Raw genomic sequence first — 144179 nt, forward strand, 5'->3', positions numbered from 1 at the left:
AAGCTAGTTGTACCTAAGACATAACTTATAATTGCAAAAAGCAATATTAGGGGTCCATCACCAATCCTTCCACCAGGGTTTGCGAGAATGGACCCTAATTTTATGCAACATTTCCATTGTAGTCTCTATGACAGTATCAAAAGTCTCTCGATCATGAGATGTGGAATTGGGATTTTAACTTGTCCTAAGATAAGAGGCTCATATAAGTTTTAAAAAATAAATCTCAAGGGCTTATAATGCCTTTTTTTTATGAAAATGAAGGGCCTTAATCCATGATAGGCTAGCCAAAGAGAGCCCTTGATATTGCATAAGAGGATACCACCAAAAGTTGTGCTGGTTGAAGGAAAGCCCATCTCTAAAACCATAACCAACCCATCAAAGCCAAGGCTAGACTACTTCTCAAGCACACCAAATGCTTTTCACAAGAAAAGTGCGCTCGATTTGAACAACTTCTTCACAATAAGAAGTCTTTGAAAACCAATCCCCTTCCAAGTAAGTCAATGGATGCAATGCCATAAGAGAACTTTCCATTCTTCATCACCCAAACGGGCATAGATAACTCATTTGACACACATAACAAAACCTTTTCTTTAGATGAAAAGAAGCCATAACCACAAGACTCACAAAAGAGGCAACAAAATTCCTAGGCAACTTGATGGAACCCCTTATGATTGTTGGAGGAAGCCTAAAGAAAGTCTAAGAGAAACTTTCCAAGCTTCATAGAAGGAGCCTAGCATAAAAGAAAATAAAAATACACATGGTCACCCAAGAATCTTAGAGTAGACTGAAACTTGTCTGCAAAAAAATATCTTAAAATTTTATTAGCCAATAGGCTATTATAATGTGGGCTCTGCCCATCGGAATTGTCTCACGCTCACCTGGAAAGTTTTTGATGCGGTCGCCGGTCGTCCGAAAATATGGGTGACCTTGTTGGATTGGCAAATCGGAGTTTGTTGCTTGGAGTGCAAGCGACAAGTAATTTGCAAATTTTTAAAGTCGCGAGTTCTCTGCAAATCAGCCGAGAGGTAAATGAAACATCAGGGACAACTATTGCAAAGGCGTTACATACTTTTAGCAAATGTGAATGGTAGGAGAAGCCAAACGACGTGACCTACGCCGACATCCATGACCTGTGATAAATGTGAATATAGCGAATTTAAATGAAAATTCCGCAAGTTTTTCCCTGCATTATGTACTCCAGCTCTAGAATTATAACTTTGAATCAGGCGTGGGAGTCCATTAACGTCCACGGAAGATAGATTTTTTTTCAGATTTGATCAGAATGCCTCAAAAGAAATGTATATCCAGGTGCCCAGGTTACAAGGATGCTGGTTTCAGGATTTGTCTTTAGGCCTGTCAATAGTTTTGAATATATTTTATTTAAGCTTTCCAACTTATTAAATAGTAAGCCTTCCTTGATATAGCATTTTATATTCAGAATTAATTTCTAATCTTAAAATATAATAATAATTATATTATATCATTAAAATAAGAATATTAATATTTAATTAATTAATATAAGATCAATTATAAACTTAATTTGAAATTAAAAATATAATACATATATAAACTATCAAATTGTAAGTGTGTATTTTAAATAGAAAAAAACATTAATATTTTTTATATATTATTAATACTATATTTACTAATTAAAATATTTAGTTTAAATCTATAGTATTAAAAAATAATATAATTTTTATTATAAACCTCATTAAAATATATTTTTAATCTTAAAATTTAACTGGGGCATCTTGATTTTATGTGCAACGTTAACCTTATAATTTTATTGTAACATTAAACCTTAACCGTGAACAATGCTACATTTATACTATGTAATTCCCAACTTACTTGAGTACTCTCACGATAACCTAAACTAATCTAATCTCATTTTAATATGCATTAATATTAGAACAACTACTACAATGTTAGTTTAACTATATATCTCCTCAATAATTGAAATCAAACTAAAAAGTTTATACAAAATATTGAATTCAAATTAATATTTATCAAAATTCTAAGATATTTAGAATATTAATATTATTAGCATATAAATAATAATGTGCTTTTATTATAAATTTTACAGTTCCAATTTTGTTATTTTTATTGTAAATTAAATGATTTTTTAATATATATTTTATTGTAAAAAATTTTAATATTATTTTTAATTTCTATTATAAATGTACGTTTTCGATGATAAATTTGTAACTAATTACTTACTATAAGATAAATTTGTAATTAATACTTAGTTTATAAATTTTATAGTCTATTTTTTAGACAAAGGTGATATTTTTGTATGTAAATGATTACAAATTTTAGGATATATTTTTATTAAGAATTTTCTCTTAGTAAATATGTAAATAATTACATGTCTTTATTGTAAATTTAATGGTCCATTTTTTTTATTGTAAATAAAGCATAGTTGACACATATTTTTTAGGAATAACCTTATACTAAATAATGTAAATGAAATAGAACTAACTTATACAACCATTGCAACAAGATGATAGGGCTTCACCATTCACGTTAACAACTAACTATTTAACTACAAGATTCTGCCCCTTGCAACTACTATTTTCAAAAATTCCAAACTTGTGGATTGTTTCTTAAAACCCTAGTTTACTTGACAATTTAGACTAAGAGAACCATTATAAATGATTCTATGAGCACCCTAAGGACATATCTTAACTTGGATTTTCACTTTCAGAGAGCCCTATTCTATTTCTAAAATAATGTCTAGCAAGACACTCCAAGGAAGCATGCAACTGGAATGGATGAGGGTGCTATCCTCTTTTGCTTTTAGGATAGTGATGCTCATATGGAACCTTGTGATCATAGCTACCCGTGTCTTAATATAATTTCTTTTATATCTGAATGGAAAATAAGACTTACAAATAAACTAGCATTCTTATATTTTAAATAAATCTATGTAAAAAACAAAAAGAAATATCAAATTACTCAAATTACTCTATTTACACATTATAATTCAGATTTACACCACCTATACAATTATTTAATTTAATAAATAAAATAGAAAATATATTTAACTATCGACTAACCATTACACCTCCTTTTGGAAATTACATCGAATTATATCTTTATGAGACTGTTATATATATATAAAGTAACTTATATAAATTACTCATTTTACAACCCATGTAAAAAGCTTCAATGTCTTATAAACCACCTTAAAAAGTAGCTTATAAACTTGGAAGCAAGGTGCGCTGAAAGAGAAGAGGATGCCGCCATGGAAGCAAGGTGCGCTGAAAGAGGAGAATAGGATGCCGCTGTGGAAAAACGGTGCTCGTGAGAAAACTGTAAATTTTCGCTGTTATTCCACATTCTACATTATATTTCTACCATCTCCAGAGCTGTTCATTCTATATTGATTTTTTTCACAGGAGAGAGGACAGGACACATGGATAGTAAACAGTATGAAGCCCGAATATTTTATACCAGGGTTAGTCATAGGGTTCCTTCTGGGTTTACTTGTTGAATTCCCCAAGAGTTTTGTAAGGGGTTCAAGTAAAACTCACGATTCTTCCAAAGCCAAGAACCAAAACTCTGAAGGGGAACTTAAAATGGTTAGTAAATGTTGTTTAATTTATATTTTACTTCTCTTTTCAATTTTTGTTTGATTCAGTTTGGATATCACTAGATTCTTGTGGATTTGTACTTGTTGCGTAGACAAATGAAAAGCCCAATTCTTACTTTTGTTAAGGATCTATTAAATTAGTCATGTTTGGAATTTGACTTGTTTGCCGATGGCTTTCAGTTTTTTACAAGCTTAATATGTTTTCTTAAGCTGGTGTCCCATGGAGTAGGCTCTGCCACGAAGTTAAATTAAATTGTGCAAAATGTTCAAATGCAAAAAAGCAGAACAGTTATTTTTCAGGAAGGGTATTTGAACTATGGGTAATTGTGAAGGGCAAGAAATTTCCAGTGCAGCTAGAGATACGCCATGAATAATGTGCCAAATATGGCAACTGTATCGAATTTAAATATTTTTAAAATTTTCTTTCAAGCTATTTACTGGTAATTTTTTTCCTCCGAATACTGAAGAATAATCTTCCATGGGAACATATTTCAGGGAAGAGGTTCCCGAGCTTCCCTTGCATCACCTGCAGAGAAAATGCTAGAATGCCTCTTCTATGGGACCATCAGGCTAGAAATTTAAAATCAAAATAATTTTTTCTTATAATTAAAGAAAAATATAAAGCTTATCTGCTAAGTAAGCAGTGAGTTAGAATGGACAAAGTATGTCTCAGTTTACTCTAAACTATTTAGGCTTTACAGAAAATGTTATCAGATTGAATTGGCATAACCATTTTAATTGTTGTTTATCAACACATGCAATTGCTTCCTACATGGAAATTAAAATGCCGAGGGTCACTTTGCTCTTAAAGTACTAAGAAACTATGCTTATGCAGAATATTCAAAATAGAAGATAAAACAATTTATGGAGAGAAAAAACAAGGTGGTGCTTGGAGGAGTAAGGGGTTTTTGGAAAGTAAGGATTTGAAAGATGAGAAATACACATAGCTTTGAAAATAATAGAAACTTGAGCTTCTTGAGAGAGTAGATTGAACAAGCTCGGTGTAATCCAAGTTGCTGAGAACTGTGTTGCAAATTGTGATCTACGTAAAGAATAATTGCAGAGGTGCTGGTCGCCATACATATCTTATTGAATGAATGATTTTCTGAGGACAGTGAGAGAATCAACCCAGAAAGATCACCAACACCAATATGAATATAGACATTATTATCTCATCAAACATGCCCCATACTTCTCCGAGTAACAATGGAAAGGAAGAGTATCAGACTGGTAACCCTGATCAGCAAGGTGCAGGCCTGTAATAATTATATACAACAGGTACATTCCTCAGGAAATTCACTATGACTCCATTCTATAAATCCCCAAACTGCAATTTCACCAGAATCATTCTAAATTCCCCTCAAAATATGTGCCAAACATGAATTAATGATAGACATATCAGTCTGATATAGATTCGAGATTCACACAGGTCTAAGAACAAAATGTCCTTTGCTGGTACAGCAGGTACACCAATAAGGAATAACAGCAAACATTAACATTTAGATATTTCTCCACCTCAATAACTCTTGAAAGTTTCAACTAAGTTCATGGTGCTACCAATCAGCAAAGGAAACCAACAAGAAGAGTAGCACCTAGGTCTGGAAGTCACATGCCACTCTTATAGGCAGCCCACCACATGGTACATGCCTGCTTATAGCTGCAAACTCTCCGTTTGAAGCTGCATGGTCTGCAATTTTAGGAAGAATGGCATTCTAAATAGCAGGTAATGATAACCAATTCAAAAAATATACCAACATAAGTCACCAGCAATGTAAGGTATGGCTAGGCAAGAGGGTACGAAATGGAAGGTACCACAGAATTGCCTCAAGAAAATACACTTTCAAACTCTAATATTTGATATGCAACACCTGGAAAGCTAGAACTCAAAGTACATCAAAAACCTCCATCTCAAAGCACATCAAAAACCTCCATCTCTGTAACCAAGAAACTGAAACTCCAACTGAAGCACAATAGTGGCCTTTAGATGAAACAACATCAATTCGGCTAGGGATTATCTTTCAAATCTGAAACCAGAAATCTAAAGAGGGTTTTTGTCCTCAAAAGATCATGGAAGAACTCGCAGGTTCAATAAGGCAACATTTCAGTAACAAAATTTCAGCATATCAACAAATGAATCCCAACACCCTCTTTTATAGCTTTTTTGGAGGGAATTAGCAATTTTAAAATTATAATAATTCCTTTTCCATCAAAAATGATTATTATTAAATAATAATAACATTTTATATGCTAAGGCCCTCTTAACTAGGTGTTCAACTTTTAAAACACTTTATCACCTTTCCAATGAGCTATTACACTTAGTTGTCCTTTTAATTTTTTCTCAACATTAGACAACATTAGTGAAATATTAATTAATTATTCAGTAACTCACCCAGTTGCAGAAAACACTAAAATTGAATCAGAATCAAACTTTAATCACATTGGGATGATTCTGAAGATGCAGGATGATGATCAAATCCAATCGGGTGACATTAAAAATAGATGTGTTCTTCAAGAAGTTTGGAGAACACCTCAGGGGTCCAAAAACACTTCTGAAAGTGTCAGTGATTTATACTGCCAATTGGGCTCATTGCCAAAAATAGAAATCTTGAAATACTGAACTTGCATCGTCCAAGAAGTTTGGAGTTCTGCCCAACATACCTAGAAGCTTATAGGAATACTCGGAAATTAGCCAAAACCTTACGAAACAATGTTGCTAAAAAATGGGGACATTACAGTCCTCCCTCCTCAGAATTGCTTGCCTTAAAGCATTTGCCAATCTCAAATATTTGTTCAATTCTAAATCATCAATGTAATTCTAGGATCCTAAACTAATCTAGGAGGTTTGTAATTTCTTCTGCTTGATGTTCTTTGCTGCAACGCACCATTAGTGAAAACTTCCTTCACTCTTCTTACCAAAAGAACATTAATTCTTTGGAAGTCTTCAACAATCTCCTTGGAAATTGGTTTCCCATTACTATAATTCCATCGCAACTTTTGGATAATTTAAAAAAGGTTATCGCTATCGTTCTCTATTTTAACCTCTTGACCTCCAGGAGTGTAATCAAAATTACATGATGGTCTGCCGTCCAAACCACAAATGCATGCTAAAAGTAAGAATAAATAGTTGTTTGGTGCATGATATCCCATCAAACACAAAACTTGGTTAGTTTAAATAGCTATTTGTTTCATCTAAAAGACTAAAGCCATAAACTGCCCCTTGCAGGTGACTGTTTGATTTGGAAATGCATGAACTTGCAGTTGTTCAAGTCTGAAATCAGCAACCTGATTTAAAAAAAATCAGCACCCTGCTTACAGTCTGATTTAAAAAAAATCAGCACCCTGAAAGTGGAACAACTGCTGGAACACTGAAAACTATTAACCAAAATAAGAGATCTGATCATTCTATCAACTGAAAATACTTCTCGAAAAGTCACTAAATGAGCAATGCACCAAAACTTGCTTAAAACTTCTCACCAATCCACTTGTAAGAATACAAATGGTTTCATAAGATGGCTGTTTGAAAAGAGAACAGCAGTATTAGTTCTAAAATTTTGATCCATAACCTCTCATGGTATACTTCTCCCATCATCAGGCAGTCCTTTAGAAAGATTAACCACAAGAATTTGATTGCGCTTGACTACATAATTTTGCACATCATTAAGATTAAATCTTTGATCTTCATTTGAAGTTTCATGTGAATCAAGAAACCGATCTTGGGAAGAATCCCTCTTCATCTGCATGCCATAAATGATCTTGGCCCTTGGGTGGGCCTAGAAGCAAATCAGTTGCCACCACATCATAACTGAACACCACACCCGGATCCCATATTTTATTATTGTCATCACTTGTATTATCAGAATTAGGATGTGTCCTGACATTGAACTCAAAGTGGATTATCAAATGATGACTCTGCATCAAAGAAACGAGACTCGGACTCGGACTCGGGACTCGGCTCCAGACTCGGCTGGACTCGGGAAAGTGAAAAACTCAAGAAATTTAGAGATTTTTAAAGATTTAAAACTTGTTTCAGGCACCCTTTATTGAATACACCTTAAAGACACAATAACATCATCAAACTCGGCTCATTTGATTACATACACACATATGCATCAATCACATAAGCATAAACGCAAATTGTAGCTGAAGGAAATAACAAACATAGATATATAAATATTGTCAAATGTATACAATATTACAAAACTCATGGAATAAAAAATCCATGTCATCATATGATTATCATCAAATGTTTCATACAAATACCAAAGGTAAATACAACTACAAGCCTATGGCTCAGAGGAGCCTGCACCCTCCGGCCCTGGCCCCTTGCGAAGGCGTCTAAGGTAGGTCCTGGATGATTCGACAGCCATAGCCGCTCCCCGTGACACCATGCCATGCTCACCAACATCAGGAACATCTGTGTCACTATCTGCCTCTGAATCTCCTGTTTGTGCTCGTGCTCTCCGCTCCTCCTCTGCCATGGCTACAGTCTCAGCCTCTATATCTACCTGGTCGATCCAATCAGTGTCAGACTCAGAGGTTAAATTTTCCCTACTTCTATCGACACAGTTTGCCCCCATATTTTTCGATGGGGGTTTGGGGGTAGCGCCCCCAAGGTGGGGTCAAGGGGTAGCGCCCCTTGCGCGCTCCCTGTCGCGATACAGGGCGGGGTTGAGGGGCAGCACCCTGCGAGGCCAAAAAACTTATTATTTAATAAAGCCGTCGGGTGTTATTTTTCTATTGGTGTTGTGTTTTTTTTTGTCATTTTACTAACCCAGCTAGTAGCCGAGTTTGGGGCTCAGGACTCGCCGAGTTTGGCGAGTTTGATCCAAACTCGCCAACTCGGCAAGTCTGGCGATTTTACTCGCCAGACTCGGACGAGTCTGAGTCCGAGTCCCTAGGACTCGCCGAGCATGACTTGTACTTGAACTTGCCGAGTCTGTGCGAGTCTAGGCGAGTCCTGTTTCCATCCATGTCAAACAGTGGGTTATCAACAAGTTGAATTTTTTTTCTATCTTTCTACTCCAACTGATCTTCTTGTTAAACCAACCTTGTACAGTGGTACACACCATAGATGAAAAAATCGTGAAAAAATCGTCTGAATCATGATTTTTCGTAAGTCAGTAGGGCAAACGATTTAATCTCCAAAAAAAATTTGCGAACTTCTTATGTGTTAAAATCGTGATAAAATCGCATTTAAATCACGAGACACGCAGAAAAAATCGCGTTTAAAGCGATTTCAATAGGGTTCTGCCTGAGTTTATGATAATCTTTTGCCGTTTTAGGGTTCTGCCTAAATTTAAAATTAGTATGTCTTCAATTTCGCGTCGAATAGCAATTTGATATTATGCAACAGACTTTCCTAGTGATCCTTCGATGATTCGGGATATGGCAGCAAAGGATTCTATAATGGTCCGGATTGATCGAGTGACCTGAAAATTTTACTTTCGACATAGCTTCAAACTATATGTTAAGCGATAGTTTTATTATTTTTAGATTATGAATTTGTTAAAATTGAATTTCAATATTTCAAAATTAATATAATTATATTTATAGTTAAATATTTCTAATTTATTAATATAATATTTTTTATGTCCAAAATATTATATGTAAATTTTAATATTTGTAATTAACTAATATAATATTATATATATTCTTCTTCATGATTGTGCTTCATCACTGGTTGTTCATCATCCGCTGAGCTCCTGCATTTTCTGCTCATTTTCTTGGCTTACTTTTCTTGTGAGCTGCCTTTTCATGATTTGGAGGGCTAATCATGTTTTCGATGTCTCTTCATTGTCTGAGCTTCTTCTATTTATATTTACGGATGCTCGTAGTCCTAGTATTCATTTTTTCTTTAGCATTAGTTTTTACTAACACAAAATGCTTTGTTTTCTTTGGAGAGTAGTTGTTAAAATTGGTGGTTGGTGGATGTTTTTGAGGAACTGGAAAATGCAGATAGATTGGTGTTTCAGATGGTTTCTCATCCTGCTGCTATTTCTTTGGTTGTTGCTTTGGCTTACCTTATGGCTCGGTCTTATTCTGTTTCCTCGAGGTCTTCAACATCCCTCTCTTCTTCTTATCTGGATTGTCATATGTTTGCTCACCATTTTTGTGTTGGTAGGTTCACTTATTATAGGTTCTTTTCTGGTTGTGAGTTTCATTCTAATCAAAGGACTGGAAACATGTGCTGCTTAGACAGGATGGATTTGGGTTAAAGGCACTTGTTCTATTTTGATAAGTTCTCTTCTTCTATATGCTGGTTAAGGCAGCTTCCTTTATATCTAATGCGGATGGCTATGTAACTGGGAAGGTTTTCTTGAGCCTATGGGCTTTTGTAATGGGTAGATAGGCCTATGTTTTCTTGAGCAATACTAAAGGGTTTTCTTACTGGTTCTTTCCCTTCAGTGCTCTTTGAACCAGACACATGTAACAAACAAAATTATTAATATAATTTCAGTAGTTTCATCCACTTTTATCAAAAAATAAATAAAAATATTATATATATTTAAAATTAATATTATTTAATTTATAAATTATGAATTCATTTTTTATGGTGAATTTGTCTATTAAATATATAATATATATATGTAGGCGATATTAAATTACTTTTTAATTTTACACTAATTTTATATGTTTTTGTTTAGAAAAATAATAAATAAATATGTTAGTAGTTAAGTTACTTCTTGTAGGTAGTTATTCATTGGAATATATTGGCTTTATAAGCCACTAAAATGTAATGCAAAGATTATCTTGATTGAATAAATCGATATATCTTTTATTTTGCAGTTATGATTTAGTTTTTTAGAAATGTGTGTGTATGCTCTACCATTATCAAAATGGTATTGGAGCCACTATGATCGCAGGCTTGGTGAAATGGAGTGTTGTGATGGGAGATACTTTATGGGTGTTTGAATATGGGAGTGTGTCCATCAGATGAGTGTGCCCAGTGTGGAAGTGAGCAATAAAAAGTCCATACGATTCTGTGATATCTTGTTGTGTGCTATCCAAAAGAGGTTGTATTTATCAAATGCTGGGGGAAGAAATAAAGGTGCAGCGTAGTAGGCAATGCATATCAATTTGCAAGCTTAAGGGGCTCATATGTGGCGATGGGTAAACATAGAAAGGCATGAAGTTTCTTGCACATTGAAAAGGCAACCATAGGAGTAATATATTCTTCTTTGTTATGTTCGTAGAGGTAACAACAAATTTGTTTTTATTTTTTATAATCTGAAAGTGGCGTGAGAAATACAAAGTATGTTGGAGTGTGTAGTATGAGATGAATAAGGCAGTCAAGAAATACAAATTTCTCTGTAGAGTCAATCCAAGTAATTTAGTGTGTAGTATGAGATGAATAAGGCAGTCAAGAAATACAAATTTCTCTGTAGTGTCAATCCAAGTAATTCAAGTATGAAAGATTAAAGAAATAACTAGAGTGGCGCAACAAAAGTGTGGGATGAAGTTATATTTTTCTCATTTGTTGGGTGCTATCTATTTTCTTATTTTGGGACCAGTTTTAAAGTTTAAAATTGTGAAGAAGGAAGATAAATGGTGCATGAGCAAGTTGTTTATTTCAATGCACTTGAATCTAAGTGGTTGTAGCCTTGTAGGCTCAACTTAGGTTATACTTTTGTCTAAGGTATTAAAAACAAGTATAGAATGATTAGAAACTTTATCTTTTGTATGTGAAATTGTAAGATTTGGAAAAGGGGAAAGTAGTTAAAAATAAGGGTCTTTATTGGAGACATAAGAAGTTTTCTAAGGGGTTATTAATGTGAAAGGTGCATTTGTAGTTGAAATCAACACTTAATATCCTACTTTTAATTATGGTCATGCATATATCAAACATTGGTTGTATTCTCATAGCCATTTGTGTTTTTAGAGGCCCACATGCTACATTTGGTAACTAGAGTGTGAAGATGATACATCGAAGGTTGGAGGAAATGGAGGCAAGAGGATATCTATCGTCTTGAGCTAGCTTCTCGCTCAAGGATGATTTGTTGCTTGAGAAGCATCTTTTCAATTGGTTTCCCTTGGAAATGGGGGATGACTTGTCTTTTCTTGTGAGTGCACTTGACGTATCAATATTGGTTGGCTGTTTGGTTTCTTTTATACAATAGAGATGGGATTGTTTCCACAACATTGGAAGAGGGATTTGACACACTTAGAGGAGATTTGGACTCTTGGAGGAGAGTTGGTCTTTCATTGGAGCACCGAGGAGGGATTTGACACACTCGAAGGAGATGTGGACTTTTGGAGGAAAATTGTTCTCTCATTTTGCGAGGAGGTTGGGGACACTTTATGTTCTCTCATATTGTGCAAAGTTTTACAGTTTCTCCAGTTAGGAGATCTGGTAATGGAGTCAATCTAGTGTTTCCTGGGTTAGTGAGGAGTAATGGTGAAGGTGCTTGATCAAAGTCTCTAAAAGAGGTGCATTCAACTCTTGCAATGTTCCACCCTTGTTCAGATTGACGTAATATGGGGGGAATGTTGGTAAATATTACATTAGTAGGTTGCTTTAGAATAATAATAAATAGTTATGTTAGTTTAATATGTTTTTTGTTAAGTTAGTTGGGAAGTTACTTTCTTGTAGTTAGTTATTCACAGGAATATATTGGCTTTATAAGCCACAAAAATGTAATGCAAAGATTATCTATATTTAATAAATCAATATATTTTTTATTTCGTAGTTATGATTTAGTTATTTAGAAATCTGTGTGTATGCTCTACCATTATCAATTTAAGCTCAAAGGTGAGCTCATCATCTTCCTTTTCTTTTACCTTCAATGCATCAAGGGTCTCTTTTGCAAAGTTGAATGTATGATCCATGTCTAAAAGAAAATGTAGGAAATCTAATTTCATTGTTTCCCAAGCATCTTTAATTGTTTGCAAATCTGCAAAGATGGAACCTCTTTCTATGCCTTTCTGTCTCTTCTCAACTTGGGCTTTCCAAATGAGATCTTCAATAAATTTGTGTGTGCCATCAACTCTTGTCAAGACTCGTACCATTTTTTTTTCTGTGATTTGTTGGTGGACGTTTTATCATCTGCTGAACACTTAGAATAAAATACCACAAGGATACTCTATCCTCTCCTGAACAAAATCACTACTTGTGCCAAGATTGCGAGAAAGACCACAAGGCGACTCCAAGGTCTATATGTGCAAACAAGCGACTTTAGTGGGATAGCTTCTCGGGTAGTGTATGCTGAAAATCTCAAGGGGGACTTACGCTTATCAAATAGTATTATTCAAGTTGAACTTAGGCAGATTTAACAATTTATGCTCTATGTTTTGTTTTGTTTTTTGGATTTTTTGTGTTAAGACTGCAAAAAGGACAGGGTTTAGAAATTCTATGCTACTTCTAAACTATTCCTATGAACTCAAGAGACGTCAAAGATTGGGTGAAACTGGTAACGACACTATGTTTCGCCACACTGAGACAACTACGCAAAGCGGGTGCAATCTTCTAGGGTTATGCTTAAGATTTTCACACTTAGGAAGAATATTAACGATTGAACAATATTATTTCCAGTAGAAGTTAAATATTCATATTAAAGGCTCAAACTAGCTTTACACATTGAAAGGAAATCATCCATCCAACAAAAGTATGAGCAAATCTAATCTAAGTGTTGAAGGGAATATGCAACCATGCAACCATTCAGCAATAAAAAGATTTCAAAACAGTATTGATAATGAATTTTTTATTACTCAAATAGCTCCATGCAACAATTTCATAAATCTCTCCACAACACAATGAAACGAGAGAATGAGAGTTTATATAGAGTTTTTGAAAGAAAAATAAACAGCCGAGATCAATCTAAGATTGACGGCAGAGATCTAGACAACCTCACCCTAGATAAAGTTTCCAAAATAGAATCCAAGATGAACTTAAAACGAGACAAGTGGCAGAAGATGCTATTTTTTAGGATTGCATCCCTTTCTTCTGATATTCAATGAATTTGGACACAATTTGGTCCACTTCCTCCATGGTGACATGTGGCAACATGTTGATCCTGAACTCTAACCCTTCCAAGTCGTCTGCACACAAAGAAAAGGTGATCTCCCAGTCTAATTCTTGCTTGTGAAAGGTATCTTTGATGGACATGAAGTTTGACGCCTTAAGCCAAATTATTCCTCAAGACTGGTCCTGTGATAGCAAAGATGTCTTGAATTCTGGCCTTCAAATTCTCCAACTGCATATCACTCTCTCGGATGGTATCCTTCCCAATCATTTCTGTAACTACAAGGAAGATCTTGTCCTGAATGGCCTTTATCTGTCCTTCTATTTTAATAGCATCATCTTTCACCTTCTTTAAGACTTCATTTTGTGCAATTAGTGTCCAATGCCAACTGTTGAAATCATAGGCAGCCCCTGCATCAATTATCTTTTGATCAACCAACTCTTGAGATGAGATTCCTTTTAGTTCTCTAAGGGATGGAATGATCCTATTCTGGACATCCTGGAAATCAGCCCACATTTCTGCCATATTCTCAATCTTGGAAAACAAAGAAGAAGTTTGATCATATGCTGATGAGTTTCCTTTTAGGAACTTGGTTGCTTCTTCTCTTATACTTTCTATCCAATCTCTAGTTTCTTTGGCTATTACTACATCTTCCTCAGAACTTTTGACTACTTGTTGTGAATCCAAAAGTGGGTGAACCTCTGGATTGGCTTGATCAAGTGGCTTAGAGTCAACTGCCGAATATATTCTTTGAAGCGCTCAACTACCACCTCTTATATTCATTTTTCTTTTGTGTCTCTTCATCCAGTTTTGCCTTCATGGAAGCAATTGAATTGTCTAAGTCCTCTTTTACTTGGGCCTTTGTGCTTGGGCCTAAGTCAAAAGTGGTGATCTCATACTTATGAGGAGCAATGTCTCCCTTTGGTTTGTTCACCTTAGGCACAACTATCTGTATTGCGCGGTTGCCTGTCTCATTTCTTTGGATGGTAGAAAATCTCTTGGCTGGCTTCTTCACAACAATTTGCTCTAATCTGACCAAGAAATCTGTCATGTCATCTTCTTCTTGTTCTTCTACTATTGGTGTGTTCATCTTCAATCTCTCCCTTAGCCATTTAGGAATAGTGGGCTGCTCAATTCCTTCTACCTCTTGGTCACCCTTTGTTTCTCTGTCACGTGCAATACCCCGGAGAGCATAAATCATTCCTTCTTGAAACTCTCCCTTTTCAATATCTGTGTCATGCTTTGATTCTAGGATTTTCTATGCCGGTAGGAGATGGTGGCTGTTTGTCTTCTTGATGAATTGATTCTACATTTTATTCATGAACTGAAGAGGGAATTTTTATTTCAGCCAATGATTCATCAATAGTTAATATGTATTTCTCATTCCTTGATGTGGCGGAACGAGATGGTTCTATCCTTTGCTTCTTCTGAGCAGGTTCTTCATTCTCAACTGCCTTCCCCTTCCTTTTAGCACTCTCGCTTAGTCTGGCATTTTGTGTTGCTTCTTCATTTGAGGAATATCCTTCTGTTACTCCCATCAGATTATAAGTCAAAGTGATATTCTTCGGCTTCAGCTTGTGACACTACTGATTAACACACCACCTTGTATATGTCATGACTGGCCGCATCAAGGTGGTCAACTCTGTATGCTCTGGTGCTGACCATTTGATAGGAGGAAGAGGTGCATGCTCATCAAAGCCAGGTTGACTATGCTCTCCACTATCTTCTAACTGATCTGGTACGAGAAAAGGTTGTGTCTCTCTGATGAAATTTATTGATAGCCTGGAGTATAACCTTTTTCGGATTTCATACTCATCAACAACATTTGCCCATAAATCTTCTATATCTACTTTATGTCTGAATCTTTCCTCTTTTGCTGATTTGATGTTATTGTGAGGATCATAATTAGTTCTAGATTGGTAGAATGTGAAGGGATACCACTGCATCTCTAGCCTAGCACTCTCAGCTGCTTGTGCAGTTGAACAAGATTCTTCCGTATTTCCAATGAAGAATGGGAAAGATATGGCTGCCTTATGTCTTACTCTTTTGAAGCTTTGATACGTTTCCAACTGTTTGAGAATTTCCAACAGGACCATCCTATTGGTTGGGTAGATTGGCAATCGGTAAGGACGGTCAACGAAACCTTGGATTTTGATATAAGTGAATTTTGGAAACTGGATAAACCAGGATCCGTACCTGCTAATTAGACTTTTTGATTGGGGAGAAAGTCTCTTATGAGTACCTCCTTGCAATGTTCTTGTGATGTAAATTAGGAATGCGTCATGGGCTCAGAGACTTTTGTCCTTAAGCTGCTGCTAAGGATAACAATCATATGATCAGAATTCATTCTCACCACCTCCTCCTATGCCTTTGCAAATCAGTCTTGAATATCTGTAAGTTGCAGCCAACAGATAAATTATGTAAGAACTCATGTGGAATGTCTTTGTCCTTTCCAAGTTCACCAACTGTTCATGAAGATTATCGTTGATTATGTGGGACCAATTGAATAACTTGGTTCCTGAGGTGATTTCATCTATAAAATAATACATCCATGTCTCGAATAGTTGACCCTTAGGGCTGCCCATTATTGTATTCAACGGTAGGATGATATCACCATTTTCTTCTTTGAAGTATGGACGCAACAAATACTTTGGTACTTTCCCTTGAGGTCTTTTCTTCTCCAGCCAAAACTTGTTCACATCTGCGGCACAGAGTTTAGATTGACTATCTTAGACCCTTTGGGTCTATCCTTTTAGTCTTGTAGGTGGCTTTACTGTGGTTTGGTATGCCAAATGTCTCCTGGGTGGACAATTCTGAAAGCTTAGCCAGGATTCTTCCATCTGGTGCAATGATTTCTCTCGATTGTGCTTTATAGTGCAAAGCACATTCAACTATCAGCTTGACACACTCTTTGGTTGGTGGGAATTTAGCTGCCTGGACAATTCTGTGCATCATGTTGTGAGCAATGGGTGTAGGAATGTGTCCATCATGTCCATACATTCTTTTCTTGAATTCCTCCATATCAACATGTTCGAGGTCTGTGTCAGCGATATTTTTCCACTTGGATTTGATTTTGGACTTCAGCTGTACTCCCTTGCTGGCGAATTTCATTGCTACGTGCAAAAACACATGAAAGGTCCATGTTATTTTCAGAATTTAATTCTGATTTTAATTCCTTTTCCTGAAAATTTTACTTTTAACCTGATAAGTGGTTAAGTTCTTGCAGAAAAAGTGAATTGAAAGTGAAGGGTTTGGTCAAGAAATTGATGAAAATTGAGAAAATAAGACAGGAAGGTGAGTGTTGACCTAGTCACACATCACCCCATCCCAAATAGGGACCCCCCTAGCTTTTGCCCCTTTTGGTTGTTTGGTCTTGTTTTTTTTGTGTGTTTTGGTGGCAATCTCTTCAATCTCTCTGCTTTCGGGATGTTCGGGGGTCAGTTAGAGTCGATCTGCTTCTTTGTTGAGTGAGTTCTATGAAGTCTAGGGCCGGTTTTGTCCCTTTTTAGGGTTTCTGCCTTCTGTCCTAGATTTTAGGGGTTTCTGTTAGGGTTTTGGGAAAATTGAACATACAAGTGGAATCAGGATCCTTCAAGGAACCTCCCAGTAATCCCTATTTTTTAGGGATTTTTGCGGGTCTCGGAATGTCGTCATTTTGCCAAAAATCAAACTTACTATTTTTAGTAATTTCTATTTTTAGTAAGTTTCTATTTATAGTAAGTCATTCCTGCACAGTGTCTAGGGGTCTAACGCTGACACTTTGAAGGTTTCTATTTTTGAAAAGTTAGTTCTGGCAGGGTCAGTCAGACAAGGCGACAAGGATCAGACGTTCGCAGACATTTCTAATTCCGGTAAGTCAGACAACAGACAGAGAAAGCCATAAATTGATCAAGTACTGGAAATCTATGCCTAAAATGGAAAGCTCAGAAATTCACCAAGGTTCAGGAAGTCATTCCAAAATTGCAAAGCGGAAAAAATTCCATGAATCCATGGCATAGTGAAAATTCCGCCCAAGGATGCAGTTGGGCGCCAAAATGGGTCAGGCAAGGATAGATGGACAAATTCCATTAATCCATGGCATAGTGAAAATTCCGCCCAAGGATGTAGTTGGGTGCCAAAATGGGTCAGGCAAGGATAGATGGACAAATTCCATGAATCCATGGCATAGTGAAACCGCCCAAGGATGCAGTAGGGCGCCAAAATGGGTCAGGCAAGGATAGATGGACAAATTCCATGAATCCATGGCATAGTGCAAATTCTGCCCCAGGATGTAGTTGGGCGCTAAAATGGGTCAGGCAGGGATAGATGGACAAATTCCATGAATCCATGGCATAGTGAAAATTCCGCCCAAGGATGTGCTTGGGCACCAAAATGGTATACCCATGGAAGGTGTAAAAAAATGAAAAAATTCCAAGGCACAGTGAATTCAACGCCCGAGCTAAAAGTTGAAATTTTGCCTATGGCATGGAATCCAAGGAGTCAAGGAGGAATAAAAAGCAAAATTCCCCTCGGGCAAATTTTTGAATTTGCTATTTTTAGACACTGAATCTTGACGGAGTGTGGAAAATTTTATAGATTCGGAATCGGGGTGAAATTCTCCATCCAATGAACCTAACTCCTAAATTTTAGGAGGATCCCTAAAAAATAGGGATGTTGAAAAGAGACATGGAAATTCCTTCGAAAGCAAGAGACGACAAGTTTGAATGGAATCAAACAAATCCTGGGAGGATCCTTCGAATTCCCTCCAAAATTAGAAAGAATGAAAATCAACGAGTTGGCGAAGAGAATCTTCCAAGTATGACGCATGACTTGGAGCATTTAAGGAAAATTCTAAATTTGAACTCATTCGCATGGGAAGTTGCCTTTGCATGGCGTAGTGATTGGGGAAAGTATGACGCATCATGAATGCAATTGCTAAATTAATGCCTCTTAAGAATTCTATATGTTTGGAAAGACATTTCATTTCTCACGTGCAAGATTCAGGAAATAAGAAGTGGAGAAGTGAAGAGTATTCATACTTGGTCTCTGTTTTTATCATTTCCAAGGTGCTTCTAGGATGGCGGAATCAAGCAAGGCAGCCACTGTCTCCAGGCAAGCATTGATCAAGGCGGAAATGAAAAGTTTTCTCCCCCATTCTCGGTTGAATTCAAGATGGGATGAAATCAGCGATACTAATCTAGGCACATTCAACTTGGCTGCATTCAAGATCCGAATGTTCGGAACAGCAGGGCACAATCCATCCCCGACAGTTGTCAGAATTATGAAAAGTGGAATTGTTACGTTAGTTGGTTTTCCTCTTGCTATTCAATGCCCAAACTTGGTCTTGGAATGTGCAACACATTACAATTTGGAGCGAAAAACAATCTCAACGCCAGATGGGAAGTTGCTGGCAACATTGACTCTGGACTCAATTGGTGAGGCTTTCAGAATTCCTTCACATTATTCGTTGACGTACAGGACCAGCAGTGGAGCTTAGGTAGTATATGAAGCAGGTTCTGCTAGGTGTGCTGATTTGATTAATAAAGAGTGGTTGTTGAGGCCTCGAGTGCACGTTTCCAAGATGCCCAAAACTCTCACCATCTTCGAGTTCAAGCAGGAGTATGTAGACTTGATAAAATTGCTAAGCAGAGTAATGGGATGCCCACATTCTGTGAACTTTGAGGCCTGGATGTTCTTCTACATAGGCGAGATCATGAATTCAAATACGCTGATCGATTGGGCTAGATTGATCAGTCACTACTTGCATGAGCAATTGAAGAGCTTAAAAGAGAAAAGATCCCAGTCCTTTTTTATGAGCTCCTACTTGTTCTATATGCTTGCGCGAAGAGGAGGATTCGATGGGCTGCCAACAAGAGGAATCATGGGTTGCGGACCAGCTCAGTTAAAAGTACATGAATGTTATCCCCAGCTGCATCTCCGCAATATTAATTTTTACAGGTTGGCGAATGACACCTTCACCATGTACTTGACGGGGCTCATGCAAAAGAAGTTGCACATAAGGATGTCACCACAAGCAAGTGCCTTGGTCCGGAGGTATGGAGCTGCGTTCTTACAATTCCCTAAATTCACCTACATCAGGACGCAAGGATTCTCCTTCCAGTCATACAAGTTGCCTAGATATCCATCAGACAAGCTTGTATTGCTAGAGCTCGTGAGACAGTTAACTGCCTATGATCAGCTGCAGAAGAAGAAGAAGCAATCAATTGAATTTCTAGTTGTCTTGGGTGACTTCATGGAAATATGCCCAGGCTTGGAAGCTGCTGAAAGCGCAGCAGGGGAATTGGCATTCTATCGCCTGCCATTTTATACATCTAGGACCCAATATGATCCTTACAGCCAAGTTAGGAAGGTTGCTGGCGTCAAATTCATACACAAGTTTCACTTGGAGGATTACTGGGCAAGTGCCGAGGATGACCTTGAGGTTCGGAAGAGAATGCATTCCGGATTGCCCCTCGACATCATTAGGATAAGTGAAATTTATCAGGCGCCAAATCAGGTGGAGGAAGACGCAGATTTGATACAACCTGAATTCGAGAAAGTAAAGGATCAACTTATTCAATTGCCAGATTGGTCAGAACCCGAGATGGATGATTTGAATATCTTGGCTAGACCAGTGCTGAAATTCGCTAAGCACTGGATTGACAGGCAGATAAGGAAGTTGGTGGAAGAAAATGTCCATCTAACATACCAGCTAATGGGAAGTCTGGATTCCCACAGTGAGGCAACTGAAAGCTCTTCACAGGTTCAGGCAGGAGGGGAAGCCTGGATGGACAAAGGGAAAAATGCCCCAAAGAAGCCAAGGACAACAAAGAAGAAAAATACCCAACAAGAAATCCCATAGGAAGTTCAACAAGAAGCCCAGCAAGAGGAACCTCCATAGAAGAGAGCAAGGACAGAAAGGGAACATTCACCAATTAGTTCCTCAAGTGTGCGGAAAGTAGAGATGTTCCCACATTCCACAAGTCCACTTCTAGGGAGCGTTCCAGCACCCGATATACTCTACATCAATGCTTCACAAGGACACCGTCGACCGAGAAGTCAAAGGCAAGAAAGTCCCCCGCACTAGGAAGAAGCTCGCCAGGATAGCTTCGTGGAGGCCATCCTTGGTGAAATGGAGGAAGAATCTCAGGAACAGGAGCATGTAGAAGATCATAGCCACTCCATCCCTGCTCCAGACTGGTTGATAGGTAGGCTGGGGAATGAATCAATCCTGCTCAGGAGCTGGAAGAATTATTGAAGAGGATGGATCGGCCAGCGGAAAGAAAGGCTCCTCGAAAGTTTTCCAAGGTGGTCAGGGAAGAATCTGGATCCTGGACCTTGCACTTTGCTGAACCTGCAGTGGATAAAGATAGGAGTGAGATTAGGCAGGAGGATTACGTCATCAGACAAGTTGATCTTGGCCATGCTTCCACAGGTCAAGTAGTGGGAGACTTTGAAGAATCTTCCTTAGCCATGAAGGAGAATTTGCTGAAATCAAAGGCAAAATGTAAGCGGCTGAGGGAAGAAAATAGAGTCCTATGCGAATACGTCAAGAGTTTCAAAAGACCCCTCAGGGAGGTAGGTCCTTCATTCACTCCTCCTCCCTCTCTTCCCAAGGAAGTGGTTGATGATGCAGAGCTCATTAGAGCAATGGCGCAAAATTCGCGGGAATGGGTAGAGGACGTTTATGCTGAGGCAGGAAAATTCGTTGAGGATCTAGCTCAGCTTCATTCGAAGCTCGTGGCCCTCCTAAACAGATTGGAGACAGTAGAAGGATTATGGGAGGATGTCGACATTTACCAAGACTTAACCATTCCGCGACTCAGGGCTCTGACGGAGACTCCAAGGCAAACTCTGGTGGACGGGAAAGTGATCCAAGAAAATGAAGCTTATGACTTTCCTCGATGGTTCTACGCCATCTGCTCAGGAAATAACAGCTTTGACAAATTCAGCGTTGACTCTGTCACCTTGAAGGAGTCTATCAGAGGGGTACAAGATGAAATCCTTAGTGTGATAGAAGCATTATTTGCAAAGAAACTCAATGATGAAGGAATAATAGTGAACTCCCTGAAATCTCAGTTGCACGATTTCTTCTTCGTAGGTTCATTCCCTAAGGAACATTTTGCAAATGTATAATGAAGAAGACGCAGGAAGTCATGGCGGAGTGGGAAAGCTTCTTTTCCAAGAGCGAGGATGAAATTGCCTTGATGGAGTTTAACATTTAAAATGTGCCAAGTGTCTCCATCGGAGAACTGGAGGCTATCGTCGGCAGATTCATTGTGTACGTGTTGTGACATATTCACATATCGCCCCATTGCAAATGGGGACCCCTACTATTTTGCTTTATGGGGTTTGTTTCTAGGTCTTTTAGGGTTTGGTCTATTAGCCTTTGCATGCTGAGTGTTGCCAGAGGGATCACTAAGAGAGCAGGCTCTGTTTTAGCTAAAGGTGAGTCAGTGGATGCTTCGAGTTAGGGTCATCTTTGAAAGTCTTCCTTAGGGCGAAGTTTTGCTCTGGTTGCTAATTGTGTCTTGTTTTTTGAAGAGGTCAATGAAGCTTGATGAGTGAATATCATTTTTGAAGGTCAGAGTTAGGTCAAAATGGTAAGTGATGAAGTCTTGGGTGTTGATTGATGAGTAGTTGACCTATCTGTCCTTTGGAGACGCCTTGGCCAAGTCTAGGTATGATGATTTGATGAAATGGTCAAGAAGCTTGAGCTAGACTTGAATTTCGCTCCTGACCCTTCCAAAGGGTCCAGAGCGAAATTTCACCAAGGACCCAAGATTTCACCTAAGTCAAAGAGTGGTTGAGCGAATTGGCAAGGATATGGAAGGATATGCACCAAGGGTTGAGTCTAGGGCAAAGTCAAGTTAATTCCAAAATGAATCAAGCCTAGAATCAGGAATTTCGCTCCTGACCCTTCCAAAGGGTCCAGAGCGAAATTCTTGAATGACCTTATTTCCTCACTAAAACCTTGAAATAAATGCCACTTTGAGAGCAATTTGACTTGATGATGATAGGAGGAGGCCTAAGAAGTTATATTCAAGTCAAGAAAAGGAGGAAAAAGGTGAGAAATGAGCCCAAGTAAGAATTTTGCTCCTGACCCTTCCAAAGGGTCTTGAGCGAAATTCACATAACCTTCATTTTCTTCCTTGTTATGGCCAAGTTTTGGACTTCTAAGGCATGGTTGGAGTGACCTCGAGGTGTTCTAGCCTTTGAAAGGAGGTTTGAGGCGATGAAATGGTGAAAATCAACCTAGAATGGAAATTTCGCTCCTGACCCTTCCAAAGGGTCCAGAGCGAAATCCTCATCTGACCCTCTATTTTGCCTAGGACATTGGAAAGACCTTGTTTTGAGCTAAGTAAGTGGCAAATAGACTTGATGGTGATAAGGAGAGGTGAAATTGATCAATTTTGAAGGTGAATTGAGGCAATGGAGTGTGAAATCAACCTAATTTATGAATTTCGCTCCTGACCCTTCCAAAGGGTTCAGAGCGAAATTCTTAGAAGTCACCTTTTTTCTCCTTGTTTGCACTGAAAGTCTTGTTCCTTGGACATGGTAAGAGCAAATTGATATGTTCTATCCCTAGGAAGTGATTGAAGACATTGGAAAGTGTGGATTTTGTCCAAGACAAGAATTTCGCTCCTGACCCTTCCAAAGGGTCCAGAGCGAAATTCATATTTTTTCTCCATTTTGCTCTTTAACTTGACCAAGTTTGGAGCTTCTAAGGAATGATTTGAAGGACTTGGATGCATATTTGCCTTGGAGAGAAGGTTTGAAGCAATAAAATGATGGAAATCAACCTGGAAGGAGAATTTCGCTCCTGACCCTTCAATCCACCATCGAACTAGCTCCAGACAAGGCCAACCTAGGGCTTAAGGCAAAAAGAAGGTCAAATGGAGGATTTCCCGGGTCCAGAGGGAAATCCTCCATTTGACCTTCTTTTTGCCTTAAGCCCTAGGTTGGCCTTGTCTGGAGCTAGTTCGATGGTGGATTGCCTTGATTAGGGTGGAAGGAAGTTGAATTGATCACATTTGAGAAAGAATTGGATGAATGAAGTGGAAAATTAACCAAGAATGAGGATTTCGCTTCTGACCCTTCCAAAGGGTCCAGAGCGAAAATCCCCATAGCTCTCATTTCCTTCCTAGTTTTGGCCAAGTGTTGGTTTCTAAGGCATGTTGGAAGGTGGATTGATATGTTCTTACCTTGAGAAGTGTTGAAAGCATTGAAAGATGAAGATTTTGCCTAAAGGATGAATTTCGCTCTTGACCCTTCCAAAGGGTCCAGAGCGAAATTCTTTATAAACCGCATTTGCTCCCTTGCTTAGGCTACAAACCTTGTTCCTTGGGTAAAGAGTGATGTATTTTTGCCTTCCAGAGAAGATTGGAGTTGAAAAGATGAAGAGTCAAGCCTAGAGTTGGAATTTCGCTCCTGACCCTTCCAAAGGGTCCAGAGTGAAATTTCACAAAACCACTCTTTTCTCTCAGTTTTGTGCCAAGTCTAGTGTGGGTCAAGGTGAATTAGGATTGGAGATGTCCTTGGGCATAACTTTGGGTTGCTAATAATCAACAAATATGAAGGAATTAAGCAAAAACTAGGATTTCGCTCCTGACCCTTCCAAAGGGTCTAGAGCGAAATTCCTAAGATCACCTATTTCCCCTTCAAAACAAATCAAACTTTTGGTTCTTATGGCCTAGATAGGAATGGAGTAACGTTTTCTTGGCCTTTGAGGTGAATTGAAATGGAAGAATGAAGGAATAAGCTCAAGAGCAAGGATTTCGCTCCTGACCCTTCCAAAGGGTCTAGAGCGAAAATCCTAAAACCTATTCTATCTTCCAAAATTTGAGCCAAGCCAAGCCTAGACCAAGGTGAGAGAAGTTGGGAGATGCCCCTAGGATTGCCCTTGGATGGATTTTGGCCACCAAAAACGAAGATTTTGAGCTAGGACAAGGATTTCGCTCCTAACCCTTCTAAAGGGTCCAGAGCGAAATCCTAGATAGGTCCTGTCCCTGGCCATGACTTTTAGCGAAATTCTCCTTTCTAGCCATTTTGAGGTCAAACAAAGTGTTGCAAGCATGAGAGAAGGATCCAAAGGGAGAGTCAAGGGGGAACAAAGTGGGAAGAATGGAGCTAAGCAAGAGAAAACAAGCAAGAAATGAATTTCGCTCCTGACCCTTCCAAAGGGTCCAGAGCGAATTTCTTCAAACCACCTATTTTCTTCTTGAGTGAAGCCAAAAATTTGATCCCTATGGCATGGTTGAAGGTGGAGTGAGGTATTCTTGCCTTGTAAGGTGAATTGAAGTTAAGGAAGTGAAGGAAGTAAAGAAATAAGTCGAAAACTTGAATTTCGCTCCTGACCCTTCCAAAGGGTCCAGAGCGAAATTCTCAATTTCACCTAATTTGCTCATGATGAAGGTCAAGAGATGGATTCCCAGACCTTGGTGGAGAGAAGACTAGTGTATGCTTGCCTTGGAAGACATTTTGGAGTGGAGAAGTGATAGAACTTGAGCCTAAACAAGAATTTCGCTCCTGACCCTTCCAAAGGGTCCAAAGCGAAATCCTTAAAGACTCCATCTTGCTCCAATTTTACCTCAAACTTGGTATTGGTTGAGATTAAAGGGATCCTTAGGCATGCATTTAAGCAAGCATGGTCACAAAGTGAGAAGAATTTAGGCCAGGAATGCAAATTTCACTCCTGACCCTTCCAAAGGGTCCAAAGCGAAATTCTTATAGGGCCTGTCCCTCGGGAGAATCTTGAGAAAACTTCATTTTAATGTCTTCTTGTTGATGATTTAAGGTAGGAAATGCTATGTTAGAATGAATTCATTATGTTTCCTTAATCACCTTTTGGTTGGTTTTGCAGATGGAAGAAGACCAGGCCAGGGCAATGACGACCTCTTCCAGCCCATCATCATCAAGGACGTTCCACATGCAAAAAGGGAGGACTCAAGGTGCTTTGAAGCGTTGGAAGACTAGGGGTGTTCAAGGAGTTCAAGTTAGCCTCAAGACCTCATTCTACCACAAGATGACAAAGAAAGGCTTTGCCAACACTTCAAGGCGAGATATGCTACTGGAGTAGGAAGACTTGACAGTAAGGAGGCCTCATCAAGCATATGGGAGTCAAGGAGGTACGCTTTTCATCAAAGTACATCAAGGACGAAGGAAGATCAACCAAGTCACAAGCGTTAGACAAGGTGGCATCCCAATCATCATTCCTCCGGTCGGATTGGTTCACCTCAGCATGTCCAAATTCAATGTACCTGACTCATTGGAGGCGGCACAAACTTCGGTATACCTACCCTGCTTCCTATTTGTCCTCGCTCTGGGAATGTAATTTTCTAATTGGCTAAGGAAGTTTGTTGTAACAAACCCTAATTAGGGTTTCTATCTTGTAATCCTAGCCATTGATTCTAAGTCAATCAGAGCCATCTGTTTGTAAAGGGTTCTGTATATAAAGCCCTGACTCCTCATTTGTAGAGGTTAATAGAGAATAGTGAGTTAATAGTTAATAGTCAGAGAATAGGAAATAGTTAGAGAGAATAGTCAATAATTAGTAGCATTTTAGAGTAGAGTAGAAAGAGAAGGCAAAGATTGTTGCCAAGATATTGTTGCAAAAGACTTGTAAACTTCATTGAAGAAATGGTGAATTCTATGTGTCGATTCAGCAATTTGCATGGTCGTATGCTTCTCAAATCTGATTTCAAGTTATTAGATGAGTGGAAGAAATGTGTATGATCGATGGTGAAATTTGTATGTCCATACTACTAGCAGTTTGTTGATTGCAAAGTTGCCTTGTGTAGTCCACTGGAATCATTCAGCTTAAGCTTAACTTCAATTATCGCTTCTTCATTGATATGCATCAACCTGACAATATCTATGCTTGTAGCGGTGATCTGAGCATCATAAAGCCATCCTTAGAAGATCGCACTAACCTTGTGGAGATGATCCTAGCATGTCAAAGCAAGACTTAGTTAGAGTTTCATCAAAGGTCATCCATTGCTCTTACATTCTTAGTGTTAGAAATAGATCCCGTTTCAACCCTTATCCTTTCTTCCTTTTTCAAAATCAAGGGCCAGTGAAATTCCACGTTCCAGTAATATCCAAAGCAAATCAAACGCTCAGGTCATCGAATGTAAGTCCCCTTGTGATTCTAGCAAAATCACATCATACCGCAAGAGCTTATCCACACGTAGAGACCCTACATACAAGAACCTTGGAGTTACTCCGATTGATCCTTCGGCAAGATCTTCCGCAGTCGAGAAACTTTGTTCAAGAGAGGATAAGATACCTTGGTATTTTATTCTGTGTTCGCATGTGCATGAAAAACACATCAACAGTACGCCATAAATGAACGGGATAATGGTCGTCCATTTTTGGACGAAAGTCTTTTGGCTGAATAGTAGTGGCGTACTTATTGCTGAAGGAATTTTGACTAGGCGTGGGTCTAGTCAATGCATGTCACCATCAGATAGGGAATCTTCTTGCATGTTGCCTTCTCATTATGGTTTTATGACAGATTCTCTGTGCATGTCGCCGTCACTAGGAGAATGATGGGCATTTATGATGGTGTTGGTTATATTCTGAGCATAATCAACACATGGGGCACATTTAATGTGCTAGTGGGCACTATTTTAGGCTCTTTAAATTAAATTGTACATGGGCAGAATGGGTTATTAATTGCCAATTCCCACCTTGTTGCACCTTGAGTGGGGAATCTTTAGGGCAAACCCTAATCAGGGTTTTGCATGTAATCATGGCTTGAGGCCTATATAAGGGGGTGACCCCCTTATTTGTAAGGGAGGAGAGATTATTGTTTGAGATTGTTGCATCAGGATTGTAAAGTAGCCAACTTAATGCATTGTTCAATTTGATGGTGTATTCTTGTTCTACTTTGGCAATTTGCATGGTCTTGCTCTCTTCAATTAGATTAGATTTGCTTATGAGTTGTTAGAAGAACTGGATTTGATAGGAGAACTTGTTGCAGAATCCGAGCTCATACTTTTGGTGTGAATCTGATTGTTGTATGCCGTGCAAAGTTAGCCTGAGCCTGTTGATGTGTATGCGTTTAACTTCGGTCATCAGTAGAGATTGTTCGATCGGATGGTCTGTATTGATGATCTGAAAAGCGTCCATGCACCCTTTGAAGATTGCACCACCTTCGTGTAGTTTTGCTTTGCTGGCAAATGAAGAGTGGTTTGATTTTGCATAAGCAATCCCGTCTCCTGTTCTTAGGATTAGATTAGCTTTAGCATAGTTCTCTACCCTACTCCTATTTACTTTCCGCATATTTCGAAAAATCCAAAAGATCTAAAATTAGAGCTTCATTGCAAATCATTCGTGTAGGAATCCATGAGCTTGCATAAGTTTTCTTCAATTGAACACATGTAAGGCCCCTTGGGTTATCAGCAAACCCATCAAACATTTGAATCACGCCCACGCACTAAAGGAACCTTGGAATTAGCCGTTTGAACTTTAAGAAATCCTAGCATACGGACTAATCTTCATCAAGAGAGGATAAGGTGACCATTGGTGACTTTATTCTGTGTTGAACGCTGTCATAAAAAACACGTCAACAGTGAGGAAATTCAGTTAAATTGAGTTTTTGAGTCCTCTTTATGACTGAAATTTACCTCTGATTCTAAAAATCTGTCTTAAAATCAGAGAAAAGTGCCTAATTTCTAGACCTTTAACACTTAGAAGAGTCTTCTTTTGGACAATTTTTCTTCAAAAATATAAAATTTGAGAGAAAACTTCTCTTCAATGCTCTCAAAAATTCTCAACTTGAATAATGAATTGTGAAAGTGAATTGGTTGAAAATATATAGAGTTTAGGGTTCTTAATTTTAGAAGTTTTTGTTTTGTTTTATTGTTTTTTTATTTTTTATTTTTAAATAACTTTTATTGTTTTTTTGTGTTTTAATCTTTCCAAAATGGAAAGTTTTATTTCTCTCTCAAATTTATCCTTAATTCAGGAATCTTCAAGAACTTTCTAGAAATCTTGAATTTTGAAAATTTCCTAAGTGTTCATTTTTAATTTTAATTTTGGGAAATAATTAAAATTTATTTCATGTAACAAATTTTATTTTCCAGCATGCTGGCCTGACTCATGTAAAATTTTTGATTAAAATTTATCTTTGTTCCTGGCATGTCAGCTTGATAGTCTTCAAATTTTAGGTCTCTAGCTAGGTATCTTCACATATTCCATTTATGCCCAGATGAATCAATTTGTGTCTGTGTTTGATTAACTTGCAAGGGGTTGGACAATTTTTTTATGCCTTGGCATACTTCATGTCGATTTGTTTTGCTCTTTGTCATGTCCGAGACAAGGTGAACTTGGAAAGAGTTTGGACAATCTCATGCTACTTCAATTTTAGCGAACTTGGATAATCTTATGCCAATTCATGTCTTTGATCAGACTTTGGAAGGATTTTTTTTTGAATAGCCATCCTTTGGTGAATCTTCATGTTTCATAGGCAAACTTTCAACTTGCTGTCTTCTTAAACCCTAGGTAGGAGTTTGGTTAACTCATATCATCTTAATTAACTGCAGATCGGAGTTTAGCAGGGTTTGGACATCATTCCCCATGTCTTGGTGAGTTTGAAAAGAATTTGGACAGTATTATGTCCTCTTGTTCATGAGCAGATTTAGGAATATGATCAGACCATCTGACCTTGTTTGGACAAAATTTGAACCATCCCTCTTGTACTTAGTGAATTAGAAGAGTTTGGGAGTTGTTTTTGATATTGTGCTTGCTGTCCATGGTGAATTTCAAGGTTGATCAGACAATTTGTATTGTATTTCTGTCATGTCTTTTGTCAAGGTTTTCTTCATCTTTGTGTGTTGCTTTGTTATCCAACCCTAGGCGAACTTGGAGGACAGCTTGGAAAATGTCTTTCTAGACCGATTTTATGTTTGAATGCCTCCTTCTTGGTGGAATTCACAAGCTTTGGACAGGCTTCAATTGGTGTTTTATTTATTTTTTCCTTAGGAGAACTTGAATCTTGTTAAGCCATTGTTTTGTGAGACAAATTTCCAACTTGAATGCCTTCTTCTTGGCGGAATTTACATGTCCTGGACAGGTTTGTATTTGCTTGGAAGGTCATTTAGGAGACTGTCAAAATATGTGCAGATTTGCATAACCTCTCCCTTCAAAGTGAATCTTGGAGATGGTGAATTCAGAATATGACAAGAGGAAGATGCTTTATTGTTTTATCAGCAAACCTTCAATCCGCTGTCAATGGCAAACTTGGAGAATTTTGGATATGTCGAACTTTTCAATTGCTTCTTCTAAACCCTTGGACTCGCTTTGCTTCCTATCCCTATGGCAGATTTTGCCATCTCTGAAATCAGGCTTTTATGCTCATCCTTGGCGAATATTGAAAGAAGTTGATGCTGTTGTCAAACTTTGATCAGCAGAAGAAGTGTTGAAAACCTTGTTTTATAGCTTCTTGGAGACTTCTAGAAGCTTTTATTGTTTTATTCTATCCTTGAGAAATTCGAACTCTCTTTGCTTGTCAAATAATGGAGTTTTTAATGAAGCAAAACCATGCTTTATCGCTCTATTCAAATTTCTAGAAACTTTGCGCTTTGTGCTTCCTCCTTTGCTTTCTTCTAGAAGGCGAGTTTAGAATATTATCTTCAATCTTTGCAAACTTAGAAAATTTCCTTTAGAAGCCTTAGAAGCTTCTTCCTTGTGCGATTTTTAGAAAGCTTTATTAGCTTTCTTCTAGAATGCGAACTCTAGAAAGATTTTTAGAAGGCGAGTTTAGCAGAGGAAGCTTTATTTATTTTATGTTTTTACTGCTTTCTTCTAGAAGGCGAATTGGAAGATTCTCTTTCATGCTTGCAAAGTTATCTCATCTCTAGGAAATTCGAATTTGATCCTTGGAAGCTTCTATTATGCTTTAGAAAGTTTTATTTTCTTTCTTCTAGAAGTTTGTTTTGAAGAAGTTTAGATGCTATGTCATTGCTTTATTGCCAATTTGTCAATTTTGCCATCCTTCTCTTTGTCAAGTGAGTTTTAGAGTGCCATGTCACCAACACATTGTTGCCTACTTGGAAGGCTTCCTAGGTGAACTTAATACTTGTTATGACAACTTCAATTAGGCAGACCCTACATTGCCTTAGTTATCTTTTCTTAGCCTTGGCGGACTTTGCCAACCTTCTTCCATTTTGCTTTGCTTGCCAAACTTTTCCTAGGAGGGGTGAACTTTGAAGGATGCTAGACAATATGCATAGGGCGGACTTTGAAGACCTCCTTCCATCTTTGCTTTGGTGGATTTGGAGTATACATAGTCAAGACGAACTTGACACTTTCTTTGCCATCTCTTCCTTAGTTTATGCTTGACCATACATAGGAAATTGTTTGACCTTTGCCACGAGTTAGTTGACCAATGGTAGGAGTTTGCCATCTGTCGGACGATTTTAGCTTTAGTCATGAAGTGCACTTAGAAGATTGTCATACATTTTTGTGTATGGATAAGCTTAACCCCTGGTAGGAGTTTAAGTAACTCTTGCCACGGGTTAACCGATGGTAGGAGTTTGTCATTCGTTGGACAACTTCATTGCTTCTAGGCGAACCATACTTGACATCCTTAGGTGAATTTGGCTGACCATCTGCCATTCCACTTATCTGACTTTGAGGTTGGGCGAACTTCTCCAAGCATCTGTCATTTTTACTTTTCAACTTAGGCGAAATTTTCAATGTGCCATATTTGAACTCTTTCGCCATACTTGATCAACAACGTTCATGCTACGTTGATACTATGCTGGTTCATCTGGAACAAAAACCTTAATCTGATTTCCACTTTGCCTTTTGCACTTAAAGACATGATTTTCAAAATCTGAGAACATGGGTAGTAATAATTTGGCATGGGGATCAAAACCCTAATTCCAGAAAAAAGCAACAAATTTCAAACTCTTGCTTTTTACACTTAGAAGTAAAATTTTTCAAATCTGAATACATGGGTAGGATCAAATGACCTAAAGAACAAAACCCTAATCTCAGAAAAAAGCAAAAATTTCGAAGCCTTGCTTTTTATACCTAGAGACAAGATTTTCAAATTCTAACAAAATGGGTAGTAATAAAATGACTTGATGAACAAAATCCATATGCCACTTTTAAAGAAGCAGAAAAAGCAAAAATTTCTAAAAATAGTAGGTTGTCAGAAATGACCCAAAGCAATTGCAATCCTCGTCCTTTGAACCTCATGAGCACTTTGGCAACATTGAAATGCAATGTTGAGCAAGATTTCTCAATTTGACTTGGGATGACCACAAAACTCTAACTCTTAAACTCTTTCAAAATGAAGATTTATGAAAATGCAGAACCAAGACAAAACCCTCAAAAAGCGAAAAAAAGAGGGTCCCCATCTGCAATGGGGTGATGTGTGAATTAGGTCACAACATGACCAAGAATTGATTCTTCATTTTTTGCAACTCCCTAGGCCTTTGATCAATATCAGCAAGGTCACTTTGCTCATGTATTTCTTCGTCAACTTTTCAATAGGCTTTGCTACCTTCTGGATCATCTTGGAGCTCCTGCTCACTTGATTTTGTTTGGGAATAATTCTTGAACACTTTATACATGGGAACATCCCTCTCAACTTTTGAATTGTCATCACTAGAATGATGCATGGGGTCATCACTAATTGCTGTTCTGAATTTTTCAGCTAGCTCAACTTCATCATTAACAGCAGCAACACTTTCAGTGGATTCATTTTGGGACTTCATCCCATATGCCTCTAGAAATGTGACATTTTCCAATACACGAGAGTTCTGAATGTTCATCTTGCCTGCTTTTTTGCTCTATTTCAGAAATTTCTGCTGTGAACTTTTCTTCCTTTTCTTCATGCTCCTTTGTCAAATACAGTTTCAACTTTTCTTCACATTAACTAGAAACCATGCTAACACATTTGCAACTGTTAAGGAGTTTTGGTCATCCTTCCTCACTTAAGACAATAGTACTGAAAGAGTGGATAGGGGATGCTATCACTCTCATTGACCATCAATGACATAATTTTTTGCATGGCTGTTATAATGTTATCATCATGAACCTTTTGATAACAAGAAGGAAATATTTGAACATTTGGAGTAATACATTATCACAGTCAATATCAATCATTAGCACCACAAGATTTAACCTTTGCAACAGTTTCTAGAATTCTTACTCTCTTGGCAAATGAAGGATGTCTAGTATCTTTCAAACCATGGAAACTCTCTACCATCAGCTGAAAAAAGCTCCTTCATTGTGTCATCATTGTACGGAATTTCAGGAGCTGTAGTTCTTGTAAATTCATTGATGCAAGAAAAAACTATAACTCTAACTTCTTCATTTGGGTATCTCATAAGATTAGGCTTAATCAATGCATTCACAGCCGGAGCAACAACAATCTGAAACTATTCTGGGCCATGTTGGTTGGAAAAGCAACATTATTTTATTCTTTCAACTTTTTTCCAATTTAAGCCCTAGTAATTGAATTACATTCATACTTTTGATTTGCCGAGTCAATCCTTACCCTACGTAATGCTGTTATGGCTCTAGCGACATTTGTAGACTTGAGACACAAGTGTATGACTCCACATAGAGTTAACAATGTTGGGTTGAGTGATACAAGCTTCTTTCTACCATAGTCCATGATTCCATATTATGATTTTTGTTTTTGATGCCATGGATATCATATTCCACAAGTTTTGTACACCTAAAACACTTGATAATATTTATATATTTAAAATTGTTGTTTCCTTCAGCTAAAATGCGCTTTTTTACGCATGGGATTGATGTATATTTGTGTATGTGATCAAAGTAGCTTCTATTTGATTAGTTTATTGTCTTTAAAATTATTTATTGTTGGGTGCATGATAGAAGTTTTATAGTTTTTAAAATCTATATTTTATGCTTTTTTCAATTTGTTGAGTCTTTGCCAAGTCTAAGCACCAAAGACCAAGTATGGGTCAAAAATCAGCTTGCTGAGTTTGAGTCAAGTCCAAGTCTTGTAACATTGATTGACAATAATAATGTAAGGCTTGCACCTTATCTTGATTTGTTCTTGGGTTGAGGCCTGATTAGAAATGGATGACAAATGGGTGCCCCAAAGGGAATCTTTGAGCTCAAAAGAGGACCTTAAACATTCCTATCCTTCTTTGGGATCCATGGTGAGAGATCCCATGTCTCTCATTTTTCCTTTTATTGGAAAGGGCGGGGCCCCAAAACATCTTTGTCTTGAGCTATGTAAAACCTGTAGAGTTATGCTCTTTCAATCCACATTGCTTGATCAAATGTTGTTCTGCAATAGAGGGAACTTGGGGAGGCTGCTAGAATTAATCTACTCAAAATACTCTATGGGAGTGACATGGAGCAAGGAGTTTGCTTCATTTTATTTTAAATGCTATAGGCATAACTTCTTTGGGTGCTTGCAAGCCATCAAATGAACATAAATCTCTGGCAGTTGTTAAGTTAAGCTTTGATTGCATTTGACGAATGCAAAGATTGCTGATTAGGAACTTCAAGGTGAGCCTTAGATTTTTAAATGGTAATTGTGGCTTGCAATCAGATGCTTTTGAACACTACATATTTGGCTACTCATGAGGATTTTTTACTTAGATAATGGATGAATACAGGCCTTTGTTCTTTGGCCAATAGAGTAAAAAATTGAATAAAGAATGAAAAGAAAGAACAAACATAGAAAGAAAAAAGTAATTGTCTAATGGGTGCGTGCAAGGTGTATTCAATCCATCCCACTTGGCTTGAGTGGGGAGCTTTTTCTTGTGTATTGCTCAATTGCCTTTAGAGAGCTTGACGATAAATCATATGAAAAGTTTTTGACCTTTCCAACAATGTGATTTGTGTTTCAAGTCTTGCTAGTGGGTCTACCACTTTTGTTATATTATTTGCATTTTGATTTGCAAGCTAGCTTTGGAAGACATATTTATCATTCTTCTTGTTTTGTAGAAACTAGAATTTCATGGAGAGGTGATGCCTTATTGAATAACATATTAGATGTATTTGAAAAATAATTGAATGAATTAATTGCGAATATACAACGTATATAAAGGAATTACAAGACGGTATTCTAAAAAGAATGAACTGTTAAACTAAAGCTTCAACATGAAGCTAAAAAGCTAAAACGCTTAAAAAAGCTAAAAATTAAAAAGCTAACTATGCATTCTAATAAAAGAAGCAATAGGTGAATTTAAAACACTAAACGAACTAAAAAGCTAACTAAGTTGACAACTAAGATGACCATTAAAGAATAGATATAATTATTATTTTAATACCCTCCCTAATGGTCATCGTACTCAATGCCCTACAAAAGACACTGCAGGCTTTTTGATCACAAATTCAAAGAACACTTTGCTGCTACGGAGACCCTCAGGATTTGTAGAATGTTAATGACCAAGAGTATCGGAAGCTGTCCAACTTGATGTAACCCTCACATGTGAATTACAAAACCGTCACACGCGAATTACAATAGCTTAAAACACGGTTTTGAGGAAAAATTACAACTAAAGCAACAAACTTGAGATACGAATGTGAAATGGATAAATTTTGACATTTCGACAACATTTCAAAAAAGATCGAAATCAGGCAAAGTTCGACAAAATTTTTCAAGGTACTCACCATGTCGCCTGTGCTTGCTAGACATTGATATGACTTGAATTGCTCGGATAAGTGTCATCGTTCTCCAATGCTTGCCATCGCGCTCGAAATGATCACAAAAAGCTCTAAAATTGCTTTGGATACTCTGAACTCAATGAATGCAAATGAGCCAAATGAACCTAGGAATTTCTATTTATAGGCCAAAATTAGGGTTTTCCCTCCAAAACAACCATGGTTCCTATCAACTTTGAAGCTCTTGTAGGTCAATCAAACGAGCTCGAAACTTCATGAAATTGGAAATTAGCAATCACGATAATATTATTGTATTGGTCTCAATTTCATAATTTTTCGACCAATTTCCTGAGGGGGGCACAATTACACCCTACCATCGTCGGGGTAGGAAGTTTCCAAAATTTTCTTTGAAACAATATTGTTCCAACATTGTCTCAAAGAGGGACAAATGTAGACACCGAAAATGTCTCATCACTTACACGCTAATTATTCATCCCAATTAATTAAATAATTATTTAATTAATCTAATTTTGTTCTTCTAAACTAATTTATCATCACATTACATCAGTTCTAATTGTTCAATTTCTCTCCAATCATTTAATCATGCAACCTCCTTTTCTTTATATTAATTAAATACTTCTATTATTTAATTAATTTCGAATTAATACCTTCAATTAAATAATCTGTTATTTAATTAAATTAAATTTCCAAGTTCTTGTCAATTTCTTTAATTTATTTAATTATCTAATCCATTTTTTTCTAATTTAAATATTCAAAAATTCAAAATTCCCCAAATGCTAATTTCAATTAATTTCAAATAATGTGCATTTCATTTCATGTGTTTGAAAATCCAAATTTAAATAAAATGAAAATCCAATGCAATTTCATAACAATCTCCTACAACACATGCCTAAAATCCTATCTGGCATTGACTCTCAGTCTAATTGTCAATCACCTTTTCTGACTAGGCAATCAAATCGGTCATCTCCTCAGTTAATTCATTAATCAACTTTTTCGAACAAACTCATCTAATGAGTTATCTTCCCAATCTATCCATTTCACTGATCAATCAATTCAATCAACTCATCAATCAAATGAGTTTAACTCTCTGTCAATCCTGTGTCAACTGATCTCAACCATTGATCAATTCAGTTCTAGAATGCATCTCAACCATTCAATTTCTCTCTTCGAAATTATTGTGTCGTTCTTATGCAGGATTCCCAGCGAAACACTGAGAGCCAATCAACCACAAGAATTGAGAAGATTAATGGAAGCCATGAATGGAATCAATGAGGGGGGTTAATTAGATTAATTTCCATGCTTTATTGATTTCTATTATACTTTTCATTGCCTTTATGGATTTGCTAATTAGAATTGGGTATTCTAGTGTTTAGATTTAGGAAACAAATCATGAAAACCCTCAGACAATTTTTCAGGAAAAAATCATGAAAATCTAATTGATGACAAAATTTGCTTATCAAAAAGCATAGAAGGCTCAATCCTCTTCAGAATGCTGTTTTGCAACATGAGCCTGCTCTTGCTCCTGAGACCCTCCCAGGTTAGATTGCACGACTGCCAACAATTTCTTGCAATCTTTCTTCATATGGCAAACTGGTGACAGTAGTTACACTGTACACTTTTCTTCTTTGGAGATTATTGAGATTGACCTTGCCCCTTCTCTTGGAAGGACGGAGCTTTACCCTTGTTCTTGTTCAAAGCTTCGATTGTGAAGGCCTGTTCAATGGACGAACTAGTGCTGCTTCCAAACTGTTGCTTCCATCGATTTTGTTGCAAAGATTAGGAAACTTTAGATCAACACTAATAGAAGAGAGATTGAGCCCATCAATGAAATGCTCGTAGGATCGGGGTAGGCTTTTCAACATGATCACTACTATATCTTCTTCCTCCATGGTTCGGCCTATAGCCTCCGACTAGTCATGGATGTCCTCGATCTTCGTAAGATGTGCCTGGATAGATGTCTTTTCATCCATCATGATAGAAAACAACATATTCTTCAGAAAGCTTGGCTCTTGTAGGACTTTTCATGAAGATCCTTCAAGAGATCCCAGATCTCTTTAGCAGTTTTCCCTGAAGGCACTTGAGGGAGTTGATCATTTGTGATAGACAACTTGATGAGCATGACAACCTCTCGAATGCACTCATCAAATTTATCTTGGTTTGAACCTGTTGCTGCAGAACGAGTAGCTTTGCCCAAAACAATTTGATTAGGGCAACGATACTCAAAAATGGTAGGCATGCTGTAATGCCCCCTTCTCCGCAGTGATTAGTTTAGTGGTCCATTGGCCTATTTCGGAGACCCGTAGGCTATTTGGAAAGGAGAATTAGGGTTTCCAACTTTTGTGGAGTTCTGCTCGAGCTTTTTAGGGTTTACCAGGAGGGAATTCTTTAGTTCTGTCTATGGTTTCCTTTTGGGTTTTTCATGAGCTCCAAGGTGGCATAACATGCATTTGATTCTTTGGTGAAGTGAGAACTTACTATTTTTAGTAAGTTAGGGTTTGGCTGTTTGGATGATGCTGTCTTATTGAGCTTTCCAGATCTTTCTTTGGGTGCGAAGATCATGTTCTTCGAAGGAGTATTCCATGACTTACTATTTTTAGTAAGTGGCAGTATTGAGCAATTCTATTTTTAGTATTTTGGACAGGGTTCTGTTCTTGTAGCAGTTCAGTTGTCTTCGTTGCTCAGCTTCATCCTGGATTTTGTTGATAATCAGTATTGGAGTCAAGTGATTTAATTAAATATTATTTTCTTATCCTAAGGTTTTATATTTAATTATTTTATTACTGATAAATGATATATTGGGCAACTTAGGAAAAGACATTTATATCTAATATCAATGTTATATTTTCCTAAGTTAGGCATTGAAATTTGAAGAATGCATTAAGTTATTGTTGAAGACTTAGGCAAGTTCAAACTTGCTTAATTATTGGTTAAAATGCAACTTGGGCCCCCACCTTGGGAAATGAAATGAAATATCATTTGGACGCCATGTGATAGTGAAATGAAATGCAAATTGGAGAGGTGAATTTGGGAGAATACATTTGAATTTCAGAGGGAAAAAACTATAAATACAGGTGCTTGGCCTCCCATTTGGATATCTTATGAAATTGCATCGTTATGCTGTCGGTTTGGCGATTGAAATCTGAGCTTCGAAGTGTGGCTTCCTAGCTAAGTCTCAATTTTGTACTTGGAAGATAGTACCTAGCTGTGTTCCTGTAATTCTAGTGCTGTCCGTGAGTGTTCTGCAGATTGTGGAGAGTTTTGTGTGGATTTTGGAGTGCTTCCTTTTTGCTGGTTGCGGAGTTGCTGAAACCATATTTTGCTCATACCTCTTGACCAAGTGACTGCATCGTTCTGGGTATTGGCTTTGTGGAAGCGTATTGGGAAGACAATCATTCTCCTATCTTGGCATGGCTTTTGGTGGTCATTACAATTTTTGGTTGCAAATCGAAGTTTGCTGCTGTAGCGCCATTTTCAAACTTACCTTGGGATGTGTGCAACATATTTGGGGCTTCCAAGTTGCGAGTTTGAGGTATTGGATTGGTTGCCTATGTTATATTAGTTGTTTGCATTTTATTTGGTGTGATTCCAGTTGGTTTTGAGAAAGTTATAAGTGTTTCGGTGTTTCCGTTAGTGGTTGGATAGTGTGTTTCTAGCTTGCAGATTTAGTACAGCAGTAGTGTTCAAGTGTGGTGTGATTTTGTTAGTGGATTGTTTGAGATTAGCATTAAGCTTCTTATCTTATCTCATATCTCTATTTTGTAAGATTGTTTCAGTAGTATTGATCAATCATTCTTGCTGATTTTTATTTGTAATTCCCATCGTGCAAGTGGAAGAGGATGGCTTGGCCGCCTTCTATGTTGGTAGTCAAGAAACAATGAATGTCCTCCCGCTGAAATACCGCGGTAGAGTTGATTAATTGTAATAAGTCCTCCCGTTGAAATACTGCGGTAGAGTTGATTAATTGTAATAAGTCCTCTCGCTGAAATACTGCGGTCGAGTTGATTTTGTTGTATTACGTCCTCCCGCTGAAATATTGCGGTTGAGTTGATTTTGTCTGCAATAAGTCCTCCCTCTGAAATACTGCGGTAGAGTTGATTTGTTTTGTATTTTAGTGTGTCTTTTGGCTGGTTTACCGCCAAGTCTTTGGTTATCTATCCCACTGAAAAGTGGAAGGGGCTGGCTTGCCGCCCATATTGTAATCAATTTCAGTTTCAAGCACGTAACGATCCCCTTAGCGCTGCATGCTCTCACCCTCCCAAGTTGGCTCTCGGTGATCAGAAAGTGGAGGGTTACTTTCAGCAGTATTGAGATTATCTTTCCTAACTTTAACGGGTGCATTGTAGTATTTGATGTGTTAAAAAACCAAAAAAAAATAAAGGGGATATTACACATGCGCTATTTCTAGGTGTTTGTAGTTGCGACCGTTGAACTTTTGACTGTGTTCTAACATGATGTTGGTCAAAGATGCCATCACGGAAACCCAGGTTGAACGTGGTCAACCTTGTGAAGGCTCGAAAATTGAGACAAAAGAATTTGATGAAAAATCAATAGAAACATCCGACACAAATATCGAGATGCTAAAAAACCCTGGCGTGAAATTCGAGGCATGAATCCCAATGCACAAATTGTTGAAAACTCAAAAATTTACTTGCAAACCCTAGGTCACAAAAAAATAATCAGTAAAAAAAAGGCATAGCTTTTGAGGCAAAAATCTTGGCAGGGAACCCAAGATGTGAAATTTTGAAACACCCAACCCAGAAAAATCTGCTAAAACAAAGAATAATATGATTATTATGTGAATCTTACAGGGTATAAAAACCCTAATTGCCGCAAAAATTTCTGGTAAAATAAAATTTGTAAATTGTGCCCTAGCCATCGAGAGCAGAAAACGAGACAAAAAAATTTGTAGGTCGGAAATAGAATAAAAGGCAAAAATCGCAAAGTTTGACATGGAGAAAAAAAAACGCGGAAGTCTAACGAAGGTCAGCACTGGAAAATCATGGTGGAAGCACACAGACGTGGAAAATAAATCGTGCTGCTCAGACCCTGTCATTCAAAAAAAAACGTGGGTGGAAGAAATCTTCATGACCCTCTTCATGCGACCTTGCCAAAAAATCCACCCACAAAATCTTTGATTTTTCTAACTCCGATTTGAAGAAATTCGTCCAGTAATATAATTTAAAAAAAAATTTCACTAAAAAAAAATTTCAATATGAATTTTTTTTAGAATTACAAATTTTCCAAAAATTTAATTTATGCTTTGATACCATGAAAAATAATTGAATGAATTAATTACGAATATACAACGTATATAAAGGAATTACAAGACGGTGTTCTAAAAAGAACAAACCGTTAAACTAAAACTTCAACATGAAGCTAAAAAGCTAAAATGCTTAAAATTAAAAAGCTAACTATGTGTTCTAATAAAAGAAGCAATAGTTGAACTTAAAACACTAAACGAACTTAAAAGCTAACTAAGTTGACAACTAAGATGACCGTTAAAGAATAGATGTAATTATTATTTTAATAGTATTCTTGTTTTTCACTTGTTGCCTTAGCCAAGGTGACCAAGTCCTAAGTACATTTTTGGTAACCAAGGTCTTTAATGTAACCATTTTTGTCAATTTGTACTTGTTTTGCATCTTGACTTCAATTAGCTAGGCATCTAGAAGGGAGTTGAGTTGATTCAATACTGGATTGAGTAGTAAAGTGAGTTGAAAGAAGTGAAAAACATTTAGATAAAAGGAAGTAGCAACAAAGGAAGTAGCAATCTCTAAGCCTAAACAAATAACAAGTTGTTTCAACTCTAGTGTGTCGTTCCCATGAAATTTCCACCATTCAATAGGGTTTTTTGTGCAATAGTGGCCCTATCTGTTCTACCCTTTGGTTTGTTGCATCTGAGTGATTAGCAACCCAAAGCTACTACTCTTGGAGTATGGTTTCCTCCTCAATACTATATATCTTACGAAGGGCCTTCATAAACCCCTCCATTACCTCATCATTCTCGAAAGGAACAATTCTACCAATTCTAGGTGTGTATCACTTGTGAATAAAAGCATATGGCAATAATTCTACCAATTCCCATTACCTCCATATGAAGAGTGTTCATTGTGTTCCACCATTTTGTGACAATAGGCTTGATATGCTCCTCATAGAATTGTAATCTAGGATCCTTGTCACAAATCACATGCTTCATTTGGTTAAGCATGCTATCAAAAGTCTCATAAATCTCCCCAATGATGGAAGAGTCAATATCAGTATACTTGATTACCCCCACAATAAATGATATGATAGAGCAAATATATTTTCAAGTAACATTTAGAAAATTATAAGACATTAGTAATATTGAAAATTAATAATTTAAAATTAAATACTAAAAACAAAGTAGAATGATATTAACTAAAAATTTCTTACTTGATATTGGACCACCAAGTGTCACCAAACACCCTCTCTCACTTTCACCCTTATTTTTTCTTTGATCAAGCCCACTTTTTCCACTCTTCACAAACCACCATGGATTGTAGAGCATTTTCCACCTCCTACATCCTGTCTAGTAAAATAAAATATCAATAGTCTTAATCGGTTTGAGGAACTCTTTGTTTGAATAAGATCAGAATAGTGCAAGTGAAAATTAATGGATCCATACAAAGATTCCTAAATTATTTTGGTATTTTCTTTCATGTACACAACATGAACTCCAAAAAATATGTTTGTAAGCCCTTGCAACCATCAAATTGATTGCCTTACAGACATGAACTGAATATGTCACAACTAGCACAACATTGGAAGACCCAACCTCCTCTATGGCCTCCAAAAGGCCGAACTGGTAATCAACATTCTTATGTTTCCTAAAGCAATCAATAGCATTAAGAAAGTATGAACCAGCAGGACATGTAACAATAAAACTAATGAGTGGCTGATGTTGAATAATAGTCCATCCTTCCATGACAATGGAACAACCACTCCCGATTCATGTTTGTCTCATCTGCTCCATCAATATGTTCACATCTCAATATTTTTTGTTAAGGGGGGTACACATCCTGCATTCTCCAGGAGGAACATAGAAGAGTCCAACTGCTGTTGCATGTCTCAACATAACTTTCAAATAAGGAGACCTTGTCAAATGAAATGGAATGGTACAAGAATAAAAAACACTCAGCTATTGAATCATCAACTTGCTCATGTTTTTCCAAATTCAAAGCTCTATCACTGTATTTTTCTCACCTATAGTAGAAGTGGCCGTCCTCTTCCCTCTATCATAAACTTCTTCAATTGATATATTGGAATGCTTATCAATAGGTTGTAATTGTTTGGATGAATGCTTCTTAGTAGTTCTATTATCATTTTTTTCACTCTCTCCAATCAAACTTTGTCATTTCAACCTGTTGTTCTAACGCTATATCTTAACAAACTCTAACCTATTGTCCACTCTCACTCAATGAATGGTGTCCAACTCCAACTCTTCTATAACTCCCATAATAATCAATTTTGCAAACATGACACAACCAATTCTTTCTGCCTCCTAAATTTTTATCCTTATTAGTGCTTGAATTGGTGGCAAATTGCAGCAAGGTTTTTTTGGAGTTGAAAGGGCCTTTTGCAAAAAATTTAAGAGAGGATGAAGGGCATCTAAAATGGTTTTTATGGAGTTCCAATAGATGGACGAGAACTTCCAACACTCCCTTCAAGTTTTATTCTTTTTACTTTTTAATTGCCTATCTCATTCACGTTGTCATCGTTGCAGCTAGTGCTCATTTTATGTCAGAGATGTTTCATAAGTTTGTGGTGTTGTACAATTGTGGAGTTTTTTAAGTTTTTATGTGACAGCAAACTGAAGAAAATTTAAAAAATAATTACAAAGGCTCCCTAACAGGTACAGCTGGTGATGTGCCTTACTCGAAATGACATTGGGGAAGGGGATAGGGGTTTGAGGGTTGGGGGTACATCCCCATGGAAGACACGACTCTTTCTCAACGATGTGTGTTTCAAATATATATAACATTTGTCATTAGGATGCACATTGCTAGTTTAGAGTAGCAAGTAATATATTGTATTGTTCACAATAATATAATCAGAATTAATCACTGAATAATCAACAAACATCTGTTCCTCCAAGTGTGGAAATATTGGTCAGTTAACAAAATATTCTATAGTGGGTTCTTAACTTTTATATTTAGTTCTTAATAGGGTCATAATCAAGAATTGATTGAGTTAGTGTTGTAATATTGTGTGTTGTAGTATTGTCAATCAAAGATTCTTAGCAGTTTTTGGATCATAGAAGTAGTAGCAGATTTTATGAATCACCATCTATTCATTCCCTTCCAATTGAACATTTCGTTTCATTTCTTGACAATAATTGTTAATATAATCTGCTAATATGCTGCTATAATCGTTGATCCAATCTGCTACTACCTGAGCTTTGTGGTGAAGGCTGCTTTTATCATTCCTTTCCATTGCTTCTATACTTGTTGATCCAGCTTACTGTTATTGGATTACTATCTATTCATTATTCCATGTGAACATAAGAAAACAACATTTTGGATTTTAAAAACAACTTCATAACTTGTGTGCATGGAAGTTTTTTTGACAACTCTTATTGTATTTTGTGATGGTATTCTAATCTTAATTTTCATTTGTAGGTGTTAGTAGTTCGGCAAGACTTGAAGATGGGAAGTGGGAAAATAGCCTCACAGTGTGCACGTAAGATATTTTTTGGCTGAATATTTGTCGTTATTATCGTGCACTCATTTTACTTTGTATAAAATGCTGATTTTTTGTCTAGCACCAAGGTATGACACCCATAAAAAAAGATCCATTCTATAAATTTTTCATTACTTGCTCCTTGGAAATTATTTAGTGGTGGCTGTTGGAGGAGATTATGAGTTTAATTTTCTGTTAATTGAGAATTAATGGGTCTTTGAGGCATGCATTTTTAGCTGTGATTTGCAATGTGCTTTCATATGCAAGGCCTCTTGGCAACCTCCCTTGCCTCCATGTTCATTTTGTGTTTTACATCAGAACATTTCTTTACAATTCTTGCTATGTTTTTGTTTTAATATATGTTCACTCAAACAACTTTAGGCTTTTTGGATGCCTCAACCTGATGATGGACCACAGAGTGTGATCTGAAATGTTGATGCAAACAAAACTTACACAGTTGAATCCAAAAGCACTCCATTCGACTTAGGCTTTTTTGATGAAAGCATTAAAAAATTAACAACTGAAATTAACCTATCATTTATTGTTTCTTGTATGAAATAACAGATGCTGCTACAGGCATTTATGGAGAACTCATGAGAAGGTCCTGCTTCTTACCAACTTCTTGTGTTTCTATCCCATCAATTTTTTTCCACTCATGTTGATAACAGGAAGGAATAGGAAGTGAATGCATGATCTGAAAGTCTAGACAACCATGAAAAGAGTAAAGAACCATGAGTAACATGCAAGAGTGTTATTTTATTGTTCTGTTTTTGTTTGTTTCTAGAGTATCAGGTTTGCTCACTGAGCTTGAGTATCAGGCGACTTACATTGTATCTATTTATAATCTTCTTTCCAACTTACAACTGGCTATGTAAATGTTTCAGTTTCACTTGTATGGCGACCTTTTTCCGGTCATTGTCATGCTTCCTTTAGATTTACTTTTTGCCAACTATAATTTGTCAAAAGTTTTGTTCATATTTTCTGTATGTTTTCTGGCAGCCAACGATCTCTTTTGAACAAGTGGGAGCAAGCTGGACAGCCCAAAATAGTTGTCACATGTAAAAATCAACAAGAAATGTGAGAACATTTTTCATCAATAGGCTTTTTAATAGAAAATACTAAGCAATAGGCTTCTTAATAAATACATTGTATTTTCATCAAGTTTGCAAACATGCATTAAGCAGCCCCATATGGAAATGTTAACAATTAATATTAGCTTTATATTTGTCATCTGTGACAGTTTTCTTAGTGTATGTTTTTCTATATGGACAGAGACGGATTTAACTTGTAATTTTGACAGGAACAATCTAAGAGCAGCAGCAGAGAAAATAGGCTTACCTACCTTTACTGTTGCTGATGCTGGACGCACTCAGGTTTGCTTTTAAATTTTTAATTGCTACACACTCATGGCTTTTGTATCATACATAATTTTGGCAATTATTTAGTTTCTTATTTCTGATAATCACATTGCTAAATTCTAGTCAAATGTCTGAAAATTGTTGAACTAGTTTGATTAACTTTGGAAGGTTGCTTTATATTGATATATTTATCTTGTTACTAGTTTTTTCATCATTTAGATCATTTAGCTGGTGCTGATCATTGTAAAAGTTTATTCTTGGAATATCAAGTTTGAATATTAACATTGAAATAATGGAAATAGTGTTAGTTGTTACCTTATTGAGAATTTGTGAGACATTGTACAACAACTATGTTTGTTTCTTCTATAGCTTGTTTCAAGATTGTTATTGCATTTGAGGCTTGCATGTTTTTTGCTTCTAGTTGATATTGGCTAATTAGTCTTACTCTCCTTGCTGAATGGTTTCTGGGTTGTAAAAGGATTAAGTTGCAATAAACAATGTTTCAAATATTGGCACATGTTGAATTTGGATGGTCAAATATGAAAGCAATCATGGTCACCATAATCTTATAATATTATTATATGTATGAATGCATCTTCTTCAACATACATCTGTATTTGGCCTCAGTGAGCTTCTTGAATGATGGTGAACAACTAAAGTTTGAACATGCAGTGTTCTAGAACATCATCTTGACCTAGCCAATATAACAAAATGATCCCCAGCTGACAATATGGCCTTTTTTTGAGTATCTTTGGTGTTCTGTTCTACAATTTAAATGGTATGTACTTACATAGGAAGGATTTTGTGGCAATGATATAAGTTAAGAAATAATGATGGCATGAACTGGTTTTGTGTTTAGATAATTTATTTGTAATTGAATTGGTTTTCTTTTTAGTCCCATATTTGGGAAATTGATCGTAAATGATCTGCCTTTTATCTATCCAGACAATTACTTTGAAAAATCTTTTGAAAAAATATTAGCCTATTACTTATCCATAGATAAGAAAACATGGTGCCTAAATAGATCAGCGGTCAATTTGAAAATCAACAATATATTGTTGTGGGCAACTGCATTTGCATGGGCATACACATCCAGTTCTACGTTTGTGATTATATATGAATGTTTGTAAATGCATGTAGCTATCTACATTATGCATATATTAGTTATATGTATCAATAAATTATTCTTTATACCATATATATGTATATTTATATGTGGTGTATTCTAATGCTCATCTTTTTTTTGGGATACAACTACAAGCAGCAGCCTCAAATTGGTGTGAGAAAACTAAATAAATGGAGATGTCTGGCAAAAGGCTATATATGTGTGTGTGTGTATTCTGTTCAATGAGTCCTCTACTGTTGTCAATGTTAATGATGAGCCTACTGAACCTATTATTCTTTGAAGGTCAATCAGACAGGGTTGTCCGATTGCTCCTGCTCTGTTTGTTATTGCAGCTGGTGCATTACTCTATGTTCTCAAATCAGACCTAACATCCCCTCCTATTAAGGACATTAGGCTTCCTAATCAGGAGCAACTCCTGAATGCACAGTTTGCCGACGATACTTATCTTTTTGTAGAACTCATAGAGGTCAATTTTAATAACACCATTAAAGGGCTGGAGATATTTTGTGATGCTTCGGGCTCTAAAATTGCTCCTCACAAGTCCATTGTAATTGGGTGGTCTCATATCCCCCCAATTGGCTAGCAAATTGGGGTTGGGGGTGGTTGGATCCTTACAAAGTGGTGAGATATTTAGGAATTCCCTTTTTTTGTTTCCCCCTCCCTAAAATATATGTGGGAGTGGGTGTCTAAAAAAATAGAGAAGAAACACTTGAAATGGCAAACTCACCTTCTTTCCATGGCTGGAAGAGATCAATTGGTTCAAAAAGTCATAGCTTCTCATGCCATATGCCACTCCTCAGCATGGCTATTTGCCAATGTACAATTTGCAAAACTATAGAAGATTTTGAGGGAATTCTTATGGTTAGATGGTAAGGGCAGTAAAAAGAGACATAATGTATGTTGGGCATGGTGTTGTTTACTTAAAATGCAGGGGGCTCTTGGCTTAAAAGATCTAAGGTTATGAGGGATTGCTCTTGTTTCTAAGTGGAGATATTCAATGCAATGGAAGGGAGTGAACCGTGGAAAGTTTTGATAAGAAACAACTTGAAATTATCCAAGCCAGAAAAAGTAAGCAATGGTTCCTACACACATTCAGGATATCTTGTTTAGCTAGTTTGAGGTTACAGTTTTTGGCTCAGCTGTTTTCAACACCTTATGGAAGGCATGGGCTTAGGTTGGACATTTGGTTTTCAATGGGGCAGCATTGAATAAATCCCCTCCATTTTGTGTAACTAATAGGTCTATTTGGTGGAACATAGCCCCAATAGGAAACCTCTAGCTTTAACTCAGGGATGTTCAGCTAAAACTTGGGACCCTTTAGGGGTTAGGGTTCTACAGGATATATTGATTAATGTTTTTTTTGGTTCTCGGGAGCAGCTAAAAACTAAGTACAGTTTACCTATGACTCATAAAAACAACTTGCTCCATGATTAGCAATGGCCTAGGAGAATGGTTACTTGGGAAAATGATAAGAGATTCAGATCTTACAGACAGAATTAAGTGGCAAGAGAACTCCAAGTTTCATTCTGTTATAGTCAACAGGATATATAATTTGCTTGTTGGCTCGAGAGAGATCTATTGTTGTCTTAATACTTCCTGGCAATTATCTTGGTCTGATTCTAAATGCTTTAAAGTTTTGAATCATCTTTGGCATAAATCTGTTGATCCAAAAAAAACCTGCTTTCGCTGGCTGCTTGTTTTAAAAAAATTAGCTGTAGGGCATGTTTTGCATACTTATGGCTTGTCTTCTAGAGTCTGTGAATTTTGTTCATTACCTGAAACTTTTGAGCATCTTTCTTTTAATGCAAATATGCTCTTTCTTTGTGGTCTTTGATGTTTGGTCATCTTGTGGATTTGAATGCTAATATTGGGTTTTCTTGGCATGAAATTCTAGCTGGATATATTGATGCTTTTGATGTTGATTTAAATTGATTTTGGCTTGCCCTTGATTTTTGAGTTTTTATGGAAAAAGAGAAATGAAGAGGTATTTTAGAGCAAAAGAAGACACCTTGCTAAGTTCAATAGTGAACTCACTTTTTTGACTATTATGTTATAGGTTTTTGCTGCCCAAGGACTGATTTATGATCCTGCTGAGGGAGGGTGTCATGTTGGTTTACAAAACAAAAGTTAAATTTCCTCACTTCTTCCCCCAAGGGAGGAATAACTTGAACAAGAAAGAGGTGGAGCTGCTAAATAAATACTTGGATGAAAGAAAGGTCTCCAAGCTAGTCATGGAAGAAAACCGTAAAAAAAAGAAGCACAATGCCCAATATGCTCTTAAAGAAGCTGATCCAGATCTAATTGTCCCTTCTTTAGGCACTTATGAGTGTAATAAAGCAGAATGCAACAAGAATGTATTTGGGTCTTGGGACTAGTAGACGATATAACACTGTTCTAAGTTGGTTTAGAATGTGTGAACTCGATGTATGATTTTTATATCAATAGATGGGTGGTCTATTTTGATATAAATTGGAGCTGCAACTCCTCATAATGTAATGTTGTTTTGATAACTATCTTTAATAGAAAAACAAATGCTCATCTTTAGTTTAGGATATAACTACAAGCAACAACCTCAAATTAGTGCAAAAAAACTTAAAATAATGGAGATGTCTGGCAAAAGGCTACAACCTACATGAATAGGAATTCTAATGGGCATTGGAGGGGAATTTTTGCAGGTTTGATAGGCAAACTTCACTCGATGACCATAGCTGACAGGGGCCTAGTGTGCATATGAATGATTAGCTCATTAATTAGGTTGAAGTGGACACTGATTACAACATTGAAAGAGGCAATTATACAAGTTTACAAAAACATGTGGATGTAGGAAACTATAAGATAACAAATTGGTTATTTAAGAATCAAGAGAAGTATCAATTGATTAAGAATTCCACTCAGAAAATAACAAAGCAAAGAATGTATGGGAACATCTAATTGTAATATTAGAATAATATCTCTATTATTTGTTATTAATGGTCAATAATGTAACATAATGCACATAGTAGTTAGTTTCTATTTTTCTTCTGTTTATGATTGTTTCTTTATAGAAACATCGTCATTGTAATTCTTTAAATGATCTTTTGATCATTTCTTTTAATTCATTCAATATTTTACCATAACATGGTATCATAGTGGGAAAGAATAAAATTTGTTTTTTCTAAAATTTCGAAAGAAATTTTTTAAGGTTTTCTGAAAAGCAAATTTCTTTGGGTGATTTTTTTCAGTTCGTGGTTTTACTTGCAAATTCTTTATGGGTTTTTTACAAAGATTTTTGGGTCTTTGTCAGATTTTTATGGGTTTGTCAAAATCCATACATTGGGATTTGTGCCAGTTGTACTTCTTTTAGTCTCGAAGTCTATACCAGAATCTACCATAGTTTTTGCATTGGGATCCATGCCTTAGGTTTCGTGCTCTTCAAAAATCAGTTTTTCGCCTCTTCAGTAATTCTCGTTTCTCGTGTCTTGGAAAGTGTGCAAGATGGCGTCTTTGATCAACATAATGTTGGAAGGCTGTCAATGATTTAATGGCAAAAATTACAACACATGGAAGTAGAGGATGATGACGATCTTTGAATATTGTCGCCTAGATGATCTCGTTTTGGATAAAGAGACTTGTCCTCTGCCACAGTTGGACAAGATCAAGATAAGTTTGACGAGCGCAACCGGGAAGCGGTCATGCTTATCAAATTTTCGGTTATTGATGATCAATTGCCTCAAGTGCCATCCGACAAGACAACTATAGAGATCTGGATTATTCTGAAGGATCTCCATGAGACATCAGACAAGAGCCGTGCGTTCTTCCTGAGGAACCAACTATTTTCTATCATGATTGATGGGCGTATGTCCTTACAGAAGCATCTGACAAAGATTAAGGACATTCGAGATCAGATGGAAGTAATTGGTCAAAAAATGGAGGAAGAGGATATGGTAGTCATCACTTTGAAGAGTACCTAAATCCTATGAGCACTTTATAGAAATGCTCAACATTACTTCAACGGATGTTGACTTGAAATTTCCAGAAATGTGCACCAAACTTCTGCAGTAGGATTGTTGGAAACAATAGTTTTGTAGCAGTGCCACTTCGTCCTCCACAAAATAAGCCTTCGTAGCCAAATCCTTTCACAAGGATAAAGGCAAATCTCAGTCCTCTCAATAGAAAGACCCTAGTCAGTTTCAGGATAGCTTGAAAAAGAAGAAAGTCCAGTGTAACTATTGCCACAAATATGGTCACTTGATAAAGGACTATAGGAATCGTTTGGCTTCCGAACAACGGAAGCAGGGGGATCTTAGCCTAAGGCCAATGTTGCAGAGCACTCAGTGAAGAAAGAATCCGCCTTCTACGCTTTCATGGCGAAAAGACCTGCAGATCATGTGAAGTCTTCTGCTTGGTACATAGACTCTGGTGCATCTCGACACTTCACTTATCGACGTGATTGGTTCACAGACTTCTCAACTTTCATGGAATTGAACCTTCTATCCGTAGGCCAGATTATGCGGCACTCTCCTCAGTTTGATGTGATATTTAGTTCACACAAGTGTTCGATTGTTGATCGTGAGACTCACTCCACTGTGGCTGTTGGCATCGAGGATCATGGTCTATACAGACTTGTGGGTATAGGTGATTCTCTAGAGCATGCATTTGAAGCTAAATCTTCTTCTATCAAGCAGTCTTTGGTATCAACGATACAACCACCTGAACATTAATCATCTTGCTTAGCTTGTTCGAGAGGATCTAGTTCTTGGCTTACCTAAGATTTAGACTCAACATCACCAAGTTTGTGGAGCTTGTTAGGTTGGGAAGCATCACAAGACACCATTCAAGGATGGTGACTCATGGCGAACCTCAAAGGTACTACAGTTGGTTCATGTCGATGTATGTGGTCCAAAGAATACACCTTCTGTTACTGGTTCTAGGTATTTCTTGCTTTTTGTTGATGATTTCAGTTGTAAAATGTGGGTGTACTTTCTTATGCAAAAATCAGTTGTTTGTACTGTATTTCAGAAGTTTAAGGCCTTAGTAGAGAAAGAGTCTAGTTGTCCCATAGTCACTCTTAGTTCAGATAACGGGGGAGAGTTTTGTTCTACCGCTTTCTCCAACTTCTGTGATGCTCATGGCATCAAGTGCCAATTAACCACACCTTACACTCCTTAGCAGAACGACGTTGTAGAGTGTCGTAACCGCACTATAACTGAGATGGCTAGGTCAATATTGGAACATAGAAGTGTTCCCAATAAATATTGGGTAGAAGTTGTATACACCCTAGTCTATATCCTTAATCGGTCTCCCACACAAGTTGTTAAGGGGAAGACTCCTGAGGAAGTTTGGACTAGTTGCAAATCTAGGATTAATCATCTGAAAGTCTTTGGCTCTGTAGCATATGTTTGGATTCCAGATGCCAAGCGCTCCAAGTTGGATTCCAAAAGTCAGAAGCTTATGTTTACAGGGTACAGTTACAACCACAAGGCTTACCGGCTGATTGATGTAGAAACTGATTGTCTCATCTTCAGTCGTGATGTTGTCTTTGATGAAGAACGAGGATCTTTTCAGCTATCCTCGCCTGTGTAGAATTTTGAGGATCAGCCTTTGAAGGCTATTGATTTGGGTGTTCGTCTTCCATTAGGTTCACCTGATGGAAGGGACGATGCAGAATCTGAATTTGATTATGCTCAACCTGAATTTTCTCTTGATGATGTCGATATTCAACTTGTTCACAACCTGTTCTAGATCCTGTTCTAGTTATGCCTCCTGCATCTGATGTTGGTCCTTCTACTCTTGGCCTAAATGGTGGGCTAAGACCATAAGTGATCTTCATCCTGATATGCTCGTTGATGGTAGATCTTCCAGAAATAAGAGCAAGCAACAAACTACAGTCATTTTTTCTCTCATGGCCAACATTCATAGTGTTTTTGAGCCCCAAACATATTTTGAGTGTAAAGGAATTCCTAAGTGGGAAAAGGCTATGGAAGTTGAACACCAGAGTCTTTTGAAGAACAACACTTGGGTCCTTTTTGATCTTCCACCAGGGAAGAAGCCCATTAGCTGTAAATGGGTGTATAAAGTTAAGTACAAAGCTGACGAAACCCTTGACAAGTACAAAGTTCGTCTGGTTGCCAGGGGGTTCTCACAAAAGGAAGGCATTGACTATGAAGAGACTTTTGCTCCTACAACCAAGATGAGTACAATTCGGCTTGTCCTTGCCTTAGCAACTCAATTTGGTTGGAAAGTCCATCAGATGGATGTTAAGAGTGCATTCCTCAATGGTGAGTTGTAGGAAAAAGTCTATATGACGTAGCCTCCAGGGTTCAAGGTTGTTGGAAAAGAACATCAGGCGTGTAGACTAGTGAAAGCACTCTATGGCCTAAAACAGGCTCCTTGGGCTTGGTACATCAAAACCGACAAGTACCTCTCAGATCATGGCTTTCAGTGGAGTCCATCTGATTCTAATCTGTATGTCAAAAACACTGGTGTTGATATTCTTATTCTGGTTGTCTATGTTGATGACCTCATTATCACTGGTAGTTCGACACTTTTGATCAATCAGATCAAATAGAGTTTGTGTCAATCCTTTGACATGACAGACTTGGTACTTCTGCACTATTGCTTAGGTGTTGAAGTTTGGCAAACTCAAGGAACTATCTTCATATCTCAGTCAAAGTATGCCCGTGGGCTGCTGGACAAGTTTCAGATGCAAGACTGCAAACTTGCATCCACACCTATGGAGAAAGGGCTGAAGTTGACAGCCAAATCTCTACCTTATTGCTACTAGGCCTGATCTCAATTTTGTAGTGAGCTACATCTCACGCTTCATGACAACCCTCAATGCTGATCATTGGGTAGCAGCGAAGCGTGTGTTACGTTATGTTCAGGGCACTTCTGATTTTGGTCTTCTGTATAGTAGAACTCACGATCCTAGACTAATTGGTTTTACAAACTCAGATTGGGTAGGTTCCGTTGATGACAAAAAATCAACATCTGGGTATGTTTTTAGTTTGGGATCTGGTGCAGTCACATGGACTAGCAAGAAGCAGCAGGCAGTGGCTCTTTCCTCAATAGAAGTAGAGTATTGAGGAACAATTAAGGCAGCTTTCAGGCAATTTGGCTTCGAAGGATGCTTTCAGACATGCAAATGTCTCAAGCAAGTCCCACTCCCCTTTACTGTGACAATCAAGGGGTGCCCAAATTGGCCAAGAATCCAGACTTCCACGAGAGAACCAAGCATGATGAACTTCATTGTCACTTCATTTGGAAGTTGGTTTAAGATGGATCAGTTCAATTGCTGTATGTTCTGACAGAGGATCAAACAATAGATATCCTCACCAAGTCTCTGAGCTCGGACAAGTTTCTAGAATATTGTCAGTAACACATCTTATAGTCTAGAATATTGTCAAATTTAAATATTCCTTGGCTATTCTTGGAGTTTATCTCCAACACTATGGTTGTAATGGTAGAAAAATTTTTGATTTTTGTAATCGAAAAAAGATACCATTGAAAACTTGGGGCTGGGGTGGTTGGCATCTTAGATACCCTTTTGGGTTTGGGTATAGGTTTAGGGCTTTCTATACAGTGGATTTCTTCCCACAGGTTCAGTATGGCTGGGTGTGGCTATACATATATATGAATAAATAAAATACTCATAATTTGCAAAAAGAAAAATACTCATAATTCTTTGATTCAATGATAAATGTCAATACAAAATTGTAATCAATAATCTTCATATTGCTCTTTATCAAGAGCATGAAGGTCAACCTTTTTTCTTTTTCTTTTGAACTACAAGTACCCACAATGTGAGTCCTAGTAGTCATGTATTGATCCTCCCTCATCTAAAGAGACGAAGACAAGTTGTGTGATACAAGCGTATAAGTCGACACACTCAAGTTACAAGAGACATAAGTTGGAATGCATATAGACCAAATCCTCTACATTTTTTGCTGCCAACAGGTTGCACTTAAGTGAGTAGACAAAGGGATATGTGCTTGAATTTCACTTGTTTGAAGAACTCATAGCTTATCAAAATTTAATACAAAGTTAGTACAACATTTGCAATTATAAAACATAATATATGGTAGGAAAGAAAAGTAAATTAAAAAAATTTAGAACTGCATACTTGAGATATAATTTTTATTGCAAGAGGTTCTAGCCTTTCCCCACAGTGGAATGGAAGTTTATTGGCGTGTTGGTGACAAAACCTTAGTTTGTGAGGGTTTCCAACCTGTTTTCAGTAAAACACTTATATCTCCCTCAATACTCAATGGGTTTGAGTCAAACCAATGCCAAAAGGAAGGCAACTCACCCCTCTGCCAAAATCAATGAGTTAGTGCATATTCAGGCCGTACAGAAAAGTACAATTTGCTGCAACGTGATAAAAACAGTAAATTTGCAGGAAAATCAATGGTTTCTTTCTTCAATTCACTTCCAAACTTGAACAACAGTCTTGCCTCGACCCCAAGGAGGCTATTTAAGCATGCACAAACAGTTCCCAACAGTCCCCAACCAATTTTCAAATGGGTGACCGTTGGGTTGCACTTTTACATCTTTCTTTCCAATGAGAACTTGCAAAGTTGCCTAGCAACTTTTGCAAGATTGTGACAACTTTGCTCCAACTTAACCAATTGACCCCATATGACTTGAAAACATCCTAGACATACCTAAAGAGGCCAAATAAGCCTGATTACATCATTATTCAATCCTACTTGACACCTTGTTACCATTTGATCCAATCATGGCAACATTTGCTCATATAGGGCTAATAACTAACATGACTACTTGTTGTGACGTATTCACACATCGCCCCATTGCAAATGGGGACCCCTACTTTTTTTTGTTTTCTAGGTCTTTTAGGGTTTTGTCTATTAGCCTTTGCATGCTGAGTGTTGCCAGAGGGATCACTAAGCTAACAGGCTCTGTTTTAACTAAAGGTGAGTCAGTGGATGCTTCGGGTTAGGGTCATCTTTTAAAGTCTTCCTTAGGACAAAGTTTTGCTCTTGTTGCTAATTGTGTCTTGTTTGAGTTTGAGGAGGTCAATGAAGCTTGGTGAGTGAATATCCTCTTTGAAGGTCTGAGTTAGGTCAAGTTGGTGAGTGATGAAGTCTGAAATGTCATCCTGATCTTCAAATGTCTTGAAATTTGGCTAAGTCTGGAATGTCATCCTGATCCTAAAATTTGACTAAGTCTGGAAAATTTAAGAATCCTCCAAAAACTAGATTTTGCATTATAATTCTTGGAGGTCCGAAACCATTCTCATACATCCTGACAGTATATATGGAATATAACTTAAAGTTATATCTTTCTTCTTTCTTATACTTAAATGTTATATTCCATATATGAATCTTGACGGAGAGACCAAAATGTCAAATTTCGCTCCTGACCCTTCCAAAGGGTCCAAAGCGAATTCCAATTTCGCTCCTGACCCTTCCAAAGGGTCTAGAGCGAATTCCTCTATACGACATTCTACTTCCAAACTTAGAACTAACTCATTCCTAGGCATTATTGAGGGCAAAACACTTGTTTGGAGTGAAGAAATATGAAAATGAAGTCAAGATTTGAGCATAAGGAGGAATTTCGATCCTGACCCTTCCAAAGGGTCCAGAGCGAAATTCATATGAGACCCTTTTTTCTTCACAATACCTTGAAGTGAATGCTAACTTGGACTGGAGGATGATCAGGAGAGGCCTAATAAGTTATATCCAAGCCAAAGAAGGGAGGAAAAAGGTGAAAATGAGCCTAAAATGAGAATTTCGCTTCTGACCCTTCCAAAGGGTCCAGAGCGAAATTCACTTTTCCTCTATTTTGCTCTTTGATATGGCCAAGTTTTGGATTTTTGAGGCATGGTTGAGGAGGCTTTGATGCATATTTGCCTTTGAGAAGAGGTTTGAGGCGATGAAGTGGTAGAAATCAACCCAAAAGGAGAATTTTGCTCTTGACCCTTCCAAAGGGTCTAGAGCGAAATTCCCTATAGGTCCTGTCCTTGGCCTAGGTCTAGAGCGAAATCCTCAGTTTGACCCCCTATCTTGCCTAAAATGATGAAAACGACCTTGTCTTGAGCTAGTTTGATGGTGGATTCACTTAAATGTGGAGAAAGGAGCTTGAATTTGATCAAGTTTGAAGGAGAATTGGATGAAGGAAGTGGAAAACCAACCAAGAATGTGGATTTCGCTCCTGACCCTTCCAAAGGGTCTAGAGCGAAAATCCCCATAGACCTCATTTTCTTCCTTGTTTTGGCCAAGTTCTTAGTTTCTAAGGCATGTTGGAAGGTGGATTGACATGTTTTTGCCTTAGGGAGTGACTCAAAGTGAAAATGTGAAGGATTTTAGCCTAAAATAGAAATTTTGCTCTTGACCCTTCCAAAGGGTCCAGAGCGAAATTCTTGGAAACTCCTATTTTTCTTCTTGGATGAGGTCAAGATAGTGGTTCCTATGGCGTAGGTGCAAGTAGAGTGGTGTATTTTTGCCTTGCAAGGAAGATTGGAGTTGAAAAGATGAAGAGTTAAGCCTAGAATGTGGATTTCGCTCCTGACCCTTCTAGAGGGTCCAGAGCGAAATTCCCCAAAACCTCCCTTTTTTCTCATTTTTGTGCCAAGCCAAGTGTGGGTTAGGGTGAATTAGGATTGGAGATGTCCTTAAGCATGGCTTTGAGTTGCTAGTGATCACCAAATGTGAAGGATTTTGGCCTAGAAGGAGAATTTCGCTCCTGACCCTCCAAAGGGTCCAGAGCGAAATTCTTAAGAGCACCTATTTCCCTTTCAAAACAAGTCAAGTTCTTCGTTTTTATGGCCTGGATAGGAATAGATTGATATGTCCTTGCCCTTTTGAGGTGAATTGAAGTGGAAAAATGTTGAAATAAGGTCAAGAAGGTGAATTTCGCTCCTGACCCTTCCAAAGGGTCCAGAGCGAAATTCCTAAAATCCACCTTTTCCTTTCATTTTTGTGTCAAGCTAAGTGTGGATCAAGGTAGATTGAGCTTGGAAGGACCCCTAGGCATGCCTTGGAATGGATTGTGGCCACCAATGGCCAAGATTTTGAGCTAGGACAAGGATTTCGCTCCTGACCCTTCCAAATGGTCTAGGGTGAAATCCTAAATAGGTCCTGTCCCTGGCCATGATTTTTAGCGAAATTCTCCTTTCTAGCCATTTTGAGGGTCAAGCAAGTGTTGCATGTATGGAAGAGGGATCCAAAGATGAGAGTCCAAGTATAGAGAGTGAAAAGGATAGACCTTGGTGAAGGAAAACAAGCAAGTCAAGAATTTCGCTCCCGACCCTTCCAAAGGGTCCAAAGCGAAATTCTCAATTTCACCTAATTTTCTCATGATGAAGGTCAAGAGATGGATTCCCAGGCCTTGGTGGAGAGAAGACTAGTGTATGCTTGCCTTGGAAGGCATTTTGGAGTAGAGAAATGATAGAATTTGTCCTAGAATGTGAATTTCGCTCTTGACCCTTCCAAAGGGTTCAGAGCGAAATTCTTAAAACCTCTTTTTTGCTCCAATTTCGCATCAAGCCTAGTGTTGATTGAGATTAAAGGCATCCTTAGACATGCATTTGAGCAAGTTGTGGTCACAAAATGTGAAGAATTTGTCCTAAAATGCGAATTTCGCTCCTGACCCTTCCAAAGGGTCCAGAGCGAAATTCCTTATAGGTCTTGTCCTTGGCCAAGGTCCAAAGCAAAATCCTCTCTTTTGGTCTTTTAGGAGGTCAAATCAATGATGTCTTCAGGAGAAAGCAATTCAAAGGTCAAGGGAAGTTCAAGGCAAGGAGATGATGAAATTTGAGCTAAAATGCAAATTTCGCTCCTGACCCTTCCAAAGGGTCCAGAGCAAAATTCTTATAGTGCCTGTCCCTGGGGAGGATCTTGAGCGAATTTCATTCTAATGCCTTTTTGTTGATGATTTAAGCTGAGAAATGCTATGATCGGGAGGAGACCAAGCCAGGATGAGGACGATCTATTCTAGTCCATCCTCATCAAGGACATTCCAAAAGCATAAAGGTGGACTCAAGGTGTTCTAAAGCGTTGGAAGACTACAAGCGTTCAAGAAGTTGCCAAAACCTTCACCTCACCACACTAAGGAACCGCATGATGACAAAGAAAGGAGTTGCCAGCACTTCAAGGCGAGGTTTGCTACTAGAGAAAGAAAACTTGACAGTGAGGAGGCCTCATCAAGCACATGGGAGTAAAGGAGGTACATCATTCATCACGTCAAAGATAGAGGAGGATCAACCAAGACACAAACGTCAGACAAGGTAGCATCCCAGTAATTTTTCCTCTAGTCGGATTGGTCCACCTCAGCATGTCCAGATTCAATGTACCTAATTTATCGAGGACGACACAAACTTCGGTGTACCTATCCCCGCTTCCTATTGGTCCTTACTCCTAGAATGTAATTTTCTAATTGGCTAAGGAAGTTTGTTGTAACAAACCCTAATTAGGGTTTCTATCCTGTAATCCTAGCCATTGATTCTACGTCAATCAGAGCCGTTAATTTGTAAAGGGCTCTCTATATAAAGCCTTGGCTCCTCATTTGTAAAGGTTAATAGTTAATAGTTAGAGATTAGTTAATAGTTAGGAATTAGCAAAAAGAGATAGAGATAGCATTTTAGAGTAGAGTAGAAAGAGAAGGCAAAGATTGTTGCCAATATGTTGTTGCAAAAGACATGTAAACTTCATTGAAGGAATGGTGAATTCTATGTGTCGATTCTACAATTTGCATGGTCTCTATACTTCTCAAATTTGATTTCATGTTATTAGGTGAATGGAAGAAATTTGTATGATCAACGGTGAAATTCGTATATCCATACTACTAGCGGTTTGTTGATTGCAGACTTGCCTTGCGTTGTCAACTGGAATCATTCAGCTTAAGCTTAACTTCAATTATCACTTCTTCATTGATATGCATCAACTTGACGGTGTCCATGCTTGTAGCGGTGATCTAAACATCATAAAGCTTTCCTCAGAAGATCACACTAATCTTGTAGAGATGATCCTAGGAGGTCAAAGCAAGACTTAGTTAGAATTTCATCAAAGGTCATTCATTGCTCTTACGTTCTTAGCATTAGAAATAGATCCCGTTCCAACCCTTATCCTTTTTTCCTTTTTTCAAAATCAAGGGCTGGTGAAATTCCACGTTCTAGTAATATCCAAAGCAAATTAGACGCTCAGGTCATCGAGTGTAAGTCCCCTTGTGATTCCAGCAAAATCACATCATACCGTGAGAAGCGTATCCACACGTAGAGACCCTACATATCAGAACCTTGGAGTTACTCCGACTGATCCTTCGGCGAGATCTTCAGTAGTCGGGAAACTTTGTTCAAGAGAGGATAAGGTACCTTTAGGTATTTTATTTTGTGTTTGGTCGTGTACAAAAGACACATCAACACTACTCAAGTGAGTTCAAACTCATTACAAATGGTCCATAGGAACTTATTACAGCAAAACATGACCAAAACATGACATGAGACATGTAAAACAACTTAACAAGCCTCATGGAGGCATGGCAACCATTGGGTGCCCCTGCACCAATCTCATTGTAGTTCATGTCACTTGGCTGAAAACTCTTAAAGGTGGCTCTTGCCTCCTCATGACCTTTGATAGAGAGTGTGCAACCGCCAATTTCTTGTGGGAAAGATTTGTGCTAGGTCCTTTGCTGCTGCTGTGGTGCTTTTGTTCCCACACCTCTAATGGTATAGTTTTGAGAGGATTGGCTAGGTGTACTAGTCTCCCATGTCAGTGATTCAGAGGACGTATATGATGGGAATATTGTCATTGATGCCAAAATAGTGATACTCAGAAATATATGTATACAGTAAATAGCCAGTTGAAAGACTGTAAATGAAGATATCTTATCAGTTTTGGAAGACGATATAATTCTTTTTAGATCATGGATGGTGAAATCAGGAGTATACATATACACAGATTTCAGATATTCTTACAGCATATACAAGTCCAAAATTTGAAGAACAGAAACTCAGGTGTATACGTTATTGAAGGATAAAGTTCACTCACACAGATATGGTCGACTTTATGAAACAGTTGACTACATTCATGATTGAGACGGTAACAAGGATAGTGACTCAAAAAGCACACACAACAATAAAAGAAACACTATGGACAACGATCATGCACATGGATAGCATTAGGACAGCTCACATAAATACAGATATACAATCTCTAATATAGCTACAGATTATATTTTCTTTTGGCAAGTCATATCTATACTCGCAGACCATACATCAGAGAGAACACATACAGAAATATATATCGTGTGGATTACCAAAAGATGGATTGTGAACAGTGAATAAGAGATCGTGGTTTTGTGGATTTGTTGTTTAGTCAATATGTAATACACAAGAATATGTCACAGATGTTTCTTCAAAGAATACGGAAATAATATATGGTCAAAGGCAATGCTGAAAACCATTAAGAAATCGACTCAAGTAAGAGCGGTGATGTCTATGACAGAGCTATGTTCTTGCAAGGAAGAACGTAAATTCAAAAAATGATCCAGATTTGATGGTTATAAGAAATACTAGGTAACAGTAACTTAAATATGCATAAGAAAAGTCAGCGCTTACACTTGTACATCGTCTCAAGTTATAAGAAATGAGTAGCGATTTTATTAAACAATGAAGAACAGATTAAATAAAGAATTATAACAGCGATCAGTTATGACTGGTAAAAATTATAAATGATCTGTTACTATTCAGACAACCCACTTCATGATCCGTAGATAAATTAAAAAGGTGATGTCTTTATACAGCCAAGGTGGTAGAGGAGACATAATAAAAAAACTCTTGTCGAATCTCTTGAACAACCGATTACAATAGAAGAAGAACAATTTAAATGAGGAACATGAAGCGACGATTATGAAGTAATAATTGTAGTGGCCGATTCTCTTCAACATGAGAAATAAATTTAGTATCTTCAAAAGTAACCAATCTTATGTTATAAGTCATGAAGTCATTGATCATGAAGTCATTAACCAAGCAAATAACTTTTACGTTAAAAAAAAAATGATCTGGATGATGACGAATAAGCAGCAAGTGATTTGCAAGGTGGCAGTTTTAATTAATAAACAAATGATTACTTTGTCATATATAATAAATCATGGAAGGCAGTGAACTTTTCAAAGAAGGAGACGTGTTTTGATTATAAGTTATGATTTCTATAATGGAATTTGTTTATTAAAAAAACTACATGCTAAAAGTTACGTCTTTTTCTAAGAGACACAATCCTTGTAAAGAGATATATGAAAGATATAAAGCGTAAGTAATAAAAAATGAGGTAGGTGTGTGTTGTAGCGTTGGCAAGGTGTATGATGCTGGAAATATAATAAGTTGCTGACAGAATAGAGTGTGTAATTCTGTAAATATAATCAGACACAAGAGTGTGTGTGTGAAGATCAATCATACACAAGAAAATATACGAATATGTATATGCAGATATAAAAGAGATTTATGAAGACTCCATGTACAGATTTGTGAATATTCTATGAGTATATTTGTGAAGACTTTATGAAGCAGAGTTTAGCAGACTTATGAAGCATTTAGATTTATAAGAGTTTATAATCAGTTTTTGTGACAGATTCATGATCAGCATTGTAACAGTTTGAAAAAGGAAATTTGAGAAGAATATAATCCATCATTAGTTGGTACAACAACATTGTAAAGGTGAAAATCAGATATATGTGAAGTGGGTTGGTGCTCACAAAAGTGGGAGTTGGTGCTTCCAGTGGGTTGGTGCTCACAAAACAGAATTAGGAGGTTGGTGCTCACAAACATTGTTAAAGAAATATAAATATACAATATTCATTTTAGTGGTTTTCTCCCTCATTGGGTTTCCACTCAAATTCTTTTGTTATTGTATTTATGTGCATAATTGTCTTGAATAACTTAATCATATTAAATTGAAAAGTTTCATTATACTGATTCACCCCCCCCCTCTCAGTATAATCGTGTGCTCTTCAGTATAGATAAGGCAATTAGATGGTTCCAATATCAAGGCTCATTTGATGGTTGCTCATAATGAATCTAGGTCGAGGGCCTTAAATAGACCTTTGAGGGGTTCTTTCAACCCTTCCATGAAAAGGAACATTAGGTGCTTCTTTGATACATTAGGTACCATCACTGCTATCCTCTAAAATTCAGCCATGTATTCTTCCATTGAGCCTTGGTGGCACAGTTGTCCAAGCTCCTTGAAGTGCTCTTTGGGCGCTTGCCTCTAAAATCTATTTTCTAATCTCTCATAAAATTCCTCATAGATAGTGATATGGCTGTGCTTGAGTCGCTTTGAACTTTGAAGGTGAAGGACAATGGGCCAATGAAAAAAGTGTGTAGCTTTTGAATGCACACTCTAGTTGAGGTTTCGTTGAATCCATCAAATGAAGGGATGGAGATTTTTCTGAACCTTCTCTGGAAGTCTTTGAGGCCTAGTTGAAGGGGTATTACTTATATTTTTAGTTTTAAATTTTGTCTTGTGCAAAAAATATATGAAAGTAATAAATAGTTGACATTTTGCACTCTTTACCCCATATTGTGTATGTAGCATTTTTGTCTTAAGTGCAAAAATATATGAAATTAATAAATACTTAAAATTTTGAACTCTTTACCCCATGTTCTGTATGTAGCACATCCAAATCTTCTTCCTGTTGTCCATCTGTGTCTTCCTCTTGCATCGCTGCTTCTTTTTTGGCAAAATATGACCTTGGGTAAACCTGCACCTGTTGCTGACTTTGCTAGGATGTTCTGATTCATGGCTTTTAGATGAAGATGCTTCTTGTGTCACATTCCCTAGAGGTGTAGTAGTTTGATAGGCCTCTTTACCCTGTCGATTTGAGTGAGCAGCTTGATGAGCTGTTGCTGCCCATCTTTTAGAACCATTGTAATGTCCTTCAAAGATTTCATCACCTTGATAAATTCTTATTCTTTATCATCACTTGACATCTGTTTTTGTTGTTCCCTTTGTTGATTTGATGTTTTTCTAACACTTTATAACATGTGGTATAGAAGTTTGAAAGTTTTGTTAATTTTATTTTCTTTCCCACTAGCTTACAAGATTATAGCTCTGATAGCACTAAAATGTTCTAACTAAAAGTATGAAGAAAACAACTTAGAAAATGCCAACAACATGAATATATTATTTATTTGATATTTCTTGACATTACACAGTTACAAACAAAAAATAAAAATATGATATGATGCACTGGAGTGTCTAACACACAAATTTGAGTTGTAGAACATTTTTGGTGCCCTACAAATGATAAGAAATCACCTTGCTGGCTCTAGATGTCCTGTACAATATGCACAGGTCCCGCTGTTGAGGGTTTTTGCCCCCAAGGCTGTAACAGATCTATAAACTTGAGTGGTAACGCCCTGAATTTTTAGGCTGTTGCAGAATATTTCTTTTTCTTGTAGCTGAAGATGGAGTCTGTTTTTGTTTTCAATTTCAAACTTAATATCCTTAGTCTGGGCGATCCAACAAGTGTTGGGAATTAAGTCCACGTTTATTGTTAATTAACTGATCAATCACTCCCCAGATTTCAGGGAGTCGATTGACTGCATAACTCCCAATGTAGCTGCATGTAACTGAAACTAACTACTTAGTTTGCTGAGATAATTGACAACTAATTGAAACTAACTTGCCTTAATTCAGTAGAAGACTTAAGATTGAAGATTAAGTGTTTATTCGACATAACTACCAAATGTGATGTAACTAGTGACAAGATGTTGATTTCTGACTACTTGTTGACGAAAATTCCACTCGGTGATCAGATTGAAAATGGGGCATTACAAGACCTTCCCTTTTGAGATTGCTTGTCCTCAAGCTTGACAAGGCTTAGGGATCGAGGATATCAACCCACCCCTAAGCCACATCGTCTTTTTGGAGATGGAAGACCTATTACCATACCTAGTCATGATACCTAATAATTTCTCAAATTTTTACAGCCCAGATTGTCATTCCCACCAAATTTTAAATATAGATATGTGGCCATTGTTGTTAGACAGCTTCAGCAAAACTTCTTAGTGTAGCAAGATTTTTAGAAGCTTTCATGGGGAAATCTTCTAATTCATTCTTTAGAAAGTTAGACCCTTGATTGCTTTAAAATTATTTTGAAATTTCTAAAATCTTAATCCATTAGCAATCAACTGAAAATGTAACTGTGAAATTTGATCAATACATAACTTGTTGGTTTTGGTAGCTAGGTCGGATCCCTTTTGGGGGCCGACCTACTACACAAATATCGAATGGCCCGTCGGCCTTGATATTTGTATATCTCAGCGATTATTTCCTATATTTAGCAGGCCCTATTTGGGCATAGCATTCATGTAATTTTAATAGGGCATGACCTATTTGATGCAACTTGCTTAAGGCAAGACCTAAGTTATAACGTGTGAATATCTATTTTGTATTATTGTAATTTGGTGCTAAATTATATGTGGCCGACCTTTGTGTATGATCCCATATAAAAGAAAGGTGACTTGTAGTCACAAGGGTATTCAAGTTGTAAGCAAAATTCATCTCTGATTCTGCGAGTTCCTTCAGCAGCGAATTAGATCTTCCAGTCAGTGAATTGTTTCCAGGTTAGGCGAATATCTTGCTAGGTCAGCTGAAGTCATTCTAGGTTGCCTAACCTGCTATAGGCTACCGAATCTGCTATAGGACATTGAATCCTTGAGTTAGCTGTGCGACATCTTCCAAGTGCAAGCTGTAAATGTTTTCTATTTTCTATTCAATGAGCAAGATATATAATGTTATTGTATCTTTCATGTTATAGTTAATTCACTATATAATAAGTCTGATTATTATATGGTATGTAGCAGATGGAGAAAGAGCATTTATTAATTTCGATGTTCTTCCCACATTTCACTGATCGATATATATATATATATATATATATATATATATATATATATATATATATATATATATGCAAATAAAGGAGATCAAGCAATACCTTGACCGGTCATGTCTATTAGACATGACCGATCAAGATATTACTTGATTGTGCCTCTTCAAACCATAATCGTGTTAACCGATACCAATCGGTGTGTATGCAATTAACAAATTAACCGATACCAATTGGTGTGTATGCAATTAACAATAAACCCGATACCAATCGGTATTCTGTGCATTACGTTTTGTAACCGATGTTAATCGGTATTTAGGCATTGGTTAAGAACCCGATTGTTAATTGGGATTTATATGCAAGGTTATATATATGAATCGAGGAATACGATCACAGCAAGATCGTATATATGTGAATATCTACATAAGTTTTGAGTTATCATGCATACGATTATTGGTATAAGCTAAAACTGAAAATAACATATCGAAGAGTAATTATAATAATCATCAGACAAAGGAATGATAACTGAAGTCTTATCATAGTCTATCGATGAGATAGATGATTGAATGAGAGACTTCGTTTATCTTTTATTCAATCATTTATCTTACCGAGGCTATCATGTACCAACACTCCCTCTTAGCTAGGGAAGATAAATGAAAGACAACATATCTAGCATCACATTTCTCATGATGGTCTTATAATCTTACTCTCTAAGGAATCATATCACCTAGACATGTGACATGAAGTATCATCAATCATATGATACAGGAAATCACATCACCTAAGCACGTGACATGAAGTATCACCTAAATGCGTGATACAAAAGTTCATCACATCAACTTGTGATGACAAGATATCACCTAAGCACGTGATATCAGTATTGCCTAAACACGCAATACTTGAGAATAAACACACGAGAATAGTTAAATTCTCAACTTATCCAAGTTGTGGTATGTGCACTAACATTTTATCCAAATGTTTTACCACAACACAATCATGGCACATCCATGGCATACCAGAGATCCAACATGATAACTGGTTTGAACATCATAAGATCGTCACCTTATAATGTCTACATACAAGTGTTCATTATCTGAGAGATTGTCACCTCTTAGACATGAACACAGGGGGTTAAACCCATAAAAGTCCTAACATGACAAAGAAGTTTACACATAAAACATCTTAATAAGTATAGGAGTACAAAGCAAATTAAATTTCAATCATACCAAGACCTTTTCTGAAGTGCTCAACTTTCACCCTTGAAAGTGGTTTGGTAAGAATATCTGCTGTCTGATCTCCTGTACAAATGTATTCTAACTGGATCACATTCCTATCTGCCATGTCTCGTACATAATGATATGGAATCTCAATATGTTTGGATCTGTCATGAAACACCGGATTCACTGAAAGTTTTATACAACTTTGGTTGTCGCAATGAATAACTGTAGGCTTCATTGGTTCATCGAATAACCCCACAAGCAGCTTCCTAAGCCATACTGCCTCTCGAGCAGCCATGGAGGCTACAATGTATTCGGCCTCAGTGGAACTCTGTGCTACCGATCACTGTTTTTTGCTAATCCACAATATCATGGCTGATCCCAAACTGAAACAACATCCTGAGGTGCTTTTCCTGTCAGTTACACTTCTAGCCCAATCTGAATCCGTGAATCCGTGTAAATCTATTTCAACTCTCTCATATTTGAGACCAAGTTTTAGGGTACCTTGTAGATATCTCATGATATGTTTTACTGCTACCAGGTGTATCTCCTTTGGTTCACACATAAACTGACTCAAGGCATTCACTGCATAACAGATATCTGGTCTCGTATTTACAAGATACAACAGGGACCCAATCATTTGCCTGTATAGAGTAGGAATCTGAGGGTTGTGATTCTGCTGCTGCTTCCTTAAGTTTATGAAGGTTTGTTTCCATTGGAGAGGTCATGGGTCTGCAGTTTAGCATTCCAAATCTCTTCAAAATGTCCAAGGTATATTTACCCTGGTTTAGTATAATGCCATCGGAATTCTGCCATACTTCCATACCTAGGAAGTAATGAAGGAGTCCCAAGTCCTTCATGTCTATGAGGTGACCTTTTCTTATAATTAACAAATCATCAACATATAAAATCAATATCAACATATCACCTTTGTCTTGTTCATAGTAGAGATTTGGATTTGCATCATTCTTTGAGAAGCCTAGCCCTGAGAGATAAGTGTCAATTCTTTCATACCAGGCCCTGGGAGCTTGTTTAAGCCCATAAAGAGCTTTCTTGAGTTTACATACATGAGATTCTACATCATGAATCTCAAACCCTTCAGGTTGCTCTAGGTATACTTCTTGTGCAATCTCTCCATTAAGAAATGTTGTCTTTACATCCATCTGATGTACTTTCCATCCTTTTGCTGCTGCAATGGCTAAGATTGTTCTTACTGAGGTATATCTGGCTACAGGTGCAAAGATTTCTTCATAATCAATTCCTTCCTTTTGTGAGAACCTTTTGGCTACAAATCTAGCCTTGTGTTTCTCAATGCTGCCATCTGCAGCATGTTTGATTTTGAAGAGCTATTTGGAGGTGACAACAGATTTTCCAGCTGGCCTAGGAACAATCTCCCAAACATCATTTTTCATAATGGACTGGTATTCATCAGACATGGCATTCTTCCATACTTGATGTTTAAGTGCATCTGATAAATTAGTAGGTTCAGCATTTGAAAGATTATTCATGAGAGCAACGTAGTTGGCAAGTTTGTTAGGCCTTTTGCTTTCTCTGAAAGTTCCTGAAGGGGTAGTATACTTCTAAGCTTCTTCTACAGTTTTGGTGGCCCATAGTGGTCTTTTCTTGAAATTTTCTCTAGGTGGGTTTTAAGTTTCACCTTCGTTTTCCTCAAGACTCTCCCTCTGAAGCTCAGGAGCAGGGTCTTCATCTATGCTAGGGGTAGGGATATAGACTTCAGGTTCTATTGAGCTTTTGGCTCTTTTGAAGGCTAAGTCTTCTTCAAAGATTACATCCCTACTCAGCTCAATATTCCTCTGACCAGGTATATAGATTCTGTAGGCCTTGGAGGTTTCACTATATCCTACAAGTATTCCCCTTTTTCCAGAAGGCTCTAATTTTAATCTTTTCTCCTTAGGTACATGAATATAGACAGGGCACCCAAATATCCTAAAGTGGCTGATATCTGGCTTTGTTTTAGTAAAGACTTCCTCAGGGGTTTTATCTTCAAGATGGGAGTGAGGACATCTATTTTGTATATATACAGCAGTGCTGGTTGCTTCTGCCCAAAGATTGGTATTTAGATTCTGATCAAGAATCATGGCTTTGGCAGCTTCTACAATTGTCCTATTTTTCCTCTTAGCTACCCCATTTTGTTGAGGATTATAAGGTATAGTAAGCTCCCTCTTAATCCCAACATTTTTACAAAAATCTTTAAACAAATCTGAGGTGTATTCCCCCCCATTGTCAGTTCTTAAGGTTTTAATTTTATTTCCTGAGTAGTTTTCTGTTAGTGATTTAAATTCCTTAAATCTATTAAGGATCTCTTCTGATTCTTTACATTTCAGAAAATAGATCCAAGTTTTCCTAGAGTAGTCATCAACAAATATTACATAATACAAAAATCCCCCTAAAGAAGGTACGGACATAGGTCCACATACATCAGAATGAACTAACTCTAAAACTTTGCTTGTTTTCCTAGTACTATTTTGAAAAACACCCTTAGCATTTTTACCTAGGGCACATCCCTTGCATGCCCCTGAATGATATTGCTTTAACTTAGGTAGGCCTGTGACAAGGTTTCCCATTGATGATAAAGCTCTAAAATTCAGGTGACCTAGTCTTCTATGCCAAACTTCATTAGCATCTGTAGTTTCATGGATTAGGGCTAGGTTGGGCTCTGTGCATAGCTCATACAAGTAGCCTTGTCTTTGACCAATGGTTATAGATGAATTCTTTGGCCAAGCCAACACTTTGTTGTCCATGAAGGTCACTCTGTACCCATTATCCTCTAGTGCTGATATAGAGATTAGATTTCTCTTGATGCCTGGGACATATAGTACTCCTTTAAGTTGCAATGATACGCCTGACTTCAGTTTGATGGTGCAGGTTCCAACTCCTCTGACTGGATGTGTGGAGTCATCTCCGATAGTCTCTTCCTCATCATTCTCCTTTATCACGGAGTCTAGCACTTCTCTAAACCTTGTAATGTGTCTGGATGAGCCACTGTCGATCACCTAGGAGTTAACCTTGTTTGATGCTTGGTTTGTAAGTGCTGAGTAGAATACATACTTCTCGGAGTCATCTTCCCCTTTAGATTTTCCTGCTTTGGCAAATGTGGCTTGTTGTTTGGCTCTTTCCGGACATTTGTCAACATAGTGTCCGAATTTGTCACATCTGTAACATTGGATATGAGAGAGATCCTTCTGGGAGATATTCTTGCCTTGACGAGCTTTCCTTTTCCTAAATTGTTTCTTCTTGCTTTTCTTATTGGAGTTTGTATTTAGGACTTGGAGATCTTCATCTATATTCTTTTGTTTGATCCCTTTCTTATTTAACCTTGATTCTTCTTGGAGACAGTCTGCCCTTAACCTTTCAAACTTTGAAAATTTAGCCCCTGCATTGATGCCACTTGGACGAATGTTTCCCATATACTAGGCAACCCATCTAGAGCAATGAGTGTTAATTCTTTGCTTTGGATCTCATATCCAAGGGTTGCTAGCTCATCCCTTAGGGCTGATATCCGCATGAAGTAGGCATTGACTGACTCCCCTTTGAACATGTTGTAGGTGTTTCATGTTTCCTTATGATAGGCATAATATTATGCCTCACCCCATCAACTATGATTTTGATGGCCTTTTCATATCCCTCTATCCATGTCGCTTTGTCAGGTTCAGTCTCAGGTTCTGTGGTTTCAGCTTTTACAAATGATTCAACTTTATTTTCTCTTAGAATCATCTTGATTCTGAACTTCCATGCTGAGAAATCATCGCCTCCTCTGAGTCTATCTTTGAATCTGATAGTGCTTACCATTTGGAGAAATGTGATGTTGGATATATTCTTGACTTGAATTTAACACAAAATTGAAGAGCCGCAGGTTCAATTTTAACTTGGCTCTGATACCATGTAAATGTTTTCTATTTTCTATTCAATGAGCAAGATATATAATGTTATTATATCTTTCATGTAATAGTTAATTCACTATATAATAAGTCTGATTATTACATGGTATGTAGCAGATGGAGAAAGAGCATTTATTAATTTTGATGTTCTTCCCACATTTCACCGATTGATATATATATATATATATATATATATATAAAGGAGATCAAGCAATACCTTGACCGGCCATGTCTATTAGACATGACCGATCAAGATATTACTTGATCGTGCCTCTTCAAACCATAATCGTGTTAACCGATACCAATCGGTGTGTATGCAATTAACAATAAACCCGATACCAATCGGTATTCTCTGCATTACGATTTGTAACCGATGTTAATCGGTATTTAGGCATTGGTTAAGAACCCGATTGTTAATCAGGATTTATATGCAAGGTTATATATATACGAATCGAGGAATACGATCACAGCAAGATCGTATATATGTGAATATCTACATAAGTTTTGAGTTATCATGCATACGATTATTGGTATAAGATAAAACCGAAAATAACATATCGAAGAGTAATTATAATAATCATCAGACAAAGGAATGATAACTGAAGTCTTGTCATAGTCTATCGATGAGATAGATGATTGAATGAGAGACTTCATTTATCTCTCATTCAACCTTTTATCTTACCGAGGCTATCATGTATCAACACAAGCTCAATCCATCAGCAAATCATAGTCTTTCGAATTATCAGATTTCCACAATCCATAATGATAAATCTATAGTTGCTTCTGGATTTGATTGTGTGACTTTATTTGCATCAACGTTTCAGATCACACTCTGTGATCCATCATCAGGATGTTTAGAGAATGCCAGGATAAGAATGAATCTGAATTGCTGACTAAGACCAACTCAAGGCAATATAAGAAAGAACCAAGCACGTGCACCAAGGAGTGGGATAATAAAAATACAATAAATAAGAAAGATAAAATACCATAAAAACAATGAAATAATAAGACAAGGAGACAAAGAACACTAAAAAGACAACAAAAACCAAATACAAAGTACAAACCAAAAAATAATAAGAAAATACCAAAAGGAGAAACCTATCACAAAATACATATACATAGATATATTCAAAAATGAATAAATGGATATACATACATGCATTTGTATATATATATATATATATGGGGTAAATGTATATAATCATAATTATTATGATTATATACATTTGAAAAAACAAATACAATACTAAATTAATGCGATTATTAAAAGCAAGCATGAAAATTGAAGCAAACAAAAATACATACATACATTATTAAATATATACACAAGCTAACCTACCTATATATATATATATATATATGGGGTAAATGTATATAATCATAATTATTATGATTATATACATTTGAATAATCAAATACATTACTGAATATGTGATTATTAGAAGCAGGCAAGAAAATCAAAGCAAACATATATACATACATACATTATTAAATATATACATTGTATGAATATAATGTATATATATATATATATATAAAGGGAGGGATGGATAAAGAAATAAAAAGTGTAAGACTACGAAGCAACAAAAAACATCTAGTGGAACAAAGGGGGGGGGGCAAGGGGAAGACGACCACAAGAGCGACAAAGAAGAGAAGGGAAGGGAGGGTAGCTAAAGGAAAGGACCACAAGAAGAAGAAGAAAGACAAAAACCAAACAAAGGGGGTGGGGGGGGGGGGGAAGGGGCGAGAAGGAGAGGAGGAAGCATGCGGGGGGAAAAAGGGAGGGGAGGGGGTGAGAAAGGACACAAGAGGGGAGAAGGAGAGGGGCAGGGGGAAGGAGGAACGATCCAAGGAAAGAAAGAAAGAGGAGCTCAACCCGGAGGACAATTGAGGCCATTGATGAAGGACAAAAGGGGGGACCAAGAAGGACTTAAACCCCATCCCTCATCGCGGTTGAGGTTGATGGGGTGATTGCTAATTTCTATGGCCTCCTTTAGTTTCCTTTTGTAGAAGTTGTCCTCCTTGGAAACAATCTGAGCATTTTCCAAACAAATGTGGTGTTTGGTGGAGGAGGAATGCTCTGCTAAGGCCGATTTGTGGACTCGATCATGCTTGATGTCAGCACTATGTTCTTTAAATCTGGTGTAGAAAGAGCGGCCTGTTTCGCCTATGTAGGGAACACCACAAGAACAAACCACTTTGTTCACACCCGATTTTGAACGAATATCCTTGGAGTCTTTAAGAGGGGGGATCTTATTGTTGGTGTTGGAAACAAGCCACACCCGGACCGATGATGGACTGGTCCAAGAGGTGCCAGTAGCTCAGTGGTAGAGCACTCCAGCAGCATATGGAAGGTCCTAGGTTCGAGTCCTAGCTGGTCCATGTCTCAACATGGTATCAGAGCCAGGTCTAGGCTAGGAGCCCCAAGCACACGAGAGGTGTGGCTTAAGGGGGGGTGTTGGTGTTGGAAATAAGCCACACCCGGACTGACGATGGACTGGTCCAAGAGGGACCAGTAGCTCAGTGGTAGAGCACTCCTGCAGCATATGGAAGGTCCTAGGTTCGAGTCCTAGCTGGTCCATGTCTCAACACTTATTCCTTAAGACCGAAAAGGGTTTGAAGGCCACTTGAAGACCCAAGGTTCATATAAGTAGGGTTTTTGTGCTTATGTTTTGTGCCCTAGCTGGGCAAGGTTGTAATCTGTGTCTACCTTATTCTAATCAGATCGGAGATTCTTTGTTGCTGGGTTTTTCCTCCAAGAGGGAGGTTTTCCCAGGGTATAGTTGTGTTGTGTATCCTTCTTACTGTGCATTTTTGTTTTTTGCTCATTAATTGTTAATCTGATCATTAAAAACTAACATAACTCTACCTTTATTTGTTTGTGGCTGCAAGCTTCTTGTTGTTGCTTAAATTTGACTTCTGCAAATTGGAGCTCTAGTCCTTAGGGAGGATTTATCATGGAGTACATGCATCATAAACACAGACTTAATATGTACTTGCAAGAACTCAAAACTTTCATTTAGACCAATTTATACAATTTTTGTTTAGGCTTTTTTCATCTTGTTAGCTTGCTTCTTGTTGCCATTGCCCATCTTTGTTGTGCTTCTCTCTTGTTGAGCATCATAGATTATATTTGTGCCAAATCCCGCTTCTTCAACAAGAAAAATATTGTTGATTTTTGCAACATATTATTTCTCTATCTTTTGCTGAGATTGATCAGATGTGGCATTATACTTGCAACCAGTCTCATCCTTGACATGAAATCCATGATCTCTACTGTATTTTGCATGGACCCTCATCATCAACTTAGGCCCTCCTTGTGGCATCAATCACCCTTCTGGATAGTCATCCTTGTGCGACATTTTTGACAGGCCTCTCAAATTTGGCAGCAGTCCTTTTGGAAAGGTTTTCTAATTTGGCAACAAGTTTAGTAGATTGACCATTTTGGTAGTGATTTTTGGTATACCCCAATTTTAGTTGCTTCTCCAAACTTGGTGGCATATTTGGCAGAAATATGATATTTGATAGGCCCTCCAAATCTAGCAACAATCTACTTTTATCTGGCCATCTGCTAAGTTTAGCAGTGATTTTGGTAGAAGTTGCTGACTTTGGTATAATCCAATAAGATTGGTTGAGTTTCAAAATTTAGAATTTGTGTATTACTTCAAATATAGAATCATGTCCTCTATGTTTTTGGTAGTCCTAATATGAAACCATGCTGATATCTTTTCAAGGTCTCTCCAGTACTGTCAGAGGTTGATACAATCTTGTATTTTGAATACTCCCCATCGAAACTTAACAAGTCCTACACTTTTGAACAAATTTCCTTAAATCCTTATATATTTGAGGCCAAAAGTAATGTTTACACACCAAAGCCACTATCTTATCAATACCAAAGTGTCCTGTTAATCCAGTACTATGTTTCTCCCTGATCAAGTTCTCTCTCACCGAACTCCTAGGAATGCACAATTGATTCCCCTTGAATAGCATGCCATCTGGAATGAAATATTCCAACCACGTTTGTCTATTACAACGGGCTCCCTACTTGCTTTTCAAGCTTTTGCAAAATCTAGGTAAATCTTCATATATGTGTTTGAGCTTTTCAAATCCCATCACTTCTATCCTCATTTATGTCAATAGGTTTCACCTCCTGCACAATGCATCTGCAACTTTGTTAGATTTGCGGCTTCCATGTTTCAACACAAATGTGTAACTTTGCATAAACTCTATCCATCTCATGTGTCTTTGATTCAACTTTCCTTGACTACTCAAATACTGTAAGGCTTGAAGGTCAGTGTACAACACACAAATTCTTTGGGTAGTAGATAATGTCTCCACTTCTTCAAGGTTTGGGTTAGGGCATAGAACTCCTGATCATAACTGAGTATCACTTCCTTTCATCATTCAACTTTTCACAGAACCAGCCTATTGGTCTTCCTTCTTGACTCAACACTACTCTCATTGCACTTCCATTAGCATCACAATCATCCTGAAATACTATGTCAAAATTAGGTAATTCTAACATTGACTGTTTTGTTACCTTTAGCTTGAGCAATTCAAAACTCTTATGTGCTCCTAACATCCACTAAATAATTAGGTAATGAGAATAGATACTTGATAATGATCTTGTTGATAGTGCTTGAATTTGTGCACATTTTCCACTCCCCATCTTTCTTTAGTGCTATGCTGCTGGTGCCACACATGGGCTTAAACTTTTTGTGATCAATCCTTTCCTTTGCAACTCCACTTGCTGGTTGAGCTCCGCATTTTCTGTTGGTGTCATCTTGTGTCACTTTGTTTTGTGGGCTGGCTCTTGGTATCAGATCCATCTGATGATTGATGCTTTGGATTGGTGGCAATACTTGGTACTCCAACAATTTAGCGACTTCCCTCTGCAAAGGTTCCTCTTCCTTCGCCATGGATATTTTGCTTTTTGGGTGTTGCACTTTCTTGGAATCAATTCAAAGCACATGTTCTCATGTCTTAGTCCATTTAATAATTTTCTCCCATCAACCAAACAAATTCTAGCACTACCACACACTTTACTTTTGCTCTCTTCTTCTAAGGTTATAAGGATATGCCTTTTTCCATTTGAGGTCATAGTGTAAGTATTCTTTCTCTCATAATGAATTGCGTTTTTGTCATACTGCCATGGTCTTCCCAATAATATATGACATACATCCATTGGCATAACATTACATAACACTTCATCATTGCATGATCCTATGTGAAATTTCACCTTCATCTTGAATTCATAAGATCCTATATGGGTTTGAATGTTTTATTCTTTTCAACTAAAGCTTATTCACCATTTCTTCAAAAACAAAATTGTCTGTACTACCACTATCAACGATAACTTTACAAAATTTACCTCCTGATTAGCATTTTGTTTTGAATAGACTTTTCCTTTGTGCCGACTCCTCAAGTATTTCTGTTTGCAAAAAAATCTCTCATTATCAATTATTCACCCTTCTCAGGTTTTCCTACTAAACTTGGTGATCCTATAGGGTCTTCCTTTGCATATGCTACCTTGCACTATTCTTTACCCTTTTGCAGCACTGCCTTGGTAGCATTCAAATGCCCTATGTCCTTCACCTCCACATTTGAAACAGGCCCCTTTGAATGGTCTTTTATTAAATCCTTTGTTAGTTCTCTAATATCTCTCATTGTGGTACATATTTTTGCTTCCTCTATCAATGTAGTAGCCACAGTTTGCGAGTTGTAGGGTAAATTTTTTTTTCTCCGCGAGTTTTTACAGGTTTAACTTGCAAATTTTTACATAGGAAAAACAAAGGTAAGAATGCTAATGCATGTAAAACATTGGTTTAAATGTGTTTTTTACACTTTTCTTTTGCTATAAAACCATGCATTTTCTTTTCGCACCCCCTTATCATTGGGGTTCTTCAGAATCTGCCAGCCCTTCCTCATGGTTTGAGTTGCCAATTTTTTGTTGAGTTGAAAATTTTGGGCTTGTTGAGTACTCTCCGAGTCCGAGTTTGCGAACTATGGCGGTAGCAACACCTGTCATTTCTCCCTTGCAAATTTTTGCTTCTTTCATTGTTGCGGTATGTGCTGTCTTCCTTATCATTCCCTGCATGTTCTTCCTTTGTCGCATTGTGGTTTACCTCTCTGGAATCTTCCTCTTCTACCGTTCTGCTTATGATCGAATCCTTTGTTCAACTTTTCCTCAAATTGCAGTGCAAAATGGTATGCTTCTTCCACCGTTGCCATCCTCACCAGGCTCAGTTCTTCTTGAATGCTTGTTTCGAGGCTGTTTGTGTACCACGCCACTTTCTCCTTGCTATTTTCAGTATGTTCAATTCTGATAATCATCTTATGGAATTCCTTAATGTAATCTTATGGAATTCCTTAATGTATTCTTTCACTAACATTTCCTTTTGCCTTAGGTTTTGCAATCTCTTCAAAAATTCAATCTTAGAATCAACAAGTATGAATTGATTTTTAAATTTTGTCACCATTCTATCAAACTTTATGATTCTTTCTTTTCCTTTCCAATTCCAATCTAACTGAACTTCCTTCCACCAAATAGTAGCATGTCCTTTTAGCTTGGTTTTGCAAACCTCACTCATTCAGAATCTTCAACTTTTTCATCCTCAAAGTATTCTTCCGTATCATTTATCCAATCAATCAATTCCTTAGGATTGAAATGGCTCGCATAGTTAGAAGTCTCAATTCTAGGTCTTTTACCTATCTTGGAAATAGCTTTCAACATTTTGACGATCTGATTCTTCCTCTTCTAAGGTTTTTTCATCCCCATCTATTGTTTGAGTTCCCAATTCATCATCATTTCTCTCGTCCTCATGTCTAGGCTTTAGACCTTTTTTCCTATCTTCTTCTGTAGCATCCATTTGGATCTTCATTGTCGTCATCATGTTTAGCATTTGTTCCATTCTTCCAGCAACATTGGCCATACCAGGCATCCTTCTGGATGGCATCTTTCGTTGGATTTGGTGCAACTGGATTTTGTTGGGGATTTAGCTACAAGGTTGCAGCTTTCTCATAGTTGGCACTCTAATGACAAACACCTGCAGGCTGCCTTGAGTTGAAGATCTGTTCACCATTGGATCTGCTGGAATGCCTTTCCAATGGATCAAAAACTTGCTCTGATACTACTTTATCCAGTCATGGATAGAGAGTCTAGAGAAAGGACTGTTCGACAGTGCAGCTTAGAGTCAACACAATGGAATTAACACAAAACCACAAGCAACCTATCATTGTTTAGAGAATGCTTACCATTGGCTCATTGGCTTGGCACATGCAGATTACAAATATAAACTGGCTTGCAGGATGCCACAGGCGTATAATAAGCTTACATGCAAAGATATGACAACTATGATCACTCTACTATAGTACTACTATCCTTCTAAGATTGGGTCTAGATTAGGTCTTTGATTAATTGCCCTCCAAATGAATTCTATTGGTGATTAAATAGTAGCTCCAAGCTTTAGGAATGATCTGCATTGGCCACAAGATGTTCCAAATTTTGATGTTTAGTGTAACATGTAGATCAGCCAAAATCCATTGGTGAAGTATTGGGTGTTGAAGAAACTTGATGTGGTTAAAACTAAAGGTCCCTTTGGTTCCATGTTTCCTTGAGGTATGTTGGGTGGAATGCCACAAGGTATGGAAAGGTTCCACAAACTTCGCTTGATGAACTATATGCAGACTGTCTTGTGCTGTGATCGTCTGACAGTGAGAACTTTGTGCACTTTGATCCAAAACTCCTAAGATCTGGATATGATGCTTGTGAGTTATTGCAGAACTCTAGTTCTCTGTCGTGAGCCATAATGAGATTTTTGGTGAAATGAGGTAGGTTTCTTTGGGATGCTTTTGCATCACTCGACTTTGATAAATTTGGAAAAAGATGTTTTAATGTAACATTGTTAGTACCAAACAATGTTTAAAGTTAAAAAATGGTGCTTCAAAACCTAAAAATTCTTAGTTGCCGGTATGCGTACGAGAACTTGGTACGTGGGCATAGGCAGTTTTCTTGCCCTTGGGTACGTGGGCACAGGCAACTTTCTTGCCCTTGGGTACGTGGAGTATGATACTTCATCATTGATCAATGCCAATGCCAAAATGGTAGTGATAAAGATAAATATTAAATGCTAATTGATAGTAAAATATGTAATATTTATCTTAACATTTAATAGTGATAATTTTAGTTGCCTAAGTTCTTGATTGTGGTCTCCACTTTCAGGCTCTCTCATTCCAATCAAATTTCTTATATGACAAGAGATGCCACTAATTTTTTATGTGAATAGTGGGTGTTTGGGAGTGGAGACCCTAATGGGTTTGAGGGGCAGCAATGATAAGCTGCACAAGGTGTTAGATGTGAGAAAAACCCAATGATAGAAGGGGTGCAGAGAAAAGAGAGCATAATGATCTTTGTATTGGGCAAAATGATGCTTTTAGGGTTTTTGGATGTTTAAGGTAGGTCAAAAAATGACTTTTTTTGTTACTTTTTGGTGCTCAGTGCCTTTGGGTATGCCTGCTACGTACCTTGGGCATACCCCTAGGCAAACCCGTACCCAGACGTACCTAGTACAGGTGTTGTTCCCCTGTACCTGGTAACATAATGAAAATTGCCCTACATGCTACAATAGTTAAAAAAAAATAGCATTTTTGCTAAAACATAAAATAAAATCAATGTAAAATGGTTTACATTTCAAATATAAACAAATAGAATTGATAATTGAAGCAAAATGATATTTTTTCATACCATAATTTGATAAATCTAACTAGTAAAAAAATCAGCATTTTTATTTTTACATTATAATATAGAATCAGTGTTAAAAGACATTAAACTGAATTCAATCCTTATAATGCATATGTTTAAATATATAAATCTAACATTTAGGAAAGAAATAAGGTTCTTGAAGTTGTTAGAAAAAAAGGGAATATAAAATCTGACCTGGAACTCTGAAAATTGCACAATTTGGCTCCTCAAATTACCTTTAAACTTGTTTAAATCACTCAAACAAATTTGCCAATGCTGTGTGAGCAAATTGCATGGGTTGGGCTTTCTTGAAAAGACAGTTTTTTGTGTTTTTATTGTGTTTTCGTTGCATTTCATGATTACCTTCAGGTCTTGTGTGTATAGTGAGACCTTGTGGTAGACTGGCCGAATACTTGGGTGAGTCTGCCTGGTAGACTTGCCAAGGAATTGGGCAAGTCTATGATTTGCAGCTCTGTGAGTTTTAATTGCATGGTCCTAAATGTGCACACTAGGCGGAAGTTACACTTCTTGACATTGCGTTAATCCTTGATAAATGATTCCACATATGGAGGGAGTTACGAAGTTGGCTACTTGACTTAAAATCTTGATACCCCTTGAGGAATGGCACCACATTTGGAGAGAGATGCACTTGGGAGTTAGATAATTGACTAGTTGACTAGAATCTTCTAGGTAGTTGCCATACTTTAAGAGGTTATAAAAAGAGGAGAGGAGAACAAGTTTGTGTTAGCTTCTTCATTTTTTTTGTAGATTGAAGCTGGGAGAAATTCTTGAAGATCCTTATGAAGGTTGAGAAATTGAAGGGCTTTACTACACCAAAGTTGCCAATTACAAATTCCTAATTTGGTGTTTGTTGTTTCGTAATAGGACTATTGTTCTAGATTTCAGTCATGGGAGTGTTGTGAGTTGTAATCTATTTTATGTCAGTTTTACTTGTGAGAATGCTGTTCGAATTCGTCAATGAAATCCTGATGTATTTGTTTTAAACTATTTTAACGAAATCAACACTTCCCTATATCGTGTTTGTTAATAAATTGCCCTTAAAAACTACAAATCCTAAGAATTTTATGAGTATCATTTCTTTTCTGATTTTACCAATCAATTGGTGAGTTGTGAGTGTTCTAAGTCTTACAAATCAGTAAATTATGATGTGAAAGAACCCAAACAATGGTGTAAAGTTTCACCTTGCAGGGATCTCCATTAGGAGTCTTGTTATGGCAATCTGAACTCTAGTTTCAAGACCTTTTGAATATGTCTCTTGTTTCCGTTTAGGGAGGGGTTTCAGACCCTGGATAGCCTTGTAATTGTGTGTTATTAAGTTTTTCTGCAAGGGAAAGGTCGTCATTCACCTGGCGCCCTACCCTTGACTACTTCTATGAGTGAATTAATATGTTTTCAATTTTTTATACATTTCTTCAGTAATGAATTTGAATTTGAATTTTCTATAGATTTTGATTTATAACTGTACCAGGTTTCTGCAGGGTCAAGAACTGTTCTGGCCATTGGACCAGGTATGTGTATGCACATATTCTCATCTCTCTTTGCCTATTTTGTATTATTATCTTTCATGAGTGGTGCAAATTTGGTACTAAAACATTGTGTAGGCACAATTTGCAAAGTATATGTGGTCCTTTTGCATTTCTTTCCTATGTCCTACTTGTGTAGGCTATATTGGAGCAGAACTGGAAAATTGAGTTGTATTGGTTAAAAGAAGCAATTTTGGATGTTTGTCATTACTGTTTTACAATCCTTAATCTTATTGGAAACCACTCCGTTTATAGAATTTGAATCAATATAATGAAAATGAAAGAAAATAATAAATATAGCAGAAAATAATGAAAATGAAACAAGTGAAATGAGGGATTTCCTATGTTAATCTGTTCATTTTTCATTATATCTGTGGGTGTATCCTCCTCCTCAGATAATGAAAATGTTTGGAAGACCCAATTATTTGGAAAACATAGGCCACTCTGCAATTTAATGCCGTTAGCTTTTATTACAATCTTCAAGTTAGTATAGCTTATCGTAATACATCATCAACATAAAATGTTTTCTTATTCTAACTTACTAGATTGAGAGAGGTAATAATGGCTTTGGAAAACTGTATTTGTAGTTCTCATGCTACTTGTAAGTAAATCTTTTATTTTTCTCATCATTTTCATTACTGACTTGAGGCATTAACCAGTTGTTGAACAAGATATATGTGCAGGTGAAACCTGTTGCTTCAATCACAAAAAGTAAATAGTTTTGGTGTAGCATATAGAGAATGGCTGTTAAGATGGATTTTTCTCAAGTCCATGTACATTCTTCTATTACGCACAAAGAAATCACAAACAAGTAGGGTAATTCCATGACTGAGTGTAATGGCATGTTATTGATGCAAATGACTTGAGTATAGAGTTTATGGTGATAATCCCTGTACATTGTTATATTAAGTACAAAGAAATCACAAACGAATAGCCAATTACATGACTGAATGTAATGGCATGTTATTGATGCAAATGATTAGAGTGTGGGGTTTACAGTGATAAAACATGACATATGGTAACCACATGATGATGATCATGTTTTGGAGGTTAAATTTTCACTCAAAAGTTTTTGTTCAGAGATCCATGGAGAGGTCTTGCCTTCTATTTTGGTCATCACAATGTTTTTTCCCAAGTCTCGAATCATTCACATCTATGTCATTCACGATCTTCCAAGTGGTCAAAACCACACAAACCTTCATGGCACATGCCATTTTCATATTTTATCACTTTGTTTTTTCGTAACCAAGTCCTTACTATTTTTGAAACATGGGAGTGATTTGGAATGAGACATAGATGCCTATTTATAAAGTTTTTGTGAGTTCTTAGGGTTTGGGTGGGGCCCATAGACCATTAGGATTAGGAATTGCAACACATAAATCAAACACATTTTTTAAGCTTTTACAGATATTGAATTTTTCATTTTCTTACAGTGGACACTTGGAAGTTTTAGGGACCATTAGGAGACTCTTGGGAGTTCTTTGGATGTTTTGGGGATGTCATGGAGTACCCAAGCTATCGCCGGACAAAGGGGATGTCCTTAAAACATCCTTCCTTGAAGGGGGCATCTCCGAAACATCCTTGGGTTGGTGGTAGAGATGGTGGGATGGTGGAGGCATGCTTCCCCTAAGACCTCGCATCTTGAAAATGTCATTATCCTAGGAACGTGATGGTAGTTTAACTTTAATTATTATTAAGGTGGAAACTTTATTAACCTTAGCCTTGACACTTTGTAATGTTCCCCCAAATAAAGAAATAAACCATGAAAATTAAGATGAAATGTTATTAATTATTTTTATATTAATACTCTAATCTGGGATTAATATAAATAATTAATATTGTTAATTTATATTGTTAATATTGTTAATGTAATTTGAATAAAGGTAGTTCGTAAAACTACTTCGCAAGGGAATAAAATGGCATAGCGTGAGATGTTTAAGCATGCCTGGAAGAAGAAATATATCCGTGTGTCAGGATCCGAACTATAGTAATTCCCCTTTCTTCAGTAACACTGGCCTATTGGTGGAGCCATGGCTGCGTAAGTAGTGTATTGGAGTCGTGCTGGTGTATTCTGTGGTGTTTAGTATTGACATGAGTCGCAAAGCATACCCGCGTATTTCTAATGCTCGTGCTGGGGTGTGAATGCCGGATGCAGAAAATAGGACAACATCAGCACTTCGTGTACCGTGGCGAGAAGACCCGATATCGGGCTTTCGCATGGAGTCGCAGATAACTCGCAGTAGCAATAACGGAGGGACAATATCAATCCGTGTAATATAATATGCACATATCCTATGTCCATAGCGGGGTGTTATTCTGAATGCAGTCGGGTATTCCGAATGAACCCTAAACGGAGTTCGCAATCTTCATAGAAGTTCCAGAAACCCGATATCGGGTGTGTTCATCAATGCGAACACTTACGCTGCACGTGAGACAGTGACTGGAGAAAGTCTACAGTGTTACCGGTGTGTAGCGGAAGATGTCCTAGGGGTGAACTGAAGGTGTCATTGCAGTGTTGCAACAGAGGGAGATTAACAGGTGTAACTGTTGTTCAGCGGAAGTGCCATTATCAGGGAGTAGCGGAAGTCCCGATGAATCCATGAAGAGCCACCGGTAACCAGCAGCATGAGAATGGCATCTCCAACTTAGTACGAGTATCAGGTGCATAATCACACATACTTATATATACTTACTGAATAATAAACGCTTGTTCTGTCAGTAAATGAAATATCAGCAAGGGAACTGAGATTGTATGAATGAGGAATATCACTGTTTGTACGTCATTTATTAACCTGTCAATAACTCATTGTCTAAGTTAAATAACAAACATGTTGCTGATGAACTGGAAATATATCCCATAGATAATTAAGGAATTTTACACACTTTGTAGGCACATCTGTTCTAGAGATCTGATGTCCATTGGAGAGTTGAGTTTGAATGCCTAAATCTGGGGGCAAATTTAATAAAATAGTAATTAATTATTGTGGGTAATTAAGTAAATTTATTTGGGCATACCAGCCTTAGTTCATGTTCAACTAGTAGTGAATTCCATGGGGTTCCTAGAGGACCTAAAGAAGTTTGTGGGTGGCACAAGAATGATCCTTGACCACTTGGGTTGCTAGTTAATTCATGTGCTTCATTGTTGATGAATATTAAACAAAATTCAATTAAATTTGTAAAATTAAAAAATCTTGTGTGTCTTAAGATTAGTTTAGGCGTATGATACACTTCATTTACTAATTAAATGGCACTATACTCTAAACACTTATTTTATGATCATACAAAATTTATAATCCAAATAAAGTTTCACAAGATGTTGTCATCTAAGGCCATTAATTAATAATATGCTGTGAATTGCATTCTACTAATTCCATAAATGTCAATAATTGCAACCATCGTATCAACAAAATTTCCTACCACCTCATAATAATGGTTGATCATTCCACAATTATTAATGCACATCAAGTATAAAGAGGGGAAGAGAGTAGGATAGAAGTAGCAAGATATTCACCATAACAAATCCTTTATGTGATTAATAGTATCAAAACACAAAACTGGTAACATCACACAATTATGTCATAACATACCATAGTTATAAAAAAACATCAAATATAGATAGAAAAAGTGTAAGATAGAGATAGAGAGATAAGGTATCAACCATAACAATCCTCCCTCAAGACCTGATGCATAGTTGAGGAAGTGATGAGCGTAGAGAAAATGGGGGTGGGTGCTAGATTCTCATTGCACCAGTCTATCAAATACAAACAAATCTCTCGCAAGATCTAGAATTATTGAGTGGTGCTAGCTTCCTTTGTGAAGTATTTAATGACCAAATTAGGGAATCTCTAGATGCATTATGCGAGGAATCGAAGATGAGTAGAAAGAATTACTTTGAAAAAGGGAGGGACACCTCTCTTGCTGCACTAGTAGTCATGGAGATTGGAGATACCATATTGTTGACCTAGACAATTAACTGTAAGCATTACTTTGGTCTCTAATTTCTAAATGCACGGATAATCGACCTTTTTCAACTTAATGCCAAAGTTTGATGTGTGCCTATTCAGCCAAAGTTGCTTGGGGAACGATGCCAACATTACCCCTTTAGAAAGTCACAATCCTTTGCATTCAGCAAGAATTGATCCTTAGTGGGATTTCGTGAGCCATTCAACTTCATCAATAATATCTATTTTCATGTAGTGTCTGCCTGATTAAAGGTGATCCCATGTTATGATATGCCTAGGCATATTTTGGATAAAGAGACCATTTGGGGCTAAGATCCTCTAGGACTCTCATAGATAATTTTACTAGAGTAAACTTAAAATCTACACATTTCCTTCACCATAGCTTAAGTATACACAAATGAGTAGTGCAATGGGCTTCTAGGTATGTCTTACATGATATGCTAGAGAAATGGATTTAAAATACCACAAACTTGCAAGAAATGCATTCTCTAAAGAATTATGCAATTAGAATTTTCAGATTGGATGTTACAATATTTTGGCTGTAATGTATCTGTTGATTGGTCAAATGGACATTATTAGTTTAGATGACAATTAGGTCCTATGAAATTTGGAAGAAGGAAACTATCATGAATTGGGTGGAGATCCTTTCTTTCTAATTGAAAATAGGATTAGTGTATACAAGATGGAAGTGGTGGATTTTACATGGCTTCTTGCCTTGTGGATTGCATATGCATAGTGGTCTATTAGGATGGCACATCGTTCCCAGCTTGAGACTCTATTTATGAGCCTATATATTTCTACATTCATGTGCTTTACAATCATATATTTGCATTTGAATATGTAGATATTTGTGATTGCTTCTTGGTTTCCATCTATACCTTGATATGTTTGTCAAAATTGATGGGTTGATGGAAGCTTCTTGGAAGCTTCTAAGATATGTTTCTAATTCTCTTCATAGTAGATGTAGCTTATCAATTTGTAATGAGGATTGTGGATGAGATTCTTTTTTGATAGCTAAAGGGAATCACATAGCCTAGTGGTCTGGATGTGCCTAGGGTTCTTAGACCTTGATGCCATCTAGGTCAACAAGGCAAGGCCCTTTTAGCCCACCTAGGTTGAAGAGGTGATGATCCCACCCTACTCCTTGCATTTTAGTCTAGAGTTGAACTTGGTTTGGCTGACATGCCACACACCTAGAGTGGTTGACCAAACCAACTGAAATGATCCTTGAGGCGAGGATGATATATTGATATATTTGTTTACAAAAAGGAGATATTATTAGCTAGGGAATGTGTATGTGTGTGTTTTGAAACTCCAATCTAGCAAGTTTCCTTAGAGAATAGGCATGAGCATCATCAAGTTGATGAAGTGTATGACAATGTTGTTAATGATGATAAAGACAATAGAAGTATAAAACAAAACAAGACTTAAAGGGGTAGGACTACAGTGCACAATATTTCCCATTACATGTCCTAAGCAATCAGCAATCATGCCACTCTCATAGTCAAGATTAAACACAAGGACTGCTCAATATGTTACAACAATATTTTAGAGGCATTGTATGATTCCTTTTTTATATCAAGAGATTCCTTTTTCTGCCTTGAACAATTTCTTACTTAGATAATTAGTAGTTATTTTTGCAAATTCCAGCTACAATGGTAAAAACACAGCCATTGTCTCCTACAACATCATGATAAAATTACATTGCCACTCTGAAACATGATGAAACTGCACTACTATCACTTGGTTCAATATATTGTGCTATATCAGCAGCTAATAATGTTCTCCTTTAATCCCATTGATGGATCACAAAGTGATCAGAAATGTTGACAGAAATATATTATACACAATTTTTTCAAAAAGATTTTACCGAAGTCTAATGTACCATGGAAAACTCATGTACACTAATGATGAAAGAAGTCATCAATGGAAACCTTGTTTCTATACCAGTAGTGAAGAAGAGGTGGATGTGTCTCTTGGGCTTGGGGAGCAAGTGTGGCAAGCACTTACTTTGTATTTACAATCATTACAAATGTTTTAAATGGTATATAAGTGTCTTTTGCACTTAATTGGATCGATAGTAATTCTCATGCCAACATATTGCTAGAGTCGCTAATTATTGTTATCCTAAATTTATTATTCACTCAATGATGTTAATAAAGCTTATCCTGCCTATAAATTTTATTGAGATGTCTTGTTATACATGCTAAGGGTTAAATTGCATTAGTGAATTTGCAAGCTTTGTAACACAAGTGAGCTCAAAGAGGTAAATCATGGCTTAGAATGAGTCCTACATTTAACCATAGCATCATGTTTGTGTTATAGCTTATTTCAAATTAACATATGTACTTGAATATAAAATCCTTTGCCTTGTGTTGAAAGAGCATCTTAGCCTTTTACACTAGGCAAACCCAAACAAGATACACATTTAAATTTTATTCAGGCTACACATAAAAAACAATCTTACCTTAGGGTTTCGTCTAAGGCAAAAGAGATGTACAACATTCAACCTCACAAAAAATATAGAGTAAACTGAAATATTTTGAATGAGCTTCTTCTCTTCCAATTTTCCTTTTATAAGCGCTTTTGAACTTTTTGGAAATTATATTTTTAAATGACCTTTTAATAATAATCCTATAGTGGCATAAAAGTGTGTTTTTATTTTATTATTTACTTTTTTAATTACTTAAGTCACTTAAAATTCATTTTTATAAATGATTAATATAAGTTGTCTTTTAATTCACCCTTTGACTATTTAAATATTAATTATTTAATACTTTCATTATAATCTACACATTCACCCAAAGTTGCAGAAAATTTTAAAATAGCCCGAAAGCAAATTCTGATTTCATCAACATACTTTGAAGCTCGCTGAAAATCCAACTTAATAAAAATTGATATTTTCCAAAAAAAGAATATTCTCCAAGAAGTGTGGAAAGCACCCAAAATGTTGAAATTGTTCTTGGAAAGAACCTTCAAGTTGATCTCTTGAACACAATGCCACTATTTGAAATCCATTTCAAATAGGTTGGCACTCTTCATGAAAGTTGGAGCTTCTAAAGATATTGGAAAGGCTATATATAAAAAGGGGACTTTACATCTCACTATGATCAATTGCCATATCATATAGTTGTGGTCTCAACAAAGGTTTGCTTTTAAGTCCCACAACATTTGTAAAAAAATTGAATAAAATTGCCCATAGTGGGTATAAATTTTTTTTAATCTGACCTAAGAGTTGGAATCTATGGTTATTTACTAAGTTGCCGGTTCGGGTTCGGGTTCCGGTTCGGGTTCGAAGAACCCGGTACGCCGGTACGGCAAAATTTTGAAAAGGGGTTTGGGTTCGTTTGGGTTCGTTAGTACAAAAACATGTAAATTTATATATATATATATATATATATATATTATATATATATATATATCAAAGCCTATAAGCATGAATTAAAATATGCATGTCACATAGCATCATATGAACAACAAAACAAACATAAACTTGTAATCATAGCATCATGATCATACCATAATTGATAATAGCATCATATACATCAAGTTTAATATCAAAATGACAAAATATTCAAGTATCATTGTTTCAACTTTCAACAATATAAACTTAAAAGTTTAATCATCAAATGGATCATCTAATTCTTCATCCTCCTCCTCCTCCTCCTCCTCATCCTCATTGACATTGACATTACATGAGCCAATGCCACTTGCACTTGCACTATAAGTTGGCTCAATTTCCGAGTCATCAAGTGTCAATGCAAGAAGCTGAGAACCAGGAGCATCCAAATCAGTATGCTCTGGCTCTATATCCCACATCTTTGTTTCCCCTTGTGTGTAGTCATGTTGTTTGTGTGAAAGAAGACGTAGGTTGGAATGCACATATACTAAATTCTCCGCTCTTTTTGATAGCAGCCTATTGCGCTTTACTGAGTGGATGAAAGAGTATGTGCTCCAATTTCTTTCTGAAGCAGATGAACTAGCAACCTATGAAGACAAAGTAAACAATTAAAGTTATACATTAATAAAAATAAAATTACTAGCAACCTATGAAGACAAAGTAAACTATAAATAAACTAAAACTTGTAAATTAAAAATTTTAATTAATTAAACTTACTTGTGATAAAACTTTTATAGCGAGGGGTTGTAGGTGTTGGAAGCATGTGCCATGGAAGTACCACCAGCTATGAGCATCTTTCTTGGATCTATGACGAAGTGCATCAACACTTAGACCATTCCCATTTGCGAATTCTATGAACTCATTTGTAACAACATCTCGCAAATCATCATCGGGATATAGTCTAAGAAATGCTGCCTTATACCCATCAGATACTTCTAGATCTCTCCATGGTGGAATCCTTCCTGGTTTATCAAGAAACTGATTGCTATAGTACTTAGGTGTCAAGGCATAGGCAAGAAGGTGCAAAGGAGTGGTCATCTTATTCCACCTCTCTACAATAATTAATTCCAGTTCTTTGAAGAATTTCTCCTGAGGATCATTCTCTTTTTCATTTATAGTGAACTTTATTTTTTCAAGCATTGAATCAATGCCATCATAAATCTCACCTATGCAAGGCCTATCCATGTCTGTATAGCGAATCATGCTCATGATGGGCTCAGTGATACTTAGGAGATATGCAACAAGATCCCACCATTTCTCATCCAATATTCTATCCCTAATTTTTCCTGCCCTCTCAGTGCTACTTTGCTTCCATACAGTCCAATTGGTGCTGATCACCATATTGCATAGTGCCACTCTAACTTTCACAAGTCGTCTTAAGACGATTGTGTTTGATGCAAAACGGGTCTCAGCAACCTATAACACAAATTAATGCCAAATTATTAAAAAATAAAGCCAAACTTTAAAGAAGAATACACAATATAGCTTACACAATGATATTATTAACATTGAAAATTCAAAAAAATCAGAAAATGTAAAATTAAATTACTATTTCACTTACCTTCAATAGCTCCAAATTCGAATAGGTTCTAAAAATCCCTTGAGACATGTGGTGGTTTGTGATGAACATCTGGATGTCCTCAGCCTCTGCATACACATCTCTGATCCATTTTATTTTTTGCCCAATCCTTTGTAGCATAAGATTGAGTGAATGTACCGCACAAGGTGTCCAAAAGATGTGATCATAGCGTTGCTCAACCAACAAACCAGCAGCTCTACAATTTTTTGCATTGTCCGTTATGACTTGGACAACATTGCAGGGTCCCACAGACTCAATGGCAGAGATGAGAATTTCTGCAATAAATTCGCCATCTTTTATTTGGCCCTCACAATCCACAGCTCTCAAAAACATTGCCCCTTTAGGGGACACCGCTATGACATTGATCAAGGGACGGTTTTTAGCATCTTTCCACCCATCTGAAACAATTGTTACACCTGTCTCAACCCACGAATCCCTTATGGGTTTCAATGCATCTTCAACCCTCTTCACCTCTTTCTCCAATAATGTTCCACGTACCTTCTCATAACCGGGGCCCTTATACCCTCTTGGTGCCTCATTAACACTTTTTATCATTTGCTTCCAATATGGGGAGCGAACAACATTGAATGACAAACCATTTGCATAAATGCACCTTACTATATCTTGATCAGCATTGTCTCTACTCTCATTTTGGAATGCAGTTTCTAAAGGCCCTTTTGTTCTTTTACGTGTCAAGGGTGGTTCACTTTGAGGTTCATTTGTGGCAAAGAAGGGGTGGTCTTCTACTACAATACTGGGATTAGAAGGGCCTTGCATTCCCCTTGTTTTCTTTGATGCGGTTTGGTTCAATCTACGGGCTTCCCTCTCTTCTGCCGCCTCATGCTCCCTAATATATTTCATCACTATCTCATCTGGTATAGGTTTACCATTTTTGCCAGGGCATTTTTTGATGCCTCTTCCTTTTATTCCACACAAATGGCCTACCACTCGATAATATGAACTATTACGTTCAATATCACATCCATGGCATTTCCAACGGAATCCCCCACCTCCCGGAAGTTGTTTTATAATGTCCACATATTTCCATAAGGGAGAATTTGGATCATTTCTTTGTTTTGCAATTACTTGTTCATTGCCAATGGAGGAAGATGTAGATGCCATTCTAGTTCCTATGGCAAGAAATAAAATAAACATATTCAAAAACAAAAACTAAATAATGAAAAAAAATTCAAGTTTCATGTTTGACAATTTGTGAAACAAAAATAGTTGGAAAAAAATGTTTAAAAACCTACCTCTTGCTGCCAATGGAAGCTTGAAAATGTATGGAAATGATGCTGCAACACTTGTTGAAGCTTCTAAAATCAGTCTTCAACTCCTCCTCTTTGATCTTGGAAGCCAAATTTTGTTCAACCTCTCTTCAACCTGCTCTCATAAAAAATTTGTTTGCAACACAAATGAGGTGAAATGTGTCAATAAGATGTTTTAGAAGTGTTTTTTAGGTTATAATTTTCGCTTTTTTAAAGGCGGAATTGAAAAAAAAAAAAAAATTGGTTTGTTTTTTAACTTATTGGGCCGCCCAGCCATGCGGGTTCGACTGGGTCCGCCCGGGTTCGACTGGGTTCGACCCCGGGTTCGACCCGGGTCGAACCCACCCTGGGTTTTACGAACCCTGGTCGAACCCAGGTCGAACCGGACCCGTACCACGGACCCGGTCGAACCCGGACCCGTACCAGGGCTTCCCAGGGGCGAACCCTGCAACTTAGGTTATTTACCAAAGTTGAGATCTACTTAGTTGAGTTCTTCACAAGGCTTGCTTCAAAAAGAGGTCCTCAAAAAGTTGTGAGGTGTGTGCCTCTCAGCTAGGTGCGTGCCTATGAACATGGCTTAAAATCTCTGAATTTTTTTAATTGATATGTTGTGCATTTGTACACTAGGCCAATGCCTATATGTAAGAATTTTTAATCATTTGTCTTGCACATGCATGCTTCTGTGTAGCATGATTTCAAAAAGAAAAACAAACCATTTATGCAGTTTTCCGTAGGCCTGTGCACCTTATGATGGCTGCAATTTTTTATTTACTTGGTGTGATTTTACTGTCTTGATCAGCGCTTCCAATGCTGATGAATGTTGTTGACTGGATGTTGCTGACTTGGTTCTCATATTGCCTCCAAACTTGGTTGCTAACTATGATTTTTCTTTTTGTTTTTTGGTTTATAGTCCAATTGTTCCCTGCTAATGTGTGGTGCCTCCTTTTAAAGTTGGTCACTGATTTTACCTTATCCTCCCCAACTGCTGATTTGACTTGAATGATTCCTTTCCTTACAAATGTTTTTTTTAATGTTAATGTTTTAATTTGTCACTTTTTTGACAACAAAAAATAGAACAATGTGTAGGGCAGAATCATAATTCAAATAATGAAGGGAAGCTCCCTGAGACCTAACCAAACCTAAAACCTAAGTTACTGAAATTGTGCCTAGAGGCTTGGAAATGGGTTTGGGTTCAGTTTGGATCTGGGTTGGGTCCAGGTTTGCCCTTTGGTTCGGTCTGGGCACTTGGGCCGAACACTTGGCGAACTGGGTCGAACTTGATGAATCTGGGCAAACATGGCACCATGGGCATCTAAAAAAGGGCCCCACTATTTTAAAAAATAAATTAAAACTCAAAAAAGCCCTCTTAACCCTGATTTTGCCCTATATATCCTTCATTTTGTCATTTCACCTGATTTCTTCTTCACAAAACTTGCATTTTCACCATTTTTTTCTCCAAGCTTGTTTTGAAGATTCTTGCATTTTTCTTTGAAGGTGAAGGCTACGAAGGAGTGAGACACACACCATAGCCTTAAGAATCGTCCATCATGAGCATGATTAGGTATGCTGATATTGAATGCCCATGTTTAGGTGAAATTTATGATGGCATGGACTTCTTGGTGGAAAAAATAAGAACAATAATAGAGGCCAAGGAACATAAGCCAACGGAAACATTTTTCAAAATTGTGCAACAAATTATTGTTTACCTATTGGAACAAGATGACCACCCCCTTACATGTCTTAGCATTTAGTTTGTTGACAAGGTATTAAAGCAAAGAGATGCTTGCATTGCCAAGGAGGGTGGCTGCACTACAAGGCTATATATATATAACTCAAAATGTTGTCTTGAGCGAGTTTGACCAATTTGTATCTTCAAAAAATCATGATACCACCACTCTTCATGCCAAATATAGGATGAGTGCTAATGAGTGGTGGTATGTACATGGTCAAGGCTCTGTTTTCTTGCAGCCTATTGCAATTAAAATTCTCTCCCCAGTATGTATCTTTTTATTTTTTATTTTTATCATAATTCATTCTATGCTATCATATTAGAATTATTTTTATTTTGTAATATATATTTTAAGTTTTGATTCTTGAATCATAAAATTAAATACTAAATGTTGTATGCAAACTCAATAGGTTGCAAGTTCTTCATTTGAGTGGAATAGGAGTACATACTCCTTCATCCACTCGGTTAGCCGCAATTATTTGGGTGCAAAAAAAGTAGAGGATTTGGTCTACATACAATCCAACCTTCATCTATTGTCACATAAGAAACTTGAATACAGTGAAGGTGTGACAAGGAATTGGAAAATTAGCCCTTGAGTGTGTTGATTCAGATGCTATAGTTGCATAGCTTGCCCAAGTCTCTATAGATGATCATGAGGCAGCTCTCGCACATGACACAAATGTAGCTAGTGGGAGTGGCAATCTAATGGGTTGTTGTTCAAATGAGGTTTAAGTAATTTGAATTTTTATTGTGTAATGACATTTTGAGACTTGAATATTATCATTTTTCCAGATTATGAATACGATATTATGAGGTATTTAAAATTTTTATCTATTGGCAATTATGGATTTATAAATATCACTCTTCGTATAGTTATAGAGTTATATTTTATAATTTTGATGTTTGAACTTATATGTGTGTGTGTGGATGTATGTATGCGTACACATACGCATGCATATGCGCACGCATATGCATATATATATGGACGTACCTATACTTGTACCCAAGGAAAAATACTTTGCTGTACCTGTGTAGTCGAATCCATATCTTGTACTTGTACTTGAATTGGCAATTCGGCCTAAAACTAATATTTTACAAATATAAATGTTGTACAAACGGTTCGTTGAGGTTTTGCATTAAATGCAAATTAATATTTGCCTACGTTTTTGTCCTAGATGTAGCACCGAATTAACAACTGATATTGCAGTGAGATTTTTAGAGTTAAGGAGGACTAATCACATGCAAGCATGATTAAACATAGTTTCCTATTGGTTAAATTAAAGATTGATATTTAGCTGCAAATACAGTTACATTGTAATAACATCAATGTATGTAGACTATTGGCTATATTAGGGAGTAGTAAATCTACATAAATTGGAAATAGTTGAACAAATGAACATTACACAATTTCTTGAAGGAAATAGTTTGTGTATTCAAAGTGAGTGTTACAAGACTCGAACTTGCCTTAGACTTGGAAAGCTGATTTTTGACTTAGACTTGGACTCACTGCCCAGACTCAACAAATTGAAAAAACCATGTAATATAGATATTTTTAATGATTCAAAACTTGTTTCATGTACCGTTTAATAAATAAGATTGAGACACAATAAACTAATCAAATAGAAGCTACTTTGATCATTGTAATATCCTCTTAAGTCAACCCTTAGGAAATAGGAACAATTAACTTGCAAAATCAATGGCAAGAGACTTCTTTCCTCAAAGTCTTACTTAGCACTAAGAATGACAATCTATGATACCACTTGTGGATGTTATATTATATATTTGATGACAGTATCACTGCTAACTCTGATATGACAATTGGATATCTGCAAGGTGATTAAGCCTGTATAGATGGATAAGACTAAGATTGTCTTGATAATATGTATAACCTTATGTGAATTGCAACTGTATTATGCCAAGGGGCTGTTGCTTTACAAACAGATCCCATGAAGGTTATGAATAAAAGATAAACATTTTTCTCCATGAATTGGCAGCTATATCTGTTTTACTGGTAATAACAGGCAGACTGTTGATCTTGGTATCACTTGATGGTATATGTTGCCTTTCCTAATGATGACTTGGGCACTTACAACTTAATGGTGCTGTCTCTGATTTGTGATTGTTTTCCTCGTTCACCCGATACTGTGCCTACGACATTTGCCCATTGGGAGTTATCCAACGGGATGAGGATTAAAGATACCAACTCCCCTGATGCCTGCGGTGAACGATTTGGGTGACTTCTTATATCTTGCCAGAGAAAGGGTTGCATCGTTTGAGGGTCAAGCGATATGATTCTTCCCAAACAGATCGCATCTCCCTATAATATAAACAAATCGCATCCTTTACAAAATGATTTGTGGTTCATGATATAGTTTTGATCCTTTGGGAGTCTTAGTAAAATCGCAATATATACGCGATGTCTAAATAGGTTGTTGCCCAATATCTTCATAGACTATTCTTCTTGATCGTTGTATTAGTTTGTCGAATTTCTAATCAATTGATTAGTTGGCTAAGATAATCTCCGCTTTCCAACGTATTCGATCATTTGTATCTTGAGATTATGCGTCGATAGTACTTGGTTGATGCTAATTGTTATTAGATATTTGTCATTTGACTGCTCTTTTGTATTTTAATTGTATTATTATTATTTATAATTGAATGTATAAAATATATAAATTGTGTTTACAATTAAGAATATGTAAATTATGTTTATAATTTATAATATAATATTAATTTATTTTTATTTGAATATTTCAAGAATATAATTAGTAATAAGTATTAATTAAATAATAATTAATAAATAAATAAGTTTCAAATAATCATTCTTTGGTAATTATTATATTAATTAATAATAATAATTGCTTCATTTAGGCTATATATAACGATCAAGGAGGGGACATGACAATCATATACACAAGTATACATGTGATGTCCCCTGCTTGGAAGCTGTCATGTTTTCAACAATTATCATACATTACTGAATGCATTATCAAGTTATTATGCATTTTTTCAATTAATTCCACATTTTATAATTGATAGCCCTCTATTTTATGATCTAACCTTGTTATTACCTAACCCCAAGGGAGGAAGGGGTAATTATGTTACCAGGGCTCTAAGAAACCAAACTACAAGAAGCTCCCGCAAGGTTTATGGATGCAGGCGCTTACCCCATCTCGAGACTACTCCCTCAAGGTTTACGGGACACTAATCCTTACCCCATCTCGGGAGCACCTAATTGGTTGGAATGCCTCTCCCTTAGCACAAATCTAGCCCATCCTCCATAGGCATTAGCAGAAGTATCAAGGACTAGGTTATGAGAATACTAACTTCTCATGAATTATGAATATATATGAAATTAAGTATGACAGTCATACATATTGCAGCCTATATAAATATTACTACTAAATTCTGCATAAGAACATTATCAGGCATCATATATTAAGCACATCCCCATGCATACCACCAAGAACAAGGATGCTACTGCCTTTAACTTAATAACAGTTCTGATCTGATCTGATCGATGGTGTTATCACTGGAGGATTTTGATTCCTTTGCTTTATATATCTCAATGTGAGGAAGAGGTCACACCTTATTATCATGTATGCCCTTTGGCAAGAGACACGCCTTTTCCACCATTAGCATCCTTTGAAAGAGTGCAACTCTTCATCATTTCTGCCCTTTGAAAGGGACACAACTTTTTGTTGAAATATAGCTAGGTCGTATCCCTTGATTGGGCCGACCTAGCTTGGTAAATGTTTGATGGGCCTTCTTATGTGATTATATTATGTAGCTTGTGAATGTTAAAGGGCAGGCCCTATTTGGGCGCTCAACTTGTGTAACTTGTAATTGGGTCTGGCCCTAAATGGGCATTGTAACTTGTGATTCATGCTGGGCCCTAAATGGGTGATACAATGTAACTTGTTGATGTGATAGGGCTGACCCTATAATATGTAACTTGTAACTATTATGGGTCAGACCCTATTTTGGGCGCCAACTTCAATACATTTGATTTATGCTAGCCGACTTGAAGAATTAAAAGGTCAAGTCGCCTATAAGTACAAAGTACTTATCATTGTTCATATCATCTTTAGTGAGCTATCTCTGCAATACAACAGCGAACATCTGTAGATGCACAACAAACACCGTTGGAAGCATAGCGAACACCCTTGAAGGTCAGCGAACTGTCATTGAAGGCTGTGGACATCATCAATTTCCTTCATTGATCAGCATCCGTGATCAGCAAATCTGGAGCTGCACTTTAGTGCAGTGAATGATTTGTCTACTAGGCTGTGCGAAGATCTTCTGGGCTGTTGAATTTGCCTTAGGTCTGCTGGAGCGTGTCAAGGCTGCCCAAAGGTTGTCTAAGTTTGATAGCGATCTGCACATCTCCCTGACTTCCAGATTAAGATAAGTTTTGCTATAGTTGATTTATGCCCTAGAAGGGTAAACTTTAATCTGCTTAATCAAATCAGATCTGAGATTATAGTTGCTGGGTTTTTCCTCCAAGAGGGAGGTTTTCCCAGGGTATCACTGTGTTATGTGTGCATTTGTGTTTTCTTGTTCTTTTTTGTCATTCTGATTGCTAAGTTTAACATAAAATTAACACCTTTCACAATCAGGTCTGCACTTCTAATTCCTAAATAATGCCCCTTCAAATGAAGTTCTCTTCTCCCTTTTATATCTTGTGTTTGAGGGAGTCACAAGTTTTCATTTCATGTATTTTGACCATTCATTAATTTAATTAAATTTTAACTATATTTCATTTATTCTTTTATATTTTAATGCAATTTTTAATATTTTAATTTTGTTATTATTATTTGATATTAAATTCTATTTCAAAGTGGGGACATTACAATACATCGATCATGAGTATAAAAATGAATTTTAATTTTTAGTTGAAGGAAACAACATTAGTAGATATATAAATTTAAAATTATAAATATTGTCAAATGTATACAAATATGATGGATTATGAAATCTATTAAAACAAATATTACAACTAAAAATATAAGTCTATGGCTCAAAGGAGCTTGCATTACTCATCCCAACATCATGGCAAATAATGTCTTGGCATCCAAGATAGGTCTTGGATGACGATATAGCCATGATATTTTCTTTTGTCTCAATGATTGGTGTGTCTATTCAAGTGAGGGATTTATTATTAAAGTTTTCTTGAAGTCTCTTCAAGACTACTTATTTTGTTGTCAAGCTCATTAACAAAGAGGAATGGTTCAGTAAAAGATAAATAGTTATCTTCTAGTTTGACCTTAGCTACAATACTAATAGATGGGATTGTTCTCTGAGTTCTCTGTGCAAGGCATGATTGATACTTTTTTGCATTATGAAAACGACATTTCTTGCTAACTATGACTTAACTTGTATTCAACAGTACAATCACTATAGCATGCCAACTTGGCCCATGACAGCCCTTGTATACCAAACAAGTTATCCAATGTATGAAACAAGACAATCCTTGATTGTGACTTCGCAACATGGGATATGTATTTTGTAGATTTTATGATCATGATTCATCATTGGCCTATAACTTGGTTAAACTTATAGTTTGATGGGAGTTTGGGGGCAACAGTTGAATGGGGTCAAGGGGTAGTGTTCCTTGCGGGGGTTTGGGGGCAGTGCAAATGAAGACCTTCAAAACCATATGGACCTTAATGGCGACCATTTTTATATTTTTTCTAAATCCTAGATGGGCAATTCATAAGGCAAACCAGCATTGAAAGACTAAGTTTTTTTTTTTTGAAAAATAAAGTAACTAAAATTGCTGTGTCTTTCAATTGGGACTTGTGAATCTTGGCAAGTTTGGTGAGTAATCAACTGTTGAATCTCCCAGACTTGCTTGAGGTCACTTGCCATGGGACTCGTGAAGTCTGGGCAATTCTTGTAACTATGTTCAAAGTTACAATTTAAATAAAAAGATTTTGCAATACAAAGTTGGACTTGAAATAATCTACATTTGGTTTACTTTAGGAAATTACATAGTAGTGGCTTCTACAACATAAATGTAACTTCCATCAACATTCTTTACTACATGCAAACACAACAATTTTACTTTCACTTATGGATTACAATATTTGCAGCATAAATTTGGAATTCAACTATTATCCTATTCTATGAGTTTGAAACACATTATCATCAGCTTCTAGCAGTAGCTTCTAGGGTTGAAAATAATAATAAAATATTGTCTCTTAAGCACTGCTTTAAAGCAATTCAATCTCAGCCATTGAAAAACCTTAAGAATAGCCCAAAAAAGATTTCATATGTGATTCAACTTTGCTTTCTTTTTGATGAATGACTAAGATTTGTCACTTTTGAGTGTTTATCCTTAATTTATACATTAGGGTTTGACTTTGATTGCTGGAGTCAAACTTGGATGAATTTCCTTTTTCTTTGTTTACTCGTTGGTTGTGATTTTCCTCATTATTTGCCACTTAGATTGTGATTTTTTAATTGCAGAACCACTGGAAAAATGCACATCTCCTATAATTGCTGTTTTGGATTGGTGGAACGTTGAAAGCAGTGTGAAATTTATGAATTTTTTGTAATCCTTTCTAGGCAGGATTCAGTAACATGTTGGTTCTCTTTGTCATAGATTCACCATTAAGAATGTGTGAAAAAAAAAGTTTTCCAATACTATTTTCTCTTTGTTGCACTTTTGAACTTTCATAACTAGATGAGTCATGTGTTATTACTAGCTGTAGCCATACAAAAATGACCACTTTCCTAAGTGAATATTTAATATTCATTTTTCTCCCATTCCTCTATTTAATTAAATTATTCACATTCATCTATTTAATTAAACGAATTATTCAATTTATTTAATTAAGTTCACCTAAGTCTTTTCTACCCCCTATGATTAAATAAATTACTTTATTTAATTAAATCCCCCTTTTAGCCTATTTAATTTAATTAAAATTGCAAAATCCCATAAATGCAAGTTGCAATCACAATTGAAATAAATTAATTTTATTTTAATTAAATTCTATTTTCCCCACCCACTTGCAAAATCCTTACATCTCGCACTTGTCTCCTAAACCCCCTTCTAGATTCTTCTAATCACTTCTAATTTAGCTTAATCCATCTTCTAAATATTGTCACATCCCTAAGCAAAGGGAAGTCACTTCTCAAACCCTCAAAGTCTTTGAAAACCATTAAAGGCTTTATGTCTTCAACAAGTTAACCTTTTAAGTCTTCCTAACCATTAATGGTTAACTCAACCTTCTTGCATGATTAGAGACTTTTTGCCTAACTCAACCTTCATCTAACCCAAGGGTCTCATCAAGCATTCATTGCTTTGACCATGGTTATTCCTTTAACCATTGCACACGAGTTTATCCTTTGGTTAAAAGCTTTATCCAATGGATAACCCTAACCTAACCTTAACCCTTACCTCCTAGGGTAACCATCATGTCTTCTCAAGCATTTAATGCTTCTTACATCTCCTCTCAAGCAGTCTCTTGTTGACAATTGTCACCATTTCATTGGTAAGAATTGTAAACATGGATTGATAACTTTCAATCCTGGCCCTTGATAAGATTATCTAATCTTGACCATCCATTGCCCTATTTTTCCTATAAATGTAGCCCTCCTTCTATCATTTTCATATCCAAGTTTTTAGTATCAAACTTATAGACATTTTGCTAAGCATCTAAATTTCATACATCTAATCATTTTTAAATCGAGCATTTAGCCTCTTTTTGAATAGAAATCATCTTAATAAGCATTTCTATTATCATAGCATTCTCATTTTAGACTAGTATATCATGTTAGGATAGACTTTTACTAATCTTTCATCTTATCATCATATTCGTGCTAGTTTAAATCATACTAGATTTAATATCATGCATAACTAGGAATGCATTCATATTAAGTTGATCAATGTCCCTCGTTCTCATAGTTGTCATTCTTAAGTCACTTTGCTCAGTGATCTGAGAGCAAAGGCATTGACTTGAGGGATCCTGTGAGATAGAGAACAATGGAACATCCCTTGGGAAGTTGAGCTATTCAACATAGCTCCATAACTTGCACCAAGAGTCCCATTGGTGTGTGGACTTGTCTAGAAACCGGATTTTATGTTGCATCGCACCACTTTTCCCGCACACACTAGCGTTAAAGTTTTTTAATACTATTTTCTCCTTGTTGCACTTTTGACCTTCGATAACCACGAGTCGTGTTATTATTAGTGTGAAAGTTTTTTAATACCATTTTCTCCTTGTTGCACTTTTGACCTTTTATAACCAGATGAGTCATGCATTATTACTAGTGTTGCCAGACATAAGGTGCGACAACTTTCATTTTTTTAGTCCTTTCTTTTGTGGCATACATTTCCTTAGGCACCACTATTAGTATTACCACTAGGATTACCATTTTCTTTTGGTTCAACCGTAAAAAATATGTGATTAATTTAAGACTTAGACTCCTTTATGTTGGTTGTATTTTTCTTCCTACTTCGCTCTTTCATTTTAGCGTTTGCAACTGTCAAAGGGCAATTCATAGTTTATATTTCGCTTTGTCCTTTATCATCCTTTTGGACGGTCTTTTCCATTTGAATCAGAGTTACCTTGCACTTCTCTTATGTTTATGTATATTTTACTTGAACAAAGTGTTCGAGGAGATTTGAAGAACCATTGTTCAATCTTTATCCCTTTTTGGGATTGGAGTTACCTCACACTTGTCTTATGTTCGTCCATATTTTGCTTGGATGAGGTGTTTGAGGAGATTTAACAAACCATTCTTCACCCTTGACCTTGCCTTCCAACCTTCATCCCCTATCATTGTCATTTGTCAAAGCTCAATACATTCTAGTTTGCCATTCCTCATCTATGAACGATCTGTGAACACAATTACAACCCATGCCATGGCCTGATAACTTGATTGATTTGCAAGAAAGAGAACCAGACTAACATTGACTACCATGATGAGGATATTGAGTAACAAATTATTCACCAACTTATCTTCTTGTAATCAAATTTACCAAGTGGACTTAGCTTTTTAGACTTAGCTACATGAAGTAAACAGAAAATGATTTTTTTCTTTTACTGGTTAATTTTTTTATCCTCCATAATTTGTATGAAGCAAGAGTTTGGAAAGGCGAGACTTTTGAGTTCCTCCTCCATGATACTAAGAATTTGGAAAGGCAATAATTTGGAGTTCCTTCTCCATGATGCTATATCTATATAGATGGATTTTAAATGACCTTGAAAGAGGAGGGTGATTTTTTAAGGAGCTTAAACTGTTGGATAATGAATACAGACTTTTCTGTCATTTTAATCTTGTTGGTGAACCTGTGTTTCTTGGTTTTCATTTTATTTCAGTTTATACCAGAGATTTAACTTGAACTTTTGTTATTTTGAATCTCTCTGTAAATTATTTTATAGCTTAATACTATATATACTTTGTTGATTTCCTAAATTTAGTCTCTTACAGTTGAGCCCTTACTGCTGTTTGGATATTTGGGGGAAAATTGTTTTGTTTTCTTTCATCAATTGAGCTCGTTATTTGGTGTTAGTGGTATAATTTATCACAACTTTGCACAAATTGTGATGATTTTGGATTCTATCTATTTTCATTGCAAATGTTTTTGATGCATTTACAACAGAATTAAGGCCATTGACGATCTCATTTCCATATTGCTAAGTCTAAGGACTCCAAGCCAAGATTGATGTCACATTCTTTGAATGATAAGAAAATTGTCACTCCATTTAAATTCAGCTGAAGGGTATATTTGTTTTCTTGGGTTAGTCTTTTTTCTTTTGGTTACTTTTGCTAAAGTCTAAAAATTAGGAGAATTTTGAAATCTCTTATTGTTACGTGTGAATTTCTCTTGGTCAACAAGCTCTATCATGGAATGTAAGGGGTTTAAATGCTTTTAATAAATGACTTCTTAAGCAACACACTAGGGAACTAAACCATAAATTTTATTTGTACAAAGTATACTTAGAAACTAAGACTTGGCAGAAACTCCAAAAGCAAAATTTTGAGTCCAACTTAGGACTCAACATATGAAAAAAGGCACTTAAATTCATAAACTATAATAACATGCAAAATATTAAGGTAGAGAACATATATGCAGTTTCTCTATCAGTTTTAGACCAAAAACGGAGAACAATGCATATTATAGTGTCATATATGATATAATGAATGATCATCATTATAAGTAATTACAAATCTGCAAAATATTTTACAAATTTCTCCTTATAAAGTTGGTGCTCCCATCACAAATTGGATGGTAAAGATCCTTTGACAAGTAAAATATCATGCTTCTGCATATTAAAGATCATCATCATCGAATGCAGCCTCACCTGGTGCTCCCACTTCCTTTTCTTCTTTTGCTTGTGCCTACACCTCTACTTCCTCTGCCACCTTTGATTACTTCCATCTCTAAACCAATGATCTTCTCCATAGCAAACAAGGCTCCACATCCTTGGCAATTCAATCCAAATATGAGTAAATGCCATTATAGTGCATATTGAGTCTCCGTCCTCGTCACCTTTTTGATTGGCAAAGAACTTGAAACTGGTGAAAAGAAATTTTAAAACAATGGAATGGGTCTATGAGAACAAAATCTGCTGTAACCCAGAAGTTGGAAGATTGCAGAACAATGACCTAGTAGGGTGATTAAATGAATTGTCCCATCAAGAGAGAATTCTTTAAGCAGCAGTTATTAGGAGAAGGTTCAATAGATTGACTGAAGTAATTTCCCTTGCAGGGAAACAAATCTTGCATATCTGCCGGATTAGAGCTGAAGCAATTTCTTTCAGAACATCAGTAGATAGTTCTTTATTTGGTTTTGGACTGTGGCTTTTACTGAACACTATAAGGTTCCTTCAATAGAAGAAGTCAAATTCTGCAATTTTTTGTATGATATCTTATAGTCTGATGGTATCCATTTTTTAACCTTACAAAAACTGATTTGATAGGAGTTTTTTTTTATTTACATTATTATTTCAGTTCTTTCACATTGTGTAATTTCGGTTTGAATCTTCTTGGTTTTTCCCACCGCTAGTCATATCCTTCTCAAAGAAATTGCTTAGGCAACCTAACAGTATTTGGTGTGGTTAAGATTATAGTCAAATTACTATAGATGCTTATAGGGTTTATCCAATTCATCTGGATTGATAAGTACTTCACTATGAGAATTTCGTTTGTAATTAATATTACTAAGCTAATCAATAAAAAACTTTTAATATTTGTCTATTTTTCTAAATTTTAAGGTTTGTTTCTCATGGCATTTGTACTATTTTTTATAGCAAATATTTACCAGAACTTAGTACAATGTAAACTTTATTCACTATGGATCTCAAGAATAATGACATCTCTTGGCAGGAGCAAAGACTCTAGTGGATTCTGTCACTGGAAGGTTACGACTTCTTTGAAGGTTGATCAATCATAAATTCCAAAGCAATTTTTGCTAATTTTTCGGTACCTTTTTATTTTAAAATTATACGAGCCATTCATCTAATTTAATTTATTCTTTTGTGTTTTTCTACATTTTTAGGCTTTTTCCAATTTTTTTTTTTGGTGTTTCTTAAAAATTGGTTGCATAAGGCTTAATATATTGTAGAAAGTATTTCCCATCTTTCTAAATATTCAAATAAATTTTATCCATGATGTTCTACAGTATGAATCAATGGAGTGGAACACATTATGAGTTACTCAAAATGCTAAATGCTTCTATCATTAAAGAGATTGGACGCGTTACATAAATAAGTGTAAGATGGCATATAAATGAATTTATTTTTTGACTGTAACTGGTGTTTCTCTGTTCATGATTCTGAATATAGCTGATCATTTGGAGCATCAATTTATATTATTTTCTTATCTAAAATTTATTTTTAAAATTAAATTAGTATCTATATATAAATGATATTCAAAAATGTTTATTTTTATTATAGATATTTAATTTATTTTTGTAATGATGTTTTAAAATTATCTTTATTTAAAACTTTATTATAAAATGATTTTGATAATTATAAAAACAAAAATACATTTTTTTTTTGTATCGGTAAAGATTTCATTTATATTTATATTAATAATAAAATAAAATATACATTCAATTTTTAGTATTTCAGTGTCTATAACTAAATGTGACCATAACAGTCATTCCATAAAAACCAACATAAACCAAAATAACTATGCACCAAATTAGTCATCCAACAACATACATGGCCAAACCCAACAAACAAAAACATAGCAAAAAGAAATACATCTTTCGACTATTGCAAACTTTAATGACTCACAAAAATCAAACTCAAAAATATTAGTGATTAGTATCTCAATTGATTGGCCTCTTGTGGTTGAGCTAGTAGTCTTCCTTTTTGGAGACCGTCTTCTTTTTGGTTTTTAATATTTATGGTATGCTTCGGTCCCAAAACTTGTAGCATTTGCTCCCTGCTTCGTAGATAGTCTTCAATACAATTCCACCCAACTTGTGCTACCTCCTGGCATGCTTCTCTATCCATGTCCGCTCCCCATATAATGAATGGCCTCAGAGGTGGGACAAAATCTGCAGAATGCAACCATTCTCCACTTGTTGACACAAACTCTTCTCCCAGTTGGGCTATGGCCATGAAAGTGTCCAATCGGTACTTCCACTCTTTCACACACTCTCGTCACCCATTTAACATCTTTTGTTTTGAGTTTTAGACCCCATGTAAAAACATTGAGACCAAATCTGCATTTGTTTTGTATTTGAACTCACTCCATATACTCTTTCCCTAAGACCACATCAACCATTTGCAAAATTTTTGGATCATCAATTTTAAAGATATTGTGCATCCTCTCCTCAAAGATTGCTCCCATGAAAGCCAACTGTTGTTTGGTTGTTATGAGGGAAAAATTTGCCTCCATTGAAACCCTGCCTGTAACCAGAGATGCCCTTTGTTTCCCGTATTAAAAATGGCTTCATATTAAGGATTTAAATGTAGACATCCCCTTCTTATCTCGCTCCAACTGTGCACCACCAAAAAATGTCATGCCAACCCAAGTCAACTTGCCTTAATGGTTCACATGCATCAACCGTCACTAAGTATTGAGGAGTGCACCTCACCAACAATATAATCAGCTCTAATGATGTACAAAAACACTGCAACTCATCATGAAGGTCCTCGTGAAATGATATCCCTACGATCGCATAGATCCTCAATCAATCTCCTTTCCTTTTGCCCATGTCGACATCCTTTTCTAGTTGAATGCCACATAGATCATACCACCACTCCACCCTTTTTGCTCTTCATCAAATGCACAACCCCAATTTGATAGATTGTTTGCCTCACAATTGCCCTCCCTTCAAATGTGAGATATTTTAAAATCTTGGAAAAAAATTAATTTCTGAATAATTATATTAATGAACCTTTTTTAATTTCTAACTTTGGGCTTCTCCCTTCAAGATTGCTTCAACCACTACTTGTGATCACCTTCCAAATGAAGTTTGGAAATTGAAAGTTTACCTACCAGATTGATTTTGAGAAGCATAACCTGAATTTCTGTTACGTTATTTTTACCTTTTGCCAATTTTTGCACTCCAATTGCCAATATGTTCACAAGTTCATCTCCTGCAATACATCTTGCTCCCAAGGGCCTTGGATTACCTATTGGGGCCCATCAAAATTAATTTTAATCCAACCTACTCTGGTCTCTGATCTTTCTACTTTTTAGAAGGATCAACCTTATAATGCCCATTAGCGAGTTAAGAAAAAATATTTTTTATTTAATTATTTAAATATCTATTTTATTTCAAAAATTATTATTAGAATAAATAAAGATTAACATAAAAAAAGAAAAATTAAAATAATCAAAATAAATGTATGGGAGAAAACTATAAACAAAGGGCAAAATGAAAGAATGATCCTCAGAAAAAATTCTAAGGAGAATACTATTGGAAGAATGAAATTATGCAATAAGGATTACCATATTTAGGGTTATTGATCTTATCATAAAATTTTGGGTGCTATCTAACTAATTTAGTCAAATAGTTTAAAATTTAAAGTTCCTACTTCTTTTATTAAATATTGTTTTTATATGCCAAAAAGGGAAGAGGGAAAAAATGGAGAGTGAAAGACAGAGGTGCGAGAAGCAGAGGAGCGCACAAGAAGGGCAGTATGGAGAAGATGCAGACACAAGAATGCGAAGGCCTGTGAAATGGCGAATATTGGAAGTAGATTGGAATAATCTTGAAACCCCTTGCGAGGAGCAGTCAAAATCGGAAGGAGTAGAAAATAGTGGAGATAGTTTAATCCATCACCCTTACACAGAAAAGGAGAAGCCATCTGATGACATTGAAACTGACCTAACTGAAGACATTGATAATGAAAATATGCTCTTTGAAAGTCATGCGATCATAGCAAAAATTGTGGGGCCAAAATTACCAAGGAAGGCTATCCATACCTGGATCGAGGAAAACTGGGGGAAGCACATAATGATTAAATTTCTGCCCAAAGGCTTCTTTGTAGTAGTTTTCCCCTGAAGAAAAAGAACGAAATCACGTTTTGTATCTCAAAAACTGGTTTTTGAACAATCACCCACTGTATATGTAGCCCTGGTCTCCGAATTTTGATCCCACATCGCGGGTTGTATATGATAAGCCTGTATGGATCCGACTGTACAACTTACCAATTGAATATTGGAGCGAGACAAGCCTGGAAAAGATTGGAAGAACCTTTGGAACTCTACTGGAAATTGATGAAGATATAATAGAGGGAGACCTATATACTTATGCCAGACTCAAAATCGCTGTTGTGAAGACAATTCCCTCTTCGGTGATATTACTTTCTGTGAATGGTGAATGGAAACAACAGATAGAAGTGGAAAACGAAATTAGGGCTTGTTTGAGATGTGGAAGCTTATTTCACAAGTCTGACAAATGCAGATTATTTGTGAGAAAGGCCTTTAGCCGACCTCCCAGAAAACCAAAACAAGTATGGAAAGAAGAAGAGAAAAACATGGAATCGGAAACTTTGCTCTTAGAGGGACCTAAATTTGCCAATCTTGAATCTAAACAAGATGCAAGCATGGTGACCCCGACACAAGACAACCCAATGGAGATGAACAATGATATGCAAATATTCCCAATTGAAAACCCCCCTATAGAGGTTGCACCGTAGGAACCTGAATCAGAATCAGCGGAGTCAGACAATAATGGAGATGAGTTGAATTTGGTTGATCCCAGATGCATCAGTCAGTCGGCCAATACCATCCTTGGGGGTGAGAAATGCACAAGAGGAAGGAAAAGCCATAAGACAGTGAGGGAGCAAAGGGCAAATGAGAAGGGTATTGTAAGTATGTTAAATTTTTTGAATCACTCCAAGGGAGGAAAGGCCTCCCTTGGGGGACGATGAGGATCATTTCATGGAATTTTAGGGGCCTATTGACTCCTGACAAAAAACACTTGGTGAAGAGAACATTGGCCAAGATTGATGCAAAAATATTCATTCTACAAGAAACAAAGCTAAGTAAGGATAAGGCAGTTGAGTTCATCAAGTACTGTTTCAAATGGGAAGACATTATTCAGGATGCCAGAGGCGCGGCTGGGGGTTTGGGAATTATGTGGAACCCCTCCAAAATAGATGTACATCCTATTGCTTCATTTGACCATTGGATGACTTGCACTATTGTCTGTAAACAATCAAACCTTTCCTACCTGTTATTTAATATTTATGGACCTATCAAGACTGAGGAAAAGTTGAAAGTCTGGAATGAAATCACTAATCAAATCAAGTTGTTAGAAATGGGTATGGTCATAGCTGCTGGAGATTTCAACGCCCTTTTGGACATTGATGAGAAGGTGGGAGGTCTTTGAAAACCTTCGAAAGTGATGGAGGATTTTAGAGATTTTGTATCGAATTGCAAGTTGATCGATATCATTCCTAAGAATGTTAAATTCACATGGACTAATAGGAGGCTAAACTTTGCCAATATATCTGAAAGACTTGACCGATTTTTGGTGAGCGAGAGGTGGATTAGTTGCAATTATTCATTGGAAACTGAAATTGTCCCCCAAATTGGTTCGGATCATCTGCCAATATCCCTGTCCATTGCCCAGGACACTCGCAACAAGAAGAATTTCTTCAAATTCTTGAGCATGTGGTGGCGAGATGAGAAGTTCCTTGACAATTTGAAAGAATGGTGGAAAGAAGATAATATCTATTCTGGGTCTTCTAGCTTTAAATTTGTTAAAAGAATTCAGTTCCTGAAGAACAAAATTAAAGATTGGAACAAAGTGTCGTTCAAAAATGTTTTTTGTGGAGAAGAGTAGAATTGAGGATGAGCTAGAAGAAATTGGAAATCAGGTAATGCAATTCGATATGACCAATGTTGAATTGGAATTGTAGAAAAAACTTAAAACACGGTATATGGAAATTTTAAAGCGGGAGGAACTGTATTGGACAGATAAGGCTAGGGAACTATGGATTGCTAAGGGCGATCTCAATACTAAATTCTTTCATGCTTCTTCCAAGGCTAGAAGGATCAACAACAAAATATGCTCAATCAAAGATGAGAATGGGATTTTGAAAACCGAGGCCAATGACATTGAGTTAATTGCTCTCAGGTATTACATGGATATATTAGGGGGTGCTGAGCATGAGTCGGGTTTAATATCAATGATAGAGAAAGTCATTAATCCTCAAATTTCTAGCTCTGATTGTGATATGTTACTAGCTCCTTACTCTTTGGAGGAAATTAAACATGCCACATTTTCTTTGCATCCCCAAAAGGCACCCAGACTGGATGGCATAACGACAGAGCTTTTTAAAAAATGCTGGGATTTCATGGGCAAGGATATTTGGAATGTGATTGAGGAATTCCGGAAAAAGCATAAATTTGTGAAAGAGATCAACCACACTATTATCACACTTATTCCCAAAAAACAAGTCTGCAACTCCATGTCTGAGTTCCACCCAATATCATTATGCAACACTATCTACAAAATAATATCCAAGGCCATGGTTGAAAGATTGAAAAAACTGCTACCAAAACTTGTGTCTGAAAATTAGAATGGTTTTACTCTGGGCCGAGAAATCGCGGACAACATCATTCTGGTATCCGAAGTCATACACTCACTCCATAAAGATAAATTGAAAGGAATGGTTATCAAACTCGATGTCGCCAAAGCATATGATAAAGTGATATGGAATTTTCTTATACAAGTCCTTGACAGATTTGGGTTACCTGCTAAGTGGCTTGAATGTATAAAGTTTTGCATTAGCACTGTGAGCTTTTCCATTCTTGTTAATGGCAATTTGAATGGGTTTTTTGGTGCCACAAATGGTTTGTGACAAGGTGATCCATTATCCCCTTCACTCTTCGTTCCTATGGCGGTAGTCTTGGGGAGATTAATTAGGAAAAGACACAGTGAAGACATTTGGCGAGGAATCAAAGTTCATGATCAATTTGAGGCCATTATGCACTCCCAATTTGCAGATGATACAATAGTATTTGGAGAAGCATCCATACAGGAAGCAATTGGTATAAAAAACACACTAGAGGAATATACAATGGCATCAAGACAAGTTATGAATAAAGAAAAGTCCCAATTACTGTTCTTTAATACTTCTAAGATGGCTCAGATGAGAATTGCACAACATTTGAATATAAAAATTGTTGAGCTCTCGATCAAATATCTGGGGATTCAGATTGATAGAGGTTGTAGACAATCCCAAATTTGGGATGATGTTATAAACGCATGCTAGGTAAAATCAGAGAATTGGAAGAATAGGTGGCTATCCCAGGCGGGTAGAATCACCATGATCAAATCAGTTTTATCCGCCATCCCAATATACAGTATGTCATGCTTCAAAATGTCAGTCGTTGCGGGAAAAATCTGAACAATCTGCTCAAAAAAATTGTTTGGGACGGTGCCTAAAATAATAGGAAAATACCACTAATTAACTGGGACACACTGTGCTTGATTAAGGAAGATGGGGGAGCAAGATTAAGAAAAATGAAACTTCAAAACTCTGCCCTTGGAGCTAAACTCTCATGGAAAATGTGCAAAGATCCCCAAAAACTCTGGGTTAGATTGTTTCGAAAGAAGTATCTGGACCCAGATGACCCTAACTGGATTCTCATAGTGGCCAACTCGGGTCGGGGCTCGGCCACATGGAACTTCCTATGGGATTGCAGGTATATTATCACTGAGCACATCTCTTGGCAGATTCACATTGTTTTGGAGAGATTCATGGAGCGGGTTTCCATCTCTGTATGAAACATTTGAAGATAAAGAGTGGATTAATCTAGTCGAGGATAGCATTGGGCAACATGTATGCAACTATATGGAAAATCATGAGGACACAAGTAGTCTAAGAAAATGGAAAAGAGTAGATATTGGTAATCCTGTACTATGCGCGAAACTTTGGAAAGTTTTAAAAGATAGGAAATTACCAGCCTCTTGTGAAGATGATAACATAATTTGGTGCACCTCAAAGTCAGGGGAGTACAATGTCAAACTGGGATATGAAATACAACGACATATGGGTACTTGTGATGCGTGGCCTCACAAACTATGCTGGAGTAATAAAATATTGCCAAAAGCAGGGGCATTCCTGTGGATTGCACTACACGGTATAATCCTTACTGGGGATAGACTTAAAACTATAGGCATCTCGGGTCCCAATCGATGTGTGATGTGTTGTGTAGACGAAGAGACAACCAACCATTTACTCTTCAAGTGTCCAGTGGCTGAAATTTGTTGGAATTGGTTCCTCCCAGATAGATTGGTCCACGGCTAAGAACGAAATGCTCTTGGACTTCCTGCTATCTTGGCCAATCAGACAAAAGTCAAGGTGGAGTAACCTATGGATGGTCGGTCCATCAATGATTGTTTGGTACATCTGGAAGGAAAGGAATAGAAGAATCTTCAAACAAACATCACTATCAAATATTATGTTGATTGACAAAATAAAAGGTGCAATCGAGGAAGTGATAAATGGTAAGATACTAAGGGGTGACCCTAAAAAATACAGTAATTGGGACTGCCAAATGGAAAAGGATTGGTCTCTTAGAAGATTAGATAATTATGCCCCCCCTATGAAGTCAGTCGACAAAAATTCTGTCAGATGGAAGGATCCTCCCAAAGAATGAACAAAACTCAATTTCGATGGAGCTAGTAGAGGGAACCCTGGGGAATCCAGTATTGGTGTTATAATCCGAGATGAGCATGGTAAAATTATCAACGAACTATATGAAGGAATTGGATCTGCTACAAACAATGAAGCCGAGATCCGAGCTTTGGAGGTTGGACTATGACTCTGTATTCAACAGAAGATTACACAAGTCATCATCGAAGGGGACTCACAGATTATAATAAATGGGGTGACTAAGTCAAAATTCTAGAACTGGAAACTCAAAAAATGGTTGCCACTAATAAACAAACACCCCAAATCAATCAATAGCTATGAAATAACTCATGTGTATCGTGAGGGCAATCAAGTTGCAAACTTTTTGGCAAACCTTGGGTTCGAAAGGAAAGGGGGTCTCGTCTCTTTCAATCATGTCTCGGCCGCCAATGATATTACAAGACAATGTCTGAAGGACTTTTGTATTTCCCCATGACAAGGTATTGGATAACAAAACAACTTTAACTGGATCCGCACTCGATTTTGGGTTATAGGTGGTAGTGACATACACCTCTGAAACGCGTAGAAGAGTATGAATCTGGGTAAATGAGGCAGAGTGCATACGCTCTGATCACGATTTCTAAAATTGACGACAGATTGATTCATCACATGGATGTCTTGGCCTGCACAATTGGGAAGTATTGGATGCAGTTTGGGACACGTCTTCACTATGAGATTGCCCAAGTTCAGAGTTAGAATCTGGTGGATTTTGTGGAATGATGATAATTGGGAACCGGAGCATGCTTATCTCCATAAATACTTGCCAGAAGAATGGTCTCTCACTATTGTCTATGTAGTGGAGGCTCATTTTGGAGATATTAGCTGTGTCAACTGTAGCAATGCGTTGGGAACACAACTTCAAAATTTATTTATCACTGAAGACTTCGTTTATGATGCTATTCGGGGATTAATTGGCATCAATCTCAATTTCAAACGGCACTGGTGTGATGCTACTATCCTAGAGGCGGATCTTATGCCCCTGGTCGATGTCATAGATTCAAGGGAGCGTGCGGTGGAGCTTTTGGATGGCTTTGTGAAACCATTCATCGCGGACTATGTGGCTAATGACATCCTAAGCCTTGAGGAGGGAACCAAAGTGAGCATACGAAAGGTTTATTTCCAAGTCGAGGAGTACTTGTCCTCGGAACCGGAGGATGCCTTTGAGGAAGTTGATGAGGATGTTGAGGAGGACAGTGGTGGTTCTGTGGATAGCGAAACCGGGCGGGAGTTGGCATGGCGGGAAGTCTGGCTGGAGGAGTGCGAGCGTCTGAAGGTATTTGGGGAGAACGCTTGGGAAGTGTTCCGGTGTGCAGTGTTCAATGGGAACATGGTGCCATTCAAAAACTTGACTGAAGCCACGAAGTGGTGGCTTCTTGAGCAATCCACCGACAACGTCATTAGTATTGGAGAATATGTGGCGGGTGATTTACCAAGCATTAAGTGGAAATATGTAATTTGGCTCAGTTGTCTTTGGACTTTTGCTCTCTTTTGTATGGAATGTTTGGTCATTTGAAAGTTGCATCTAGCTAGCATAGTGCTGTTATGTTGGATGCTCGAAAACTTTATGTATTTTTCTTTTTAAAGTAATATAGGGTGCTATCCCCATAATGATAGCACTTACCTAATATATATATATATATATATATATATATATATATATATATATATATATATATATATATATATATATATATATATATATATATATATATTGTTTTTATATAACTGATTAGACTTGTTTTTGAATTTTTTTGTAAATTTATTTTATTTATTAAATATAATTTTAATAAAATTTAAATTCAACTTTACATAATTTAAATTTATAAATATAATTTAATTATCTTTTAGATTTTACATAGATTATTCATATCTTACATAAATCCTTTCTTATTATAGAATTAGAATATATTTAATAAACTATTAAATATTAAATCTAATATAAAATAATTTAATTGTTTTTAATATTAAAATTTTGATAAATAATTTTAAATAAACAATTATATATGAAAAAAATAGTGACAAAATAATTAAAAGGAAAATAAAATAAATCTAATGGAGAAATTATTATTTGTAATTATCTATAGACCCACCTCTTAACAAGAGATGCAAAGAATCAAGTTCTTGCCATTAGCCTGACTAGTTTAGAGTAGATAAAATTAGAGATGAAGATAGAGGAGAGAGAGAGAGAGAGAGAGAGAGAGAGAGAGAGAGAGAGAGAGAGAGAGATAAATATTAGTATATATGATGTTTGCTTTTATTTTAACAATAGCGTGTGGACAAAGCCCATTTGGTAAACACATTTTTCTACGAACTACAATTGTTTAATTAGTAGAATGTATATTTTATGTTAAGTATATGAAAGGTGGTTAGATATGCTAAGTTGTGTAACATGTGTATAGATGGTTGTATGTAGTTTTGGTATCGATGATGGATAGATTATGTAGGTGTTGATTAGAATATTTTGTCATTGTTGAAAGGTTATTTATTTCAGTGTGATGAATGTTTCAAACTCTAAATTGATAAATAAAATGTTGTAGACGAATCTTGAGCTCCATGAGTTTGATCTCAATTATCATGGACTTCATCTAATGCACTAAATTGATCTATGTTGTGTGGGAATGGTGTCAAGATCATTGATTTATGTGTATTTGAACATACTTATTTTCTATTGACTTTTGGAAGTTGTGAAATGGATATTTGAACGATCTTCTTTCAATTGAAAGATACTTATTTGTTTGAATATTTACAAATTGAAACCAAGTTTGGAGCACTTTTGGTTAATATTACCCCACACATTAAAACATAACATAGTAAATATAAATATATAGTTAAAGCATGAGAGAGACAATATTGCCCCACAAAAATTAAAAATATAGCTTAATTGTAAATATAAATATATAGTTATATAATATTTTTAAAAATGTGTAATAATTTATTTTATGTTAATTTAGAATATCATATATAATAGTATTTAAGCATAGGAAAGATGGTTAGATATAAAAAGTTGTGTAATATGTGTGAGAAGTTATGATCTTGAACTCCATGAGTTTGTTCTTAATTATCATGAACTTCATCTTATATACAAATTGTTTTTGATTAAAAAAGTAGCATTAACAAGGGCGCTGACCCAACAAAGAGACCTCAATCCCTCTACAATTAGCGTTAACAATTGCTAATTGTTTTTGAAACAAAGCAACATTAAGAAGGGCGCTGACCCTTTTACAAAGCCAAAGGCTATCAAAATTTAAAGACCAAGCAGGGTTGCAAACCCCAAAAGGACAAAGTCGGACCAGCCAAACCAACCAGACAAACCATCAACACCCAAAACCAAATCCAGAGGGGGGAGAAAACCCCGACTCTTGAGAAAGGAGGGCTTGGGAAAGGTGGTTAGATTTTCTTTTCCGCCTACGAAAAACCGCCGTCCAGGCAACACTATCAGTAGGAACTTTCGTAGTAGAAACAAGCGGGGAATACCCTGCAGAGTCACTGCCAGACTGCTGTTGCAGAGCGGCAACAAGCTGTTGTAGCGGAGAAACAGCAAGAGAAGGAACGCCAGGAGCAGAGTGAAAGTGAGAAGCAGGAGCAACAAGAGGAGGATCTAAGGGGGCAGAAGGGGCTGCAACAACGGTAACATCAACCAAGGCTTCATCAGCAGTAAGGGGCACCTCATCATGGGATGAATCAACCAAAACAGAATCTGAAGCATTAATCGTCAAGTGGTCCTCCGTAGCATCCTTCCACCAAGTAGCATCACCTTTGTGGCGAGAGAGAGAACAGTCAGAAGCAAGGTGACCTGTTGAGAATGACCTTCGATAGCGAAACGGGAGGCCCTCATAATCCAATGGTTGAGTCCAAGGCTTGTCCCCAACCATAAGAACCACATCCCTAGGGAGGGCCAGCGATAAGTCAACATCAATTAATAGGCGAGCAAAGGTAGAATGACCAATGGAGAATGTGGCATCATCAACCTTCAAGAAGTTGCCAATGGAGTTACCGATGGCCTCAACACAAGAAGGTTCCCATAAATGGAGGGGGAGATTGGGGAGGCGGACCCAAACCAGACGAACAGAGAGAGATTTTGTAAGGGGGTTGAAGTAAGGAGTCCAGGGCTTAAGGGAGAGAGAGTGATCCTCCCAAGACCAAAGCTTACCCAAAATCAAATCACGATCATGAGTAGAGGCAAAGGAAGCAACAAAAAACCCCTCAGCACAAGGCAAAAGCTCAATGCCATAAGAAATATGGGGCTTCCAAGAATCACTCACCTAGTGATGAAGGTTCGGGAGGGAAGGCCAAAACCCAGTAAATTTGTAGACCAGAGCACTGCGTTGATAGAAGTCAACATTCTCCATAACCTCACGGCCACAGAACACAACAGGAGAGTTCTTGGCACAAGGAAGAGGACGAACCCCCCTAGAAGGCTGGGCAACAGATTTAGCCACACGGGCAAAGCTACACTTCCCAGCAAAGGGTTTGGACATAGCAGTCTCATCCGCAGGAAGGTCGTCACTAGCACCAGCAGCAGTCGCCAAGGTACCCAAATCCAGAATTGGATCAAAGACACCAGGTTTGGGAGGGACAAAACCACCAACAGGGATCTTGGCATCCAAACCCCCAACACTAGAACCAAAAACCCTAGGAAGACCTTCTGCAGCAGCACAATCACCCAGTGTAGCAGACAGAGCCGCCACAACACCAACACCGGAAGTAGCAGCCACGAGTGGGGGAAACTCACCATCTTTGTGGGAACCACTAGTGACCCAACCAATAGTAGACCGAGGCACCAGTTCTGAAGAGGAGCGTGGAGCAGCAGCCGCAACCCCAGCCCGAGTAGAAGCATGACCTAGCGTAGAGGGGAGCACATTGCTGGTCAACGCAGTTGTAGGCACATTCGAAGTAGCAGGCACATTTGAAATGCAGGAGGCGGGAGAGCCATTGGGGAGCGGGTGCGAGAGCGACATTGGATATACAAATTGTTGTCAATGTGATCTGAGTTGTTTTGCTAATTCAGGGGACAATACCCAAAGTAAAATTGGTGGTATTGTAAACACATAATAAACCATGTGAAAGCTTCATTTCATTCAATATATGTAAAAACCATACAATTTTGGGCAAACTCGTGGTAGAGATGTATGCCCGAGTCCATACAAGTTAGACAAACTCGTGAAGGAGATGTATGCATGTGGACTCCATGAGAGCTGATACAAATTGTCTAACTCGACAGATGAGATGTATGCCACGACTTGACAAACTTGTCCTAAGAGTTGTATGCCTGTAACTCTATCTTATTGGAGCATTCGAATTCAACTTATTTATAAGCTTTCAAAGAAGCTGAACAGTCACTACATTTATGTCCTCATCAAAAGTCGAAGAGACAATCCAATATTAAAAGATTACTACATTTGAATGAGGACAAAAATTAATTAAAAATTAAAATATTTTATTTAATTGAACACCTTGACTTATTTCTGATCACAATACTTCTATTTTTGTGAGCCCTTTTTCATATATATGTATATATTACATATGAGATTCTCTAAGAATTAAGTTACATTAGTTCGGCCTTTACTTTGAGGTCTCTTTAATATAGTTTAGAGTGTTTAAAATATTTTTCAAATCATACACCTTCACAATATATTTGAAACTTCAATTTTTATATACACTTTTATGTTTTTGATTATATAAGCAACGTTAACCAAGGCGTTGACCCTTAACATAGTCCAAGGACTATCAACAACACTTTAATAGCACCTTAACAACACAAAACAAAACTTAAAATGAGTCTAGCAGGGGTATACCCCATAAGTCCAGAGAAACATTAACCAACATCACAAGCAAAAAACAAACAAACCTAGACCTAGGGTGTTGGCTTACAAAGCCCAACCAACACAATGACATTGCCCCAGTCCTCAGTTAGGAACCTGTAGAGTTCCTTGCATGCCTATTTATCCACATCAACTTCAGTAGCCTTGTCCTGTAGGAGGCAAAGGGTTGTTGTTGAGCTCTGCATGATTCTCGCAAAATTTGTTGATGTTGACCAGCTGCTTATCTCTGATGTCCCACTTGTGCTTCATCTCCTTTAGTTTCTCCTTCAAATTTTGTATTTCCTTGTCCATTCCAATAGTGTCCAAGCGGTCCCGCAGCTCATGAACCTCACATTTGAGGGCCAAAATCTCATCATCCCTAGGGTGGTCAGTGGGCTCTGCTTTCTCATCCATCTACATTTCCTGTTGGTCCTCTTCCACAAGAGAGCATATCTTGTCCTTTTTTTTCTTCCCCTTTTTCTTGTCACTTTTCTTATCCTTGTCCATTTCTTCCATAGCAACCTCAATGTTATCCTTGAGCCCTTCATCCAAATTAGAAGCCATCATAATGCCTGTGTCCACATTTTGTATAATTTTCTCCTGGGCCACATCTTCAAAATTCTCAACGAGGAGCTCATTTGTTGCATTAAAATATTGAGGGCCCAGTGGGGGACCAAAGTCATGCACGTTGCTAGCAGTGCCAATCTCTTCCCCCTCATGTTCATTTAAATTAGCGCCATCCTCACCCATTCAAGGATCATCTTCAGTATCAACGACAATTTGATGCTTATCCTTTTTCTCATTAACACCCTTGGAGGTAAGCCTTCAGTATCTTCTCCTTCCCTCAATTTCAAGGAGAAGTTCATCTTCATCTGTGTCCTTCGAGTTGGAATTATCAATCACAATTCGTTTCTGTTTGCCAACGGATTTATTCACTCTCTAGCAGTAGAGGAGGAAGGGAAGGCAAGGGGGCTCAACTAAGTGATGGTAACCGAAGAAGAGGGGAGGGGGGAGGAAACAAAAGCTTCATTAGAGAGCGGGAAGAATCTGGAAGGGTCCACTCCATTCGCAAATGTTGCCCAAGGGTGAGGCATGTAGAGAGGGGTGAACTGACATAACATTACGCGAACGCTAGTGGATGGGGATAGGTTGTTTATCCTCATTCTTCAAGTCTAGGGCTTCCCTGATAGAGCATTCCAGAGAATACAACAGATAGAAAGGCAAACATAAAAGATCACTGTTCCTGAAATGATTTAGCAATGACAAATGATAATAATAATAAACTTTGTGGTGGCCTTTAAGAGTGAAATATTTCATTATCATTAAACATGCCATGTCCCATGGATGTTTGAGCTCTTCTCTGGCGAAACCACCTTGCAATTTGACAGGTACCTCATTCCCCTTGAAGAATCTGTTGAGGTCGTCAATGTTTGCCACATGACTCGCCCGCTTCCATCTCCTTCCCTTTAGAGAAAGGCCAACCGCACGAGCGATAACTTCCTCAGAAACCTCAAAGGAGATTCCCCCATTGACAACTCTGCAATTTTTCTATGAAACAATGAATTGAATAGAGAGTTGTTCATCACGTCCATGCGAGTTTTCCACGAAATCCGTCACCCCACTTGCAGTAGTTCCAAACCACCAGGTCCTTGAAATCGTCAAGTTTATTTGGATGAAAGCGAATTCTATCCCCTCCCATGGTGGATTCATTGGAATTAACAGTTAGAGCACTTTCCTGAACTCTCAACATAAACCCTTTAGCATGAAAGATAGCCAAAAAACATTGCCTTGTAAACATAAGATTAGCTTTAACAAAAATGTGAAGATTATGGAAATCAAACAAGCCAAGAACGAAATTATTGCATAGATTATCCTCTGGACAAAGAGACATGTGCAAAGGATAACTCCAGCCTTGCCAAGTGACATTAAGAATTAATAACACTGCCTTGTAATCAGGGCATAAGGAATAATCATTAATAAGGCACCCACGTGTCAATCCAATCTCTTTTCTTTCCACTAGCACATGAATTTCCAGAGGTGTCACATATGCTCCAACCCAAGTAAACTGCATCATTAAAAGAAACACAAGGAGGCAATACCAAGTGATGATGGCTAGGAGGTCACCACGCATAGAATCCCAGTGCGCAATCCACATCATATGACCATTGTTGCCAGTTGACATCGAGTCGAGATAATTCAAATTTGAAGATTCCCTCTTCCAGAAACACCCACGAGATAGATGAGGAGGGTGGGTAAAATCAAAGAGGTGGATATCCATGGGGGATCTGAATGTTATACTCTCCTTAGAGTAGTCTGACATTGATGGATAAGGAATTCAAACTCCTCCAACATATTAGTCCCTGTCCAGGGAGGCCAAGCATCGCCAAGGCATCAACAACCTTAATACCTTCCCCAAAAACATGACCTATAGTGAAGGAATCAAAACATGAGATTATCTTGAGAATATCTCTAATAATGCCATCAATTGACGAGTTGATTTTGTTCATCCCTTTAACAACATCAACGATGAGTTTGGAATCCCCTTCAATATCAATAACATGAATGCCAATAGAGAAGGTGATTCGAAGACCCCAAGCAAGGGTCATACCTTCAGCCTGGTTACTAGTAAAATCATTCAAATCGCTAGTATAAGAAGCCACAAGCTCTCCAGAGTGTGATCTTAAAATTCCTCCACCCGTTGCTAGCCCCATGGAGTGTCTGGTAGCACCATCAAAGTTTAGTTTGAAGCAACTAGGGGATGGTGGTGACCACTTGGTATTCATTCTAAGAAAATGCTTGGAGTTGTTAAAGACTGCAAAAGAGCATGGGAGGTTTCATTGAAGAGCTACCTCAATATCACTAGCAGAGGGAGGGTTGGGGGGAGGTTTAACAATAGTAATAGAGATATTCTCCAAAAGGAGCTTGAGGAAGGAACTGAAAATTGTCTCTGCAGGGATGTCAACATCACAAAAGATCCTATTATTCCTTTCCTTCCAAATGCACCAGTCCAGGTGCAGTGGTATTAGCCTCCATAGCTGTCGAATCAGGGGATTAGAAGTTGGACCCCCTCCATTCCTTACATTAGGTGGGTCAAATCCTCATTCAAGTTCCAATAAAGATTAAACTTCTGATAAGCCATACCCCAAATTGTTCTAGAAAAAGCAAAATGCAGGAGTAAGTGAGGAACATTTTCTTCATCTAATTTGCACATGACACATCTGTTATGAAATTGAAACCTCTTTTGGAGAGGTTTTCTTGGGTGAGGATTGTGTTATGAAGGGCAATCCACCAAAAGAAGTTGATTTTATGGATGAGGTGGGGGTTTCATACTTGATTCCACCAATCAAGGGCGTTGTTATCCCTGAGAAGGTTGCACGATAAGCCATTTTAACTGAAAAGTCCCTAGTCGAGTTCCATCTCCATATGAATTTTTCATCTCGGGGGAAAAAGGGTAGTCTGGCTTTACTAAGCATGTTTTGCAACTCTTGGGCAAAGGGAAGAAAGTGGGGCTAGTCACGACAACATGCCGAAATATCCTTCCAAGTGTTTGTAGAGAGATAATTGTTAACCCAGTGACCAAAGAAAGCAATAGCGCAACCCTGAAGTCTCCTGAGGGACGAGAAGGAAGTCAAAGGTTTATCTCCCAACCAACAGTCCTCCCAAAAGTGGATGTTTCTTCCATCGCCTAAAAGCCACCTAAGACCCGAGATACAATGTCTTTGCACCTCAGAATGTTGTTCCAAATTTTGGAGCCCCTGGGGACACCATCCAAATCCAGAACCTTGTGGAAATTGTCTTGACCGAGATACTTTGCACACATAATGTGGACCCAGTCAGCATTTGGGTAGGCCAACTTCTAAGCAGATTTAGCCATAAGGGTCTTATTAAAAGGAGAAGTTTTTTGGATTCCCAACCCATGATTACATTTTGGGTGGCTTACTTTGTCCCAACCGACCAAAGCCAACATTTTCTTTTCTTCCATACCTATCCAAAGAAAAGTTCTTTGGATTCTTTCCAATTTCTCAGCCATTGAGGCAAAGATTCTAAATAATGATATGAAATACACAGGGATCCCTTGCAACAAGAGGCCAAGGGTTGAGTTTACTTGCACTAGTGAGAAGTTTGCCCTTCCAACCTGCAAGTTTCTTTTGCATTCTCTCGAGGATGGAGTTCCAAAATGAGTTAGAAACTTCCTTAACAGTAAGTGGTAGTCCAAGATAGGTTCCTGAGAGAGAAGCAATTTGACATCCCAGAATCCCCTTGATTTTGATTTGGAGTCTGTCAACAATATGGAAGAAGTAAATGTTGGTTTTGTCATAATTGATATGTTCGCCAGATGCATCTGCATAATGATTAAGAAAGGTTTTCCACCCCCAGCTTCAACAATCGAAGCTATCCCAAAAAGGATGGTGTCATCAACAACTACTGCAAAACTGTGGGGGAGGCCGAGGAAGCTAGCTTGATCCCCCTTAAGATTCCATTGCAGACAAAGAACTGAAGTTTCTGCCAATAACCTCAGTCAGAATAATAAAAAGGTAGGGCGACAAAGGATCACCTTGGCGAAGTCCCCTGGACACTCGAAAGGATTCCCTAGGGTCATCATTAACAAAAACAAAATATCTAACAACGGTGATGCATTCCCTGATAAGGTAAAGCAGTCTATCACCACCCCAAGGTTTTTAAGAACTTTAAATAAGAAATTCCAGTTAACTCTGTTGTAGGCCTTAGAGATGTCAATCTTCAAGACCATACCTAGTTGACGACTTCTATCCATAGAGTGAATAACCTTGTGAGTAGTGATGGCAACATCCAAGATTTGTCTTCCTAGTACAAAACCTTTTTGGCTTGGGCTTATAATATTAATCAACGAAAGGCTTATTCTTGTTGATAAGAAGTTTGGAAAATATTTTGTAGACTGTGTTACAAAGGATGATAGGTCCGAAGTCTTTGAGGCATGTAGATTCTTGAACTTTAGGAATCAGGGCAATACAAGTGTTGTTTAGCTTTTTAAGCAACTTTCCTGATTTGAGAAAATACTTAGTGGCCATCACAATGTCAGCACCAACGATATCCCAAAAGTCTTGAAAGAAATTTGTTCAGGCCTAGGGCCTTATAGACACCCATAGAGAAGACTGCCACCCTCACCTTGTCATCAGAAACTAGGGCCATTAGAAAATATTGTCCTCCTCATTCAGGGGAGTCGAGAGACATTGAAGGAGAGTTTCATCAAAAGGAGAATCCATGAATCTGTTATCATCTACGAACAACCTACAGAAGTAGTCCAAGGTCATAGACCCTAAATCATCATCATCCTTAATTTCTTGATTCTGATCATTCTTTAAGCAAGTAATTAGATTTCTTATCTTGTGCCTACTAGTTGATTTGTGGAAGAAAGCAGAGTTTCTATTCCTCTCTCAACCACTAGACTCTAGTTTTTTGCTTCCAAAAGATCTCCCCCTACTTCAAATTTTTCTTCAATTCTCTTCTTAAAGCTTCCTCCTCACAATGGGTGGCATCAAGGAGGTCTCCCTGATCAATCTGCTTGTAGATTGCAGACAATTTGCTACTAAGTTCCTTTTTCTTGACAAAAATATTGCCAAAAGTGTTTTTGTTCCATCCCTTCACATTTCTTTGAACCAGGTCCAGTTTTTGAGTCATGCTAAACATAGGTGTTCCTATGATAGCGGTGTTCCACCATCTTTTGACGCAGTCCCTAAACTGTGGATGAGAAGTCCGCATATCTCATAACAGAAAGGGTAACCTCCCTTGGCACGTTGAGCGGGACATAGTAGGGGTATGGGATTGTGGTCAGACACTGTTCGAGGTAATGCAAACATGGATGCATTGAAACCAAGATCCTAGCTGCATGAAATCAAAAAATTATTCAGTCTGACTTGGATGAGATGATCACCTTTCTTGTGATTGGACTAAGTAAAACTTTGTCCGACCAACTCCACATTGGTTAACTCATTGTTGTTAATGAAGTCAGATAGGTCCGTTGTGCTATTAGAATAATCCAGGAGACCCCCAATCTTTTTAGAAGGGAAAAGAGGGAAATTGAAATCCCTAGCAACAATCTAGTGAGCATCAAAGTCACTTTGGACTAAAGGGAGATGTCATTCTTATAAGAGTTGAGAAAATACAACACCACAGGAGCCTAAAGATCTTCTGCAAGCCGAATAACCTGTTACAAGGAGAAGCAATGAAACAAAATCTGAAGAACATACAAAACACAGAGAATATGCTCAAAAAGAGAGAGCTCAATATTCACAAAAATATGTAATGTGATTCTTACAATGAAAAGAAAGAACTCAACCTTTAATAGGTCAAGAAACCCTAAAAAGGGAAAACCTAGGTTTGCACATAATAATTAATTAAAACAATTAATTATATGCACCTAAAGTTAGCTTAAGTGTAATAGAGATAAAGGGAACTTAAATAATTAAACAAAGAATGTTTAATTAATCAAGTAAATACCCGAATACTCTAACACCCCCCCTTAAGCTAGACTTAGGGAGAAGCTAAAACCTAGAACAACTACTGAAAGCATGAAAGATGGGTCCCGGCAACAAGGCCTGATCAAGTACCCAAATACAATGAAATCTCTATGAACTGGAGAAATAGAGAAAACCACATGGGAACAAAACTCTACTCCAAAAAGAGATGGAAAAGAATATCACTGAAGCATGAAGACCCTGCAAACTTTGTCGAAGAATAACTGTTGATCTGAAGAACATCCACTGAACTAGAACATGACCAGGTAGAGAAGACTGTAATCTGCATGAGTGCCCTCAAATGACACTACTCGAATCAGGAGGCAAACAAGGCAAAAACAACTGAAATCGAAGATGCAGATGGCATGAGAAACCAAAGCCTGAAGAGCTGATCAATCGAACCACGGAAGCATTAGAACCAACAGGATAAACCTCCCCATAATGCGGAAGTGGGAGAGGGACAGGAACACTGAAAAGGACAACCAAAAACAACTGCATGACGAAGAACAAGAACATCAAAGGTGCTGAGACAGATCATCATGAGGCGAATGTCGTGGAAGGAACACTCACTTGACAAAGGAAGATGGCAAACAAAGGCAAACATCAACCCCCTCATGGCACTTGATCAACAGTGCATGTACAACAAGACACAAGATATGCAAGATTCCAAGTAAACAATGCATGATGGCACTTTATCTCAGTGCATTTGCATAATTACAAGCTACAATGATAAGAAGACTGGAAAATAGAAACGAGAATCAAAACAGAGACACCCTACTCAGAAAAGAGATCCTAGGACCTGAAACAACCACGATATCCACCAGAGTGCTGAAAAGAAAAAAAACTGAATAAAATATGCATGGAGCAGAATCTGGAAAAAAAAACTCATTTTTCTGGAAAGGACACAGAACACGCTTTCCGAAAATATAAAGTTTTCGAAAAACGGAGGTCAGATGCTCATTCTACGTCTCCCGAAGTGCAAAAAAGAGACCTCACTTTGACTGTAAAAAAACATAGTCAAACAGCAAAATTGGAATAAAGTACCAACACCATGAGGTCGGCCTTGGAACCATCTTTCCGACGCCTATTCGTTCACCAAAATTCGACTCCGTATGCCCAAGATAGGGCCAAAAAACCAAACACCCCCTTAAAAGGCCCAAAAAAGGGGTCTGGTGGCCTGTTGGTGGTCCGGTGGCCAGGGAGCAGAGATCCGGTGGCGCACCGGTGGCGGCCGGAAAAAAACTGCAGCCGGGGAGCGGATGGAGTCGGGCTGCCGGCAGTGCTGGTAGGCGGCGGTTGGAAGGTGAGCGGCGGTCGGGCTGTGACTGGCCGGCGGCGGCAGCGCAGGGAGGCGGAGACAGTGGACCTGGCCGACGGGGAGCCGGAGCGGCGATATGCGGTGGCCGGCGGGGGCAGTTCGCTGGCGGCGGGAGCCGGAGGAACAGCGGCGGCGTCCGGAAAAGGACGGAGGGGCCGCCGGCGGGGGCCGCAGGGGCCGGATTGACAGGTCTGACAAGCCTGTCAGTCCGGTACCCTGCGGTACCCACAAACCCCAAAAAAAACTTTCCCAAAAAATGTTTTTTTCTTAAAAAGAAACAAATCTCCCCTTTTTTTTTTTCACCTTTTTTTTTTCAAAAGAAAATTTCGGCCTGCATGTCGTAAAAAGGCAAATTTTTATTTTTTAAAAAAAATTTCTCGATCTGCGTGCCAGGGCCGTACGGCCTAGATCTGAGAAAAAAATTGCTCCCAGAGGCTCAGGAACCAAAATAGGTCAAATTTTATATGACCATAGGGGTTTTCGGGCCTTCTGAGCACGATGGTGAGGTCCGTTTAGGCCCAAAGTGCTCAGAAAAAAAGCTCAAACCCTAGGTACACAAAAAAATTCCTGAAACCCCAGATCTACTTCCAAAGCCAAAAATCTCAAAACAAGAACAGGCAGCTGCAGATCCACGCTCTGATACCATATAAGAGTTGAGAAAATACAACACCACAGGAGCCTAAAGATCTTCTGCAAGCCGAATAACCTGTTACAAGGAGAAGCAATGAAGCAAAATCTGAAGAACATACAAAACACAGAGAATATGCTCAAAAAGAGAGAGCTCAATATTCACAAAAATATGTAATGTGATTCTTACAATGAAAAGAAAGAACTCAACCTTTAATAGGTCAAGAAACCCTAAAAAGGGAAAACCTAGGTTTGCACATAATAATTAATTAAAACAATTAATTATATGCACCTAAAGTTAGCTTAAGTGTAATAGAGATAAAGGGAACTTAAATAATTAAACAAAGAATGTTTAATTAATCAAGTAAATACCCGAATACTCTAACAATTCTAGAGGGTAAGATGATCCATTCTTGTGTTGGGGGCATAGACATTGATAAGAAATCAGGAACCATTGTGGGAAGATAATTTAGTAGCAAGGAATCTAGTTGAGGAAGAGACAAAAATGCTAGAAAATCATAGGGGATTCCATATAGTAACCACCCTACCAAAGGCCCCAATGGCATTGCTGATGAGAATTTGGGAACCAGACCAACTTTTAGCAACAATGGTAATAAAGGAGGTATTAGTCATTTTGAATCCCTAAAGTAAGAGAACATCTATCTTGTTTCCCATAATACATTCTTAAGGGCATATTGTTTCTGGGGACTATTAAGACCCCACATCTTCCATGATCGGATTTTCATTTCTTACCTTTTGTTGATGCGTCCAGGGTCCTATGCCTTCCATTGGCAATTTCCCTAGCCGCTTCCTTCTGTCGAGATAGTCTCTCTGATGGGTGGCCCGTCTTTGGGTCAATCCCAACATCAATTTTCATGTTCCTGGTCTTTCTCCTTTGCATAATCCAACCATCATCACAAGAGAGAAGACAACTGCTTGATGAGTCCTATCAATGAAGAAAAAATCTTCAGAGGTGCAAAGGGCACCATTGTGCCAGTTGAACAAGTCTGCACTGTCGTCTTATTCAGAACCTAGTTTTGCTAGCAGGAGTTGAAGGCCGGTCCGAGATCTCCACCTCCTCCAAAGGTTTCTCCCTCAAAGTGGGGCTAGAACCAGGCATACCCGAGGGAGTCAAAAGTGCTTGTCCATCCTCATTAGGTAGAGGGTGAGGTACCCCTTATGAAAGCTTATCATCTACAAAGACTAGTAAGGAGGGGATAAGGGATATAACAGCCCCACCAACAGGCTTAGTAGGGGTTTCCAGTAACTTACCTATTCCTTCCCGGAAGGGATAATCATTGTTATTTGTCGTAGAACCAATATCCCCCTTCTCTAAGGAATCCACATCAACCATAGGTCCTTTAAGCTTGACAGGCTTAGGATCAAGGGCCTTACATTCAAAAACTAGGTGGCTAGCTTTGGAGCATTTTTGACAAAAGAGAGTAGCATTTTAATAAAACAAATCCTGAGTCCAACTTCCTAATTTGTATTTCAGAGTTATAAAGTTGGGAAGATTTTTATTGACCGTAGCCAAAACACAGAAATGAGCATAGACCAACCTAGATTTAGCCTAGGTAATGTTGTCGACTGCCACAAAGTGCCCAAACGTATTTCCAATCCATCTGAACACAGATTCATCCCAGTATTTCAAAGGTAGTCTCAAAAGGCGGACCCAGATAGGGGCAAACTTATGTAAATAAGTTGTTGGGTCGAAACCTGGTTTCTATCTACATAAAGAAAGGTGATGCTTGCCATATCTCCAAAATCTTGAGAGAACCACGACAACATCCTCATTTGCCGTAAACTTGAGAAGAAAGAGAGCACTAGGCATGACGCTAATAGAGACGCTTCCCTTAAGCTTCCATTTTGGAGTAGCCCATTTCCTAACCATATCGACGGTAGGTCTGAGGGAGAATAATTTTCCCACTAGAGTATTGTTCATGTTGGACACAATATGATCCACAACCACGTCTGGTAAGACAATAGTCATGCCCTCCTCAATTTGTAATTATTTAGGGAGAAAGTTGGGGTCCACCCCTCCTTGAGTGCTGCCAACAAGCACGTTCTTCTAGCCCTTGTCAAGTGTTCCACCATTTGCCTGCACCTTCTCTATCTCCCCAGCTTTGGAAACAGTCTCATCATGAGCAACAATTGCCTTGTAATTTGAGAGGGGCCCTGAATCCTCGGGTTGGGAACCCACCAAAGGTCCCAACGAAACCATCATCTCAGTACCATTTATTGTCGTCTCTTTCACATGTGGAGTGTTCGTAGGAGCCCCATGGAATGAGAAGCCACCTTATCACCAAGGGAAGCATTATCCCCAAAAAGAGCAATAGAATTTGTGACAAAGCCTGTCACCATAGCAGAGTTTGGCAGAGGATCACCAGGCAGGGGGATCTAGCCCCAACCTTCCATGGACACCATGAGAGAGGAGATTCAAAATTCAAAATCGTTGCAGAGCGGGAAAGTTATACACTTTTATGTTGTTTGGTTTAAATTATTAAAATTATATTTAAATACCTATATCATTATTTTTCTTTATTCTATTACAAATCTATAAACCAAATTTAACCTTCAGTAAAGCTAACATTATCATTATCATAATAAAAGATTAGTAAAAACCAATGTTCTTATATTTAATGTTAAAAAAAATGTCAATAAAATCAAACATTGGTAGATAATTTATGTTTTATTATAAGATAAGGAATAAAAGTACCAATGTTGTCCTTTCTTATTTTTTAAGGAATGTCATAGAAAGTTGCAGGGTGATTAATTTGGCAATGTGGTAAAAGTTGTTGGGCAATTTATTTATCCATTTCCTAAGGGGACAATTTTTTTGGCTAGTCGAATTAAATCATGCTCTAAAGAATTAAAAGCATTTAATTGACCTGACAATCTAAAGTATGTGATTTTTACTTGAAACCACTAGAATATAAATATTAACTCGTGTGTACAAAAACGAAAAAAAGTACGATGTCATGAGTAATAATGTTATTGTATAGATGGTAGGCCTTTTTTTTCAGTACAATGTGATTAATGTAGAGATAAATATATTATTTTATCCAAAAGAAAATAGAAATTTTTATCCATTGTTTTTAATACGAATCATTAGAAATAAAGAAAAATGATATTTTTATAATTATGTAAAATATAAAATAAATATAGATTATAGATTTTTTGTTCGAAAATTTTAATTCTCAATATTGATTGATTCAACTATTAAAAAATAGAATTGGATGAATGCAATAGTATTGCTGCCTTTAGAGGAACTAATAAAAGGGAAAAGATAAGATAATCATTATTTATGTTCTAATTATTTAAGTTTCAATATGCATTATATCAATTACTTAAATAATATTACTCTTAATCTTTTAATCTTATATAATTAGTTATGATTATTTCTTAATTTTATTTTATTTGATGAAATTTAATTGATAATATAAATAATTGTTACTATCAATAATTTTAATTTGAACTTTTAGAGTTTAGATGCGATTTAAATATTTATATAAATTAAATTATTATAGAATGTTTCCTTTCAAGTTTTAACTTTAAATATGAAATTTTTATTTTTTATGCAATATAATTAGTGTTAATATTTTATATTTTCTTTTAATTTCTTAGCTTAATAAACATTAAACAATATTGAAACTAAAATCATTCATAATTTTTAGTATTAATATGTTTTAGTATTAAATGATGTTTGTAGCCTCATCTTTATAAATCATTAAGAAGTAATAATTTACATTTTGAATAAGTTTGAGTGAGCAAAGAAACCATCCTCTAATAAATAAATGATATTTTAACAATGAAAAGATAAATAAATTAATAATAATTTATTATTTATTATTGAGATAATTAGTTAAAGAAAAATCGCACTCACATGAGAGCTAACATTAAATAAGTCAATAATTTGATAGGTTTAATATTGATATAAAATTTCTACAACAAAATTTACTCAATTAAGAGTATGCTTTAAGGATAATCTATTAAATATATCTTAGTCAAGATGACTAAATATTCAACTATAAATAAGATTATAATACAATAGTAAATAAATTTGGGACAATATGACCAAGCATATAATGAATTAATGCTTACCTTCAAGGGTAGCAAAGGAGGGACTATATTATGGGGAAAAGGGCTCTAGAAAGGTTGTGTACTTACATTTAACATATATTTACTTGTGTGTGTGTGACACCTTGATCTTATTTGGAAGCGTAATATGTAGGTAAGTTTAGATAAATGAAAGAGATTATCAATATGTAGGTTTCTAGAATAGGGTTAGAATTTTTTGTAATGATTGGATATACCAACCTATGTTAAACATTTAAAACAACTTATGCAAATAACATAAATAGATCACTCAATTATAATTATTAAGTAAAGACACTTGATTAAATTCTTTATTTGAATCTAAAGATAAAAATAAGTTCACTATGTATTAAAAGAATCCAATGGATGAATTTACTTGACTCCTCAAGGTTTTAGGTTGAATTTTGAGGTGAGACTCAAGAATTTTTATTTTATGTACTCTTGAAGATGATGATCTTAGTGCACTTCTATTAGGGAAGTGTAGTCTTTCGAGAGTGGCTTGAAATAGTGGATGTCTAAATAAGTCTAAGTCTTTGGCTAGGGCATTGCCTATCTCATTTAAATAAACGTTAATTCCTATATAGGTAGATGTCTATCCCATGTGGATGGATGCCTATTCCATATAGATGGATGTTTGTGTCATATAGACAAAAGCATACTTGAGTATGCAATTAAATGAACACTTAAGAACTAAATAAGTAGTTAAATTTATGATAAGATAAAAAATATGATATTTTTGGGGTACAATTTGAGAGTTATTTTTGGTAAGATAAAAGGGATTGACAAGGACCTCTACCATTACAAATTTAGTGGCACACAAAAGTCAACCAATGACATAGCTACAACAAAGTTGTTGATAACAATCTAGAAAAACAAAAATTCTATAACAAGACATAGCAAGTATCACATCCTTAATGCAAGCATGAGACGAAGGTACATGCTATTGAAGAGCTTTCTTCCTTTCATGAAACATTTTGTAAGAATTTCATCGTTAAAATCCATAGAGTCGGGAGATGAGGTAAGAGAAGCCTTCATCAAGATCATAATAGGGAACAACTCAGGAAGAGAGGAGTGTCCAATAGGAGGGACCAAATGTTGAGCAAATATGACTACACTAAGCAAAAAAGGAGCACCACCTTCAAAGGTTGGAATATGAGAAGAATCCTAGATAGGAGCTTTAGGTAACACCGAGGAGGAAGTATCTCCACATTATGAATAGTAGGAGACTTATTGACTCATGATCCTTTGAGATAGAAATAGCCTCAATCACATCCATGGCAAGATGGTCATGAACAATATTCTTACACTAGGAGAAATATATCAAAATATTAAAGTGTGGGAAAATATATAGCTAATGACCCGTGATAGAGAACTTCCTACATTAGAAAGGGATACCTTCATAGTCTAAACATTGGATAGAAGAGAAATTTGCTAGTTGTAGAACAATCTCTACTAGTAGGCACTTGGATAAATCTACTTCCACCAAAATGTGAGTGAAGGTGGTGTGAGAGAAGATCATAGTAACATGGACCACTTTGATAAAATGATCCAGAAAATTACCAATACAAACATAGTAGTATTTAAAGTGATATATTAGAGAGATGAATCTAAGTGTGCAACACATCAAAAGGTTCAATGAGCGGGTTAAAGGAACCCACAATTTCAATAGAAGGATATGATGGACCCAAAGAACAACATTAAAATTCGATACTAATTTAAATCCAAAAACTTGAGGGTTTATTACTAATTTTGCATGTTGGGATTTTAGATGGGGGAGTTATGATTATCAATTTTAAGAAATAAGGACCCGAAATTGATTTTATATTTTTTGGATGGGGATGTTTAGATTTATATAAGTATTAGAATTAGGACAAAGTATACAAATTTAGCGATCGGTGGGTGTTTGGAAATGCATGTTTGGAATTTTTTGGATGTTTTTTATTGTGTTTTAGAACCCATTTTGTTCTTGCACTCCCTTTTTATTTGCATGTCTTTGTAGCCTTTTTTCATTATTTTAATTTGGTTTGTTCTTGGTGTCGACACTTGGTGACATGGTGATCCTTGGATTTTTGTGGTTTCTTTGTTTTATATATTTGTGCATCCAAATTGCTTCCAAAGTCAATGGTATGGTCCCATGGAGAGATAACAATCCCATGAAGTGGCTAATGGCTTCATTATTTTTGAACAAGTCATTTGGTATCGTTATGGTTGAGGAAATGTTAGAAATGGAGTTGATATAGGTGATGGTTTCAAGGAATTGACTACTGGAACCAATCATTGGATAACAGTGACAAAATGCACATATTTTGGTGTTGGAAGAAGTTTTCTTACCATGTGTAGAGGTCTTACCAATGTCTTTTTTTCCATCGGATTTGTAAATGAGGCCCTTAGATCTGGGATTTGATTTTGAGAGAAGATGCAAATCCAATTTCAGTTGGGTAGGGAGTGGTTGTAGTTGTAGTTGTAGTTTTCTTGGCTATGATAAAATTGGATAAGATAAAGGTTGATGAACCCAAGTGATAAGTTTTGTATTTGGGGATGAGTTTGATATGGATGTTTAGATCTTAAGATGGTAGGGGATAGCTAAAGGGATTAGTGTGGATGTGTGGATCTTGATTTAGGTAGTAATATGTTTAGGAATGTTTTAGAACAATCTCTTGGCATATCCAATTTTTTCGGATGATATTAGGGAGTGTCATTTTGTGTTGCTATTGATTAGTGCATGGATGGACTCTTAGAGTTACACACATCGATGGGAGAGGAATTTTCAATTTTTATGGATATGGGATATGAGGGATGCAAAGGTCTTGACACGTGACATAGAGTGGGAGGTGTTGAAAAATTGCACACCTTGGCTTGTGTTTTGTGTCCTATGATCCTTTGCAAATAGTCCTTATAGTAGATCCTTGTTGGCTGATTATCTTTTGGATTGGGATCTGTCGGATTTTGAATATGTTGAGGATGAACAATTGGCATACTCATGTGAGAGGGGGAGTTGGGATGTGTATGGGTGATTAGGGCATTGGATAAAAAATGCATTTTCATTTCCAAAGGTGCCATAAGTCTGACCAACATATGTGCATTCTTGATGGTTGATTCTTGAGCAACTAGGTATTATGGAAACATTTGTTAGAACATCGTAAATTTTATATTCAAGGTAAATTCATCTTAGTCCACAAGAATATTTTTTAAAACATTGTAATTTAAAAATTCATGATGAATTCATCTTAGTTAACAAGAATGTCATTATCATCTTAATTATTATATTTCTATTGTTAAAAAAAGCTAGCATCATCATCGTGAAAGAATACATTTTTAGATTGGTTAGGAGACTCATCATAATTTTGGATTTGTATTGGGATGGATGATGGGTTGATTTGATTTTGGCTAAATAATAAAGGGGTTCAAGATCTTAGGATAATTTGACTCAATTTTTTTTACTTAGGATATGCTATTTTTCTAAACATGTATTAAATTTTGATGATTATACTTAGGATAGGAAAAATTCCTAAGCAAGGATTGGATTTGATTGTATTTAAGGATTTTGATCTTGATTTTGATTTTAAATTGGATAGGTGGGTGTATGATGTAGATTATATGCTTTTGATTAAAATCTGGGGTTGGAAGATGATTAATGTTACCTAAGATTTTAGATTTTCTTGATTTGAAATGGATCTACTGGGGCTTTCACTTAGCATTTGGAATTAGGTTTTGGGCTAAGGTTTGGATGATTTGGAAGTTGTGGCTTAGGTTAGTATGATTAGTTGGGATAGATGAGTTTGGATTAAGATTAGGATGATGCTATGAGGGTGTCAAAATTTGATTTATAATAGAAATTTGAATTTTATTTGGTTATTTTCAAAGGTTGGTTTTAATTTTATTTTGATGGTTGATAGAAAATGGATTAGGATAATGGATTATGTTTAAGGATTAGATTTTGGATTAGTAAATTTGAGAGTGAATTAGGAGGTTTGATTGTGAATTGGATTTTGGATTGGGGTTGTGAGTTTACGATTTGGGGATTTCAACCTTTGGTTTACAATTTGATTTTATGGATTTTGAATTTGACTCAAAGGTTGGAGTCTGATGTTAGATAGTTGATAGGGGAAAGGTTTAATGGAAAATTGGATTAGGATGGTGGATTATGTCTAAGGGTTAAATTTACAATTGGTGGATTTGGGTTTGGATTATGAGGCTAGATCTTAGATTTGAAAACCTGGGTTAATGATTTGAAATATTTAATATTTTGTATTTAAGGGGAAGTGCATGGGTTTTGACAAGAAGGCACACCAAACAAAAAAATTACCTAGATTATTCAATTAAGATTAGTAGTGATTCTAATTAACCAACATGCCTTATCTAGGTATGGAGTGCAGGGGCTATGGTGAGACACCATTTATTATCACCCAAGATTGTTTGATGGTGCAAAAGAATAGCATACATGACCTATACTCTTTTTCAAGGGGTACATAGTGAGTAACTTCTTAGTGCCAACCCTTTACTAGTGCATTAGAGCTAAACATGCCCAATAGCTCCTATCTAGGCTTGTATAAGGTTGTTAGGTGATGCCCTTGATATACCCAACAATTTTTTTCTCCCACCATATTTTGTCTATTAAATTTATGTTAATTAAAAAACCCTTTTGGAGAAGACTCCCTCCTCTAGTGAACCATATTTTTTTCAATTTTTTTTTAGGTGATTCAATAATTTTTTTGTTTTTCAAACCAGCCTCTTACCAAACAATAGAATACCTACTTGTAGTACTTTTGAAATAATATATATTAAATCTAGTCAAAACATCATAAAAATATATGAGTAGATTCCTTACTTTGATCTCTACAAAAGGGTATTTTTTTTTTTTTAATAAATTGAATTTACCTATTGAATTTTGTTGCAAAAGTCAAAAGTTTTAGAAACTTATCAAATTTGGTGATGTGGCTGCCACTTAGGATGCCACTTAGGACGTTCCGTCCAGAATGGTTCCGACCCGAACACTAGAGGTCGATGCGACTGGTCATTTGAGCGACCATGCCTCTTCAACCCCATACAAATAATGATTTTTTTTTGTTTTGTTTTAAAATATGAAAATAAAGGTGTACGAAATAATATAATTGGTTTTTGAATTAAATCAATTGTTTTTTCAAATAAAAGGGGTATTTTTGATATAAAGCGATGAAGATTTCCAATTTTTTTAATATTTTGGTAGAAGGCTTCAAATTTTTTCCAGTATGTTATATTAATTTTTTTTTCAATTAAATAAATATCTAATATTAGAAGGCTTCAAATTTTTTTAAGTATGTTATATTAAACTAAATATTATTTAGATTTTATTAAACGTTATTATTAAGATTTTGTAATTATTTGTAGTTTTTGTACTTTTTTTAATAATTGAAATTAAGGGGTCATTCAAGTCTTAATAACTCCTAGGATATGCTTGGGGGTATGTTGTATCTACTAGGACTTTAAAAGGGGTCATATGGGGTCCTAAGGGATCACACATGTGTGGCCCCTTAGGACCCCATATGACCCCTTAGGACGCTATATGATCCTATGGGGTCATATGGTGTCCTAAGGGGTATGTTGTACCTACTAGGGCTTTAAAAGGGGTCATATGGGGTCTTAAGGGGTCACACATGTGTGGTCCCTTAGGAGCCCATATGACCCCTTAGGACACTATATGGTCTTATGGGGTCATATGGTGTCCTAAGGGGTCATGTGGTGTCCTAAGGGGTCATATGGTATCGTTAGGGATCATATAGGATCCTAAGGGGCCACACATGTGTTCCCTAAGGACCCCATATGACCCCTAACAACACCATATGACCCCTTGTGACACTATATGATCCTATGGGGTCAAATGGAGTTAGTAGGGGTCATTAAGAGTCATAAAGGGTCATTAGAGGTCATAAGGGGTAATTACAGTCCTAAGGGGTCTAAAGGGGTATTATGGTGTTGTATGGGGTCTTATGTTATACATGCTAAGCTGCTAAAAGGGGTCAAAAGATGTCCTAGGATGTATTAAGGATCATCCACATCTTAATAGATCCTAGGATGTACTAGGGGGTATGTTGTACTGACTATGACTTTAAAAGGGGTCATATGGGGTCCTAAAGATCCTAGGATGTACTAGGGGGTATGTCGTACCGACTATGACTTTGAAAGGGGTCATATGAAGTCCCAAGGGCCCCTTAGGACCCCATATATGACCCCTTAGAACACCATATGACCCTATGGTTTCCTAAGGGGTCATATGGGGTCCTAAGGGGCTACACATGTGTAGCCCCTTAGGACCCCATATGACCCCTTAGGATACTATATGACCCTACTATGTCCTAAGGGGTCATATGGGGTCCTAGGGGGTATGTTGTACCTACTAGGACTTTAAAAGATGTCATATGGGTTCATAAGGGGCAACACATGTGTTAGAACACTTGTAGTCCCTTAGGACCCCATATGACCCCTTAGAACACCATATGACCCTATGGTGTCCTAAGGGGTCATATGAGATCCTAAGGGGTCATGTGGTGTCAATATGACCCTATGATGTACCTACAAGGACTTTAAAAGGGGTCATATGGGGTCACACATATGTTAGAACATGTGTGGCCCCTTAGGACCCCATATGAACCCTTAGGACACTATATAACCCTATGGAGTCATATGGTGTTCTAAGGGGATGTTGTATCTACTAGGACTTTAAAAGGGGTCATATGGGGTCCTAAGGGGTCACAAATGTGTTCTAAAACATGGGTGACCTCATATGACCTCGTACAACACTATATGACCCTATGGGGTCATATGGTATCGTAAGAGGTATGTTGTATCTACTAGTACTAAAAAGGGGGTCATATGGGGTCCTAAGGGGCCACACAAAAGGGGTCATATGGGGTCCTAAGGGGTCACAAATGTGTTCTAAAACATGCGTGACCTCATATGACCTCGTACGACACTATATGACCCTATGGGGTCATATGGTATCCTAAGAGGTATGTTGTACTAGTACTTTAAAAGGGGTCATATGGGGTCCTAAGGGGTCACACATGTGTGGCCCCTTAGGACCCCATATGACCCCTTAGGACACTGTATGACCCTATGGGGTCATATGGTGTCCTAAGAGGTATGTTGTACCTACTAAGACTTTAAAAGTGGTCATATGGGGTCTTAAGGGGTCCACATCTATGGCCCCTTAGGACCCTATATGACCCCTTATATGGTGTCCTAAGGGGTATGTTGTACCTACTAGGACTTTAAAAGGGGTCATATGGGGTCTTAAGGGGTGACACGTGTTCTAATACATGTGTGACCCCTTAGGACCCCATATGACCCCATACGACACTATATGAACCTATGGGGTCATATGGTGTCCTAAGAGGTATGTTGTACCTACTAGGACTTTAAAAGAGGTCATATGGGGTCCTAAAGGGTCACACATGTGTGACCCCTTAGTACCCCATATGACCCATTAGGACACTATATGACTCTATGGGGTCATATGGTGTCCTAAGAGGTATGTTGCACCTACTAGGATGTTAAAAGGGGCCATATAGGGTCTTAAGGGGTCACACGTGTTAAAACACATCCGTGGCCCCTTTGGACCCCATATGACCCCTTAGGACACTATATGATCCTATGTGGTCATATGGTGTCCTAAGGGGTAATATGGTGTCCTTTGGGTTCATATGGGGTCCTAAGGGGCCAGGGACCTCATATGACCCCTACTGACACATGTGACCCCTTAGGACCCCATATGAACCCTAAGGACACCATATGACCCCTTATGACACTATATGATCCTATGGGGTCAGTAGGGGTCATTAGGGATCATAAAGGGTCTTAAGGGGTCATTAAAGGTCATAAGGAGTTAAAAGATGTTTTAGGATGTATTAAAGGGTCGTTCATGTCTTAATAGCTCCTAGGATGTACTAGGGGTATGGTGTACCTACTAGGAATTTAAAAGGGATCATATGGGGTCCTAAGGGGTCACACACATGTTAGAACACATGTGTGGCCCCTTAGGACATATGGTGTCCTAAGAGGTATGTTGTACCTACTAGGACTTTAAAAGGGGTCATATGGGGTCCTAAGGGGTCACACATGTGTTTCCCCTTAGGACCCCATATGACTATGGGGTCATATGGTGTCCTAAGGGGTATTTTGTACCTACTAGAAGTTTAAAAGGGGTCATATGGGGTCCTAAGGGGTCACACATGATGACCTCGTATGACACTATATGACCCTATGGGGTCATGTGGTGTCCTAAGAAGTATGGTGTACCTACTAGTACTTTAAAAGGCGTCATATGGGGTCCTAAGGGGTCACACATATCTTCTAACAAATGTGTGACCCAATACGACCCTGCACAACACTATGGGGTCATATGGTGTCCTAAAGGGTATGTTGTACCTACTAGGACTTTAAAAGGGGTCATATGGGGTCCTAAGGGGTCACACGTGTGTTCTTAACACATGTGTGACCCCATATGACCCCGTATGACACTATATGGGGTCATATGGTGTCCTGAGAGGTATGTTGTACCTACTAGTACATTAAAATGTGTCATATGGGGTCCTAAGGGGTCACACTTGTGTGGCCCCTTAGGACCCCATATGACCCCTTAGGACACTATGGGGTCATATGGTGTCCTAAGAGTTATGTTGCACCTACTAGGACATTAAAAGGGGTCATATGGGGTCCTAGGGGGTCACACATGTTAAAACACATGTGTGGCCCCTTGGGACCCCATATGACCCCTTAGGACACTATATGATCCTATGGGGTCACATGGTGTCCTAAGGGGTCATATGGTGTCGTTAGGGGCAACACATGTGTAGCCCTGTAGGACCCCATATGACCCCTAATGACACCATATGATCCCTTATGACACTAGATGATCCTATGGGGTCATATGGGGTCAATAGGGGTCATTAGGGGCCGTAAGGGGTCTTAAGGAGTCATTAAAGGTCATAAGGGGTTGTTACAGACATAAGGGGTCTTATGGTGTCGTATGGGGTATTATGTTATACATACTAGGATGCTAAAAGGGGTCAAAAGATGTCCTAGGATGTATTAAGGGGTCATTCATGTCTTAATTTATCCTAGAATGTACTAAGGGGTTGTATAATGTCTTAAAAGGTCCTAGGATATACTAAGTTCTCCTAAGTGTCTTAAGAGGTCCTAGTATGTGCTAAGGGGTCATAGGATAACATTTTAACATCTAATTGTATATGTGTACAATATTTATAAATAATTTAGCATTAAAAGATTTTAACCATTAAATAATTTTAAAACTAATATATTATTAAGAATTAAAAAAATTTAAAATTTAAATATTATTAAGCATTAAAAAACTAAAAAAATTAATAAACTATACAAAATTATGAAAAAAATCTAAAACATTAATATATTAACACTAATTTCTTTGCCCCCTTCTTCTCCTTGACTGCTAAACTCTAAGTCGATTAGTGCAAAATGAGGCGAAAAGCCTTTTTTGCAGCTTATATAGTAAAGGGGTTCCGGCCGGAACCCCTTTGCCACGCGACCACCACGTGACTGCCACATTGGTCCGGTCATAACTGTCCCAGTCAGATCATACGAATTAGCTCTAAGTGCGACACAGATCCATACTTTTACCTTGTTGTATATAGTTATGGTTTATGTTCATGATGTTTTATGCATTTTTGTGAAGATAATTTATGAATTGAAGTTATGATAGTTCACTATGTTGCATTAGTAAATGATTTTAAATATTTTTTATCTCTATTTGCTCGTTAGATTAGTTATTTTCTCTAGGGTATTTTGGAGGGCATTATAATAAGTTTACACCCTATATTTACATAGGGTTAAATTGAATCACAAACTAAAATATCAAGCCATTATCTTGACATAAAATTGGGACTAGTACCTTCAATTTTGTCCCAACAAGGATATTGAATTTGATGATGGGCAATTATAGCCAAAAAATAATAATGTTTTGCAAGCCACTAATTTATAACCTTTGATCTAACCCAACATTGGGAGATAATTTGACATGTGAGGAAAAATTTGTAGAATTACCATAAGCACCATCCAGTAATTCCTAAGCAAGAACAATAATGTCATTCTTTATTGAATGAAATGGTGATGAAATATATCAATACGAGATAAATGAGAAGCTAATGTACTATGTAAAATACTATCATGGACATCTATCTAGGGTCAAAATGAAATGCACAAAACTAATCATCAAAGATATCATTATGTATTAAGGAAGGTAATTAAGTAAAGAACATGAATCTATCGACATAGGGCTATCATGCCATACAAAAGAAACATAATCAAAATGTTAAAAGCTTTTCCCTAGTAAAATTTATGTTTCCAGAAATTTTGGGGTTTTCGGATTTCGTGCCAGGTTATTTAATTCGGATTTTCAATTAAGTTTTGATATATACACAATATATATATATATATATATATATATATACTTATATTATTTTATTATATATAATTAATTCTGAAATTGGTTATTTCCAGAAAAGCTTATAATTTAAGATTCTATATTTATGCTTGGAAATACATTAGGAGATTAATTTTAATGCGATTTTATTTAACCTTATTGACAAATGACAACATTGATTTCTTTGTATTAATATAGTTGTATTTTCTTATTTTCTGGAAAATCTTTAATTGCAAGTTATTTATGCTTTTGGCTGTGTAAAGAAAAGATTGCTTGTATTAGGATCTTGTGTTAATGGTGTTTGCAGTCAAGCTTAATTTCGTTGCAATTCTGGTTGAGTTGTCGTTATGTCATATGTTGTTATACCCCTTGGTCAGGTGTTGTTCTATAACCTCGTTGATGTAAGCCATTGTGTGTTTTGTTCCAAATGGTCAATCCTGAGTTAGTGATTGTGTATCCTTCACCTGTGGTTTGTCAGGATTAGATATGGCTATCAGTTTTGCCATAGAGTTCTCATAGAGAGACCTTTCCTGTTAGTGTCCTATGAGAGAGAGTGGCTTTCGAGTGGGGGTCGCGCCCGAAGTGGATGGCAGGATAACCCCTCGAAAGTCAGTTAAGGAGTGATAACCTAATAATTGATTAGGGGGTGGGTAGTTAAAATATTAATTAAGATAATGTGCCTCGCACATGGTTGAGTGTCTATATAGGCTCAGGATGTGGTGAGAAGACCTGGAATGGCAAACCTGTCACCTTGTCTTCACGAAAGGATTGGTAGGGTCCGCATGAGGCTTAGATGGAGTCGAAGGTTCGGGAGAGGTTACCAGGATAACCCAGGATGGGGGCCGGGACCTATGGAGGCCTAATAGGGTAACCACCATAAGCCATGCGATGACACTCTCTCCTTAGAGTCACTAGTGTTAGTGAGTTGAGTCACATGGATATTTGCGAAGTCATGTAGTTCTTTTGTACTTGTCTTATTTTGTTTGCTTGAGGGTCTTCTACTATCTCCTAGCACGATGGGGTGGTTCCATTTCGGGATCACATGGTCGAGTGGTAGTGTCACTTCCCATCGGATGTTCTAGATTGTATCTTCAGGCGAGGAAAGGCTTCGCTGGTGTTTCTTGGTTTGTGGTTCATGTACCAACTCTTGTTTGTGATCATTGTTCAGTTGAGACCTTGTGGTCATTGTATTAGACTTTTATGTAACCTTGATATTGTAACTTTTGGATTCCGTGGTATTTTTGGAAGCCATGTAATTATGGATATTGTAATATTATGTCAGTGGAATGTATGTTAATTCAGTTGCTTTGATCTTATGTATAAATGAAATATGGATAAATAAATGCATTGGAATACTTTGGTTCTTTCATTATGGAATTTAGATCTATGTGTAGGTTTAATCTTAAGCATTTAATTTATCTAATTAAATGGACAATTGGATTAACCATGGTGTTAATATAATCTGCAAATTAATCTTCGTTGGTAACCCTTAGGAAATCATGTGTTAGACTTCCGCTGTGTTATTAAACATGCAATTGTTATAATTAATGCACTTAATCTTTTAAAAAAAAAATATTTCACCCTTTAGTTGCCTAGTTGTGTTGTTTTCCTTTAGGGTTCCTAGCGGGGCATTACATAGGGCTATCATGGCATACGAAAGAAACATAATCAAAATGTATAATAGTGTCATGAATATGTAAAGAGATGCAATGCTATCAATGGTGATCACACTAGTTGTGTCATTAACACATGTTGTATCTTCACTAGATATATGCTTATCATAATCACAAGCCATAGGAGAAACATGATCAGTATATGACTCATGGACAAGTGAATTATATGTTTATAAACAACAATCAATTACTCAAAGGAGGAGAGAAATTTTAATACTTGATAAATAACACCTCATAGAAAATTGTCATCTTAAACTAGATAACTTAAAATATCACAAGAGTATCAAGGATGGAAGGATCACGTGTAAGAAAAGATAATAAAATGTCAAAATCCAATAAAAATAATTAAAAGTAGCCATTATGGTGAATTATCCAAGTGGAGGTGGGTAGGATCAATGGCATATTGTACTATAGTATAATGAAACCTTAGTCAAAAGTATGATAAATATATGTAAAGAAAAGTTGATGCACACCAAAAGAAATATAAGATGAAAGGATAAATTATATATAAAAACCCTAGGAGAAACTAAGGTATAATTGTAAGGTCAAACCTTAGGTTGTATATAAGAAAATGTTGGGTTGACAAGAAATAAAATAAATAAATAACCTTTAAACATAATAAATCTATGCAAATGGAATAGATACAATCAATAAGCAAAAATTAACTTGCATTAAATTAGTTAGGCTAGTAAATGAACATAAGTAAATGAGCTAATTAAATGAGAGGATAGGGCACTTAGGTCTAGACTAATGATGGAATAATGTCACTAATTTGTCATTTAAAAAATTATTTGTCATAGTGAATAAATTGATTTTCCTTAGTTTAATGTGTTAGATTCTATGTAGTGTCAATGTTTTGTGTAATTAAATCCTACATCAAATGGCTTCAATCTTGATTCACATATATTTGATTTGATCTATTAAATTAAGTACTATGTGTCCTAGTGGTTTGCTAAAATGTTTATTCAATAGAGCCATTTTTATCTTTATTATTTTAATAGTTAATTGTGGTCAAGGTGGTGTTTATGAACACCTTTAGAGGATTGTTGACTCAATAAGGAACATTGTTATCCTTGGTCAATCCATTGTCTGGCCGGGTTAATGATGAGAAACGATGTTAAATACAACATACAAAAGCATGGACATGGCCTATATGTAGAGAAAGTGGATTTGATTCTTTGTCCTTTCAAAAAATTGAAGCATGAGAAACAATGTTAAAGACAACATAAAAAAACATGCACATGGGCAATAAATCTAGGCTTTAAATTTGGGTTAATTTCCATGTGTTTTAGGATTGAACTGGGATAATCTGAAGTGACATTGAAATGAACTTCAAGGATAAACTACTTTTTCAAAGCAAGTAGCAATTATGTCAATGTGAGTTCAAGAATGTTATTAAATTTAGGACAGTCTACCAAAAGGAACACGAAAATAGTAGAAAAATAGTACAACTATGCAAATATCACCATTGAAAATAATAATTTTAATTTATAAACAATTACAAAATTATCAAAGACTAAATGTATGCATATTATTTTAATGTAAATATCATTTTATAACTGTTTAAGATGAAATAGTTTTAAAATGATATACCTTTAAAAAATATGTATATACAATAAATAAATAAATCTGTCCTATAATACTTTAAAAAAATAATTTATAGTTAAACAATAATAAAAAAAAAAAAACATAAAATGATCTAAAATTATTAATAAAAATAATTCACATTGCTTATCTAATAAATCTGGCATAAATTTAATGGAATTATTCATAAAAAAAAATTAAAAAATTTGTTGACATTTCAAATTAATGAAAAGCAAAATATCCGAGACTAAGGTAAAGAAATTGGGAATTTTGAACGTTATCATGGATTTTGACTTTCATTTACAGGGATAGTTTTTCTTTTTTTGAATTTTTTTATTCTGTTTTCTTGGGTCTCTGTCATAATTCTTGATTTTCTTAGGATTTTTCATTTTTGGGGGTTTCATACAATGTGCACATTGGTCTGTTTATTCATGTGATTTTCTTTCGATGTTTTGGTCTGTTTATGTGATTTCTTTTGATTTTTTTTGGTCTTTTCGTAAGGTCTTCTGTTCATGTTGTCT

General features: G+C 36.9%; 2 protein-coding genes and 1 non-coding gene across 9 annotated transcripts; 2 read left to right on the plus strand and 1 right to left on the minus strand.

Moving 5' to 3' along the window:
• The first annotated feature begins 3161 nt into the window (after positions 1–3161).
• LOC131063494 (uncharacterized) lies at positions 3162–104268 on the plus strand. Of its 7 annotated transcripts, none has more exons than XM_057997330.1 (8): positions 3162–3314; positions 3399–3581; positions 43800–43860; positions 44425–44461; positions 44860–44937; positions 45161–45233; positions 80515–80554; positions 103848–104268. In XM_057997330.1, the coding sequence occupies exons 1-8, from the start codon at positions 3237–3239 to the stop codon at positions 103895–103897; spliced, it is 600 nt and encodes a 199-aa protein (XP_057853313.1). In that variant the 5' UTR covers positions 3162–3236; the 3' UTR covers positions 103898–104268. The 7 variants fall into 7 exon arrangements, with proteins under 7 accessions (XP_057853313.1, XP_057853317.1, XP_057853311.1 ...); XM_057997334.1 differs by having other exon boundaries at positions 80525–80554; XM_057997328.1 differs by lacking the exon at positions 103848–104268 and adding an exon at positions 98979–99082.
• Positions 72795–72866, plus strand: TRNAL-CAG (transfer RNA leucine (anticodon CAG)). Its single transcript has one exon. It is a non-coding gene; the product is annotated as a tRNA-Leu (tRNA).
• LOC131063493 (uncharacterized) lies at positions 89200–91040 on the minus strand. Its single transcript, XM_059207299.1, has 2 exons — positions 90764–91040; positions 89200–90640 (listed from the first exon to the last, which is right to left on the minus strand). Exon 2 carries the CDS (start codon positions 90630–90632, stop codon positions 89472–89474), a length of 1161 nt encoding a protein of 386 aa, XP_059063282.1. The 5' UTR covers positions 90633–90640; positions 90764–91040; the 3' UTR covers positions 89200–89471.
• Positions 104269–144179: the final 39911 nt, after the last annotated feature.

The sequence above is a fragment of the Cryptomeria japonica genome, chromosome 6 (genome assembly GCF_030272615.1).
Source record: "Cryptomeria japonica chromosome 6, Sugi_1.0, whole genome shotgun sequence".
Lineage (NCBI taxonomy): Eukaryota > Viridiplantae > Streptophyta > Pinopsida > Cupressales > Cupressaceae > Cryptomeria > Cryptomeria japonica.

What these genes read in the sequence shown, in the direction of transcription:
- LOC131063494 (XM_057997328.1), top strand. Translation starts at nt 3,237, where the DNA reads ATGCCGCCATGGAAGCAAGGTGCGCTGAAAGAGGAGAATAGGATGCCG. An exon ending in ACGGTGCTCGTGAGAAAACT is followed by an intron (nt 3,315 to 3,398) that starts GTAAATTTTCGC and finishes TTTTTTTCACAG; the next exon opens with GAGAGAGGACAGGACACATG. An exon ending in TGTTCTGGCCATTGGACCAG is followed by an intron (nt 80,555 to 98,978) that starts GTATGTGTATGC and finishes TTTTAATTGCAG; the next exon opens with AACCACTGGAAAAATGCACA.
- LOC131063493 (XM_059207299.1), bottom strand. Translation starts at nt 90,632, where the DNA reads ATGGCATCTACATCTTCCTCCATTGGCAATGAACAAGTAATTGCAAAA.